This window comes from Hippopotamus amphibius, chromosome 6, assembly GCF_030028045.1.
Source record: "Hippopotamus amphibius kiboko isolate mHipAmp2 chromosome 6, mHipAmp2.hap2, whole genome shotgun sequence".
NCBI classification, from domain to species: Eukaryota; Metazoa; Chordata; class Mammalia; order Artiodactyla; family Hippopotamidae; genus Hippopotamus; species Hippopotamus amphibius.
Window position 1 is genome coordinate 125,673,259 of NC_080191.1, and position 144,179 is coordinate 125,817,437.

General features: G+C 38.0%; 1 protein-coding gene across 1 annotated transcript; it reads right to left on the bottom strand.

Annotated features, from left to right (window-relative positions):
* Positions 1–11,670: 11,670 nt before the first annotated feature.
* Positions 11,671–70,587, bottom strand: LOC130855995 (phospholipid scramblase 4-like). The gene is made up of 8 exons (XM_057740157.1): positions 70,550–70,587; positions 64,757–64,918; positions 60,880–61,064; positions 57,877–57,919; positions 56,747–56,958; positions 54,914–55,075; positions 48,125–48,283; positions 11,671–11,805 (listed from the first exon to the last, which is right to left on the bottom strand). Exons 2-8 carry the CDS (start codon positions 64,878–64,880, stop codon positions 11,716–11,718), a joined length of 975 nt encoding a protein of 324 aa, XP_057596140.1. The 5' UTR covers positions 64,881–64,918; positions 70,550–70,587; the 3' UTR covers positions 11,671–11,715.
* Between the last annotated feature and the right edge of the window lie 73,592 nt (positions 70,588–144,179).

Consider the following 144,179-nt stretch of genomic DNA (forward strand, 5'->3'; position numbering starts at 1 on the left):
GAGTCATATACAAGGTAATCCCTATACACTATCAGCTGATTTCTCTAAAGAAACTTGGCAGGAAAGAAGGGAGTGGCATGATATATTGAGAGTGATGAAAGGCAAAAACATGTAATCTAGGATACTCTACCCAGCAAGATTATCATTTAGAATGGAAGGAGAGATAAAGAACTTCTCAGACAAAGAAAAATAAAAGAGTTCATCAATACTAAGCATACCCTAAAGGAAATATTAAAGCATCTTCTCTAAGTGGAAAAGAAGCAAGAATCTATAGGAAATAGAAAATCCCACTAGGAAAGGCAAATACATAGTCATGACTGAGGATCAACCACTTAAATAAGCCAGTATGAAGGTTAAAAGACAAAAAGTTGTAAAAGCAGCTGTAACTAAAATAAACAAGGGATAAACATGAAGCTGAAAAATATGAGATCAAAAACACAAAATGTGGGGGATAGGAGTAAAAAATGTGATCTTTCTGAATGTGTTTGAACTTAAACTAACAGTTTAAAACAAGTAAACATAGGTCAACATATATGAACCCCAAGGTAAACACAATTCAAAAACCTACAATAGATACACAAAAACCAAAAAGAGAGGAACACATCATGCTAGTAAAGAGCCACAAGGGAAGAAACAAAAAGAATAAATAAACAGAGAAGAAAACTAAAACAACTGGAAAGTGTAATAAAATGGCATTAAGTACATAGCTACCAATAATTACTTTAAATGTCAATGATTAAATGCTCCAATCAAAAGGCATAGGGTGGTAGATTGAATAAAAAAATAAGATCCATGTATAAGCTGCCTACATGATATTAACTTCAGAGCTAAAAACACACACAGACTGGAAATGAAAGGATAGAAAAAGATATATCATGCAAACAGAAATAAGAATAAACTGGGGGTACAAGACTCACATCAGACAAAATAGATTTTAAAAGAAAGGCTATGACAAAAGATGAAGAAGTATATTATATAATGATAAGGGGATCAACACAAGAAGGGGATATAACATTTGTAAACATATGCACCCAATACAGAAGCACCTAAATATATAAAGCAGATATCAACAGACATAAAAGTAGAAATTAAAAATCATACAATAATAATATGGGACTTTAACACCCCAGTTACATCAATGGACAGATAATTCAGACAGAAAATCAATAATTATACAGTGGTCTCAAATGTAGGTAATAGATACCTACAGGACATTCCATCCAAAACAAACAGAATATACCTTCTTTTCAAGTGCACATGGAGTATTGTCCAGGATAAATCACATGTTAGGCCACAAAAAAAGTCTCACCAAATTTAAGAAGACAAATTATTTCAAGCATTTTTCTGATCACAATTGTATGAAACTAGAAATCAATTACAGGGAGAAAAATGGAAAAAGAACAAACACGTGGAGACTAAACAACATGATACTAAAAAACCGAAGGGTCAACAATAAAGTCAAAGAGGGAATCAGAAAATACTGCAAGACAAATGAAAGTGGCAACACAACACTTCAAATCTATGGGATGCAGCAAAATCAGTTTTAAGAGGAAAGTTCATAGAGATACAGGGATTCCTCAAGAAACAAGAAAAAATTCAAATAAGTGCTCTAACCTACCACTTGAAAGAATTAGAAACAAACAAAGCTCAACTTCAGCAGAAGGAAGGAAACAAAGTTCAGAGAGGAAATGAAATGGAGATTTAAAAAAAATAGAAAAGATCAATGAAATCAAGAACTGCTTTTTTTGTAAAGATGAACAAAATTGATAATCCTTTAGCCAGGTTCATCAAGAAGAAAGAGAGAGGACCCAAATAAACAAAATAAGAAACGAAAGAGAAAAAATAACAACTGATGTTACAGAGAAACAAAACAAAACACACACACACACACACACACAAAATCATAGGTGATTACTACAAAGTTATATGCCAACAAACTGGACTACCTAGAAGAAATTAAGAAATTTCTAGAAACATACAATGGACCAAAACTGAGCCAAAAAGAAACAGACAATTTGAACAGACTGATCACTAGTAGTGAAATTATATCTGTAAAAACAAAAACAAAAAACCTCCCAGCAAGCAAAAGTCCAGGACTGGATGGCTTCACTGGGGAATTCTCCCAAACATATAATGAAGAAGTAATACCTTTCCTTCTCAAAATACTCCTCCAAATTGAAGGGGTTAGAATAAGCCCAAATTCATTCCATGAGGCCACTATTATCCTGATAACAAACCCAGAAAAAGACACTACAAAACAAAATCATAGGCCAATGTCCTAGATGAATATAGATGCAAAAATCCTCAACAAAAAAGAATATATAAAAAGTATCATATATAAAAAGTATCATACACCATGATCAATCAGTTTTAACCTAAGAATGCAAGAATGGTTCAATATTCACAAATCAATCAATGTGATACACATATTAACAAAAGCAGGATAAAAATCACATGATCATTTCAGTAGATACAGAAAAAGCATTTTACAAAATTCAACATCCATTCATGATAAAAACTCTTATCAAAGTGGGAACAGAAGGAACATATCTCAACATAATAAAGACCATTTATAACAAGCCCTCAGCTAACATCATACTCAACAGTGAAAAGCTGAAAGTATTTCCTCCAAATTCAGGAAAATGACAAGGAAGTCCACTTTCACCACTTCTATTTAACATAGTATTGAAAGTCCTATCCACACCAAGAAGACAAGAAAAAGAAATAAAAGGCATCCAAATTGGAAGGGAAGAAGGAAAACTGTTACTATTTGTAAATGACATGATACCTTATTTACAAAACTCTAAAGCCTCCAACAAAAAAACTATTACAACTAATAAATGAATTCAGTAAAGTTGTATAATACAAGATTAATATACAGAATTCTGTCACTTTTCTATACACAAATAGTAAAATATCAGAAAGAGAAAGTGAAAAAACAATCCCATTTGAAATTTCATCAAAAAGAATAAAATACCTAGGAACAAACGTAATCAAGGATGTGAAAGGCCCACACTCTGAAAACTATAAAACATTGATGAAGCAAACTGGAGATGATAAAAAGAAATGGAAAGATATTCTATGCTCTTGGACTGGAAGAATTACTATTATTAACAAGTCCCTACTTCCCAAAGCAATCTATGGATTTAATGCAATCTCTATCAAAATATCCATGACATTATTCACAGAACTAGAACAAATAATGGTAAAATTCATATGGCACTGCAAAAGACCCCAAATTGCCAACGCAATCCTGAGAAAAAAGAACAAAGTCAAAGGCACCACCCTTCCAGATGTCAGACTATATGATAAAGCTACAGTAATCAAAACAGCATGGTACTGGCACAAAAGCAGACATATAGATCGATGGAACACAACAGAGAGCCCAGAAATAGCCCATGCACCCTATGGTCAATTAGTCAATGATAAATGAGGCAAGAATATACAATGGAGAAAAGACAGTCTCATTGCAGCACTGGGAAAACTGGACAGTTATATGCAAAACAATGAGATTAGAACATTTCCTCACTCCATATACAAAAATAAACTCAAAATGGATTAAAGACATATGTAAGACATGAAACCATAAAAATCCTAGAAGAGGACACAGGAAAAACACTCTTTGACATAAATTATAGCAATTTTTTTTTGATCTGTCTCCTAAGCAAAAGAAATAAAAGCAAAAATAAACAAATGGGACCTAATTAAACTAAAATGCTTTTGCACAGCAAAGGAAACCAATGACAAAATGAAAAGATAACTTCTGGAATGGAAGAAAACATTTGTAAATGATATGACCAACAAGGGGTTAATATCCAAAATATGTAAACAGCTCAGACAACTCAATACGGAAAAAAAAAAAAAAAAAACAATTCAATCGTAAAATGGGCAGAAGAGCTGAATAGACATTTTTCCAAAAAAGACATACAAATGATTAACAGATACATGAAACGTTGCTCAGCATTGGTTAATTATTAGAGAAATGCAAACCAAAACAATGAGATATCACCTCACACATGTCAGAATGGCTATCATCAACAAGTCTACAAATAACAAGTGTTGGCAAGGATGTGGAGAAAATGGAACCCTTGTACACTATTGGTGAAAATTTAAATTGGTGCAGCAAATATGGAAAACAGTAAGGAGGTTTCTCAAAAAAACAAATATAGAACTGATCCAACAATTTCACTCCTTGGTACATATTCAGAAAAAAATAAAAATGCTAATTCAAAAATATACATGTACTCCATCATTCATTTCAGCACTATTTACAATAGCTGAGATATGGAAGCAACCAAGTGTCCATAAATAGACAAATGGATTAAGAAGATGTGGTACATATGTGTGTATATATGAAATTTTGCCATTTGCGGCAATGTGGATGGACCTAGAGAATATTATGCTTAATGAAATGTCAGATAGAGAAAGACACAGTGCTGTATGATAACATTTATATACGGAACTAAAAATAATACAAGGGATGTGTTATAGCAAAACAGGAACAGAGTCATGAATATAGAAAACTTGTGATTACCAGTGGGGAGAGGGAAAGGGGAAGGGGAAGGGGAAAGCTAGAGGTATGGGATTAAAAGATTCAAACTACTATGTATAAAATAGGTAAGGAACAAGAATATATTATATAGCACAGAGAATGATAGCCATTATCTTATAATAACTTTTCATGGAGTATAATCTGTTAAAGTACTGAATCACTACGCTATATACTTGAAACAAATAGAATATTGTAAATCAACTATACTGCAATTAAAAAAAGATGTACCAGTGACATAGATAAAAAATCTCTTTCACTTACCTCTAATCAATTGCTATATGTGTATATATCTTGCATCTCAAATACTTCGCAAATAATTTTCCTCCTTTCTTCCTTAATACCACTAATGTACTTTAACTCTCTGCTTCCTACACACAGTCATAAAGGTGTAACCAAAATACAATTCAAACCACATTAGTCCACTGTTGAAATCTTTCAGTGCCTCATTAACATATGAAGGATAAAGCCCTATCTCTTACAGTGCACATATGGCCCCTCTGCCTCTGTCACCCTTTCTCCCATCACTTCCCCTCACCGTGCTCATCATAATCCAATTGCTATGATGAAACAATAATTTCATCCCTTTGTTCTGGAATCCTTTCCCGCTTCCAGCTGTGATATCTGCTCTTTACCTGGGTAACTCCTATGTAAGACTTGGCTCAGGCATTACTCCCAAAGTCTTTCTAAATCTTCTTGCTATTCTTTCTTCACCCCATTGTGTTAAACAGTCTTTCTATGGATTTTCGAATGCCTCTCTCTATCATCATCCTCACATAGTATGTTACAATTAGCTTTGTAGGTTCATGAATTGTCTTCCCAACAGACTCACAGCCCAAATGGTGGCAAAGACTGTGTACAAGTTGGCACCTGTATAACCCCAGTTCTTAGCACAGTGGTTGGCATGTGATTGGATTCAATACATACTTTTAATGGACAAAGGCATTGTATCTTTTACTAGAATTCTTGAATAGTCATTTAGTGAATGACAAGTAAATGGAAAATATCACAGGCATTGTGGCCAAGGACATATTGTTTGTTCTATTTTTCTCATTTTCACCTCATTTAAATTATATTAAGAGTCAAGAACATTTGAAAACGCATCTTGAAAACTAACAGTACACTTGTACACTGAATACATATTTTTATTTATTTATTTTTTTTTATTTTTATTTTTTTGGGGGTACACCAGGTTCAATCATCTGTTTTTATACACATATCCCCGTATTCCCTCCCTTCCTTGACTCCCCCTCCTCGAGTCCCCCCCACCCTCCCCGCCCCAGTCCTCTAAGGCATCTTCCATCCTCGAGTTGGACTCCCTTTGTTATACAACAACTTCCCACTGACTATTTTACAGTTGGTAGTATATATATGTCTGTGCTACTCTCTCGCTTCATCTCAGTTTCCCCTTCACCCCCCGCCCCCTCCCATACCTCGAGTTCTCCAGTCCATTCTCTGTATCTGCTTCCTTGTTCTTGTCACTGAGTTCATCAGTACCATTTTTAGATTCCATATATGTGAGTTAGCATACAATATTTGTCCTTCTCTTTCTGACTTACTTCACTCTGTATGACAGATTGTAGTTCTATCCACCTCATTACATATAGCTCCATCTCATCCCTTTTTATAGCTGAGTAATATTCCATTGTATATATATGCCACATCTTCTGTATCCATTCATTTGTTGATGGGCATTTAGGTTGCTTCCATGTCCTGGCTATTGTAAAGAGTGCTGCAATAAACATTATGGTACAAGTTTCTTTTGGGATTATGGTTTTCTTTGGGTATATGCCCAGGAGTGGGATTACTGGATCATATGGTAGTTCTATTTGTAGTTTTTTAAGGAACCTCCAAATTGTTTTCCCTAGTGGCTGTAGCAACTTACAGTCCCACCAACAGTGCAGGAGAGTTCCCTTTTCTCCACACCCTCTCCAACATTTGTGGTTTCCAGACTTTGTGATGATGGCCATTCTGATTAGTGTGAGGTGATACCTCATTGTGGCTTTGACTTGCATTTCTCTGATGATGAGTGATGTTGAGCATCTTTTCATGTGTTTGTTGGCCATCTGTATGTCTTCTTTGGAGAAATGTCTATTTAGGTCTTCTGCCCATTTGTGGATTGGGTTATTTGCTTTTTTGGTATTAAGCTTCATGAGCTGCTGAATACATATTTGTTAAATTAAATGTTTCGATGTCAATTGGTGTTATGATTTTTCCTCCATTTCTTTGGTACACATCCAAAGAGGAGGTTAAAATCATTGTTTTATTTAACCATGTTTACACATTCCCATTCCTTTACTCTGCGGAGGTTTTCAACAAACTTAGAATGTTCTTGGACACAAGAACAAATATGATACCATCTACCACAAAATTAGACATGAGCTAAACACAATCTAATAATATCCATTATATGTTTATTTTACATTTTAATATTTATTTGAGCTCTGCTAGACCTGCGCCAAGTCTTAAACGATTGGCTTCAGTACACTGAGACATGACCGACCTCCATACTGGTAAGAAAAAAATAAAAACCAATGGAGACATATTGACTACACTACATACGTGTTTAAAAATAATTATAGAACAAGAACATATTTTAGATGATTTAAAGAAAGCATTTTGTATGAATCATATCATTAAATTCATAAAAATTATGATTTTTAGTACTTATTTGATACTCCTAACAACTCTGAATACCACAGAGTAGAAAATTAACTCATTACCTTCACATACCAGAGGGTGATAACATCCTGCTTTTCAGATGAAGAAAACTAGTGTACATAACCCCCTGCTGCTCTCTTAGATCTATGATGTCATGACTTGTGACTGCTAGAAGCCTTGCTAGACATGCCATTTCACCTTCAGTTCCATGTATCCACAAAGATTTTGTGTTTACATCTAAGGATCTTAGGACTAGTATGTACACGGTTTCCTGCCACATTCTTTTTTCTTGATTTTTTAAAATCTATTTCAATCATACACTTTTTAAAAAACAGATTTATTTAGATATAATTCACATACCACAACATTTACCCTTTCAAAATGTTCTATTCAATGTTTTTTTGGTATATTCAGAGAGTTGTGCAATGATCACCACCAAGCAATAATAATGAGCCCAAAACACACAATAGTCTGGCTGTCATCCCAAACCATCCCTACTGTTATGTTCTTGGCCTGCTAACTCTTAAATTCCATTTCCATCTGTTTCCTGACTTTGGTCCTTTTTCTCATTTAACGCTTGCTTCTGCCCTGGAGATTTGGCATTTATATTTTGTCTCTGATTTCTGACAGTCTTCAAGAACTCTGGCATAGAACTGCTCAGCAGCTCTCTCAGCCTGGCTACCTCTGGGGGTGCTCCTGCCTTAGCTGTTCTTTAATAATTTCTGCATGGTTATAGCCCATCCCAACACATCAGCCAGTTAACTATTTCCTGTAAGAGAGTCAAGCAAAGATTTTTCTTCCAATTTTTGTTTCTTGGGACTCAGCCTTCAATGAAGCTATAACAACATAGATGAACCCAGAATCTCTCGATATACATGGCTTGTGAAACAAGAGGTTAAGGGAAAGTAGAGAGGTTGTTTAGGAGAAACTTAGGGCATGCCCCCAGGAATTGGAATTGCTTTTGGGGCAGGTACATAAAGATATGAGGTATACCCCAGGAAGGTGCAAATTAGTTGCCTATAGCTCCTGAATCTAGATTATCCCTGAAGGCTTTGCACATATATACACTAGTGATTCTCAGCACAGAACGAACCACATCTCAGAGTTCATATTGGGAATGGAAGAGTATGTGAGGGAGGATTTATGGCGGTCACTTTGATAGAGACATTAGTGGCACTGAAAGAACAGGGGTCAGAGATGTTGAACTTCCTGCAGTGCATAGGGCAGCCCCGCACAAAGAGTATTTGTTGGTGTCCTGCATGCCTTTGAATGCCTAATGGGGTACATGAAAAAGTATCACCAACTATTTAATGAGTTTGATAGGTTGAGGACTACTGACTTATTCCATCAGCTCTTTACATGTCTGTTGCCTTTGGCCTTACACCCTTCCCTAACCAGTGACATGGGCCACAAACCCTGCCTGACCTCCTGGGGCTGCCCTGAACACCAACCTGACCTCTGACAGGGAGATCCTTCTTTTCCTTTTCCTCAGAATAACCTGGTTACAAGGCCCAGGAAGAGCTATGGTTGGACAGCTCCAGCACGCGGAAAGGGTTCCAGAGCCAGCAGGTGAGTTTAAATACAGCTAGAGAAGAAAACTGTGGACCCTGGACCCAGACCATCTAGATTTGAACTCCAGCTTTGCAACTTACTATCAGTGAGACCTTGAGGAAAACACCAAACTTTCTCTTGCCTCAGTCTCTCTCTCTGTAAAAAAGGGGTAATACTGGTCCCTGTCCTAGAGGTTTGTTGTAGGATTAAATGTGTCAATAAATATACAGTGCTTGTGAGAGGATCTGGTATAGCATAAAGTAGTATGGTAGCTACTATTATCAAGAAGCCTACATCACTGATGACTTTTCCTGGAATAGGAAGGTCAAATGCCACATCAATCAAGATACGTGACCTTGAGCATTTCACTTTATCCATCTGACTTTGTGTTTCTTAATGGTAAAATGAGATGAATAATTCCTGCCCCTATTTGTCCCATGATGACTTAAAGGTTATCTTGCAAAGGCTCGGGCAGGCAGCAGCAAGCATCACATAATGCAGGCAGGAAATCACAGGTGAGTGTCAGCAGGAGCAAGAGTCCCCTGCTTTCACAGTTTCCGAGAGAGATGTGTTTGGGGCATAGGGCTGGGTGCTGGCAGAGGTACTTTCCCTCCTGCTGTTTTTTCTTTTTCATAGGGAGTGCATAACAGTGATCTTCCTCTGGGGAATAGATTCTTTGAGCTTTGGTGCTAGTTTTTTAATGATATACTGGAAAAAGCCAGCTCTCTAGCACCTGGAGACAGTGAAGCAAATTGCCAGGCCACCCACAGAGAGAGAGTTCCACAGTCAAGAACTAGCACTCCTGTTTTTCAGTACAGCAGTAAAAGATAAAATGTAAGTAAACAGTTTTTTAGAATTGTTAAACACTATGTAAATTAATCTACTTATGGAAACCAAAAAGTAATGGCAAAAGATTACAATGAAGAATACCATATGTAGAATATTTAGTGCACATGATATTATGGTCTTAATCCAAAATATATAACTTTGTTTAAATAATAAGCATTTCTGATCTTAAAATGACCTTTACTTATGATTGATAGCTCACAACTGGGATGAGGGACCCCAAGGGCTGTGGGGAAGAAAAGCAAAAGATTGTTTTAATTAATGTAATTCTTGTCCTAACACTAATAGCAAGATTTTAAAGTCACTTTCATAATTTTTATAATACATTCAGTTATTTGTAAATTCACTGGAATAAAATTCAGTAACTCATATGTGATACTGGAACTTGCAATGGAAGTCTAACTTGCATGGCCACATTTCAGTGGGGAAACTGAAAATAACACACCCGAAATCCAATAGGTGATATGTGACAGAGCTAGGACTCAGATCTGTATTTGCTGCAATCTAAACCAATGATTTCTAGTACCAGACAGAAATGGAAAATATTTGGCTTGTTTAATATGTAAAGTGATACTGCCCCCCGGCCAGGGCTGGCCTCAGAGAAAGTGCAATTATATGGAGCACCACATGTAATTCAATGTCCCTGAAAATTCTGAATTTTTTAGCAAGGGGTCAGCATTTTTAGTTTGTCCTGGGTCCAGTATTATGTTGCTGGTCCTGCTTCTGGAAAAGATCTGAACAGCTCTTTAAACAGTCTTCATGTTTGTAATGATTGTGAAAAAACCTGAAATATTCAACTAGCAAAATTGTTTCTGAACATCTTTGGAACTGAGCCATTTCTTTTCATTACCAGTAAAATAGCTTCACCTTTCAGATTTCCTCTCCTATGAGAATGGTACTCATTTACCTTAAATGTGCTCACTTTTTGCTGAAGTGCTCCCTACCCATGATGATGCTTCCGGAGTTCTCTAAAGGAAGATACCTCACTTCTCTCTATAGTTACCTAGAGTGCCTTTCTTTTGGCTTGAGCAACCCTCTGACTTCCTCTAGTTTCCTAAAGGGATATTTTGACCCTTATCAGCAGTTATCTTTAAAATATGACAACTGAGGAAAAGGAAGAGAGAGAAATTATAAAACTGTCTGTAGACTTTGTCTCCTACTTAGAAAGACTATACTGCTCTCTCGTGTTCCTATGGCGCCCTATATAAACCTCTTTAATTGCCCTTATCACCTGGTAGAGGTTTAAATGTGGTTCTCCTCTACTAGGCTACTTAAGAAGTGGAATACTGCCTTGTTTACCTTTTTTTTTAAATCATTAAAGCACCACTATTTAGGAAAATTTTGATGAAATTTGGTGAAATGAAATGAAATGAATTTCCAAAGTCCCCCTGCATTCAATGACTTTGACAATTATATATTTCAATCACAATTATGCATTTTTCAGGTGAGTTACGTGAAAACATCCCCAAACTAAAACTTAATGAATTCCCAAAATGATGTGTAAGTGCTTCATTACCTAAAAGCAATGTTTCCAATTAGTTTCTGCCTCTGGGTTTTATTTTCCCAATGCAATTTAGCTAATGTTTTAGCTAAAGAGAAAGTGAGCCTCTGATTAAATTAAGGTCTAAGCATGAGATAAAGTGAATCACTATTAGCATAAATCCTTCTTCAACAGCATTTGACAAAAAGTACTGCTAATTATCTAGCCAACTATAAATGTGCTTTCAGGCAGTAGAATCATGAGGTTCTTTTGTCTTTTTCTTCATTTGCTTTTCTTTTTCTTGGAATATGGCACTTACCTTTTATATCGGAGCTTCTCTTGAAAGACAATGTGATTGAGGCCATCTTCCTTGTAGGAGAAGATTTTTCTAGATTAGGATATATAATTTTCAAGAGTGATAGGATTGGTGTTCAAACTCACAATCAAAATCCTGTGAATACTGATAAAATTTAAGAGGAATAGTAATACCAATCTTATATCATTCTTTCATAGAATAAAGCATGACACCTGTATTACTGTGCTAGGGCTGTCATAACAAAATGCCACAGACTGGATGGCTTCAACAGAAATTTATTTTCTTACAGTTCCAGAGGCTAGAAGTCCAAGATCAAGGTGCTGTCAGGGTTGGTTTCTGGTGAGAACTTTCTTTCTGCCTTGCAAATGGCTGCGTCCTCCCTGTGTCCTCCCGTGGGCTTTCCTCGGGGCACATGTGGAGAGAGAAAGATCTCATACGTCTCTTTTTCTTCTTATAAGGACACACCAGTCCTACTGGATTAATAGCCCACCCTTGTGACCTCATTAACCATAATTAGCTCTCTAAAGGCCTTGTCTCCAAATAAAGTCACATTCGGAGTTAGGGTTTCAACATATGAATTTTGCAAGGGGACAATTCAGTCCATAAGAATCCCTAACATGTTCGGTGAGGTTAGATCAGGAGTATGTTAGAGCCAGCTTGCACAACTTCACGAGAAACAATTGTGAGCACTTCTTCCAAAATCTGCATTTAGTAACTTGAAATCTGTTTCAGTGGGAGTATTGACAGCCTCAGACAACATTGAAAAATTGGAAATCACAGGAAAAATAAAATCTTACAGTCACTCTCTTTGATTAATTTACTTTGAAGACTATGTTTAACTTGATTAAGGAAACGGATTTTGCAAATGATAACTAATAAGACAAATGTATTGGCTTTTCTCAAGATTTAATTATAAAAAATTAAATCAAATATACAGAAGAGTTGAAATTTGTTACAGTGAACACCCATGTATCCATTATCCAGATTTTACAATGAACATTTTACTATACTTGCTTCATCATATATCCATCCATTTATCCCTCTATCCATCAGACAGTACTTCATTTTTTGACACATTTCATAGTAAGTTGAAAACTTCAATACATTTCCATTAGATACTTCAGCATGTGTATAACTAACAATTGTCCGATGTTTATATTGGTTCCTTTTTTCTTTGAAGGTAAATGTTACCTTCAAAGAGTAAAATGTATAACTCTTAAGAATGCCATGTGATAAATTCTTACAAATACATTCACCTGTGTAATCTAGACCATTATCAAGATGCTAAATACTAGCTGTAGCCCAGAAAGCTTCCTCATGCCCCTTTCAAGTAAATTCCCACTCCACCCATTATAGGCAACAACTGCTCTGATTTTTTTCTTACCATATAAAATTTTGCCTGTTTATAGGTTCTATAAATGGAATCAGACAGTATGTACTCTGGGTGTGTAGCTTTTTTCACTCAGCAGGATATTTGTGAGATTAGTCCATGTTGTTTTATGTACTAGTAGTTCATTCTTTTTATTGCTATGAGGTGCTCCATTGTATGAATATATTACAATTTCTTTATCCATTTTCATTTTTTCTGACCCAGATGCTTTCACTTTCTTATTTATTAATTTTTAAAATTGAAATATAGTTGATTTACAATATTATATAAGTTTCAGGTGTAATGATTTGATATTTTCATAAATTATACTCCATTTAAAGTTACTATAAAATATTGGCCATATTCCCTGTGCTGTACATTATATCCTTGTAGCTTATTTATTTTATATCTAGTGGTTTGTACCTCTTAATCCCCTTCCCCATCATACCCTTCACCCACCTCTCTCCCCACCAGTAACCACTAGTTTGTTCTCTATAACTGTGAGCCTGTTTCTGTTTTGTTATATATCTGTTTTTGTTATATTCGTTTATTTTTTAGATTCAACATATAAGTCAAAATATATACTATTTATCTCTCTCTGACTTACTTCACTAAGCATAATACCTTCTAGATCCATCTATGAGGGTGAATCAAAAATTATCCACATTCTGGCTGTAGAATTTATTTCAATTAACTTTTAGAAAAGACAAATACATCATTTTTCAACATAGTCTCCTTGCTTTTCAGTACACTTTGTCCATCTGTCAACAAGCTTTTGTATTCCCTCATTAAAAAATGTTTTAGGATGAACTGTGGACCATAAATGCACTGCTGTCTTCACTGTTTCATCAGAAATGACTCTTCATCCTCGTTGGGCTGCTTTCAGGGGACCAAACAGGTGAAAGTCCAATGGAGCAGGATCAGGACTATAGGGAAGATGCTTTAACACCTCAAAACGAAGTTTTTGCAGTGTTGACAGTGTAGGCAGAAGTGTGTGGACGTGCACACCCTCAGACCACAAAAAATGAATCACTGCACGCCACTCTTCTTTTGTGCAAGTCACAAGTAGGGCATCCAGTTTTGCTCACACCACAGTTACAAATGAACTCATGTAACACATTCACACCTGCAAATCAGTAACTGGGGAGACAGTAGCCTTGAATGGAAAGCATTAATAAGACAATGTGGCCAACAGAAGTTTTAATATAACCAGAGTGTGGATAATTTTGACTCACCCTTGTATGTTGTTGCAATGCAAATGGCAAAACCTCATTCCTTTTATGGCTGAGTAATATTCCATTGTATCTATCTATCTATCTATCTATCTATCTATCTATCTATATATATACATACCACAATTTCTTCCTTTTCTTCATTTATTTTTTTGGTTGCATTGTGCGGCTTGTGGGATTCTAGTTCCCACACCAGGGATCAAACCTGGGCCACCACAGTGAAAGCATCAAGTCCCAACCACCGGACTGCCAGGGAACTCCCTATACCACAACTTCTTTATCCATTCTTCTGTTGATGGTCACTTAGGTTGCTTCCATATCTTGGAAATTGTAAATAATGCTGCTGTGAACATTAATATTACTGTTTTTTTTTTTCCTTCGAATACAATATCCAGGAGTGGTATTGCTGGATCACTTCGTAGTCATATTTTTAATTTTTTGAGGAAACTCCACACTGTTTTCCATAATGGCTCTACCAATTTACATTCCCACCAATAGTGCACAAGGGTTCTCTTTTCTCCATATCCTTACCAACACTTGTTATTTGTAGACTTTTTGATGACAGCCATTCTGAAAGGTGTGAGGTGATATTGTGGTTTTGACTTACATTTCTCTGATGATTAGTGATGTTGAGCATCTTTTCATTTGCCTGTTGGCTATCAGGTCTTTGGCTCAGTTTTTGGTCTGGTTTTTGTTTGTTTTTTGATATTGTGTTGTATGAGCTCTTTGTATATTTTGGATATTAACCCCCTATCAGACATATCATTTGCAAATATCTTCTCCCATTCAGTAGGTTATCTTTTCATTTTTCTGATGGTTTCCTTTGACATGCAAAAGCTTTTAAGTTTGATTTGGTCCAATTTGTTTATTTTTGCTTTTGATTCCCTTGCCTCAGGAGACAGATCCAAAACAATATTGCTACAATTTCTGTGGAAGAAAATACTGCCTATGTTTTCTTCTTGGCACTTTATGGTTTCTGGTCTCAAATTTAGGTCTTTAATCCATTTTGAGTTTATATTTGTATATATTGTAAGAAAAAGTTCTAATTTCATTCTTTTACATGTAGCTGTCCAATTTTCCCAACACTATTTATTGAAAAGACTGCCTTTTCCTCATTGAATATTTTTGCCTCCTTTGTCATAGATTAATTGACTGCATGAGCATAGGTTTATTTCTGGGCTCTCTCCTGTGTTCCATTGATCTATGTGTCTGTTTTTCTGCAAATACCATGCTATTTTGATTACTGTAGCTTTGTAGTATGTCAGGAGTCAGGGAGCATGATACCTCTGGCTTTGTCCTTTTTTCTCAGGATTGCTTTGGCTATTCAGGGTTCTTTGTGGTTCCAAAAATTTTAGAATTACTTTTTCTAGTTCAGAATGATTTTGATAGTGTTTGCATTATATCTGTAGATTGCTTTGAGAAGTATGGCCATTTTAATAATATTAATTCTTCCAATACAAGAGCATGGAATATCTTTCCATTTCTTTTTATCATCTTCAGTTTGCTTCATCAATGTTTTATGGTTTTCAGAATCTAGGCCTTTCACCTAGTTGGTTAAGTTTATTGCTAGGTGTTTTACTCTTTTTAATGCAATTTTAAATAGGATTATTTTTTCTTTTTGATATTTCATTATTAGTGTATAGAAAAGCAGCAGATTTCTGTATATTAATCTCGTATCCTGCAACTTTACTGAATTCATTTACTATTTCTAATAGTTTTTTGTGTGTGGAGACTTTAGAGTTTCTTACATATAGTGTTATGTCATCTGCAAATAGTGAAAGTTTTACTTTTTCCCCTCCAACTTGAATACTTTTAATTTCTTTTCCTTGTCTTATTGTTGTGGATAGACTTACAATAACATGTTAAACAGAAACAGCAAGAATGGGCATCCTTCTCTTGTTCCTGTTTTCAGAGGAAAAGCTTTTAGTTTTCACCAGTGAGAATGATGTTAGCAGTGGGTTTGTCATAAATGGCCTTTATTATGTTGAGGTATGTTCCCATATGTTGAGGTATGTTCCCACTTTGATGAGAGTTTTTATCATGAATGGATGCTGAATTTTGTAAAATGCTTTCTCTACATCTACTGAGATGATCATGTGATTTTTATCCTGCTTTTGTTAATGAGTGTAACTAAAGGCTTATCACTTTTATTTATCTTTTCAAAAAAAACAGCTCTTGGTTTCATTGATCTTTTCTATTTTTTTTTCTATTTATTTATGCTCTTTTACTACTTCCTTCCTTCTGCTGACTTGAGGATTTGTTTGTCTTTATTTTTGTAATTGCTTTAGATGGTATGTTAGGTTATTTATTTGAGATTTTTCTTGTTTCTTGAGGAAAGCCTGTATTACTGTAAACTTCTGTTTCTGTAGAAAAATCAGCTAATAGCCTTATGGGGGTTCCCTTTTATGTAACTCTTTGTTTCTCTCTTGTTGCCTTTAAATTTCTCTCTTTATATTTAACTTTCACCATTTTAATTATGACGTCTTGGTGTGGGTCTGTTTGGATTCATCTTGTTTGGGATTCTGTGCTCCCCATTCCCAGATATCTCTTATATTCTTCAGCTTAGGGAATTTTTCAGCCATAATTTTATCAAATACATTTTCTGCCTCTTTCTCACTCTGTTCTTCTGAGACTTTTGTAACACAAATATTAGTATGCTTGATGTTATGTTAGAGATCCATTAAACTATCCTCATATTTTAAAATTTGTTTTCCTTTTTGCTATTCTGAGTGGGTAATTTCTGTTATTCTATCTTCTGGATTACTTATATATCACTGAATCTGCTAATCCCTTCTAGTGTACTTTTTCATTTTTTGTTATTATATTTTTTTTAGCTCTGATTGGTTCTTCTTTATATTTTCTTGTTCTTTGTTGAAATTCTCACTATGGTCATCTTTTCCCAAGTTCAGTTAGCATTATTATTACTACTGCTTTGAACCCTTTATCAAGTAAATTATTTGTACCTGTTATTAGGGTTTTTTTCCTTGTTTTTTTTTTTTTTTTGAAACATATTTGTGTTTTCATTTTGTTTAACTTTCTCTGTCTTTGTAGATTAGATGAAACAGTTACCTAATACAGTTTTGAAGGTGTATCCTGTGTGGGAGCATCCCTATACAGTCTGTGTGTGCCCACTGGCTGTGGTGGGAGAGCTGGATCTGAAGTGAGCACAGGCTGTGTCTTCTCCAGGGGTACAGTGGCAGCCAATGCATTGGTGGGATATAGCGCTGGAGTGGGAGGGTGTAGAACTAGAGCCAGGTGTGAGCCAGGACTCCTCCTATGCTCAATGGCAGTCACCACCTTACCAGGGGTAGGGGTAGAACCCAAAGGGTGGAGCAGGAGCTGTGAGGGAGTTGGGTTTCTTGTGGGTGTGATGACAGTCTCCATCTTGGTTGAGGGTGTGGCCAAGACCCAAGTACAGCACAGCTGTACTTCTTTGCTGGTTTCACATTTTCCCCCAGTGTGCATGCCCTAGTTTTAGGCTTGGTTGGGGCCAGAGAAGTTGGGGCCATACTACTGAGTAGCTTTCATTCTCTCCTAGTGTAAACATGGATGTATGTGCCAGAAATGCTGGTCTTCTCCCAGGAGCTGGTTTTACACCCTCTTAAGTGTGTAAACACATGCATGTACCTGCAATGGCTGCCTCTGCCCTGGTAAAGGCAGAGCCAGGGGCCAAGCCAGCTCTGTTCCCTGTTAGTGTGCACCCTCTCATTTGCAATGGTTGCCTCTGTTTTAGTTGGGAGCAGCACCAGAGCAAGAGGGGCTGGGAAGGAGCCTAGTGAGAGCCGGGGGGTTTGCTAGTGGTGGTCGTGGCAAATGAGCACTGGGCAGTTTTCAATTGTGACTGGGAGTAAGCAAGTCTGTGTGCACTCTTGAAGAGCAGAGTCTCAGTTTCTCACAGCCCTCTGGTAAGCCCCACTGATGTTCAAACCAGCTAAGGGGTCTCGTCTTCCTGATGTTGGACCCTGGGGCTGGGGTGCCTGTTATGTGACTTGGACACCTCCCTCCCCAGAGAGGATCCCCAAGCCTGTAATATCCCCCTGTCTTCTGGGTCCCCAGCTAGGGGTGGGGGTCCAGACTAGTTCGCTTCTCTTCCTTACCTACCAGACTCCATGTGGATCTTTCTTTATAGCCTTGGTGGTAGAAGAGATGTTTTGCTAGGCTGAAGGTCAATTTCAGAGAGAGAGTTGTTGTAGTTTTGATGTGTTCATGAGGGAAGATGAGCTCAGTGTCCTCCAACTCCACCATCTAGATCCCACCTTCCTTATCCATTGTCATTGATAGAATCATGAGCTATTTCCAGACTTTGGCTATTACAAACAAAGATGCTATAAATATTCTTATACAAGTGTTTTTGTGAACATGTGTTTTTACTTCTCTTGGATAAACACTTAGGATTTGAATTAGTGTCAAAATATAAACATATGCTTAGTTTCATAGAAAATTGCCAGAGTTTTTCCAATTTGGTTGCACTATATTACATACCAATTTAAAATGTATGAGCGTTACAAATACCTTACATTCCCCCCAACATTTAGTTATGTAATTCTTTTTCATTTTAACCATTCTGATGAGATGTGTAGAAATCTTCATGTGATTTTAATAGACATTTTCCTATCACAAGCAATACTGAGCAGTTTTTCATGTGCTAATTGGTCATTTATATCTCTCCTTTTGTCAAATTTCAGTTGAAATATTTTGCTCATATTTAATAGATTTTCTTTTGCCTGTTAATTATTGAGTTATAGGGTTTTTAAAAAATATATTATATATAGCAGTCTTTTGTCAGAAGTGCTTTTAAAAGTTTCTTCCCTGTCCTTGGGATACCTATTAATTTTTTTAATGTCTTTTGATGACAAAAGTTTTTACCTTTCGCAAAGTAAAACATATATATTTTTCTTCTATATTTACTGCTTTCTTAGTTTTCTCTACAAAACTTTTGCTTAAATCCAAATTACAAATATATTATGCTGTGCTTAACATCTAAAGCTTTTTTTCACCTAAAGCTTTATAGATTTAGCTAATACATTTTAGTTTATGATATAGCTTGAGTTAATTTTTCTGTAAGGCATTAGATAGTGTTTGAAGTTAATTATTCCCATATGTATATTCACCTTTTCTGGATCATTTGTTGAAGACATTCCTATCCCTTTTGGAGTTCAGGTGCACCTTTGTCAAAACTATGATCAACATGTGATTGTATTTCTGGACTATCTATTCTTTTCCTCTCTATTCTCTAATCTGTTTATCAATCCTAGATGAGTTCCACATTTATCTTGATTGCTGTAGCCTCATGGTAAATTTTGAAGTTAGCTAATTTAAGGTCTCCAATCTTGTTCTTCTTTTTCAAGATTGCTTTGGATATTGTAAGTCATTTGTGCTTCCATATAAACATTAGAATCAATTTCTACAAAAGTATCTGCTGGGATTGTGTTTGGGATTGCCCTAAATCTATAGATCAACGTGGAGTGAATTGATGCCTTAACAATTTCAGGTCTTCAAATCAATGAACTCCAGTAAATTGATTCCATTTATTTAGGACTCCTTGATTACCTTTCATCGATGTATCATATTTTCTAATGTGAATGTCTTCCATAGTCTTTGTTAAATTTCCAAATATTTTGTTTTTTGATGCCATTATGAATGGAATTATTTCTGTAATTTCATTTTCCAATTTCTTCCTGTTAGTGTATGAAAATACAATTGATTTTTAATTGTAATCTGCGACCTTGCTAGCTCATTTATTATTTTTAGTATCTTTATTACAGTTTCCTTAGTTTTTTCTTTGTTAAAATTATATCATTTACAAATAGAGATAGTTTTGTTTATTTTTGAACTTTAGGCCTTTTAAGTATTTTCATTGCCTTACAGCAATCAGCTTGTAGCTCTAGTACAAGATTCAATAGAAATGGTAGGACTGGACATCCTGACTTTTTTTTCAGATCTTAGTGGAAAAACACTCAATATTTTAGCATTAAATAGCTTTTCCAGATACTCTTTATCAAGCTGAGAAAGTTTCTTACCATTCCTTGTATGCTGATAGTTATCACAAATGACTGATGAATTTTGTCAAATGCTTGTTTGTAATTTATTGAAATAATCATATTGGGTTTGTCTTTTATTGTGTTAATATGGTGAATTACATTGATGACTTGTGAATATTAAACCAGACTTGCAGTCTTAGGGTAAACTCCCTTGATTAAAATTTGTTATTCTTCCATATATATCACTCAACCTGATTTGCTAATATCTTGTTAAAAATATTTTGTGGCTTTGTTTATAAGAAATACTGATATAGAATGTTATTTTGGGGGTAATATTTTGGTCAGGTTTCATTTTAAGAGTTATGCTGGCTTCATAAAACCAATTGTAAAGTGTGTCTTTCCCCTATATTCTCTCTCAGAGTTTTTGAAATATTGGTGTTATTTCTTCCTTAAATGATTTATATAATTCATCAGTGAACCATTTTAACCTGGAAACTTGCTTATGGAAATAATTTTGATAACAAATTGAATTCCTGTATTAAATACAGGACCATATGCATATTCTGTTGTCTCTCATTAGTTTTGATAAGTAGTAGTTTCAAGATATTTATCTACTTTTTTTACTTATATCATTCCTGATAATCATAATTTATTTTTTTCTCTCTTTTTCATCTTGGTAAGTCCAGTTAGGTTTTAAAATTTATGATGTTTTCTATTGATGTTTATACTTCACTGAGTTCCGGTCTTATGTTGATATTCTTCCTTACACATACTCGAGTTTTTTTTACTTCCTTAGATGGAAGCTGAAATGATTCACTTTAAATAACTTTTTCTAACATAAATAATTTAAGATATAAAATCTCCTGTAAGCACTATGTTAGATGCATTACACAAATTTTGATATGCTGTGTTTTTATTATCATTCACTATTTTCCTTTTGACCAATTCTTTTATACATTATTTAGAAATGTGTTGTTTCATTTTCAAATATTTGTCAGTTTAAAGATACTTTATTATTACTAGTTTATAATTTAATTCTATAATGGTCAGAGGGTATACTCTGTATGATTTCAGTTCTCTTAAATTTATTGAGATTTGTTTTATTGCCCAGCATATTGTTTATCTTAGCGATTGTACCATTGCAATCGGAAAGAACATGTATTCTGTAGTCCTCTGGTGTAGGGTTCTATAAACATCAATTAGGTTGAGTCGGTTAATAGTGTTGTTCAGATCTTTTAAGTCTTCACTATGTATGTATGTATGTACATGTGTATTATTCTCATTGTCCTATCAATTGTTGAGAAAGAGGTTTTATAATCCTCAACTATGATTGTGGAATTGTCAATTTCGTCTTTAATTATTTAATGTTTTTTTGAATTTTGAAGCTCTGTTTTTAGGAACATTGATGATTGGTACATGTTTCTATATTTATGTTTATATTTTTATTCAAAATAAAGCGGAATATTTATTTATTTATCTTTGATAGTATCTTTTTTTTGAAGACTCCCTTATCAGATATTGCTGTTGCCACTCCAGCTTTCTTATGCTTAGTTTGCTTCATATATTTTTCCATCTATTAATTTCAGAGTTTCTACACTTTTACTTTAAAGTGCAATGCCTGTATGTAGTATATAGTCAGGTCTTTTTTTTTTTTTAATCCATACTGCAAATGTCTGGCTTTTAATTAATCTACTGGATGTTTAGGTATAATTATTTACATAATTTTTAGTGGTTTTTCTGGATTACAGTACATGTGCTTAACTTTTCACAGTCTAAAAGAGTTAATATTATACCATTTCATATTAATGTAGAAACACTGAAAACATTTGGGTCCATTTACTCTATTCTCATCCTTTGTGCTATAGGTGTCACATGCAGTATATGTTTATATGTTATAAATCCCATTACAGCTATAATTTTCGGTTTATCATTCGTAAGTATAAAGGAATTAAGAGAAAAAATGTTTTTCCATTTACCATTTCCACAATCTTCATTCCTCATTAGTATACAAGTTTTCAGCTAATATAATTGCCCTTCAGCCTGAAAAACTTTCCTTCGCATTTCTTGTAGTCCAAGTGTGGTGGTGACAAATTGTCTTCATTTTCTTTTACCATAAAATAGCCTAACGCAACATTTATTTTTTTATTTTTTAAATGTTTTAATATGAAATGGATTTGTGTTAATTTCTGGTAATTCCAAAAGTTCTTAATAAATTCATAGGGCAAAGCATTCTTGAGTTTTGATATAAAATAGCTTTATTTGTGCTACTTTCAAATAATCTATAATTTGTTTTGATTTCATTTTCGATCACTGAGTTGTTTAGAAGAGTCTTGATTTCCAACTGGTTAATTTTCAGTTACATAGAAGCAAAGGCTAGGGCTGGAGTGGCTGTGAAAGTGATGGAGAAACAGAGAGATCTCTGTTGTCCAGGTCTCCAGGTGAAAGCAGAGGGGAATCTATTCTTTCCCAACCACATGACCTGGTGGAAATTTTGCTCATTAGAGCTGCTACACCCAGTAGGCCACATTTATTTTTTAAGCATATTTTCACTTGATACAAAATTCTAGATCAACACTTTCTCTTTCACCACTGAGTTTTTAGGTGCTTTATATATTTTTAGATAGTTGTCCATTTTTGGATATGCAATGAGCACATTTTTTCCTCCCAATCTGTCTTTTCATTCTTTTAACAGGGTCTTTTGCAGAGCAAAAGATTTTAAGTTTAATGAAATCCATTTTACCAATTTTTCCTTTTATGGATTTGGAATATTATTGCCAGGTCTAAGAATTCTTTGCCTAGTCCTAGATCTGAAGATCTTTCTCCTGTTTTTTAAATAAAATTTTGATTGTTTTAAGTCTTACATCTCAATATCTGATGCATTTTGAGTTACTTTTTGTGTAAGGTATGAGACTTAGATTGAGGTTTGTACGACAGTAAGTCAAAAATTATCTGCACTCTGGCTGTAGATTTATAGAAGCTTTACTATAACTGGAATGCAGATAATTTTTGACTCACCTTTGTATTTTTGCCTCTGAGTTCTGACTGCTCTAGCACCATTTGTTGAAAAAGCTATCCTTCCTCCAATGAATTATTTTTTCACTTTTGTACAAAATCAGTTCAACAAATTTGTGTGAATATACTTTGGACTCTGTATTCTATTCCATTGATCTATTTGATTATGCCTCCACCAAGAGCACATGGTCCTCATTATGGCAGCTCTCTATTAAGCCTTAATATTGGATAAAAGGATTTCTACCTCTTTGTTCTTTTTCATTATTGTTTTATATATATTCTAGGGCCTGTGTCTTTATGTATTATTGACCTGAAATAAATAGACTACCAGATATTTTTCCAGCAAAGACGGGTTTATTTGAGATCAGCAGAGAATTGCAATTTGGGTCTGCATCCATGGCCAGCACCCGCATGGCATGGGAAGGAGAATGCTTTTCAGAGGGAAAAAGGAAATTGGGAGGGCTATAGTATACAGAGAGTCCATGGGTTTTCACTGGCTGAGTCCTTGCCAGGAAAGAAGTCTTTCTTCCTCCTCTTAGGCTCTGTTATTGTCGCAGGGCATGAGAGCGTCCCCTTCTCGTCACCTAATCCTATTTAGCTGAAAGGTTTTGGTTATTAATGTTTTGTAATATAAACTTTAGAGTAAGCTTGTCTATACAAGTTTTTCTTTTCTTTTTTTGACTCTTGATAGAAAGTACATTAAACCTATAAACCAGTTTGGAGAGAACTGTCTTTACTATGTTGAATCTTCCAATACATGAAAACAGTATATCTTTCCATTTCTTTATATCTTTTCTTTCATTAGAATTTTGTAACTTTCAGCATATGGATCCCGCACATGTTTGTTAAGTTTATGAATAAAGTAGGAGAATTCATGCTACCTAAAACTAAGGCCTGTTAAAGACTACCTAAGGCTTTCATTTTCACTGGAGTGATTGTAAATTATATTGCATTACTAATTTTGATTTTCTATATGCTCATTGTTAGTATATAGAAATGCTGTTGACTTTCATGTCTTGATCTGTATCATGCGACCTTGCTGAACGCACTCATTAGTTCTAGTTTTCTTTATTTGGTATGTAGATTTCTTGGGATTTTCCATGTATATATACCTGTCATCTTCTGGAATCTGTGAATTTATATCTTTCACTAAATTTGGGAAATTTTCAGCCATTTTTTTTTAATACTCTTTCAGCCCTTCTCGTTTTGTCTTCTCTGATGACACAAAGGGTGGGTTCTTTGTTATTGTCCCACAGGTCCTTGAAGCTCTGTTCATCTTTTTTTTCTTTTTTCTTTTAGTCTATTTTCTCTTTTTGTTCAGACTAGGTCAATTATATCAGGTTCACAGATTCTATCCTCTGTCATCCCCACTCTATATTTCTGAGCCCATCCAGCAAGTTTAAAAGAATTTGTTACTGTATTTTTCAGTTCTATCATTTCCACTTGGTTCCTTTAAGTAACTTCTATTTCTATGCTGAGATTTTCTATTTTTCCATCTGTTTCAGAGAATTTGTAATTACTTGTGAAATCATTTTTATGATGAATGCTTTAAAATCTTTGTCAGATCATCTCAATATCTGACTCATCTTGGTGTTGATGTCAGTTAATTTTCTATTCTCATTCAAGTTAATTTTTCAACCTCTGTATAATGGATGAATTTTTATTGTATCCTGGCATTTTGGCTATTTTTTAAGGAACCCTTGGTTCTATTACAATTTTGTTTTAGCAGGCAGTCCTCTGTTTATCTTTGGCCTAATTCTGTGAGCTGTGGTTCTGATGACTATCTAATTTTCAAAGTCTATGTAGTGCTATTTTGCTGTCTGCTGCTTCTCTAAAGCTTGTAAATTGAGGCTGCCACTGGTTTCAGCTAACGCAATTTCAGGGAGCTGAAGGAGCTTCTCCAGACCAGTGACCTCACACCTCTAGGGAAGGGATTCTCCAGTGCATGGGACGAAGAACATTTCCTAGATTGGGTATTTATCATGCCATCTGCCAGTGCTGCCAGCAGAATGGTATTTCTGGGCTGGGGAGAAGAGTCTTGTGCTCTGTGGGGAAGAAGAGAACCTCTGCTCGGGTCTCAAAAAGTGTAAATTAAGGTGTTATCTAGGCTGAATTATCATCTGGAGGCTTAAGTGGATAAATCTGATCCCAAGCTCTTTCAGTTTGTTGACATAACTCACTTCTTTGCTGCTGTATGACCGAAATGTTTGTTTTATTGCTGGCTGTCAGCTGAAGGCGATCTGCAGTTCCTTGCCGCCTGGACCTCTTCCTGGGCTCACTAACAAACTGGTAGCTTGCTTCCTCAAACTAGCAATAGAGAGGAATTGCTCTCTAGTCAGCTAAGAGTGACCTCTCATAACCTTTGTCATATAACTAACCTAATCAAGGAAGAGATATCCCATCTCATTTTCATATTCTCTTATTTTAGAAGCAAGTCATAGACCCTGCCTACATTCAAGCTGTGATAAATGCTGTCATAAAATCATTAATTTCAAAGTACAAGAAATTATTCAGTAGGAAAAAGCTGTTAAGGGCAGAGATCAAGATGGCAGAATAGAAGGATGTGGAGCTCACCTCCCTTTACAAACACATCAAAAATACATCTACATGTGGAACATTTCTCACAGAAAGCCACCTGAAAACTGGGGGAAGCCCTCTTATACAACCAAAGCTTCAAGAAAGAAAGATCCCCATGTAACAGGGCAGGATGAAAAACAAAAAAGGAGGGGGGGGGCATCAGGATGGACCAGTGCTCCTAGGAGGGAGCTGTGAAAGAGGAAAGGTTCCCTTGCCCTCCAAGCCCTCTTTGCCAGATGGACATATAGGGAGCTGAAGGGGCCTGGTGTCTGCTTGCCTAGCAATCAGGGCGGTGAAAGACAGGGGCTGAGGGCTTCTCTACTACAACAACAAAAAGAAAACAATCAAAAAATGGGCAGAAGACCTAAAAATACATTTCTCATTATTTTTCTAAGAAATTTATCTCCCACTTAGAGTACTTACGCATCATCTGAAAGCCATAAAAATGTTTATAGTTGAGAATCAGGGATGTATTAATAATATAAACAAAATAATAATGGTAAAACATGCTTATTTAATCATAACAAAACTCCTAAAAAGAGGGAATTATTACCCTTACTTATCAAGGTTTACAGAGGCTTCATCAAGGATTTTGTCCGAAAAAGACAGAGCCAGGAAATCAAACCCTGGTCATATTTGGATTTCTGAAGCAAAAATGACATATTTTTACATATTTCTTATATGTGACAATATGACTGAATTTAATTATCTAGCACTTACTCATAATTCCCTAAAGATGGATGAAATCAAAACACTATTACAAGAGTGGTTTGGCTAATAATCCTCAAAACACCAACTCTCATGAAACTCTGAGGCATGGATATGAACTTAGCACCATTTCAATTGAAAAACACTAGATCAGTTCCAGATGTGTAGGTCTGTGACCTGCACCATAAAATAGAACAGTGCCAAAAACCAAGAAGGAAACAAAAATGAATCTATGTATTAGTTAAATTGGCTTCACAGATGTGTTTTTTAAAGCCGGTGACCCCCTGGTCTCACGTTGTCAGAAGCCTGGTGTCGCACGTGATCTGGAATACTATCTGCCTGTTCATCTGGCAGAATTCCAAATTTTGTTCCCCAATTTAACCAAATGAGAAGCTCTACATTATTTTACATCCTGGGACACTATATAAATTAACAGAGTGATGAGTCAATTCTTCCTCTTAAGGGAGTGATTGCTTACATAACACACACCCACATTTTCAGTAAGATAAGAAAATGTAATGAAATAATTACTGTTTCAACTTTGTGTTTCTATTGCTCCCAGTTTTTCACCCTTCAAATCCTATTTCCTTCCCACATTCTTCAAGAGTGTGTTATAAAAATACCACATATGATAAAACTGGAGGGTCAGTCCCCAGATATGATTTTACAACAGAGGGAAGAACAAAGGAGTCTGGTAAGTGTTGTCCTCCTTTTTACTTTATGCAAGACTTAGAAAAACTTATTCACAAAATACAAGCTCACTAATGCTTTTACTGGCCTTCCCCTTCTTTAAATTATTTACTATTAGTTTGCAACCAATACTTTTTAAAAATTTGATATCACATAGCTTAAAACACTTCACAATTATTTTATCATAAAAATAATTAGACCTCATTAAAAGTAATGGCACGTGCACACACACACACACACACACACACACATCAGAAACAAGAAGAGATTTGTTAGCTTATTTTTTAGCAGAGCTTTACCTGGAAGTTGGTGACATAAAGAAGAATATCAAAGAAATCCTCTTGCCCTAAATGAGTAGTAATCATATGGATTACCTATCAGATAATAGAAGAATCAGTAACTAGCTGTTTTGAAAAAAATTCTTAGCAAGAAAAATGTCATGGTTATAAAAGAACATATTCCTTTGGACTATCTGGCAACTTTATTAGAAATGTTACATGAATGTTGAACTTCCTAAGTATTTGTACTTATGTGATTTTATTTGGTAAGATTTACCTTTTCAACTATATAGTAACAATTTCATATATCGTTCAAGAAATTACTATATATATATGTATGTATATATACATACACACAGAAAGAGAATAAACTAAATTTTCAAAATTCTTTCCCTAACAAACATTTGATTTTGTTCACTAAGACAATAGCTCTCAAGTGTCATCCCAGGCTAGTAGGATCAGTATTATACTGGAAATATTCAGAAATGCAAAACCTCAGGCTCTACCATAAACCTACTCAATGAGGAACTCTGGAGATGGGCCCAGAAATCTGTACTTTAACAAACCTTCCAGGTCATTCTGATGTACAATTAAGTTTGAGAATCTCTGCTCTAAGAAATCCTTAGCTTAAGAGTTAGTTGTATGGATACATTTGTTCTATTTCTGTTGATCCAAAATTAAACCAGAAACAATATTTTAAAGTATTTTTTAAAGGAATGCAATTAAATACTTAAAAAAAAAATTAAACTATGGCAGGTGTCATAGAAATCTTAGATAGCGAGCTAACAACAGACCTTCACTTTAAAAAGGAAAAGTTAGTAACATAATAATAGCTACCACCTTTGTAGTGCTTATTATGTGCCAGGCATGGTCCTAGGCACCTTATATGTAATAACACTTAATGCTCAAATCAACTCATGTAGGTAAGTACTATTATTCTTCCCATCTTGCAGATGGGAAAACTAGGGCATAGAGAGGGTAATATGACTCCCCCAAACATGGATCTAAGAGGAAAGTGAGGCACAGACTAACAAATGGTAGAGCTGGGATACTAACTCTAATTGGATATTTATTTCCATAATCCTTATTTTAATCATAAGGAAATACTGCTGCTTATGATAAATTAAGTACCTGATTTTTATTAATAAACCATTTATTTCTTAAAAGTAGTGCATAGGTGTGAAAATATTATTTGTAGATTGGTGCAAATGGAGACTTTTGGCCCTATTCAGGCCAATTCACATGTTAGGATCTGGTCAGCACTGCAGTTTGCTTGTTTGTGTTTTATTTTGAGAGACAGTAGACTGGGCTGCACTGTCAGTTCCCCCACCTTCCTTCCCTCCCTGATGTCTTAACACCTGCAGCAGAAAAGTTCTAGATCAAGTGAACAAAAGTCAAAACTGAATCATAAAAACAGAGGGTCACAAACACTCAATCAACTCCCAGACTTGAGTCAGTTTATAGATTCAAAAGTCCTTGAGTAAAGAAGAGACCAGGTCCCCTGAAGGAAGGAGCCTGAGACATTATCAAAAATTTATACTATTAATATTTCCCTAAGCCTTCCCTATGGGACCTATGGCCTTTTACGAGGGTGACTGTGCATTGAAGAAAAGGAAATAACAGGTCCCTGAGCCCATCCTGTGGTTATTTCCCCAGTTCGGAATGCATAACTGGAAGAAATACTCAGTAGCTGGCAGAATCCCCACATTGGTTCCCTGACCCGTGGAGTGAAGGCTATTATGTTGGAAAAGGCCAAGGAGAAGCCAACTAGAGTTACTTTTACCTAGCAAAATAGTAAACCAAAATCAATACTGTATACCTGGAGGTATTACACAGATTAGTGCCATTATCAAGGACTTCAAAGATGCAAAGGTGGTGATTCCCACCACATCCCCATTCAGTTTGTCTATTTGGCCTGTGCAGAAGACAGAAGGATCTTGGAGAATGCCAGTGGATTATTGTAAACTTGACCGGGTGGTGATTCCAACTGCAATTGCTGTAGCAGATGTGGTTTCATTGCTTTGAGCAAATTAAGACATCCCCTGGTACCTGGTATGCAGCTATTCATATGGCAAATGCCTTTTTCTCCATCCCTGTACCTAAGGTCTACCAGAAGCTGTTTGTTTTCAGCTGGCAAGGCCAGCAATATACCTTTACTGTCCTACCTCACAGGTATACCAGCTCTCTAGTCCCATGTCATAATTTAGTTCACAGGGACCTTGAACTTTCTCTTCCACAAGATATCACACTAGCCCATTGCACTGATGACATTATGCTGATTGGACCCAGTGAGCAAGAAGTAGCAACTGCTCTAGACTTATCAGTAAAATATTTCCATATCAGCATGTAGAAAACAAAGCCAACAAAAATTGAGGGGACTTCTACCGCAGTGAAATTTCTAGCAGCTCAGTGGTATAAGGCATGTTAAGATATCCCTTCTAAGGTGAAGGATAACTTGGTGCATCTGGCCCCTCCTACAACTAAAAAAAAAAAAAAAAATAAGGCACAGTGCCTCATGGTACTCTTTGGATTTTGGAGGCAACATATTCCTCATTTTGGTGTGCTACTCCAGCTGATTTACCAAGTACCCTGAATAGCTGATAGTTTTGAGTGGGGCCAGAACAAGAGAAGGCTCTGCAACAGGTCTGGTCTTCTGTGCAAGCCACTCTGCCATGTGACCCTCTTTAACCATGGCATTTAAAGTGCCAGTGACATACAGAGATGCTGTTTGGAGTCTCTGACAGGCCCTTAGGATTTTGGAGCAAAATCCTGACATCCCTTGCAGAGAACTACTTTCCTTTTGAGAAATAGCTCTTGGCCTGCTATGGGGCTTACCAGAGACCAAACTCTTAAGCATTAGCCACCAGATAACCATGGGACCTAAGCTACCAGTCATGAACTGCATGTTATCTGACCCAGCAAGCCATAAAGTTGGGTGTGCACTGCAGCACTCCACTATCAAATGGAAGCAGTATATATGTGATTGGGCCTGAGCAGGCCCAGAAGGCATAAGTTACATGAAGAAATGGCCCAGATATCTATGGTCCCCACTCATGCCACACTGTCTTCTCTCCCTCCCTCCCTCCCTCTCTCAGAATTCACCTACCATCAGCTTACAGAGGAGGAAAAGACTCAGGCTTGATTTACAGGCGGTTCCGTATGATATACAGGCACCACTTGGACATGGATAGCTGCAACACTACAGCCCCTTTCTGGGACAGCCCTGAAGGACAGTGGTCAAGAAAATCCTCCCAGTTATCAGAGCCTTGGGCAGGACACCTGCTTGTTCACTTTGCTTGGAAAGATAAAACTCCAGATGTGTCATACTGATTTATGGGCTATGGTCAATGGCTGGATGAATATTTGGCTGGATGGTCAGAGACTTGGAATCAACATGGTTGGAAAATTGGTGACAAGGAAATCTGAGGAAGATGTACGTTGGTAGACTTCTCTGAATGGGCAATAACATGAAGTTATTTGTGTCCCTTTTTCACCATGATATTTCACACAGCATTGCTTCTGACTGAGGCACACACATTACAGCAAAAAAAAAAAAAAAAAAAGTGTTGCAATGGGCCTGTGCTCATGGAATTCACTGGTGTTACCATGTTCCTCACCATCCTGAAGCAGCTGGATTGATATAATGGTGAAATGGCTTTTTGAAGATTTGGCTACAGCACCAACTAAGTGGCAATACCTTGCAAGGCTGGGACAAGGTTCTCTAGGAGGCTATATATGCTCTGAATCAGCATCCAAAGTATAGGGCTCTTTCTTCCATAGCCAGTATTTATGAGTCCAGAAATCAAGGGATAGAAATGGGAGTGGCACCACTACTACCCACAGTGACCCATTAGCAAAATCTCTGTTTCCTGTTCCTGTGACTTTATGCTCTGCTGGCCTAGAAGCTTTAGTACCAGAGTGAGGTGCTTACATTAGGAGGCAAAGCGATGATTCCATTAAACTGAAAGTTAAGACTGCCACCCTGGCACTTCTGACTCTTCATGCCTTTGAATCAACAGGCAAAGAAGGGTGTAACTATACTGGATGATGTAATTGATCCTGATTACCAACGGGGAAACTGGACTGCTAGTCAACAATGGAGGCAAGGAAGATTATCCTGAAATACAGGAAATCTGTTAGGGCCTCTCTTGGCATTACCATGTCCTGTGTTAATATCAATGGAAAACTACAATAACCTAATCCAGACACGACCGCTAATGTCCCATGCTCTTTAGGAATGAAGGTTTGTGTAATCCTACCAGGTGAAAAAATAAAACCAGCTAAAGTGCAGTCTGAAGGCAAAGGTAACGGGTAGTGGAAGAAGGCAATTATAAATGCCAGCTATGACCATGTGATCTGTTACAGAATTGAGAACTATGAGTATACCTTACTTTGTTATATGTTGTGTGTATAGCAAATATCTTCGTTTTCCTCTTCTATTCCCTTACCATATAACATAAGATGTACCGACTTACCCTATCATGGCACTTAAGTATTAATTTTATATCAGTATTTAAGTTACCAGGTATCAGGAGAAGAATATACATCACTCAAGGACTTTCTCTTCTGGGGAAGGGGTTAGTGTATTTTTTTTTTTGTATATAAATTTATTTATTTATTTTATTGGCTGTGTTGGGTCTTTTTTTGCTGTGCGTGGGCTTTCTTTTAGTTGTGGCGAGCAGGGGCTGCTCTTCATTGTGGTACACGGGCTCCTCATTGCCGTGGCCTCTCTTGTTGCGGAGCACGGGCTCTAGGTGCGTGGGCTTCAGTAGTTGCAGCACGTGGGCTCAACAGTTGTGGCTCACGGGCTCTAAAGCACAGGCTCAATAGTTGTGGCACACGGGCTTAGTTGCTCCACGGCACGTGGGATCTTCCTGGTGCAGGGATCAAAACTGTGTCCCCTGCATTGGCAGGAGGATTCTTAACCACTGCACCACCTAGGAAGCCCCATGTATTTTCAACTGTAGGAAGTAGTCCTATCCTGTTAGGTGGAATTATGCACTTTTTATTATCTATGTTTGAAGATTAAGTATGGTTTAAGGAGATGTGTATGAGTGCCAAGTTGACGAGCAGTGGACTTGTGATGGTTAGTTTTATGTGTCAACTTGACTGGGCCATGGGGTGCCCAAATATGTAGTTAGACATTCTGAGTGTGTCTGTGAGGGTGTTTCTGGATGATATTTATATTTGAATCGGTAGACTGAGCAAAGCAGATTGCACTCCCCAGTGTGGTTGATTTTCATCCGATCAGCTGGACGCCTGAATAGGAAAAGTGGGGTAAGGAAGAATTTGCTCTCTCTCTGTCTAAGCTGGGACATCAGCTTTCTCCCACCTTGGACTTGGACCATCAACTCACCTGTGTCTCCAGCTTGCCAACTGCATACTGTGGGACTTCTCAGTTTCCAAAAACAGGTGAGCCAATTCCATATATACATTCTCTTGGTTCTCTGGAGAACCGTGACAATACAGACAACTTCTGAGATTTATCCATCAGCCATATTGTGTTGTATGTCACAGTTTCTTCCTTTTATTACTGTGTGGTATTCCATTGTGTGAATACAATACACTTTATTTTCCTATTGATGGACATTTTAGGATCTTTGCATATGAAAAGAGCTGCTAGAAACATTATTGTACATGAGCTTTGGTAAACATTTGCACTTACTTTTCTTGAGTATATACCTAAAAGTTAAACAGCTAAATCATAAAGTATATGTCTTGTTTTATTAGATAATTCTAAATGGATTTTCAAAATGGCAAACCAATTTATGGGAGTTTCAGTTGTTCTCCACTCTCACCAACACTTGGTTTTGTCAGTCTTTTTAATTTTAACCATTCAGGGCAGGCAAACTTTGAAGTGAAAGTAAATCTTTGATACCTCTGCCTGTGTCCAACTGAGAAACTTCCCTCTATGCTTTTTCATTTTCCTTATCCCTAGGGCCTTTCACTGCCTTTACTCGGCTGCCAAATTTACCCTAGCTTCTACTAAGATGTTGGTTGATAAAAATAAAATTAAAAACTAGAAGCTAGCAAGCATTGTCAAGCTAAAGATGTGTTTTTAAAATGTAACTAGTTGCCCACATTTATATATGAGGTGATCTTAATGAACATTTTGAATTGCAAGCGATTTTGAGGAAAACGAAAACAAAAACAAAACCACAGAACATCTGTGAGGTAGTCAGTGCTTTTTACAAACTCTTTTCTTTCCTTCCTGGCATATAATAAGATTGCATTTTTCTGCTCATTTAAAGCTGCTTGTATCTATATGGCTTGCACTAACCAATGAATTGTGACTGCAGGTGAAGTACTTCACTTCTGAGCAGAAACTTTTAGATCCAGTCTGTGAGTTGCGCTGGGCACCTCCTCATGCCTTGGCAATTATGAGAGATTGGATCAATATGGAGTCTTCACCAGCACATGTGCTTGAGAAACTCTGATGAGCAGAGGTGTTCTGATAACTTTCATGGGACATATGGAGTAAGTAAGAGCAAACCCTTTTTCTTATAAGCCACTAAGACTTTGAAGTTGTCACCACAGCATAACCTAGACTACCACAACTGGAAATCTGTCCACGTAACTCCCATGCTCTGATGACTCAATCTGCTGATGCTAACAATCAGCTTCCCCATTCAGATGCCATCTGTGATCTCCAGTTTCCAACATCCCCGGTAATTATCCCTCACTTGTTATTGTCACTTACCAGGCCTCTAATAAGTATTTTGTTTGTTTTTAATAGCTACCTTTTAGAGCAGCTTTAGGTTCACAGCAATACTGAGCAGAAGGTAGAGATTTACCATTTTCCCACTGCCCCCACACATGCATAGCTTCTCCATCATCAACATCCCCTATCAGGTTAGTACATTTCTAAAAACTGACGACCCTACACTGACATCATACAAAATCCACAGTTTACATTAGGTGCAGTCTTGATGTTTTACATTCTATGGGTATGGGCAAATTTATAATGACATGCATACACGACTATAATGTCATACAGAGTAGCTTCACTGCCCTAAAAACCCTATGCTCTGCCTGTTCATTCCTTAATCCCTTCTAACTCCTGCCTAGTAACCACTGATCTTTTTACTATTTCCGTAGTTTTGCCTTTTTCCAGAATATCATAGAGCTGGAATCACACAGTTAGTAGCCTCTTAAGACTGACTTTCTTCACTTAGTTATGCATCTAAGTTTCCTCCATGTCTTTTTTTTTTTTTCTTTCACTGATGGATACTCCATTGTCTGCACGTACTAGTTTACTGCAGGTTTTTAGGTGGACATGTTTTCAACTTCTTTGGGTAAATACCAAGGAGCACGATTGCTGGCTGATACAGTAAGAATGTTTAGCTTTGTAGTAAACTGCGGAAGTATCTTTAAAAGTGGCTGCACCATTTTGTACTTCCACTAGCAATTAATGAGAGTTCCTGTCATTCCACATCCTCACCAGCATTCGGTCATTTGGTGTTGTCGGTATTCTGCATTCTGACCATTCTAATAGGCATGTAGTGGTATCTCACTGCTGTTTTAATTTACCTTTCCCTGATGACATATGCTGTGGAGCACCTTTTCATATGTCATCTTACCATCTATACATCTACTTTCGGTGAGGCATCTGTTAAGGTCTTAAGCCCATTTTTTATTTTGGTTGTTTTCTTATTGTTGAGTTTTAAGAGTTCTTTGTATGTTTTTTGTAATAGTCCTTCATCAGATATATCTTTTGCAAATATTTTCTCCAAGTCTGTGGCTTGTTCTTCATTCTCTTGACATTGTCTTCCAGAGACCAGAAGATTTTAAGTGTAACGAAGGCCAGCCTATCAATTATTTCATTCATGGACCATGCTTTTGGTGTTATATCTAAAAATTCATTGCCAAATCCAAGGACACCTAGATTTTCTCCTCTGTTATCTTCTAGGAGTTTTATAGTTTTGCACTTTACATTTAGGTCTGTGATCCATTTTGAGTTTTTGTGAAGGGTTTAAGGTCTGTGTCTATATTCCCTTTTTTGCATGTGGACATCCAGCTGTTCCAGCACCATTTGTTGAAAAGACTATCTTTACTTCATTGTCAAAGATCAGTTGACCATATTCATGTGGGTCTATTTCTGGGCTCTCTATTCCATTCTGTTGATCCATTTGTCTATTCTTTCACCAATGCCACACTTTCTTGATTACTGTAACTTTACAGTAGGTCTTGAAGTCTGGTAGTGTCAGTCCTCTAACTGTTCTTTTTTCAAAATTATGTTGGCTATTATGGGTCTTTTGCCTCTCCATATAAACTTTAGAATCAGTTTGTCTATACTCACAAAAGAACTTCCTGGATTTTGATTGGGACTACACTGATTTTATAGACAAGTTAGGAAGAACTAACATCTTGACAACATTGAGTCTTTCTATCCAAGAACTTGAAATATCGCTACATTTATTTGGTTCTTTGATTTCTTTCATTAGAGTTCTGTAGTTTTCCTCATATAGGTCTTCTACACATTTTGTTAGGTTTATACCTAAGTATTTCACTTTGCGGGGATGCTAATGTAAATAGTAATGTGTTTCAAATTTTAAATTCTAGGTAGTCATTGGTAGCATATGGGAAAGTGACTGACTTTTGTCTATTAATCTTGTATCCTGCAATCTTGCTATAATCCCTTATTAGTTCCTGTTTTTGTTGTTGATTCTTTAAGATTTTCTACAGAGATGATCTTACTTTTCCTGTCTAACTGCATTCACTAGGACTCCCAACACAATGCCAAAAATGAGTGGTGAAAGGGGACATCCTGCCTTGTTCCTGACACCATAGGAATTTTAGTTTAGATGTGACAATGTGTTCTTTACTAGAAATAATTACATTTTACTGGAAACATAAGGAAGACTGAAAATCCTACTGGATTGAGATAAATTTTAAATAGTTGTAACTTTTCATAAATGTTTCTTAAGCCAGTTAAGAAGATAGTAATTTGACATATTTTATTAAGTCTTTATCACAGCGCATAGGAGGCATCCTTACATTTTGGGAAAATGGTGAAAGACTTAGTTCATTTAAGAATCAAGAGAGAGAGAAAAGATGGTGGCGAAGTAGAGAGACGTGGAGTGCATCCCTCTCCACAGATGCATTGGGAATGCATGGAAGGACGCAGTCATTCCCACAGAGAACCAGCTGAACAGCAGACGGCCTCGGACACCAGAAAGGACTGCAGGGAGCCCGACATAGCCAGTAGGGAGGCATCTACGAAGGCTCAAAGAGGGTGAAGCGGCGGAGCTGTGGCAGACGGGAGAGAGTGAGAAACATACGGAGGGTCCGCAGCGCAGCTCAGCGTTCCCGGACCGAGACATCGATCCCCGGCTGAACAGAGAGCCCGGGAGCGGGAGCATGGGAACCGGAGAGCTTTCCTTTTATCCCTATCTTTTATACATTTCTATTCCTTTCTTTTTATTTGCATATTTCCAACCACATTACGCTCTTCTGTTCCCCTTTCTTCCAGCCATTTTAAGTTTATTTTATCTTAACATACTTATAAGCAACACAATTGGTCTGCTCAGACTCCTTGCTCTATTCTCCAGATGACGCACTGCCTTGGTATTTAATATTAGGCTTTTGTCTTTATCTTAGTTCTTAGTACAGTTGTCTAATTACATTCTGAGAATCTCCATTCTCGCTGGTGGTACTCTGGCTCTTTTCTATATTTGATCCTAGCTTACAAAATCTCCCTGGATTAATGTTTGTATGTGTAAGGTGTTATTTGTTTGTTTGTTTGCTTTTGCTTTTGTCTCTGATTTGTTCTGTTTCAGTTGTCAATTTCTGCTGGGTTTCTCTTTGGATATCTGATGGCACACTGGGGTTCTTTCAGGTCTTTCTAGAGCCTTATGTCCTAACGGATTCAGTAATTGTGTGTCTTATACATGTATGTGTTTCCTAGACTTAATATTCGTTTAATCCAATACTTGGACATTAGTCTGAGGCTTGGACAGTCTTCTATAAACACCTCTATCACCAGGACAAGCAACCCCAAAAGCTTGGACAACCATGAGGAAACAAAGAAACACCATGCAAGCAAAGGAGCAGGAAAAAAACCCCACAAGACCAAATAAATGAGGAGGAAATAGGAAAAATGCTTGAAAAAGAATTTAGAGTAATGATACTAAAAATGATACAAAATCTCGATAACAAAATAGAGAAAGTACAAGAAACAGTTCATAAGAATTCAGAAAAACAAACAGCAATGGATAACAAAATAACTGAAATTAAAAATACTCTAGATGCTATAACCAGCAGAATGACTGAGGCAGAAGAACAAATAAGTGAGTTGGAAGATAGAATGGGGGAAATAAATGCCACAGAGCAGGAAAAAGAAAAAAGAATAAAAAGAATAGAAGACAGTCTCAGAGACCTCAGTGATAACATTAAGCGTACCAACATTCGAATTATAGGCATCCCAGAAGAAGAAGAAAACAAGAAAGGGTCTGAGAAAATATTTGAAGAAGTTATAGTGGAAAACTTCCCCAACATGGGAAAGGAAATAATTCACCAAGTCCAAGAAGCACAGAGAGTCCCATACAGAATAAACCCAAGGAGAAATACACCAAGACACATATTAATCAAACTAATGACAATTAAACACAAAGAAAAAATATTAAAAGCAGCAAGAGAAAAGCAACAAACAACATATAAGGGAAAACCCATAAGGATAACAGCTGACCTTTCTACAGAAACTCTGCAGGCCAGAAGGGAATGGCAGGATATACTGAAAGTCCTGAAAGAGAGAAACCTACAGCCAAGAATACTCTACCCAGCAAGAATCTCATTCAGATTTGAGGGAGAAATCAAAAGCTTTCCAGACAAGCAAAAGTGAAGAGAATTCAGCACCACCAAACCAGCCTCACAACAAGTGCTAAAGGAACTTCTCTAAGTAGGAAACACAAGAAAAGGAAAACACCTACAAATACAAACCCAAAACAATGAAGAAAATGGTCATTGGAACACACATGTCAATAATCACTTTAAATGTCAATGGATTAAATGCTCCAACCAAAAGACACAGACTGGCTGAATGGATACAAACACAAGACCCTTCTATATGCTGCCTACAAGAAACCCACTTCAGACCAAGGGATACATATAGACTGAAAGTGAAGGGATGGAAAAAGATATTCCATGCAAATGGAAGTCAAAAGAAAGCTGGAGTAGCAATACTCATATCAGACGAATTAGACTTGAAAGTAAAGACTATTAAAAGAGACAAGGAAGGACACTACATAATGATCAAGGGATCCATTCAAGAAGAACATATCACAATGGTAAATATCTATGCCCCCAATATAGGAGCACCTCAATACATAAGGCAAATGCTAACAGCCATAAAAGGGGACATTGACAGTAACACAATAATAGTGGGAGACTTGAACACCCCACTTACACCAATGGACAGATCATCCAAACAGAAAATAAATAAGGACACACAAGCTTTAAATGACACATTAGACCATCTCGACTTCATTGATATTTATAGGACATTCCATCCAAAAACGAAAGACTACACTTTCTTCTCAAGTGCACACGGAACATTTTCCAGGATAGATCACATCTTGGGTCACAAATCAAACCTCGGCAAATTCAAGAAAATTGAAATCATATCAAGCATCTTCTCAGACCACAATGCCATGAGACTAGATATCAACTACAGGAAAAAACTGCAAAAAATACAAACACATGGAGGCTAAACAATTCACTCTTAAACAACCAAGGAATCACTAAAGAAAGAGGAAATCAAAAAATATCTAGAAATAAATGACAATGAAAACACAACAACCCAAAACCTATGGGACGCAGCAAAAGCAGTTCTAAGAGGGAAGTTTATAGCAATACAGGCCTACCTTAAGAAACAAGAAAATGATCGAATAAACAACCTAACCTTACACCTCAAACAACTAGAGAAAGAAGAACAAAGAAACCCCAAAGTGGGCAGAAGGAAAGAAATCATAAAGATCAGAGCAGAAATAAATGAAAAAGAAAGGAAAGAAACCATAAGAAAAATAAATAAAACTAAAAGCTGGTTCTTTGAGAAAATTAACAGAATTGATAAACCGTTAGCCAGACTCATAAAGAAAAAAAGGGAAAAGGTGCAAATCAACAGAATTAGAAATGAAAAAGGAGAAGTAACAACGGACACCTCAGAAATACAAAACATCATGAGAGACTACTACAAGCAACTATATGCCAATCAATTGGATAACCTGGAAGAAATGGATCAATTGTTAGAAAAATACAACCTTCCAAGACTCAACCAGGAAGAAATAGAAACCATGAACAGACCAATCACAAGTACGGAAATTGAGGCAGTGATTAAAAATCTCCCAACACACAAAAGCCCAGGACCAGATGGGTTCACGGGCGAATTCTATCAAACATTTCGAGAAGAGTTAACACCTATCCTTCTCAAACTCTTCCAAAATATTGCAGAAGGCAGAACACTCCCAAACTCATTCTGCGAGGCTACCATCACCCTGATACCAAAACCAGGCAAAGATGTCACAAAAAAAGAAAACTACAGACCAATATCACTGATGAATAGAGATGCAAAAATCCTCAACAAAATACTAGCTAACAGACTCCAACAGCACATTAAAACAATCATACACCATGATCAAGTGGGGTTTATCCCTGGGATGCAAGGATTCTTCAATATATGCAAATCAATCAACGTGATACATCATATCAACAAATTGAAGGATAAAAACCATATGATCATCTCAATAGATGCAGAAAAAGCTTTTGACAAAGTTCAACATCCATTTATGATAAAAGCTCTCCAGAAAATGGGCATAGAAGGAAATTGCCTCAACATAATAAAAACCATATATGAAAAACCAAAAGCCAACATCGTTCTCCATGGGGAAAAACTGGAAGAATTCCCTCTAAGAACAGGAACAAGACAAGGGTGTCCACTCTCACCACTATTATTCAACATAGTTTTGGAAGTTTTAGCCACAGCAATCAGAGAAGAAAAAGAAATCAAAGGAATCCAAATTGGAAAAGAAGAAGTAAAATTGTCACTCTTTGCAGATGACATGATATTATATATAGAAAACCCTAAAGACTCTACCAGAAAACTGCTAGCACTCATTGATGAGTTTAGTAAAGTAGCAGGATACAAAATGAATGCACAGAAATCTCTTGCATTCCTATACACTAACAACGGAAGAGCAGAAAGAGAAATTAAGGACACTCTCCCATTCACCATTGCAACAAAAAGAATACAATACCTAGGAATAAACCTGCCTAAGGAGGCCAAAGATCTGTATGCAGAAAACTTTAAGACATTGATGAAAGAAATCCAAGACGACACAAACAGATGGAGGGACATACCATGTTCCTGGATTGGAAGAATCAACATCGTGAAAATGTCTGTACTACCCAAAGCAATTTACAGATTCAATGCAATCCCCATCAAATTACCAATGGCATTTTTCACAGAACTAGAGCAAGAAATCTTACGATTTGTATGGAAACGCAAAAGACCCCAAATAGCCAAAGCAATCTTGAGAAGGAAAAATGGAGTTGGTGAAATCAGGCTTCCTGACTTCAAACTATACTACAAGGCCATAGTGATCAAGACAGCATGGTACTGGCACAAAAATAGAAAGGAAGATCAATGGAATAGAATAGAGAACTCAGAAGGAAGCCCAAACACATAGGGGCACCTTATCTTTGACAAAGGAGGCACGAGTATACAATGGAAAAAAGACAGCCTCTTCAGTAAGTGGTGCTGGGAAAATTGGACAGCAACATGTAAAAGAATGAAATTAGAACACTTCCTAACACCATACACAAAAATAAACTCCAAATGGATTAAAGACCTACATGTAAGGCCAGACACTATAAAACTCCTCGAGGAAAACATAGGCAGAACACTCTATGACATCCATCAAAGCAAGATCCTTTTGGACCCACCTCCTAGAATCATGGGAATAAAATCAAGAATAAACAAATGGGACCTCATGAAACTTAAAAGCTTTTGCACAGTGAAAGAAACCATAAACAAGACTAAAAGGCAACCCTCAGAATGGGAAAAAATAATTGCCTATGAAACAACGGACAAAGGATTAACCTCCAATATATACAAGCAGCTCATGAAGCTTCATACCAAAAAAGCAAATAACCCAATCCACAAATGGGCAGAAGACCTAAATAGACATTTCTCCAAAGAAGACATACAGATGGCCAACACACACATGAAAAGATGCTCAACATCACTCATCATCAGAGAAATGCAAGTCAAAGCCGCAATGAGGTATCATCTCACACCGATCAGAATGGCCATCATCACAAAATCTGGAAACAACAAATGTTGGAGAGGGTGTGGAGAAAAGGGAACTCTCCTGCACTGTTGGTGGGACTGTAAGTTGGTACAGCCACTATGGAAAACAATTTGGAGGTTCTTTAAAAAACTACAAATAGAACTACCATATGATCCAGTAATCCCACTCCTGGGCATATACCCAAAGAAAACAATAATCCCAAAAGAAACTTGTACCATAATGTTTATTGCAGCACTCTTTACAATAGCCAGGACATGGAAGCAACTGAAATGCCCATCAACAAATGAATGGATACAGAAGATGTGGCATATATATACAATGGAATATTACTCAGCTATAAAAAGGGATGAGATGGAGCTATATGTAATGAGGTGGATAGAACTACAATCTGTCATACAGAGTGAAGTAAGTCAGAAAGAGAAGGACAAATATTGTATGCTAACTCACATATACGGAATCTAAAAATGGTACTGATGAACTCAGTGACAAGAACAAGGCTGCAGATACAGAGAATGGACTGGAGAACTCGAGGTATGGGAGAGGGCGGCGGGTGAAGGGGAAGCTGAGACGAAGCGAGAGAGTAGCACAGACATATATATACTACCAAGTGTAAAACAGTCAGTGGGAAGTTGTTGTATGGCAAAGGGAGTCCAGCTCGAGGATGGAAGACGCCTTAGAGGACTGGGGCGGGGAGGGTGGGGGGACTCGGGGTGGGGGAGTCAAGGAAGGGAGGGAATACGGGGATATGTGTATGGGAACAGATGATTGAAACTGGTGTACCCCCCAAATAAAAAATTAAAATAAAAAAACTCTCAAAAAAAAAAAAAAAAAAGAATCAAGAAAGAGGGAGAGAAATGGAGCACTGGGAACTACCAGTATGAAGGATGTTACTTCCTATTTATTATTAAGTATAACAACATGCCACATTATAAGAATCTATTTGCAAATAACCTAGTCTGCTTATAATTTGACAAGAATATGCCCTAGGAAAAAAATTTCAAAAAACCCAATTAGGTTATTCTATTTTAAATAAATTGCTCAGTTAAATTAATTGATTCTTGGACATTTTTTACAATAATAGTTTGGCTCATGATGTACATATTTAGAAAACATGTTTGTTAAGAGATGTATCTTTTAGTATTATGTTTAGGTGCAAGTAATGGAGACACAGAACAAGATATAAGTTACATGAAAGTCTGCCACACTGGGCAGGTCTAGGAATCATATAATATCTTTACATTAGCTCTATTAGCCCTAAGGAGTTCTTAGGAACCCAGGCTTTCCCTACCTTGTTGCTCAACTATTCATGGTTTTCATTCCCCAAATCATCTCATATCCCAGAAAAGATGTCCCCTGGAACGAGGAAAGGTTCTCCCTGGAATCGGGAAAGACTCAAACAGAGGCAAATGGTGTGTGCCAACTATCTTTTAAAAGAGTTTCCACAATTCACTTCTGGTAGCCCAAATTTTACCATGTCATCACACCTAGTTGCATAGTAGGATGGGAAATTTTCTCTTTATTCCAAGTTTCATGTGAAATCAATGAAATCGCAGGTTATGATATTAACAAAAGACTTAACAGACAAGCTCACCTGTACCACAATTACTCTCCACTCCTGAAATTTCCGTGTAAAGACAGTGGCTCTAGAGAATACACCTGACCCTTTCTGTCCCTCATTTGCTTGCCTCAGGGAACAGGGATGAGTTATTGGACTGGTGAGACTGAAAGAAGCAGCTGGGTAGGAGTAGTTCAGCCCTGTTTTATCTTTGACTGTCTTCCAAGAGACAGCCTGTCTGCAGGGAGCATACATTCCTAGCTCCTCCATGGAGTAAAGTTTATAGTGGTAGGCCTCCATAAGAAAGGACTGTGGTTTTTTACCTCTGCCTGAGACAGGAAGAGTAAATCTCAATCTGCATCCTTCTACAAATCTATTGCAGTAAGTCCCCTACATATGAATGAGTTCTGTTCTGAGAGCACGTTCATAAGTCCAATTTGTCTTAAGTCCAACAAAGTTAGCCTAGGTACCCAACTAACACAATCGGCTATATAGTACTGTACTGTAATAGGTTTATAATACTTTTCACACAAATAATACGTAAAAAACAAACACAAAAAATAAACATGTTTAATCTTGAATACAGTACCTTGAAAAGTACAGTAGTACAGTACAACAGCTGGCATACAAGGGCTGGCATCGACAAGAAGAGTTACTGACTGGAGGAGGGGGAGGAGGCAGGAGATGGTAGAGCTGAAGGATCGTCAGCAACAGGAGACAGAGGACAAGCTGCAGTGTCACTCACGCCTGATGTTGATGGCACAGGTTCTGGTTCCTTGCTGGAACCAGATGCACGTTTGCATCTTTGAAAGTTCACAACTTGAAGGTTCGTATGTGGGGGACTTGCTATGTTCCCCAAGAACATAACCATGTCCTCTCAACGGTTTTGTCAGGATAAAGATAATATGTTTCTCACTCCTGTGTCTCTCAATTGATTTTATTTTCTGACAAAGAACAGTCATAGTACAAAGTGACCTCTCAAAATTCAAAAAATATGAACACATTCTCTCTTAGGACATTATAAAGCTATTAGTGAAGAAAACGGCACAAACTCCCCCTGATACCCATGCCCAGGCAGGTGCTGTAGCCATATCCCAAACAAGTGTCATGGATTACATGGAGACAGAAACATACGGAGACATACAGAACAGAGAAACATATACAAACACAAAAAAACATAAAAAATGGAAATGTTACAATTGATGAAAAAATAAAAATAAACTCAAGGAAATAGTGTAGCAGTCCCCATAATAATTTTCATAGCTGATTATGAATCTGCCAGACCCCTGAATAAAATATTCCCACATCCCCAGGCATATCTTCGGTCAGGCCAGCAGGAAGGCTGGGTCACATCTGGGCAGAGTTGTATCTTACTGCCCATTAGATATATTTCTCTTCTCTTAATCAAGGTAATGGTTTGATTCTGTCTGTGCTCAATCTGATATTGTGCCACCAATAATTAAACCACCTCAATGCAAGTAAATCTGTCAAATGCTAAATATCCCTTTACAAAAAAAATCTAAAAGTAGATATATTAGTAAAGAAATTAAACTCAAATGTAAATGCCAGCTATGAAAGTAAAGATACAAATATATCAGTGTTTGAAATAAAATAAACCTCTATGTTATCCATAAGACATTTTTAAAGTTTTTGTTTTTGTAACAGAGTAATTTGATTCTTCCTTCACAGTTAGAGGATTGCTGTGAGATCACTCTGGATTATTGAAAGGGGGTCTATTTGCATGTGCTTAAAATAATTTAGAATAATTATTAATTAAAATGCCATTGTTATGAAAGTACCTTGAAATGTTTTAAATCAAATTTTTGGTGTGGTTGCAAGAATACTGGACAAAAAAGGGGGATGTGTAATCATAGTTCTGGTTCTACTACTAATTTCCAGTGTAACTTTGGATACATGAACTAGGCCTTTTCAGCTTTCTAATTTGCACATTAGAATGTAGAGTAGATAGTCCTCAATGTTCCTCTAACTCTAAAATTCTTTGCTTCTATTCATTAAGATGTACTGATTAGAACTAGCATAATTTTGGCTAAGAAAATGATTACATTTTAGTAAAAAAAGCTATGAGCTAGTGCTGCCCCCTTTTGTAGGCTTGTTTTATTCAGTTTTATGTGGAGAGGGCGGAAAAGGCTGCCAGCAGCAATAACTTTAAGAAAAAACAGATAAATATTTTTTCATTTTAATCATTCTATCTGGCATCCCTCATCTGCCTATCCTTGCATAAGCCAGAGTTTCTAAAATTGTCTATTTTCTAAATCTGTTTTGCTTATTTTTAACAACAAAAAAAAGAGTAAACAATGTTCAATGACTGTTAGTGAAGAAAACTGACTAAACATGCTCTTGAAATTTTCAGGAAAAACATGGTTTCAGCAATTTCTCCAAAATAACATTTTTCTGTGTCCTGGATCATAAAACAGTTGCTACCATATTAACTGAATGATGTTTTACCTAATAAAACAGTAGTGGAAACAAACATTTTCAGACGATCTGAAATTCCATATGAATTCCATGTGAAGAAAATTATTTTAATTGTTATGTTAATGTTTGAACATTCTTCCTATGTTCTTGGCACTAAAATCTGTGTCCCTTTTCACAACTATGTCACTTCCATTTCTGGCAATGTGCAAAGTAGTTAATGTGAAAATCTAAAAGTGCTGACTAGAGTACAGTTGATTCCTGAACAATGCAGACAGTGGGAGCACTGGCCCTCTGTGTAGTCAAAAATCCGCATATAACTTTACAGTTCTGCATCCATGGATTCAACCAAGTGTATCACATGCAGTACTGTACTCCATATTTATTGAAGCAATTTGCATACAAGTGGACCTGCAGTCCAAACCCTTGTTGTTTAAGGGACAACTGCATAATTAAAACCTATTTCCATGCAAAGCTAAACTCGTAGGAAAGTTAGAGAAATCTGTGCAGCAAAAAGTAAGAAAAAAATCTGAAAATTCTGAGCGTTACACAAACATTTTCTTTGGCTTCTAAGAGCTGCCAATCTTCCTTAGCGAGGCGATTTGATTTCACCAATTGTGGCAAGGCAGTGGGCCTGAGGATTAAATGTACTGTAATAGAAACCCCCCCAATAAAGTGGGAACACTCAAAGGGACACAACCCAGTATAAAGGATAGACTAGAAAAAATTTACCCATTGGCAGATGAGGATTAATAAAAAGCCTGACTGCACTGGCCTGTGCCAGAGGCAGGGAAAAAACTGACCACTGAGAATTCATAATCAAGATTTGTATTTGTTTAAGGGTTCATATTTAAAACACATATAGAACTTGGCAAGCACCAAACTGACAGAATAACATAAAAAGTGTCTTCAGTTGGCTGCATCCCTGGGACACCAGCAGAAGGAAAAGCAAACTGCTCTGAGAGAGCACACCCTCACACAAGACCTCCTCGCAGCCTCATGGGCTTCCAGAGGCAACATGCCACTATTTTACTCTACTTCTCTTCCCCTGTGTTAACACAGAAAGAAACCAAATATCACACAGAGATGAAAGAGGCACATGGCACAGTGGTTTAGGGTGTAGCCTCTGGAGCCACCTTTAATAGTGGCTTTTGGACATTTAGCTAACCGGACGACTCTGAACAAGATATCTAACCTCAGTTTTCTCATCTCTAAAATGGGAATCATCATAGTAATTTATCTAACATATAAGAATTAAATGAGTCACTATATGGAAAGCAGTGAGAACCAGAAACATACTTAGAATATAGCAAGCACGAGAATGTGCCAGCTGCTGTTACCACTGTTAGCATCATTGTTATTATAAGTAATCGGTTACATTAGCCCACCTATTTCATCATTAGGATTTTTTTTCCCTCCAAATTTATCCAAATGCATATTCATCTGGCCTGCAATTAAATTTTAAGGTAAACCTGGCAACTATATATACAAAAAATTTCACACGACTGGTCCTTTGTTGAGAAGCAGCAAAACTAAGAACCATAGGAAAATGTAATGGGCAACCATTAAGCTATCTAATTGTACAACGTGTTTAGAACTTACTATTTTTTTAAAGTTACACTTGTATATAGGTTTCCAGTGTAAATCACTTGCCTTATAATGTATGTTAGTGTACCCATATTTTGGTTCTGTAGAATCCAGAAAATGTTACACGGATAGATGCTCTAAGATACACACAAGGTTGAGTAAACTGAATACAACTTTAACCTCAAGAGTGATGCATCACAGTCATCCCAGCCCTAGCACCTCCCCCTGCTCCTCTACACACACCAGTGACACTGACCAGCAGCCTACTCTGAGGGACTCGGAAAACAGGGTTAGGACAGGCTGCCTCACCAAGTTTCTTTTGGAACTTTGAGACTCATGAGCTCAACAAGTTCTTCTGTCAGCTAAATTCTACCTGTTCTGCATCCCCTCTTCCAGGACCTTTCATGTTTCTCCCTTTCTTTCCAACTCCTTTCATTACAATTACATCTGAGGAAAGAGATTCCTCAGCATCCCATTTGCCTACTGTGAGCTCCTAATGAATTTCACCTTTGTCTCTAAAAAATATGATTAACTGATACCTGTCTCACGATGTGGTTTTGAGAATCATATGATACAAATGTGCAAAATGATTAATTATATCAATAACTCTTGAGATTCATACTTTAATTACATATTACCTGCTTTACACTTGCTGAGGAATAGAGTACTATTCTGTTCATCTTTGAGTCTCCTTAAATACCTAGCAATGTCTTACAAATAACAGGACTTTTATTCATCAGCCATTCATTCATTCAACATTCATTGAGCATTTCAGATGTACTAGACACTGTCCTTGGCTTCAGTGTAGGTTAATAACCAAAATTTGTTGACTGACCTTTTCAACTGAATGTTGTCACAAGTCATGTACCTAGTGAGTGGCAGAGCCAGGAGGCATCCTAGTTCTCACATCTATTCCCTTCTCAGCACTCTGTACCGTTACGTCTCATCAGAAAGGATAACATTTTCAGGATAACTCAAAAGTGGCAGACTTACAATGAGGAAGCAAGCTCCAAATATTATGGCTTTCATCGTCACATCCAGGTCTAATGGGAAGTGAATTTCAAAGTGGTCAGCATCGCTCATTGCTGATAACACACCATTCCACTTCTGAGTAATACTGCTGATACTGGATCCACCATCAAGTGACTTGACCTAGAAAGACAAGAATGAGACTTTGTGATGATTGAAAGGTGTAAAAATGCATGTTTTAATCTTCTAATTAGAAGCAGTTTTTATTGAGATAGCATAAAAACAGTGCATGAAAGGGACATAGAAGTTATGTCATTTCAAATGAGTAAAGGGTTAAGGGTTAAGAAGGGCTAGGTACTATGCAACTAGTTAAGAGCCAAGCTGGACTACATCTTACAATGATAAGGCCAATGCTTTTGCTTCATCCTTAAGTGAAGCATGAGGGGAAACTTGTGTCAAGAGGTAGGATGTGAACTAATTCCCCAATTTTTCTCAACATAGCAAAAGATTAGGACTGGGGATTGGGAGGAATCTCCTCCAGTTCAGGAAGCCACATGAAAAAGCAAGGAGGTATGGTGCTGTGCACTTCATAAACTCCATACAATCACACAAACTTTTGGAGGCTAAAAGGTGTCCTAGGACACCAAAAGGACTTCTGCTTCTAAAAGGGGGACCCTGGCATTTGCTATAGGGTAAATATGCTAATATCATTTGGTCATGGGAATAATACACTCCTTCTTCCCCACATTTTAGTTTATCCATATTTTCTCTTTGCTACAATGGCCTTTTTTTTTTTTATCTTGTTTATTTTTTATTTTTGGGGGTACACCAGGTTCAATCATCTGTTTTTATACACATATCCACATATTCCCTCCCTTCCTTGACTTCCCCCCCCCTCGAGTCCCCCCCCACCCTCCCCGCCGCAGTCCTCTAAGGCATCTTCCATCCTCGAGTTGGACTCCCTTTGTTATACAACAACTTCCCACTGACTGTTTTACAGTTGGTAGTATATATATGTCTGTGCTACTCTCTCGCTTTGTCTCAGTTTCCCCTTCACCCGCCACCCCCTCCCATACCTCGAGTTCTCCAGTCCATTCTCTGTATCTGCATCCTTGTTCTTGTCACTGAGTTCATCAGTACCATTTTTAGATTCCGTATATGTGAGTTAGCATACAATATTTGTCCTTCTCTTTCTGACTTACTTCACTCTGTATGACAGATTGTAGTTCTATCCACCTCATTACATATAGCTCCATCTCATCCCTTTTTATAGCTGAGTAATATTCCATTGTATATATATGCCACATCTTCTGTATCCATTCATTTGTTGATGGGCATTTCAGTTGCTTCCATGTCCTGGCTATTGTAAAGAGTGCTGCAATAAACATTATGGTACAAGTTTCTTTTGGGATTATGGTTTTCTTTGGGTATATGCCCAGGAGTGGGATGACTGAATCATATGGTAGTTCTATTTGTAGTTTTTTAAGGAACCTCCAAATTGTTTTCCCTAGTGGCTGTACCAACTTACAGTCCCACCAACAGTGCAGGAGAGTTCCCTTTTCTCCACACCCTCTCCAACATTTGTTGTTTCCAGATTTTCTGATGATGGCCATTCTGACTGGTGTGAGGTGATACCTCATTGTGGCTTTGACTTGCATTTCTCTGATGATGAGTGATGTTGAGCATCTTTTCATGTGTGTGTTGGCCATCTGTATGTCTTCTTTGGAGAAATGTCTATTTAGGTCTTCTGCCCATTTGTGGATTGGGTTATTTGCTTTTTTGGTATGAAGCTTCATGAGCTGCTTGTATATTTTGGAGGTTAATCCTTTGTCCGTTGTTTCATAGGCAATTATTTTTTCCCATTCTGAGGGTTGCCTTTTAGTCTTGTTTATGGTTTCTTTCACTGTGCAAAAGCTTTTAAGTTTCATGAGGTCCCATTTGTTTATTCTTGATTTTATTCCCATGATTCTAGGAGGTGGGTCCAAAAGGATCTTGCTTTGATGGATGTCATAGAGTGTTCTGCCTATGTTTTCCTCGAGGAGTTTTATAGTGTCTGGCCTTACATGTAGGTCTTTAATCCATTTGGAGTTTATTTTTGTGTATGGTGTTAGGAAGTGTTCTAATTTCATTCTTTTACATGTTGCTGTCCAATTTTCCCAGCACCACTTACTGAAGAGGCTGTCTTTTTTCCATTGTATACTCGTGCCTCCTTTGTCAAAGATAAGGTGCCCCTATGTGTTTGGGCTTCCTTCTGAGTTCTCTATTCTATTCCATTGATCTTCCTTTCTATTTTTGTGCCAGTACCATACTGTCTTGATCACTATGGCCTTGTAGTATAGTTTGAAGTCAGGAAACGTTATTCCACCAACTCCATTTTTCCTTCTCAAGATTGCTTTGGCTATTCAGGGTCTTTTGCATTTCCATACAAATCGTAAGATTTCTTGCTCTAGTTCTGTGAAAAATGCCATTGGTAATTTGATGGGGATTGCATTGAATCTGTAAATTGCTTTGGGTAGTACAGACATTTTCACGATGTTGATTCTTCCAATCCAGGAACATGGTATGTCCCTCCATCTGTTTGTGTCGTCTTGGATTTCTTTCATCAATGTCTTAAAGTTTTCTGCATACAGATCTTTGGCCTCCTTAGGCAGGTTTATTCCTAGGTATTGTATTCTTTTTGTTGCAATGGTGAATGGGAGAGTGTCCTTAATTTCTCTTTCTGCTCTTCCGTTGTTAGTGTATAGGAATGCAAGAGATTTCTGTGCATTCATTTTGTATCCTGCTACTTTACTAAACTCATCAATGAGTGCTAGCAGTTTTCTGGTAGAGTCTTTAGGGTTTTCTATATATAATATCATGTCATCTGCAAAGAGTGACAATTTTACTTCTTCTTTTCCAATTTGGATTCCTTTGATTTCTTTTTCTTCTCTGATTGCTGTGGCTAAAACTTCCAAAACTATGTTGAATAATAGTGGTGAGAGTGGACACCCTTGTCTTGTTCCTGTTCTTAGAGGGAATTCTTCCAGTTTTTCCCCATGGAGAACGATGTTGGCTTTTGGTTTCTCACATATGGCTTTTATTATGTTGAGGTAATTTCCTTCTATGCCCATTTTCTGGAGAGCTTTTATCATAAATGGATGTTGAACTTTGTCAAAAGCTTTTTCTGCATCTATTGAGATGATCATATGGTTTTTATCCTTCAATTTGTTGATATGATGTATCACATTGATTGATTTGCGTATATTGAAGAATCCTTGCATCCCAGGGATAAACCCCACTTGATCATGGTGTATGATTGTTTTAATGTGCTGTTGCAGTCTGTTAGCTAGTATTTTGTTGAGGATTTTTGCATCTCTATTCATCAGTGATATTGGTCTGTAGTTTTCTTTTTTTGTGACATCTTTGCCTGGTTTTGGTATCAGGGTAATGGTAGCCTCGCAGAATGAGTTTGGGAGTGTTCTGCCTTCTGCAATATTTTGGAAGAGTTTGAGAAGGACAGGTGTTAACTCTTCTCGAAATGTTTGATAGAATTCGCCCGTGAACCCATCTGGTCCTGGGCTTTTGTGTGTTGGGAGATTTTTAATCACTGCCTCAATTTCCGTACTTGTGATTGGTCTGTTCATGGTTTCTATTTCTTCCTGGTTGAGTCTTGGAAGGTTGTATTTTTCTAACAATTGATCCATTTCTTCCAGGTTATCCAATTGATTGGCATATAGTTGCTTGTAGTAGTCTCTCATGATGTTTTGTATTTCTGAGGTGTCTGTTGTTACTTCTCCTGTTTCATTTCTAATTCTGTTGATTTGCATCTCCTCCCTTTTTTTCTTGATGAGTCTGGCTAATGGTTTATCAATTTTGTTAATCTTCTCAAAGAACCAGCTTTTAGTTTTATTTATTTTTCTTATGGTTTCTTTCCTTTCTTTTTCATTTATTTCTGCTCTGATCTTTATGATTTCTTTCCTTCTGCTCACTTTGGGGTTTCTTTGTTCTTCTTTCTCTAGTTGTTTGAGGTGTAAGGTTAGGTTGTTTATTCGATCATTTTCTTGTTTCTTAAGGTAGGACTGTATTGCTATAAACTTCCCTCTTAGAACTGCTTTTGCTGCGTCCCATAGGTTTTGGGTTGTTGTGTTTTCGTTGTCATTTGTTTCTAGATATTTTTTGATTTCCTCTTTGATTTCTTTAGTGATTCCTTGGTTGTTTAAGAGTGAATTGTTTAGCCTCCATGTGTTTGTATTTTTTGCAGTTTTTTCCTGTAATTGATATCTAGTCTCATGGCGTTGTGGTCTGAGAAGATGCTCGATATGATTTCAATTTTCTTGAATTTGCTGAGGTTTGATTTGTGACCCAAGATGTGATCTATCCTGGAAAATGTTCCATGTGCACTTGAGAAGAAAGTGTAGTCTGTCGTTTTTGGATGGAATGTCCTATAAATATCAATTAAGTCGAGATGGTCTAATGTGTCATTTAAAGCTTGTGTGTCCTTATTTATTTTCTGTTTGGATGATCTGTCCATTGATGTGAGTGGGGTGTTCAAGTCTCCCACTATTATTGTGTTACTGTCGATGTCCCCTTTTATAGCTGTTAGCATTTGCCTTATGTATTGAGGTGCTCCTATATTGGGGGCATAGATATTTACCATTGTGATATGTTCTTCTTGAATGGATCCCTTGATCATTATGTAGTGTCCTTCCTTGTCTCTTTTAATGGTCTTTACTTTCAAGTCTAATTTGTCTGATATGAGTGTTGCTACTCCAGCTTTCTTTTGACTTCCATTTGCATGGAATATCTTTTTTCCATCCCTTGAGTTTCAGTCTATATGTATCACTTGCTCTGAAGTGGGTTTCTTGTAGGCAGCATATAGAAGGGTCTTGTGTTTGTATCCATTCAGCCAGTCTGTGTCTTTTGGTTGGAGCATTTAATCCATTGACATTTAAAGTGATTATTGACATGTGTGTTCCAATTACCATTTTCTGAATTGTTTTGGGTTTGTTTTTGTAGGTGTTTTCCTTTTCTTGGGTGTCCTACTTAGAGAAGTTCCTTTAGCACTTGTTGTAAGGCTGGTTTGGTGGTGCTGAATTCTCTTCACTTTTGCTTGTCTGGAAAGCTTTTGCTTTCTCCCTCAAATCTGAATGAGATTCTTGCTGGGTAGAGTATTCTTGGCTGTAGGTTTCTCTCTTTCAGGACTTTCAGTATATCCTGCCATTCCCTTCTGGCCTGCAGAGTTTCTGTAGAGAGGTCAGCTGTTATCCTGATGGGTCTTCCCTTATATGTTGTTTGTTGCTTTTCTCTTGCTGCTTTTAATATTTTTTCTTTGTGTTTAATTGTCGTTAGTTTGATTAATATGTGTCTTGGTGTATTTCTCCTTGGGTTTATTCTGTATGGGACTCTCTGTGCTTCTTGGACTTGGTGAATTATTTCCTTTCCCATGTTGGGGAAGTTTTCCACTATAACCTCTTCAAATATTTTCTCAGACCCTTTCTTGTTTTCTTCTTCTTCTGGGATGCCTATAATTCGAATGTTGGTACATTTAAGGTTATCACTGAGGTCTCTGAGACTGTCTTCTAATCTTTTTATTCTTTTTTCTTTTTCCTGCTCTGTGGCGTTTATTTCCCCCATTCTATCATCCAACTCACTTATTCGTTCTTCTGCCTCAGTCATTCTGCTGGTTATAGCATCTAGAGTATTTTTAATTTCAGTTATTTTGTTATCCATTGCTGTTTGTTTTTCTGAATTCTTATGAATTGTTTCTTGTACTTTCTCTATTTTGTTATCGAGATTTTGTATCATTTTTACTATCATTACTCTAAATTCTTTTTCAGGCATTTTTCCTATTTCATCCTCATTTATTTGGTCTTGTGGGGTTTTTTCCTGCTCCTTTGCTTGCATGGTGTTTCTTTGTTTCCTCATGGTTGTCCAAACTTTTGGGGTTGCTTGTCCTGATACAGGTGAGCACGATACTGCTGGCTGAGAACCCTCCGTTTCCTGGTGACTTTGACTCTCCAACCCTCAGGACCAGGCTTTTAGTAATTCGAGGTGGGCGCAGGGCTCCTCTCCATACCGTCCACCAGCTTACTGTGAAAGGAAGTCTTCAGGCCAAGTTCTTCTAGTCCGACTCCGGGGGCGCAAAATCCACCAAATCAGCCACTGGAGGCATGCAGGACCCCCTTAAGAATGACGCCCGTGGTGCCATTCCTACTAGAACCAACCACCTTCGATACGTCCAAAATGGACCTAAGAAACCGCTCTGGAAAGAGGCCAACCAGGAACTCCTACAATGGCCTTTTTATCACATAAGCAATACTTGATGAACTGGATATACATGATGAATTTAGCTGGATTGTAAGGCATTCAGAAAGGAATCTTTAAAAAATCCAGGAAATATTTCTTTGAATTTCTTCTTCAAATTTGTTAGACAATAAGGAATTATTTGTAGCCACTGAAATAAAGGCAATGTTGTTTTTTTAACTGAAAAAATGTTATAATATGACCTGTTATGAGTTTTATCTGTATTAAAAAATAGATTAGGTCAGGCTATTTCTCTCATAAGATTTTTTAGTCTCCTTGTACCTTTATCAATTGCTGAAATCATAAAAAAATGCTCACATTTGGGAAAAATACCATGCAATCCATTAGCAATCTTTGAAAATGTTTTGATGTCAGCTGGTTAATTAACTGTTTCACCATACTACTATATTCATTTTGTAAGTCATATTATAAATTCATTTACTTGAGAAAGTGGGCTGAAATAAGATCATTCTGAGGTTGGCTAGCCCACGTAGAGAAAATCCTTAATACATTATTTTAACATTAGGTTACCTCAAAGACAGAATCCGAACCACAGCCATAGGTGGAGCATGGTCCATGCACTCTCATCACATTTTCTTTCTCCTCATTTTGGATGCTGTACACCACCCTGCACAGGTTCCAGTGTTTCACAACAAAGCCAATGGTGATGCCAGAAGGACACTGCACCTCCAGCTGCAAATGAAGCAATGACAGAGGTGAAGATGCTACATTTATACGTACACACACGCACACCACCTACATGTGTTTCTTAGCTTACTCAAGAGCTAGGGAAACGGTTTTGGGGAGAGAGAGTCCTCCATGGGTCTCTGGCACTTCACTTCTACACTTCAAGAATGTCTTTGCAGGGAGGAACTTTGAAGCATCAGGCCACATTTTTCTTCAGGACACAGAGGAGGCTTGTTACCACCTGCTGTAAAACAGCCAGTTCCCTTTCTAATTTTATTGTGGCTATGGTTATAAAAGGGAATTTTTGTGGTGCTAGAACTGTTGGGTATCTGTATTGTGGTGGTGGATACAGGAATCTACACAGGTGATAAAACTTCACAGAACTAAACACACACACATACACACACACACACCACGAATACAAGTAAAACTGAAGAAATCAGAAAAAAAAAATCTATCATGGGATAAATGTTCCATAAATTGAGCAGACTTGTCATTTTGATTAGCTTTACTACATCATGGCTTACTTTACTCTTAGAAGGCTGCACTTACAGAATATGAGAATAAAACCAAGCCATGAATATGAAGAAAAATTCTTAGTATATCCAAAAGGACCCAGGATTAGAAGTGAAGATCCATCCCAACTATAAAATTGTTATTATAAAAACAGTAATGATAAAGTATGACACCTGGAAACAACTAACATTTTTCGAACACTGTACTACATGCCAGGTGCTGTTCTAAGCAGTTAACATTTATTTACTATTTAATCTCCAAAAAAATCCAGGTGATAGGTACTACGCTTATCTCCATTTTATAGAAAATCAAAACACATAATTATTAAGTATCAGTATTTACTAAATGTTAATTTATTAATATAAATATATTAATTAATGTAAATATAGAAATTAATATTTATTTACATTAATAAATTAACATTTAGTAAATGCTGATACTTATACTATGTCTTTTAAAAGTAATTCTGCAGGGGCATTATTATACATATTTTATGTATAAGAACACTGGGGCCTAAAGAGGTTAAGTAAACTATACATTTAATTAGGTACATATCTAGAATTCAAAATTCTGCTTGGTCTCTATTTAAAACTTCTTTTCTTTTCCTTGCAGCAAACAGTCTTCCTAGAGCTGCACAGGCTGTAGAAGAGTAACAAACTGTGATGCAGAACATCCGCTTTCTAGTTCCGGTGCTGCCACCTGCCAAATGTAACACCATCATCAGGCACTTAAATCTTTTTGAACCACTCTTTATCTGCAGCAAGGTATGGGTTATGATGGGTAGTATAAACTTATCTAAAATCTCTTCTAATTCTAAAAGCATAAGTGTATGCTTAGCAATACCTTATCTAGGGATCCAAAGGTACATTAGATAAATGTGTGTGACTACTGTTCTAGGTGATAGGTAAATTTCTGACACAACTGATAGAATTGTGGTCACTGACTAAACAACTATAATCTGTGCTTGACCCACCAATTGCCACTGAAGAGCATGAACCCATAAGAAAAAGCCCTTTGTGATTTTCCCTAGGTGAAACAATTTGGTTTCCCCCTCCCCACCAGTCTTCTTCCATTCTGACTGGCAGAGCCAGGGGAAATCCCCTCCTCTGTCGTTTTGGAAGGATGAGGAAGAAACAATGGATTAGACTTCCATTCTCTGACCTCTTGTCCAGGGCAGGGACAACAGAAGTTGGTGCACCTGAAAGGTCTCTGCATTATCATGACTTCTCGGCCCACAGAGTCAGTGGCCCAGAGAATGAAGGGCCTCAGAGTCTCAGCATTCTGAATAAAGTCAGCTGTGTCTTCAGTTACAGTATAAACTATCCGGTCCAGATTGTTTTTAGCATGGTATCTATAATTCGTTTCAAAACCTGCTATCATTAAAAAACAAAATGAAAGGCATCTTAAATTAGAAGTAGTGAAAATGGTCCTCAAGAAGTATTCGTGCAGCATTTTTTAGGCTATAAAGAAAAACAGCTTTTTAAAAATTCTATTTGAAACATACATAATTGATTGGAGCATCAAAATATTTTTTAATCCTTATAAGTATTTAAATCCTTTAGAATTTAAAACATTTATTTTAAGGTCAAGGCAAAATGATTTAAAAATGTTTTTTTCACATCATAGCAAAGAGGGAAACCACATTGAATAAGACTGAACATATCTTATATAATACTTGTATTGCGAACACGACTTATAAAAATATTTTAATGAGATTATACATTGCATCATGAATTAGTCAGCTTGTGAACTGTGGTAAGATGATCAATGTCATTGCAACTTGCAAATACTGATGGAAAAAGAGCCAAGAGGAGTTAAAAGCTTTATGCTGCAGCCAAACAAATGTGTAGAGTTGTTGCTTTAAGGGTCAGGAATGCTTTACTGATAAAGGACAGGCTTCATGTTGACTGTCCTCATTCTTCCTACTTCCAAAGCAAGGGCCCTGGACTGGAATTCAGCAAATCTAGATTCTGCTTGTCTCTTGCTAAGTCATTTAGTTTTTCTGCTCTTTTTGCCCCCCATCTATAAAAGGTGAATGATGGTGTGGAGAGAATGACTAAGTGTAGGACCACATAATACATAAGATCTGATGATTACAAGATTTACAAATAAATAAAATTATACAAAATAATGCCCTTAGTTTCTAAAGGACAATCTTTCCTCTTTGAACCACTAAAAATTGATTAATCTAAAGAAGAAAGTGGATATTAGATAATTCTGATTCAAATGCTGATGATTCAAACTTCCATCTGATTCAAATACTGCTTAACGTTTTACTGGATTATACATACTTTTCAGAGGCTCAAAACGCTGAAGAACGTGTATGCTGTCCAGCTATTGGGATAGAAAAAAACAATTAGGAGAGACAGAAATAATAGAATTAAAACAAGTTAGTGTTAGAAAAGAGATGATGATAGATGTATTACAGCATATTAATTGATTTTTAAAGTGAATATAATTAATTAAATATATATTTTATCAAGTGAAATTAGCCTAACTGCACCTGATCATACAGTTATTAGTAGAGCTGTTCTGATACGAAAAACACTTTCCTCCAGTTCCACTGTAAAAGATTGAAACATTTATCTAAAATATCAGAAAATCACCTTCCCGTTACAGCAACCACACTGAGAAGAAGCTGTGTTGACCTAGATGGCTCCTAGCTCAGTTCCCTCAATCCCTACTCACTGATACCTTTGACATGTCTTCCACAGGCTGGAGTGGCAGGAAGTTCAGGAGGTTAACATGGACCAGCCACGGAAGAGCCAATTTTCTCAGTGGCTTAGGGAGAGTGAATCAGCCAATGAACCTTACACAGGAATGTCCAATTTTATATCATTTCGCAGATACTTCTGAGAGAGTAACATACTGATTGCCATTCACTTGAGTTACTAAACACCAAGATCTTCCCTTAGCGCACACTTTAATTAGGAAAAGGTTGGCAAGGGCAGGAAATGTGATGAGGATTAGGGCACAGGAGAGGAAAGGGAGGTTGGGAATACCATTATATAAACTGTTTATCTTAGTTTTACTTCAGGATTACTCCCAAGATGGACATTTGACAGGCCCATTATCAAATATACTTGAGTCCTTCTAGCAAAAGAAATCTCCTTGAGGATAGACTGACCATACTTTATACAATTTTACATCATTCCTAATCTGTGAACACAGAACATTGACTGAAATGCCATATTTCCTTAAATATTTGTTGTATAAGTTAATGAACAAGTTAATGAATTTGTTGAATAAGTTAATGAATAGATTTTGAAATGAATAAAACTGAAAGGGACTGAACTGAGCATGAATGTTTAGTCACGTGACTGATTACAGGCGGGGAGAGAGAACACAATCCATGCTTAATTCAAGACTTTTTCGTCTATGAAAACACAACCAGGTTGGGGGGGTTCTGAAAATGTCTTATAATTTTTCAAAAGGGGCCAGTAAAATGGTTGATTATCCCTCTAAAATTATTCTAGGATCTTAAAATCTAGGATTAAAAGATAAAACATATTCACGACTTGGTAAAATGTCCACTTGCTGGGCAAAATATCCTAAAGAAATGAAGCTCTTCAATGTGGAAGGAATTTACCCTATAACAAACTGTGGCTATTTAGGAGTACTTATTTGAGGAGTTAATGGAGTCCCTAGCAAACTCAGAAACCACATAATCCTGCTATATTGGACATAATTCCACTAATGGGTCCTGATAGGGATCTACGCATCCTCCACATAAGATCTCAGAAGCCTAAGGAAGACAGAGAAAGACGACTGGGGGTGTGCCTTCCACTCAAACCCAAGGAGGCATTTTAACTAAACAGCATCAATACAGTTCTCATCCATTCAGTGGTTCCTATGTGCCAGGAATTATGTTACATGTCAAAAATTCTCATAATGCCCAACAGGGTAGGGATAGTTAGTATTGCTACTATTTTATAAATGAAGAAATTGAAACACCAACAGGTTAAGAAATGTGTTCAAGGTTGCAGAACTAGTAGGGGATAAAGTCAGAATTTAAAACCATATTGTCTGGCTCCAAAGCCTGTTTTTTGTTTATTTCTGGTTTTGTTTTTTTAACTCAGACCATTTCTGAAAGGGAAAAGTGAACCCACCATAAGTATCATTTAACCTCTGTCAGGGTAATAGAAAAAGTTGAACAACTTTTAAAGTTGTACCATTTAAAAGAAAGGGAAATGGTCTAGGAGACCAAGGCTTGCAAGAACAAATTCCTGAATTATTGTGCAAATATAAAAAAGGTTTCCTAAAATATATTAACTATAAACATTCTATAAGCTTCTGACGTAATAAAGAGGTTTACTCTAGCAATTTTATGACCTTTACGTGTATTTTATAGTTATTTTACAAAGAGATAGTCTAATAAAATTTTGGCCTTCTGAAATTTCAGTTTCCTGATCCAACTGTATTGTATTTCACACATCATTTCTACAGTATAATAGTTTGTAATGCAAAATATTAACAATACATTGAATTGCAAAGAGGAACTTGTCAACCTCAAGGAATATTTTATTGACTATATTGGGAGACAAGTATTAAATTAGAGTCTCTTGCTCACAATGAACTTCAAAACTTCTTGTTTCCAAAACCCAAGGGGTCAAGATTACAGAGAGGTTTCCCATAATAGCTTCATCTTAGGGTACAATTTTTGAGTTTATACCACTTTGTTCACCAAACAAGTTTCTGACCTGGGTTTCAGCGTGGTTCTATAATTTTTATATAGAAGGGATTTAGGGGAACACCACTTCATGGGAGGGGGTGTCTCATGGACCTGGCTCAAACCTACATGTGCTTGGTAGTCACTTCATTTTTACTACAGTATTAGCTTTTCGTGGGGGCTGGAGTAGGTAATGAAATTATGGGTGGTGAGGGTAAGCAAGCGGCCAAGGCACTTGATGATTAGGCCACTAAGCGTTCTGTTTCTTTCATGTCACCCTTCTTCATGCTCACTCTTACTTCCTAGTAAATGATACCCCAACTAGCATCTACCATAGTATTTTCTATTTCTACTCCTACTTTTCTAATTTCCTTCAAGAGGGCATCTTGAGTATCTCACAATTCAACCTGCTTTCTTTACGAAAACCATACTTTTCCCACTAAAAATATCCCTATTCTCCCTTACATTTCTGAAATTAGTACCACCATGTTTATAGTCTCAGAAACTAGACACCTGTCATCACTGACCCATCATCTTTATCCACTCTCTTCAGCTTTTTATTTCTTCTTGTTGGATCCCCAAGGTCACATTTTCTAAGAAAACAATTTGGATTTGTGTGAAGTACCTGACCTAAGTATTCCAGACCAGAAGGGCAGTTTGGCACAGGAGCTGGCATTGGCATCCATGTTGTTGGAGCAGACCGATTTGGCGAAGGATACCTGCCAGGCTGGTACTGTATAGGATAGGCGCCACCAGTTGGCAATCCTCCTGGGTAGCCTGAAGGTGGAGGGACAGCTGGTCCAGGGGGCCCTGCATACAAAAACAAATGAAAGAATTATACACAGTTAAAACTATAATATATTGAAACAGCGTGAATTTTTATGTGGAGATTACATGGGTCACGTGACAGGTTCTTAAAAATAACAAGAAGTTCCATTTTCCGAGGGAAGGGCCGTGTACCAAAAATGTAGTAGGAGGATTTACATATTATTAACCCATTTAATCTTCTTAACCTTTGTGAGATAATTATGCCGATTTCATAAATGCAAAAACTAAGGTTACGGAGATTAAGTAACTTGTTAGCCTCTCTATGCCTATCAAATAAAGCTACTGCAGGATTAGCACAGGGTCTGGCATAAAATTAGCACTATGCAAATTTCTATTTTTATATTCTCTATCATTATTGTTCAAGTTCACAAGGATATCAAGTGGTAACGCTGGGATTTGAAGTCACATTTTAATTTCAAAGTCATGATTTAAAGACTATGCCGTATTGTCTCTGACTCAGTCATTTGTTTATACCCTCATCATCTGGTTCTCACACAGCTCTCCTTCAACCAGGAATTAGCTGAATTTTAACTCTGTCAATATAAGAAAGATCACAGTCAAGGAAACCAGTTTTCCTTAAAGAGACACAACACTTCAGACAAGCACTCAAAATCATGAATTAGTATGAGGGTACCGCTAATTTATGACTTCAGATTTTGTTTTTCTTCTATTAAATGTCTCTAAAAAGCAGCAGTGACGTCATTTCCTTTCTGCTCTCCCCTGTCCCAGCCAGGAGGGTATCCGTGGTGCAGGCCTAATAAGGAGTCTTGAACTCCTGCCAACAATAACAAGGAATATTTTACCCCCTCTGAACGAAAGGAAGCCTCATCACGAAGCAGAATCCCCGGACACTTACTGGAGAATGGGTAACTTTCCACAAACATTTCATATGGACTGCTTAAACTTTGAAGAATTACCAGCATTTAGACATGAGACTGTCCATAATGCTGGGAAGTATCTATAGTTCTTAAAATATAAGATCTGAATACTTTTATCTCCAAATTTGATTTACTTTCTTGGATTTAAAATAATTGGTTTATTTATGTAGGTAATCGGGCTCTGGTTGACTACAAAGGGGTACCTAAAAACCTCTAAGTTATTCCTAATATTGGAGAGCCTTACCTGAAGCCCTGTGAGAGGGAGAACCACAGTTGCCTTTCTCTGACCTTCTTTGAAAGCCAAAACAAAGTGTAAAAGAAAGATCCACAACAAAAAAGGTCCTCTCCCCTCAATCCCAGCCAACAGAGGTGTTTTTTTAAAAGTACTGTAGTTGAAAACAAAATAAATGAGACAAGGATGAATATTTCATTCTCAGATTTTATTATAGATTAGCTAAAAGTAAATAAAACTAACCCCAAGTTAGCAGGAGACTCTAGCTGAGACCTGACCTACAAAACTGGCTGAAGCCTTGATGACATTTGTGCTTTTTTACTTACTTTGAATAGTCTCACCATTTTTTGTTTCAAGAAATTATTGGTTGAAAATTACTAAATTAAGTTCACAGTCTACTCATGGATGTATAGGTTGGGAAACACAATATTAGAATAGTGTTTCTCAAATTTAGCTGTTGATAAGAATTGACAAATAGGGGACTTCTCTGGTGGCACAGAGGTTGGGAATCCATCTGCCAATGCAGGGGATGCGGGTTTGATCCCTCGTCCGGGAGGATACCACATGCCAAGGAACAACTAAGCCCGTGTGCCACAACTACTGAGCCTGTGCTCTAGAGCCTGCGAGCCACAACTATTGAGCCCATGTGCCACAACTACTGAAGCCTGCACACCTGGAGCCCATGCTCCGCAACAAGAGAAGTCACTGCAATGAGAAGCCCACGCACCACAATGAAGAGTGGCCCCCACTCGCCGCAACTAGAGAAAGCCTACACACAGCAATGAAGACCCAACACAGCCACTAAATAAATAAATAAATAAATAAGTAAATTTATTAAAAAAAAAAGAATTGACAAGATAGGATGTTTTTCTTTTTTAAGATTTGCCTTGGAGATTCTGATTAAGTAGATGGGCAAAAATCTGCATTTTTATATTATCAAAAGAAATTCACATTATTTTGATGCACTTAGTATATTAAACTACACTTCATGAAACAATTAGATTTTTTTCCCTAAAACGTTATAATCTGCCATTAAAAGTGAATGGCCAGAGCAACATATTATTCATAGTAGCCAAAAAGTGGAAAGAACCCAAATGTTCATTAAGTGATCAATGGATAATCAAGGAGTTTATGCACTGCAGTATGATTCAACATAAAAAGGAGTACTGTACAGACACATTCTGCAACATGGATAAACCCTGACAAAAACATGCTGAAAGAAGCAGGCATAAAAGGCCACCTGTGTTATGATTCTACCTATATGAAATATCCAGAATAGGCAAAACTATATAGATACAAGTGGATCAGTGGTTGCCAGGGGAAGGACAAAATGTGGAGTGACTGTTAATAGGAGGTGATGAAAATGTTCTGGATTTAAACAGCTGTGATGGTTGTACAACCTCGTGAATATACTAAAAACCACTGGCTTGCATACTTTCAAATGGTGAATTTTATGTATGTGAACTATACCTCCACTTAAAAAAGAAAGATAAGTCATGTTGAAAGACACTGAAGTATTGAGAAATGATATTGACTATATCCTAGATTGTCAAGGCCTTGGATTTAGAAGGGGCTGACCCAATAATTTGGGGTTATATCCAGACAACATACATACACATGAGGCAACGGGGCAAAGGAAGTCCTGCCGTTTTCAGAAACACTGCAGAAGCAAAGGCTGCCTAAGCTACAGAATCTTATTTCTAGAAAGACATAATATATTTGCATCACATAGAGGATTTTCTTTTCAAACATCACAGAGGACTTTTTCTTTTCAAACTGTAAGCTTTTGCTTCTCTTCTTGATACTGTTACTAAGCCTCAACCAGTTGGGACTATTGTTAACTAGTCTCCCTTTTCTTGCTTTCTCTTTGTTCCAGTGATCCCTTCAGACGGGTCCCTAGAGCTGTCTTATTAGATATCAACCAGCTGTTCACTGGACATTCATTGAGTGCACTGGACCCTTTTCCAGAAGCTGGGAAGAAGGTGATGAAAAAACAAACTCAAGTATCCACTTTATAGTCTTGACGGCCTGTTAAATAGCATCTGCAGGCTCTCCATGGTCTCTAGGATAGATGCAAACTCCTTCTCTGCACTTCTGTCATTTGACCCAAACAGGCCTTCATCATGTCCCCAAGAGACCACCAGGCCTTCATGACCTTGTGCTTCTGGATATGTTTTTCTTTCTCCCAGCCTTGGTCCCTTCCTGCCTTTTTTTTTTTTTTTTTTTTGATTGAGAAAATTCCTATCGTGCCAACAAAACTTTACTTCCTCCAGGCTTTCCTCATCTCTGGCAGAATCAGTTACTCTGTCTTCTGTGCCCCTACAATATTCACTTCATAGTTCCCTAACAATGTGTAGAATGCCATCAGTGTTTTTACAACTTCCTACCCCAGGAGACTACAAATTCTCTGAGGGCAGGAATCTGTTCCATTTGACATCTAGTAAATTACCTGGCATCCAGAGGTGCTCAATACTTATTTACTGAATCAAGAAACTAATTAGTTAATTAAAAGAGCAACCTTAACTCTTAGTGTCATTTTCTGTTGGGATGAATATTCAACTTACCAGCTACAGAATGGGAATTATATTCTGGAGGGGCATCAGGATTTGGATCTGAAGAATTTAAATGGCAGCTGTAGTCAGGAGGAGCATCAGGTTTTAGATCCAGGGGCTCTGCTTTATTTTCCATTCCATCTATAGGTTGATCAAGGCTTGTGAGTACTAGGCCTTAGAGGGAGAGGTGGACCACAATGGAGAAATGAAATAATTTGATAACGGAAGATATCAATTTTATAGTATGCTAAAACATCAGTGTATGTAATCAGTACAAAATGCACAGCTATATTTACTATAGCACATGTGATAAATAATGTATGATATATTAGGCATCAATCTATACATACAGTAAATTCTTAGGCTGAACACAGATGAAAAAATAAAACTGAGCAATTATATTGTGCTTACGATTTAAGCACTGAGTTCTCAAGCTGGTGGTTCAGCTGACCTGATATCTGAATTTATTTATACGTAGATAAATTCCTTCCAAGATGGTGAAAATTCTTTGTCCTATTATGCAGTCAGACAAACATGGCATATATGATATGAATCTGATTTTTCCCCCATATCCTTTTTAGAAAGTGGCTGTGTCTAAGTAAGTTCAAAACAAAGCAACACAAATACTTAATGTTTTAAAAAGCAATGTGCAAACACAATTCACTCAGAGGTGATTTAGTTTACTCTACTAGTGACTCTATTTTGATTTATTCTTCCTAAAACAACTGAGGTCACTATAATTATTGAAAGGAAGGTGTTGAGGTCATGTTTCATGTTACACCCTGTCTTTTTCACTGAGGTTGCAGACAGTTTCTCCTGGCCTCAGTACCAGGAATAATTCAGCATTTCTGAAAGAACTGGTTGACCTTTACCTCATAGAAAACACAAGTCCCATAAATGTGTTTCTCTCCTTGTATCTGTTGCTAGAATACTCGGGGCCCACTGTTCAGACCTCCTCCATCAAGGTAAGCTTTTTATTACTATTAACTCTTTTGACAGACTTACTTTTCTGTTCATATTTTTCTTTACCTGTTTTCCTCATGTTTTTTAAATATCTTTCTTTAGATGTGCCCAATATAAATCTCATTTAACTCTTTCTTTGCCAAATACAGGAAGATAGCTCATATTTGTAATGTTCATATTTGTAAATGAATAGACATAGTATCCAAATGTTAAACCATAAAATCAATTTCAAAATGAAATGAACTCAAGGTATTACTGTACTAAGAAAAACAATCACAGAATTCACACTTGAAATAAAATTTGTTCACAAAAGACCCACTTGCTGACATTTTTGAAGAATGCTAATACTGAAAAAAAGTGTTTTAATACTTTACTGTTTACACAAACATATATTATATTGTTACCTAGTAACACATACAGTTAAGTTCTATGATTTTCTGTCCCCAGTTACTTTTCATTCATTCCTTCTTTAATTCAACAAAGATTTACTTAGCACCTATTATGTACCAGGGACTATTACAAGTTTTGAAAATACAGCAGTATAGCAGATTGACACTCTGCTGGAGGTTATATTCTAGTGGAGTAAAATATGTCAACAAATATTTAAGATTAAATTTAGACAGAACAGTTATGAAGAAAACAAAGTTAAAGATTAAGAAAAATAGGGATGCGGAGCCCCAGGAGGGTCAGGGAATGCCTCTCTCAGGGGATGACCTTTCAGCTATCTGAACTATGAAAGGAGGCATTACCCTAAAAATGTGGGAAGTGAGTTCCAGAAAGACAAGAAAGTAAGTGCAAAGGTGCTGAGATGGCAATGAGCTTAGGATACTCAAGGGAGAGAAAAAGGTCAGGTGTGACTGGGACACAAGAAAAGAAGAGAACTGAGGTCAGAGGTGGAGACAGAGGTCTGATCATACCTGAAACTCATGGCAAAATGTTTGGAATCTGTTGTAATTGCAGTTGGGGGGGTCTTTGGAAGACTTTAATCAGTGGAGTGACCAGATCTGATTTAAACTTTACCTTGAGGAGCAAGAGTAGAAGCAGTGCAGGAGGGATGGCAGCAGTAATCCAGGTAGCAAGTGATGCTGGCTTAGACTGGGGAGGTGACACTAGAGAGGGTCAGATGTGGAACAAGACTTGGAAGCAGAACCTACAGGAGTTGCTGATGGACAAAGTAAAGAGAGAAGTCAAGGAAGAGTCTCACTTTTTGAGCCAGAGTACTCGAGTTGATGGTGATGCCATTAACTGAACTAGAGAGGAGGATGGTGGGAAAATCATGGGGACTGGAGAGGGCAAGAATCAAAAGTTTAAATCAGGACATGTTACCTTTAAGAAAAAGCCAGAAGAAGATAAATATTTGACAGAAAATGTGTTGGTCTGTGTATATACAGTTGGTCCTCCATATAAGAAACCCAGGGATAGGGAGGACTAATTGTACTGTAACCTTTTACATAAGGGACCTGAACATCTAGGATTTTTGTATCTGTGGGGGATTGTGAAACCATTCCTCACCTCCCCCTCCCCGGCCCCCCATGAGCTGTGACTGTATAGGCAGTAAAAAGAAAGCCTTATGTCAGAGAATATATTTTCTTAACAGAGAATGATGACTAAAATATCCAGAAAGAAATAATTTTGTATAAAATAGCGTCCAAAACCTCTCAAGATCTTTTAGTTTTTCTAATTACAATAGAAATTGGAAAAACTTTATCAACACACATACATTACAGAAATATGTAAAATACCAATGATCATAACAATAAAATTTATATATAATATATAAAGATAGACCCTTATCTTTTTATATGTTAGTATTTATGGTTATTTATAAAAATGGTATCCACACCATACATTACTGAAACAGAAATCATATGTCCTACATATACAAAAACTGTATATACAATAGAGTAGAGTAGACACCAAAGAACAAGTTGAAACAAAGTACAAATTGGTACTTTTATTTGTTTTAGGTTTAATGTATCATGTACCTTGGACATATCTATGTTAGAACGTTTAGAGCTACCCTAATAGTTTTAACTACAAAATATTTCACATGTGGATGTACCACATATTATGTGACCAAATCCTTTTCAATGGATATAAAATTGTTTCCAATTTTTTCACATTACAAAAAGAAAATCCTACTATGAACAACTTTGAACACAGATTTTTATTTGCCCACTTGGAAGCATGTTTTGTAGGATAAATTCCAATAATAAAGTGAACATTTAAAAATGTATGTAGATGGTAACTAGACTTATCATGATGATCATTTTGAAATATATAGAAATATTGAATCACTATGTTGTGTACCAGGAACTAACTTAGTGTTGTAGGTCAATTATACTTCAAAAACAAGCAAACAAACTCAGAAAGATCTGACTTGTGATCACCAAATGTGGGGAGGGTGGGGAGTAAGAACAGTGGTAATTGGATGAAGGAAAGAAAAAGGTACAAATTTCCACTTATAAAATAGTAAGTACTAGGGATATAATGTATAGCATGATAAACACAATTAACACTGCTGTACATCATATAGGAAAGTTGTTAAGAATAAATCTTCAGTTCTCATCACAAGGAAAAAACATTTTTTTCTATTTCTTCAGTTTTGTATCTATATGAGATGATGGATGTTCACTAAATTTACTGTGGTGATCATTTGATATATGTAAATCAAATCATTATGCTACACACAAATTTATACAATGCTCTATGTCAATTATATCTCCATAAAATTATAAAAATGTTAATAAATATTATCATAAAATCGTTTTACCAATTCCTATTTCCACTGAGAATGTGTAAGGACACATTTTCTTGGTCACATTATCAATACCACATAGTATCATCAGAATTTCAAAATCAGAACAGACAAAATGTGCTAATTTGAACTTCCCTGATAATTAGTGTGGTAAGCATCTTTATTTTGCTTATCATTTGCATTTCTCTTGCTGTGAATTTATACTCTTTATCCTCAAACTGGGTTGTTGATTTTGAAAATCATTTATGAATGCTGTAGGTATATGAGAAATGTTTTTCATCCCATTTGTATTTGTTTTTCTCCCCCCCACCCCAACATGCAAAGGTTTGAAAACAAAAATATATTTACTTAATGGGCTCTAGCTTTTATATCATGCTTATAAACACCTTCTTAATTCCCTTGTGTACACATATTCACCCAGGTTTTCTTCTAATACTTTTAGGTTAGATTAAAATTAGTAAGTCATGTAGACGACACTTGGGAGTTAAGAGTGAAGAAAAATTCCAGCTTTATTGATCTTCCCAAATAAATATCTCGTTGTCCAAGTATGATTTATTAAATGTTCCTCCTTACCCCCACTCTCTGATTTAAAATGCCAGCTTCTCTTTTATTCTTGGGTCTCAGCTCTTTAAGTTCATTAACCTCTCTGGTCCTAGGTCTATGCCATTACCTTTTAATCACTATGGCTTTGTAATGCTATTTATAGTTTCCTTTTTGAAACTCTCCTAGCTATTCTCAAGAGTTTCTTTTTCCACAAGAACTAAACAATGGAATTAGAAAAGCAACCCCCCAAAATTCTAAGAGTATATTTAATTTATACATTTCTTTAGGAAGAAAAAAGTTATGTACTTTCATAGATACACTTGTATATAAACATCTTATGTATTTTTGTACATATCCCTAAGAATACTTTTCTTAGTTTTATATCTTTTAAAAATAGGTCCTGTATATTTTGCGTTGCTCGTTGATAACCTGAAAAGTTTTTATTTTCTAGGTGTTTATATACAGGAAGTGTAACATTTTCTGTAGATTAAGATTAAATGTAGTTATCCAGTTTTACTAAATTTTCTTAATTTTTCAAATAGCTTTTCAGTTGTTCCATTTGGATATTCAAGGAATACAACCATATTATGTGTAAAGGTAGTTCTTTGCGTCTTCTTTTTCCAATCAGAATAACTTGTTCTACCTGATTTTCTTGGCTGTACAATTCACAATGTTATCATATTGTGTGATGGTGAACATTCTTGTCCTTTTCAAATCTGATGGCGATGATACTGTTTCACCATTAAACATGACGTTAGAACAACAGAATATCATCTGTATATTGCTATCAGAGAGACACGCAACTTAAGTAGGTGAGAAATGAACCTAGTACATACGTATTTTCTTCACCTGGACCTGTTTAGGTGGCTCCAATTTTAAATATGTGATAGAAAATTTAAACTCAATGCAAGTTCTCAGTAAAGGTAAACAGAGGGAAGAATATAAAATAAGAGAAAACCTAAGTCTGGAAATACAAGCTTTATTTTACATGCAAGTGCACCGCGAAGTAATTACATCTCTCCAGTTTGCCTGAAGGCTACAGTAATAGATGGGCTCTCCCTGTAACCCCGGCTCCTCCGCCCCTCAAGCCCGTCAAGAAGCGATTACAAACCCTTTTACCTGCGAGTCTCAATCAGACCTGAGTCCCCAGCGCTGCGCGGAGGGAGCACCCGCCAGAGACGCCAGCGGAGCCGCGGTTCTGCAGGACAGCCGCGCGCGTGAGGGAACCCGGGGCAGCGCGCCTTCCTCGCGCAGGGGCGGCGGGAAAGGGGCGCAGCGCCGCCGGGCGGGGCGGCCCGCGTTCCGGGGCGCGCTTCTGCGTGGGAGGAACGGTCTCCCCAACACAGCCTCCGTCCCGGGCCACGGCCGCCGACTTCAGATCCAAGGGACCCCGACCCCCACCCAGCTCCGGAGACGGCTCCCTCCCGGGAGCCCCGAAACTTCAGGAACCACGTGAAAACGCCGCGCGGGGCATTCGCCCGCCTGGGGCCTCTCCTCGCGGCGCCCGCGACCCCGCTCCCCGCCCACCCGGCCCCACTCACTGCCGGGCTCGGCGTCCGCTCGGCATCGGTGACGCCAGGCACGGGGGTCTGATTTCATCCACGGAGGAAAGAGAAAGGGGCGGGACGGGGAAAGGGAGAAGGAAGAGGAGGATTTACAAATTTAAAGCAAACAGAGCCCCGCGGGGGAGGGGGCGTGGGTCGGGGGCGTGGCCCCACGGGTGGGGACCCTCCCCGGGGCGCCTTCTCCCCGCTCCCCCCCAGCACCGCCCTAGCGCTGGAAGCTCCGCCCCCGCGGGTCAGCTGTCCCGGGAGGCGCGGGCTGCGTGTGGAGCTGGCTTTTGAGTGAAAAACACAGGAGACGGGAAATGAGGGAAAACTAGTTGTCTCCGCTCGCGTGTGAGGTAAACATAAGAGCAAACTGACGGTTGCTTCGAATCCGAAAGGCAGTCTCTAGAGCCTGTGAGGCAGGGCTCCATGAGGGAGATTTAAGGGCCGGGAAAGGAAAAGAAGCCAGTCTTTGGTAAGGGCCCTGTTAGTTGGCACCTGTCGGTTCCTCAGCCTTGCCTTGGAGGATTGGCCTTGGCGAGGCAGTGCTGGCTGGAAACACGGGGGCGCGGGGCCCGGGCATTTATTTTCCTTTCCACAGGATTGGAGGAGGCCAATTTGATGTTGGAGGGAGGAAGGGAGGAAGGCGTGCCAGGAATGAGGAGTGGGCAAGCAAGGTTCCCTATGTTTTCTGGCCTTGGGAGAAAAATGCCATTGGTTAATTACTGTTGATAGGCACAAGTATTGTTTTCAAGCTCCTGAGGTTCAGGTCTATGGATTGGGGTCCTTGGGGAGGAACACAATTCACTTGTCACTGTTGGGTCAGCTTGCCCTGAGTGTGGTAAAACCAATCTACTTACCTGGGGTGGTGGTGAGGGAAGGTGTAGTGTAGGTTGCCTGGCACTGAGCAAGCAGTCTGCGCAGCCTGTGCTTGAAAGACCTGAATTCCCTGATAGCTTTCAGGCAAAGGTTTTTAAAGCCATGGTGTAGGAGGCAGATTGTGGAGTGGGTGATCAGCCCGTGGACATGCATCTGATTGGTTGTTAGTGAGGTAATCCGGAGTCCACGTCATCAACCTTCTGGTTCCCATCAGTCTTGGGGTCTGAGTGTTTGTGGGCAGCACATAGTTAATTTCTTCCGCCTGTTGGGGGTTTCGGTATCTGCAAAACAGCTCAAAGGTTATGGCTCAAAATATTGTGTATGGCCCTTGAGAGGGAACTGAATGTCCTTGACTTTGTTTAATGGCTGAACTATTATAATATTATTTTGTCTTGCTTGACTGGTTTCCTTTTCTTTTTGCATTTTCTCACTTCTCTGATTGAATTTACCCTGGAACTCAGTGAAGGCGTGGGAGGGTAAAGTTTTTCTGCAAGCAAGTGGCAAGTGGAGAACTTTGGGTGGGGGAGGTCTGTCCTGGGAAGGCCTCATAGAGACCTGCTTCGTTAATCACTGGAGGATCAGGACAGGAACTGGGTGAATCTAGAGGTCTCCAGGCCTTATAAGGAATCAGACCTGGACAAAAATAGATTAAGCTCTGAAGAGTACTTGGCAGCGCACCAATATGGGAGAAGTGTGGAGAGGGGAAAGCATATGAGAGTGGAGTTGTGGAATTTTCCATTTTTCTTTGCATGCATGCTATTTGTCAGTATGTGTGTGAGAATAAATTTTAAAAATCATACTGTATTTTTCTTTAGAAATTGCACAGGACATTTTTCTTTTCTTTCTTTCTTTCTTTTTTTTTTTTTTTTTTTTTATTGCACAGGACGTTTTTCAAGTGTAGAAATAGCGTTTTAAAGTATAAAACAAAGAAACAGGCACCAGACCTATGGGGATCTAAACTCAAGTCTTTTTCAAAGTCAGGATCTGATGATGTTCCAACTTGAATAAGCCAGGTGATAACAACTGCATTTTTTTAAGGTATTTGTTTTCACTTGCCTTGATGTTTTTAGCTGAATCTTTTTGTTTTGTGTTGTTATTTTTAACTCGTTGCTCTTATGTTGTCACAGCCCACTTAGAGTTAATATTATATCACTTAGTACAAAATTTAAAAATTTGCAACACTGTGTTTCAGTTTCTCAATCCTTTATGTCATTGTCACATTTTATGTGGACATACAATATAAATTTCATGTACATTATTATAATTTTGGCATAGAGTCAGTTCTCTAGGTATTAAGAGAGGGAAAAAAAAAGATCTTATACTTACCCACATATACACAAGTCCATATGCACGTCATTATACACAGGTCCATATGCACGTCATTCTTTATTGGACATTTGAGTTTTATATAGTGTCACCTCTCCTTGGGCTAAAGAATTTCCTTTTGGGTATCTTAAACTCCAGATCTGCTGGCTGTAAGTTCTCTCAGCTTTTATTAATCTGAAAAAATATATGTATTTGCTTTCATTTTTGAGATTCATCTTTACTAAATATAGAATTGTGGATTGACAATGTTTTATTTTATTTCCACAAATTTTAATGACAGTATCCCTTTGATTTCCATTTTTATATGATGTCGAGGAGGCTATCATTGTTTTTCAGATATCTTTGTATCTTTGGCTTTCTTGCAATTAGTCTAAAATATGTGGTTTTCTTTGTGTCGTTCTTTCTTGGGGTTTTCTGAGCTTTGCAGATATGTCAGTTGATCTTTTCCCCAAAATTTGGTTACATTTCAGCCAGTTTTCTTTTAAACTTCTCTGTTCCATTTTTTCCCTTATTTTTAGGACTCCAACTGAATATATGCCAGAACTCTAGATAGTGTCCCACAGATCACTGAGTCTTTGTTTGTATTTTCATTCTTTTATTGTTTTCTTAGAACTGGATATTTTCTTTGAATTTCTCTTCAAGCTTTGACCTTCATTTCAATCTGCTGTTAAGCCTCTCCAGTGATTTTTCCATTTCAGATGTTACACTTTTCTGTTCTATTATATTTGGTTCTTTATTGCATCTTTTGTGTCTCTGTTGAGATTCCCCATATGTTTCTTCATTATAACCATCTTTTTAAGTCCTTGAACATTTATAAAAACTTTTACAATCCTTATCTGTTTATTCCATATCTGAGTCATCTTGACTCTATTTCTATGGATTCTTTTTATTTTTTTTAGACAAACGATTGTAATTTCCTGTAACTTATGAGGTATAAATGACTCATCCGTATGATGAAATACTGTTTGGCACTAAAGAAAGTTTACATGTACTGTTATGGAAGAATTTTAAGTACCTTCCCTCTTGCTACCAACAGTTCCCCCCCCACCCCACCCCCGCCACACACACACAAGAAAGACCAAAAAACACAGGAGGCAGAGAAGAGGAGTAGGGAACTTAGATAAGTACATAGATAATTGATAGGTCAATAAATACTTACTCATGCACTGAAACATTTACCAGAACATAGTACAATAAAATAGGTGATGGATTCTAAGGAGATCACTGGGAATAGAGAGATAATTTTCACTCTGTGTCCTTGTGTTTTTTGTTTGTTTTTGCAGTGTGATCTCAACTATGAAATAATTTTAATATTTATACATTGAAAAAAAAAGGCAGGAAGAAAATGCACCAAACATTTAACGGTAGTTATCTCTATATAGTGGGATAACAAGATACTGAATGTTTTACTTTTTGGAAATTTTCAAATTTTCCCAGAAATTAGTATTTATAAATCAGAAAACTAGTGAAAAAAATTAAACTTAAATGTTAAACTGCTTTACAACTACCAGTGGATTATTAAGGAGGTAAAGAAAGTACTAGGTGAGTAAATTGGCTTTGAGGCATGGATACATGGACTCCATTTTCACCTCAATTAAAAAAATGTCCAAGAAAATTTTATTGCAAATTCATAACAGTTTTGTATCATTAATGTTGGAAACTTTAGTTAAGTCCTACCCCCAGGAACTTCAGTAGCTAATATCTAATCTTAATATACAGAAAATGCCAACTTCTCATCAAAAATTTAATGCTATCTTAATTGCCTTAAATGTTCTTTTTCTCAGAGCTGGTCTGAACAAAGGGTATAATTTAAAAATCCAGATTTCAGAAGAGTTTCAATTAAAGAAGATTATTGGAAATAATCAATTTTAAGCAATTAAGAGATGAAATTTGCTTTTGGTGCCTTAATCTCTTACATTTTAATTTCCAAATAAGTTTTTAAAACATTTTACTGTTACATAACTATTGACAGTTCTGTTATTTCAGAAGATGAAGAATGCAACATTCAACAAGCATTTATTAAGAATCTACTTTGTTCCACAAGTGCTAGGAGTGTGGCCAAGCGGAAGAAAAGGGATTTTGAAAGGTGGTTGGATATAAATCCCCCTCAGGTCAGTTCTAATTAATTCTCTGCAACAGAAATTTGCCAAGAAGTTTCTTTCATACTGTACCATCAGTTTAAAAGTACTTAACCTAAGTATTTGTGTGGCTGCCAACATTTGTTTCTATATATTTAGCTTTATCAATGGGAGGAATGGAGAGTGATAGAAAAGGGGAGAGACAGAACCAAGCATAAATACTCAAATTTCTTCTTAAATGTACAGATCTCAACTTTATCAGGAAGGTTTGTTTTCACCAAAATTTGGTAACTTCTCTAGTATACACAAGCCAAGGAATGTTCTAACAAAATAAAAGCTACAAAACCTGTGCTCAGAGGAGAAAGAAAAGCCAATCAGTTTGTGCTGCCTAAAATCACAGCTTTCCAAAACTCTAGGGGAAGAAGGTAACCATTTTATGACAAATTAGGAATCTGCCTTACATTTTTACAGGTGGGTAAAAATTTTACAGGAAGATTTTAAGATTTTTAATTTTAAAAATTTTAAGGCAGTTTGAGAATCTGCCTTACATTTTACGGGTAGGTGAGAATTCCTACCTGACCTTATACCCCTGAATACGATTTCAAATGAATGCATCTTTCTTAGAAGGCACTACACCCAGTCTCTCCAGATCCAAGAATCTTGTCAAGGAACTTAATGATTGAAACTGAGGATCACCACATATGCCAAAAAAAGACTTTGTTAGACAAAGAGAGAAGCCAGATATGGAGCCTACTAACTTCTAAGGTGATGGCACTGTGCCTCAGTCTGATTGTCTGGGATTACATGCTTCAAACTGTCTAATAATACAATTCTCTTAGGCTAGAAACTCCTAGAGAGACTGTGTGATTCATCTTTGTATCACCTGCCCTATCACTAGCCTCTCATAAATAGAATGCTTGACTGTTTACTGTGTTGAGTAAATGTTGGGCAATAGGAAAGGCTACAGAATGACAATATACATTTGTATTTTCAAATGACCACACCTTCTAAAGAAGGATTTTAATTGCAGAAATCAGAGCTCATAACACCACAGCCAGCCAAACACCATAGCCAGCCAAACACACGCACGTGCACACACACACACACAGTTTCCAGACTAAAAATGCTTCAGATTTCAACCCTCACTAAAAGACTGTCTTTTCTTAACACACATCCTTATGCTCTTTTTAACATCTTTATTTAGATATAACTCATTCATTTAAAGTGAACAATTTATTTGCTTTTAATACATTTGCAGTGTTACACAACCATCACCACAAGCAATTTTAGAAAATTTCATTACCATCAAAAGAAACTCTGCAGAGAGAAAAGGTGGCGGAGGAATAGGGCGTGGAGATCAACTTCCTCCCCTTAAACACATCAAAAATACATCTACTTATGGAAAGGCTCCTTCCAAATGCTAGCAGGGGACCTCAGACCTCCAAAAAGGCAAGAAAATCCCCACGTAATTGGGTAGCGCAAAAGAAAAAAGGGGAAAAAAAAGAGACAAAGGAATCCTGAGGAGACATGCCCCTCTGGGAGGGAGCTGTGAAGGGGGGAAAGCTTCCACACACTAGGGAGCCCCCTCACTGGCAGGGACAGATGAGGGGAGCTTTGGAGCCCCCAGAGGAGAGAGCAACAACAGGTGTGTGGACAGTAGAGTGGAAAGATTCCTGCACGGAGGATTCAAGCAGCACTCCCCAGCCAGAGACGCGAGTCTGCTCACCCGCAACAGTGGGTGGGGGCTGGGCACCGAGTCTTGGGCTTCAGAGAACAGACACCAGGGAGAGAACTGGGGCTGGCTGGGTGAAAACAGCCTGGGGGGCAAGTGCGCCACAGCTGGCTGGGATGGAGTTTGAGGAAAAGCCTAGATGTGATGGAGGGGCAGGAGACCCTGTTTCAGGGTGCTCAAGAGGAGCCTGTGGCTCTGCAAACTCACAAGCTGCAGAGCAGCACCTGTGCAGGAACCACCCACAACCCGCAGCTGGGAAATGGAAACACAGAGCTTGCTGCTGTGCACCGCCACCACCAAGGGTCCTGTGTGTAAGGCAGGTCATTGGCCACACCCTCCCAGCAGTAGGTTAAGCCTGCAAACACCAAGGGTCCCGTGTTTAGGACCTGCTTCCCTGGGAGAATGCATGGCACACCTCAGGCTCACACTGACCTCTGCTGCTGCAAGCACTCCCACGAATTTTAATTAGACTGCCATATTCCTCCCTCCCCCTGACCTGAATTTGCAAATGAGCCCCAGTCACCCTCTTTTGCCCCCTCTTGCCTGGGTGGGGAATCGACTCCTGAGAGCAGCCCACACACAAAGAAAGGACCAAAACCAAAACTGATCCCTGAGGACTGCAGGACCAAAAAAGAGAAAGGAAAACAGCCACAGGAGGAGCAGATTTAATACCCACAATAGGCTTAATAGACCCTGCATCTGTGGATCACCTGAATAGGTGAGTGTTTCTACAATAGAGGTTGTAGACTTAGGGGGCAACTGTGGACTGTGGGGGCAAATACACACAGGACTAATACCAGATCACAGTCTGAGCTCTCCACAGTCCTCTTCACAGCAGGTGCAGAGACCTACCTAAAAGTATTGGAGGACTTCCTGGTATGTTTGACTTGTTTCTGGTTTTATGTTTTTGTTAGTTTAATCTTTACTGTATATATTTATATGTGGATTTGATTGTTTATTGGTATGAGTACTACCTTCTGTGTTTTCTTTGTTCTGTCTCTTTCTCTTTTCTTTGTTTTCTCTTCTTTTTTTGCAAGTGAGCACATCTCCTTGTGTGATTTTGACTGCTTAGAATTGCTTTTACCACCACTCTTGGGGATTTGTCTGTCCTTTCCCTTTCTTCCTCCCCCCCCCTTTTTTTCTTTTCTCTACTTCTACCTCCTTTTTCTCCATGCTGTGCAGCTTCCAGGGCTTTGGAGCCCTGGCCAGGGGCCAAACCTGGACTTCTGAAGGAGCAGAGCTGAATCCAGGATGTTGGACCACCAGAGAACTGACCCCATGGAATATTAATTAGCAAGTGCTTTCCCAGAGGTCTCATTCTCAACACCAAGCTCCAAATTCAACCAAAGGCCAGCAAGCTCCAGTGCTGGATGCCTCAAGCCAAACAGAATAGAGACAAGAGGAATTACTGCTAAGCAGCATAAGGAAAGGAGACAGCAAATACTATGAATTATACAAAATGATAAAACAAACACATTGTAGGCAAAGGAGCAAGATAAAAACCCACAAGACCAAATAAATGAAGAGGAAATAGGTAAATTGTCTGAAAAAGAATTCACAGTAATGATAGTAAAGATGATCCAAAATCTCAAAAACAAAATAGAGAAAATACAGGAAACATTTAATAAGAACCTAGAAGAACTAAAGAGCAGACAATAATGAACAACATGATAACTGAAATTAAAAATACTCTAGATGGTATATACAGCACAATAACTGTGGCAGAAGAACAAGTAAGTGTGTTGGAAGATAGAATGGGGGGAATAACTGCCACAGAGCAGGAAAAAGAAAAAAGGAAAGAATGGAAGACCATTTCAGAGACCTCAGGGATAACATTAAGTGTACCAACATTTGAATCATAGGCGTCTCAGAAGAAGAAGAAGAAAAAAAGAAAGGATTTGAACAAATATTTGAAGATATTATGGTTGAAAACTTCCCCAACATGGGAAAGGAAATAAATCAAGGCCAAGAAGTTCAGAGAGTCCCATATAGAAACCCAAGGAGAAACATGCCAAGGTACATATTAATTAAACTAATAAAAATTAAATACAAAGAAAAAATGTTAAAAGCAGCAAGAGAAAAGCAACAAATAACATATAAGAGAAAACCCACAGGGATAACAGCTGATCTCTCCACAGAAACTGCAGGCCAGATGGCAGTGGCAGGAGATAAAGTCTTGAAAGAGAAAAATCTACAGCCAAGAATACTCTACCCAACAAGAATCTCATTCAGATTCAACGGAGAAATCAAAAGCTTTACAGATAAAAGTTAAGAGGATTCAGCACCACCAAACCAGCCTTACAACAAGTGCTAAAGGAACTTCTTTAGGCAAGAAACACAAGAGAAGGAAAAGACCTACAAAAACAAACCTAAAACAATAAGAAAATGGCAATAGGAACATACATGTCAATAATCACCTTAAATGTAAATGGATTAAATGCTCCAACCAAAAGACACAGACTGGCTGAATGGATACAAAAACAAGACCCTTCTATATGCTGCCTACAAGAAACCCACTTCAGACCTAGGGACACATACAGACTGAAATTAAGGGGATGGAAAAAGATATTCCATGCAAGTGGAAGTCAGAAGAAAGCCAGAGTAGCAATACTCATATCAGACACCTTAGACTTTAAAGTAAAGACTATCACAAGAAACAAGGAAGGATACTACCTAATGATCAAAGGATCAATCAAAGAGGATATAACAATTGTAAATTTCTATGCACCCAACATAGGAGCATCTCAGTACATAAGGCAAATGCTAACAACCATAAAATGGGAAACTGACAGTAACACAATAATAGTAGGAGACTTGAACACCACACTTACACCAAAGGACACATTATCCAAACAGAAAATAAGTAAGGACTCACAAGCTTTAAGAGACACATTAGACCATCTCGACTTCATTGATATTTATATGACATTCCATCCAAAAACTACAGAATACACTTTCTTCTCAAGTGCACATGGAACATCCTCCAGGATAGATCACATCTTGGGTCACGAATCAAGCCTTGGTAAATTCAAGAAAATTGAAATCGTATCAAGCATCTTCTCCAACCACAATGCTATGAAACTGGATATCAAAGGGAAAAAAACTGTAGAAATTACAAACACATGGAGGCTAAACAATACACTATTGAACAACCAAGAAATCACTGCAGAAATCAAAGAGGAAATCAAAAAATGCCTAGAAACAAATGACAATGAAAGCAAAGACCCAAAACATATGGGATGCAGCAAAAGCATTTCTAAGAGGGAAGTTTATAGCAATACAATGCTACCTCAAGAAACAAGAAAAATCTCGAATAAACAACCAAACCTTACACCTAAAACAATTAGAGAAAGAAGAACAACAACAAAAAAACCCCAAAGTGAGCAGCAAGAAAGAAATCATAAAGATCAGATCAGAAATAAACAAGAAAGAAATGAAGAAAATAATACCAAAGATAAATAAAACTAAAAGCTGGTTCTTTGAGAAGATAAACAAAATTGATAAACCATTAGCCAGACTCATCAGGAAAAAAAGGGAGAAGACGCAAATCAACAGAATTAGAAATGAAAAAGAAGTAACAACTGACACCACAGAAATACAAAAGATCATGAGAGACTACTACAAGCAACTATGTACCAATAAATTGGATAACCTGGAAGAAATGGATAAATTCTTAGAAAAGTACAATCTTCCAAGACTGAGCAAGGAAGAAATAGAAAATATGAACAGACCAATCACAAGCACTGAAATTGAGAATGATTAAAAATCTGCCAACAAACAAAGCCCAGGGCCAGATGGATTCACAAGTGAATTCTATCAAACATTTAGAGAAGCGCTAACACCTATCCTTCTCAAACTCCTCCAAAATATAGCAGAAGGAGGAACAATCCCAAACTCATTCTGTGAGGCCACCATCACCCTGTTACCAAAACCAGATAAAGATGTCACTAAAAAAGAAAATGACAGACCAATATGACTGATGAATATAGATGCAAAAATCCTCAACAAAATAGTAGCAAACAGAATCCAACAGCACATTAGAAAGATCATACACCATGATCATGTGGGATTTATCCCTGGAATGCAAGGATTCTTCAATATATGCAAATCTATCAATGCGATACGTTATATTAACAAATTGAAGGATTAAAAACATATAATAATCTCAATAGATGCAGAAAATGCTTTTGACAAAATTCAACATCAATTTATGATAATAAAAAAACTCTCCAGAAAGTGGGCATAGAAACAAGTTACCTCAACATAATAAAAGCCATATATGACAAACCAAAAGCCAACATTGTTCTACATGGTGAAAATATGAAAGAATTCCCTCTTAGAACAGGAACAAGCCAAGGGTATCCACTCTCACCATTATTATTCAATATAGTTTTGGAAGTTTTAGCCACAGCAATCAGAGTAGAAAATGAAATAAAAGGAATCCAAATTGGAAAAGAAGAAAAATTGTCACTTTTTGCAGATAACATGAGATTATAAATAGAAAACCCTAAAGAAGCTACCACAAAACTGCTAGCACTAATTGATGAGTTTAGTAAAGTAGCAGGATACAAAATTAATGCACAGAAATCTTTAGTATTCCTATATACTAACAACAAAAGAGCAAAAAGAGTAATTAAGGAAACTCTCCCATTTACCATTGCAACAAGAATAAAATACCTAGGAATAAACCTCCCTAAGGAAGCAAAAGACCTGTATGCAGAAAAGTATAAGACACTGATGAAAGAAATCAAAGACAATACAAATAGATGGAGACACATACCATATTCTTGGATTGGAAGAATCAATATTGTGAAAATGACCAAAGCAATTTACAGATTCAACACAATCCCTATCAAATTACCAATGGAATTTTCACAGAACTAGAACAAGAAACTTTATAATTTATATGGAAATCCAAAAGACCCCAAATAGCCAAAGCAATCTTGAAAAGGAAAGATGGAGCTGGAGGAATCAGGCTTCCTGACTTCAAACTATACTACAAGGCTTCAGTGATCAAGACAGGATGGTACTGGCACAAAAACAGAAATATCGATCAATGCAACAGAATAGAGAGCCCAGAGATAAACCCATGCACATATGGGCACCTTATCTTTGACAAAAGAGTTAAGAATATACAATGGAAAAAAGCCTCTTCAATAAGTGGTGCTGGGAAAACTGAACAGCTGCATGTAAAAGAATGAAATTAGAACTCTTCCTAACACCATACACAAAAATAAATTCAAAATGGGTTAAAGACCTAAATGTAAGGCCAGACACTATAAAACAGAAGAAAACATAGGCAGGACACTCTATCACATAAATCAAAGCAAGATCCTTTTTGACTCACCTCCTAGAATAATGGAAATAAAAACAAAAGTAAACAAATGGGACCTAATGAAACTTAAAAGCTTTTGCCCAGCAAAAGAAACCATAAACAAGACTAGAACACAACCCTCAAGATGCGAGAAAGTATTTGCCAATGAAGCAATGGACAAAGGATTAATCTCCAGTATACATAAGCAGCTCATGCAGCCCAATATCAAAAAAGCAAATAACCCAATCCAAAAATGGGTGGAAGACCTAAACAGACATTTCCCCAAAGAAGACATGCAGATGGCTAACAAACACATGATAAGATGCTCAACATCACTAATCATTAGAGAAATGCAAGTCAAAACCACGGTGAGGTATCACCTCATACCAGTCAGAATGGCCATCATCAAAAAATCTAAAAACAATAAATGCTGGAGAGAGTGCAGAGAAAAGAGAACCCTCCTGCGCTGTTGGTGGGACTGTAAATTGGTACAGCCAGTATGGAAAACAGTATGGAGGTTCCTTAAGGAACTAAAAATAGAACTGTGCATATATCCTGAGAAAAACTGAATCCAAAAGGAAACAGGTACCACAATGTTCATTGCAGTACTATTTACAATAGCCAGGACATGGGAGCAACCCAAATGCCCATCAACAGATGAATGGATAAAGAAGATGTGGCACATATATACAATGGAATATTACTCAGCCATAAAAATGAATGAAATTGATCTATTCATAGTGAGGTGGATGGACTTAGAGTCTGTCATACAGAGCAAAGTAAATCAGAAAGAAAAATAAATACCATATGCTAATTCATATATATGAAATCTAAAAAATAAATGGTACTGATGACCCCAATGACAGACTAAGAATAAAGATGCAGATGTAGAGAATGGACTTGAGGACACAGCAGTGGGGCTGGGGCAAAGGGGAAGCTGGGATGAAGTGAGAGAGTAGCATTGACATATGTACACTACCAAATGTAAAGTAGGTAGCTCGTGGGAAGTTCCTGCATAACATAAGGAGATAAACTCAATAATAGGTGATAACTTATAGGGCCAGAATAGGGAGGGTGGGAGGGAGTCACAGGAGGGTGGGGATATATGTATAAATACAGCTGATTCACTTTGGTGTACCTCAAAAATTGGCATAGCAGTGTAAAACAATTATATTCCAGTAAAGAGCTTAAAAAAAAAACCAGATGAGTGGATAAAGAAGATGTGGCACATATATACAATGGAATATTACTCAGCCATAAAAACAAATGAAATTGAATTATTTGTACTGAGGTGGATGGACTTAGAGTCTGCCATACAGAGCAAAGTAAGCCAGAAAGAGAGAAACACATACTGTATGCTAACTCATATATATGGAATCTAAAAAAATGGTACTGATGAGCCCAGTGACAGGGCAAGAATAAAGATGCAGATGTAGAGAACTGACTAGAGGACACACGGTGGAGGGTGAAGGTGAAGCTGGGACAAAGTGAGAAAGTAGCATTGACATTTATACACTACCAAATGTAAAATAGCTAGTGGAAAACTGCTGCAATAACACAGGGAGATCAACTCGATGATGGGTGATGACTTAGAGGGCTGGGATAGGGAGAATGGGAATCTTCCCCCCTTTTCTCCACTCCCCCACCCCTAGGCAACTACTAATCTACTTTCTGTCTGTATAGATTGCCTAGTCTGGACTTTTTATATAAATATGTGGTCATTTGTGACTGGCTTCTTGCACTTGATTTCAAGGTCATGTAATAGTACCTCATTTCTTTTTATTGTCAAATATTACATTGTATGCCTATATCGTGTTTATTTATCCATTCATAAATTCATGGACTTAATTTTTTTCTACCACTTCCATGTATTATCTTTCAAAAAATACTGTTGAAATCCAAATAGTATGATGGCTTTTGTAATTATATTTTTAAATCAATAATTAATGAGTAAATTGCTAATATATGGAAATTTGCAAGATTTTAAATATTAAAAGCTGAATGCTGCAATGAATATTTGGATAAACATACCTTTTATCAAATGCGTGAGTCTAAGTGTAATGGTTAATTTTACTGTCAGCTTGATTTGCAATGGGGTGCCCAGATTAAACATTATTTCTGGTTGTGTTTTGTGCGAGTGTTTCCAGATGAGATTAGCACTTGAATTGATGAACTCTGCAAAATAAATTGACCTCTTCAATGTAGATGGGCATCATCTAATCCATTAAGGGCCTGAATAGAACAAAATGTGAAGAAAGGAAGAATGTGCCCTTTTTGTCCTGCCTCACTGCTTAAGCTAGCACATCTCATCTTGTCCTGCCCTCAGACTGGGATTTATAGCATCTTCTCCCCTGGTTCTCAAGCCTTTGGACTCAGACTAAATTATACTGCCAGCTTTTCCTGGGTCTTTATCTCACAGACAGAAAATCGTGGGACTTTTCAGCTTCCATAATCATGTGACTCATGACAAATCAATCTCTCTCTTTCATATACTGGACACACATACTGTTGGTTCTTTTTCTCTAGAGAACCCTGACCAATAAAATATGTATAGGATAAGTTTCTTATTAATTAATTAATTAATTAATTGGCTGCATTGGGTCTTCATTGCTGCACATGGGCTTTCTCTAGTTGTGGTGAGCGGGGGCTACTCTTCATTGTGGTGTGCAGGCTTCTCTTTGTGGTGGCTTCTCTTGTTGCAGAGCATGGGCTCTAGGCACCCAGGCTTCAGTAATTGTGGCATGTGGGCTCAGCAGTTGTGGCTTGCGGGCTCTAGAGCACAGGCTTAATAGCTGTGACACACGGGCTTAGTTGCTTCACAGCATGTGGGGTCTTCCTGGCCCAGGGATCGAGCCCGAGTCCCCTGCATTGGCTGGAGGATTCTTAACCACTGCGTCACCAGGGAAGCCCAGGATAAGTTTCTGGTGTATAGGATAAATTGAATGAAATGTAATTGTATTGCTATTATTTAATTCATTTCATCTTTTATTTATTCATGTACTTACATAATGACAACTACATTTATCAGAAGTGAGTTTCAACACCTATCTCTATTAGCTTAAGACAGTTTTATCATTACTTATTCCTCTAGGGGCAAAAATGAAGACAGCCCAATAAGTTGCCCAGAACAGGCAAAAATTTGACCCTTCTTCAAAATAAAATGCTTCAAACATTTTCCAGCACTTTTTAGTGGGTGTGGGTAGAAACTGATTTTTAAATCACTTCTGACTTACCTTCTAAACAGTTTGTTAAAACTAAGACTAGTTGGGAGAAAATTGTAGAAACATTTTTTTCACTGCTCTGTAATTCTTATTCTCCTTTCCATTTTCTTTTCCATTTCTCGAACCAGAAATTTTCTTCAGCGTCATATTAGAAAGTTTACAACTTGAATAATATAGTAAATCACTTACTCCTTTTAAAGTGTGCACCATCTCTTATTTGGTTTTGTATTTCAGCTAGACCATAACTATATTAAATAATAGAAATTTACTGATGATAAGTCAGCAAAAGCCAATGCTGTATTTCACTATAATTGTGGTCAACTTTTTCACCGCCTTAACCTACGTGTGACAAATCCATTCCATGAATAGGCTTTCCCCAGGCAACTTCCCAGCTTGCCCTCTCCTAATCTAGTGTTTACCCTCAGAATACAGTGTAGGCTTAGATATTCATAAAATATCCTGTAGATTGCATTTCTAAATATGGTCTTTATAGTTAGATTTTAAATAGAACCTGGAATGCTTTGTTTCATACACATTATATATTACACCTATGTATTCTCAGAAGTATACTGCCTAAAATATAAACATGTTACTATACAGCAGGAAACAAGGTAACAATTGTTTCAACTGAGTATGCATGGTATTTTGCAAAGAGGAAGAATTTAGAACTAGAAAACTAACAAAGTCATAGAATGCTCAGAGTTGAATTTATACAGCTAAAAATATCAGCTAGATCTCAGAATTGGGAAAGTTAATAAATTCAGCCTTTAGAGCTCTAATGGAACAAGGATATTGAAGCACATCAAATACCTATTCTGATGTAATTTCATTCACCAGAGATCAATCTTTAGTGTCTACTATGAACCATATATTTGGATTTCTTAGATATTAAAGTGAGAATGAATAGTAAAACAGGGCCTCCTTTTGAAAGCACAAACTTAGAATATTTTTTTCAATCTGTGAAGAAAAAAAACCATGAATAGCAAAAACTGACTCAGTAGCATAGGGTCTCTGTCTTACACTTGTGAAGATCCAAGTTGTGGAGGCTCTGGGCTGAGTATAAGTGATATGTGTTCTGTAAGTTATTGTTGTTGAAGTCTCTATTTCCCTTTTGATTCTTTCAACTTTGCTTTATATATTTTGGGTCTCTTGTTAAGTGCATAAATGTTTGTAACTGTTATATCCACTTGATGGATTGACCCTTTTATCATTATAAAATTTCCCCTCTTTATCTGTTAACATTTTGTGTTTTAAAGTTTATTTTATCTGATAGCATTATTGCTACTCCATCTTTCTTATTGTTGTTTCTACGCTGTATTTTATATTTTTACATTTAGTGCATTATAGCTTGGAGTCTACAGCGTCCCCTTTAGACAGTGTGTGGTTGGATCTTGTTTTTCTCAGTGTGATCATCTCTGCCTTTTGAGTGATTGCTTAATCCACTCACATTTATTGTTATTATCAACATAGTTGAATTTTTTTGCACTTTATTTTGTTTTCTGTTTGCTTTACATCTTCTTTGTTCCTCTTCTCCATCACTGTTTTCTTTTGCATTAAGTGAATCTTCTCTTGCATAATATTTGAATAATTGCTGCCCACCTCTCTAATAGCCACCACCTGCTCCCATTGTTAAAGATAAAGCCAGACAGTAGTTAAAGTGGTAAGATATTAGTTAGTAATATACTATTGCAATAGGGAAAAAAGTTCAGCATGACCTTAACTTCAATTTGTGTAGAGGTGACTGGGTGTTTTAAAGGGAGTATGAGGGACTAGAGAAGGGGGCAACTGGGGACTCAGTAGAGTCAGGGAAAAGAAAAATCACAAAAACTGGAAAGGGGGGACTAATCCATGTGAAACCTCTCTGGCTTTGGTAACCCATGCTTTTTGAAGTTAGGCTCCTACCCTCCTACAGACACTGGAAGTCAGGGCCCCATCTTCAAGTGTTAGCTGGAACAAACAGGACATTTTTTGGCAGCTTTGAGTTTTCTCAGGCAGGTACTCTAAGGGGGGTTAGGGCAATCCTAGGGATATGGTCTTGAGCTGTTAGAAATATTTTTGATGTATGAAAAGAAAAATAAAAGAATTGTGGCTATTGTTACCTTCTATTTTACAATTACACTTCAATCTTCCCACACATTGCAGGTAGAGAATAAAGGAGGAAAGTCAGAAAATGGAGAAGTAATGTAAAACAGGGTAGCCTGAAAATATTAAACTTCATTTGGAAATATATAGTTGTTTTGTGTCTACAGGACCCATAGACATGCAGTGCTAGAAAGCATTCTAATGAGAAAATCTAGTCCTTTATGAAACTTAAAATGTCTTGGAAGGTGAAAAACTAATGTAGTTCATAAAAACGTAAACATGGAACTCAGTATCATAAAAACAAGTCTCAAGTTGGCATTTGATGTGTTCATTACATTGTATGAAAAGGAGTTTGGAGTTTATGAGTAACTGTTTTACATTGGAGGGGAGATAATATTAACATATATTGGACAAATAATGGAGATATCACCTAAGGCATAAGACATAGGTTAATAATTCCACAGAAGTAGGAACACTACCGCTTCATGAAGGGAAACCCAACAGAGCTTATGTCATTCAGCTTAGTTAGGATGAAGTGTAACATCAGTCAGGTGCACCAAGAGATGAAAACAGGGGAAGAAGGATTTAGTGGAAAGAATATCCAATTGGGTTCCAGAAAGCCTGTGCCAGTTCTTTCATTATTTGGGAAGACACTGAAGTGAAGCCAAACATAGTATATGATACAGATCTGGATCTAAATTATTTGTAGGATAAAAGAATGACTCCAAGTAGGAAGCAGTGGATATCTTGCTTGGAGAAGAGGTTGCTGCAAAATAAGCAACCAAGTTACATTAATTCAGAGTATAAATTATCCAGGTAAAAAGAACCAAAACAAGTTGTTTCATTTCTTTTCTTTCTTGGTTTATTCTTGATATCTTGATATCAAGATTTTTTTTAAATGAGAAAAAGTGCATTTTTATGTATTGGAAAAAGCCCTGAAAAAAAAGTATATAGAGACAAGTTCTAGTTTGACCCTAGGCAAGACATTGACTCTTTATTCTTACCTATTATTGGCATAATAATGCCAACACTCATGTTTCAAAGAATCTTTGTGAAGATTAAAACAGAAAAGTCTGCAAACCGCATAGGGCAGCTTCTTCAAATCTATGTCCAGGGATTAATATAATCCATCGGAGTAGGTGATTAATAAGTACTTGCTGAATATTTCACAATCAAATAGTTATTCAAGTAAGGCTTTTAATGTGATATTGAAAAGAACACTTCTGTTTTGCATCTTTCTAGCCTGCCAGTTCCATTACTCCTATGTTTTAGTTGGCCATCATTTCTGATAAAATTCCAACAGAATCAACAATTTCTGCAAAATTTCTGAACACAATACTTTTCCTCCAATGGAAGAATACATTAAAATTTTTCTTGTCTATAAATTTTGGACACCTTCTGAAAGGCTATTTGAAAACAGCTACCCTGTCCATCTATATGATGATAAAAGACTTCTCTGTTGTCAGAGTTTACTTCCCTAGCTCTTGGAACAATTGTATTGTAAACAAATACAGGTTTGCAGAAAGCCATAAAGTTTCTGACCCATTGAAATAGCATCAAAAGAAAAATTTCAGCTTTTGGAAAATCAGGACCGAGTTAAGAGAGGGAGGTGAAAATGAGATTAATTCTGGGGTATAAAGCATTAGAAGGAGAAAATGAAACAAAAGAATAACAAAACCAAAAAGCTAAGTTGTTTATGCTAAAGAATGTTTCAGGAGAAAGGTAAAATGGGGCATGACCCCACTGTTGAGTTCTAAGCAATCTTGAGAACTGAGAGAAAAAATTTCCTTTGCTGTTTTTTATGGCACATTCAAGATAATTGAAATATACTGTGAACAATCAACTAAACAAAATGTACAGCAACCATATTTCAAGAAAGAACTACTAACAGTGATGACTGATTTTAAGGTGTAACATGTTTGTGGTGATAATTGTTAAGTTATGCAGATAGATATAGGTCAGAGAGGACCTTGAGGGAGAAAGTACCTGGTTTCTCTGTTAACATGAGAAAAGTGAACAAACTCATTAAAGGATGGAAGCTTTAATGGAAGATTTTTTTAATTATTATTATTTGGATTAAGGAAATGTTGGATTGACTGAATATACCAGTATGATTATCATTATGACCAAACAAATGGATGGACCCAGACACAATCTAAACTATATGAAGATAACATTCACACCTATCACTGTAGTTCTTCCTCAGCAGGAGAAGAAGAAAGGTGAAAAAGCTGGATGATACAACACTGGTCCTTCCTACTTTGGATATAGAGAATTCTGGAACAAGTTAAATAGGAGTTTATAAAAATAAGGTGAAAAGAAATCGTGTCAAAACTGGTTAAATCCTCTAGTGTACATATATCAAAAAATCAGAGCAAATGCCAGAAGAAAAATGTGAAAGGCTCATCAAAAAATGAAAAAGATAAAAATTTGGCCTAAATCTTGAAAGGGAAAAAAGAAGCCAAAAGAAGTTTTCAAGCAAATCTAACAAAATCAAATTGGAAGATGGTTCTTTTCAGAATTTTAAAAAAACGGCAAATTTTAAAATAAATTTCTGATGTTCATTTCCCCCTAGCGTGTACTCTATGAGAATGTGTGTGGTTCCTGTATATAGGGCACATAAGCACTGTTGGCATTGGTCTCTGGAACAAGCCTGGGACATATTGTATTGCCTTATACTTGTGGAGAATGCAGAAGTAAATTGTTGGGGGAAGAGTCTTGAATTCTCTCATCTATGTTGAAATTGCAAGGGAATGAATGTTCTGAAGGAAGGAGAATAAAAATATTCAAAACTGAAAAATAGCAACTAGACAAGGATGATGCAAAGAATGGAGGATAAAAGGAAGAATAGATTAAGGATCCCATATATACCAAATATGTTTAAACAGAGGTATACAAACACTTTGCTATTAAAGCACTTGAATCAGATGAAATAGTATATGTGAATATATTTTGGAAACGTATTGAATGTAGACAAATTTGGACTTCTTACAGCATAATCTGAAGCTGAATCCTCTTTTGAGCTAATAAAGACCAAAGAAAATGGTCCTTTTATTCACCTCTTGGTTCTTTCTCCCCTCATTTAATATCATCTCTAAGATAAAGTGGGCAGTGAATAAAAAGGCAGATAAAACGTATACTAAAAATAATATAACACTTTCCTCAACTACTTACTTGCTACAATAGCCAAGTATAGTTAAAGGGTTTTTGTTAGGATTCTGCCATTAAATTACATTCTGAACTCAAGCAAGATTTTTTATAGAATGAGATTTAGCATGTCTTTGGCCTGAAACTCAGACTTCTACTAAACCAATTCAATTACACAGATTTTGTATATTCATATAGGACTACAGATCTTTTCTCTCTTTTTTTAAACCCCTGGTCAAAAGAATCACACTGTAGGTATAAGACAAATTTATTTTTGAATCAACTTATAAAAATGTAACATTGCATTAAAATGGTATATATTTCCTGTTTACTTTGCTATCTCTCTGCAGTACTCATGATGTGTTCTAACATTTAGGCAGAGAAACTACATTAGATAAGAATAATTTGTTGGGTGGATACTGGGGTACCCGCTAAGCTCCACATGGGAAATACAGTTGAGCCTCATATCTGTGTAGAACCATGATTTGCAAATCTGTCTGCCTCTTAGTCTGAAGAAATGTATTAAAATCCAGACTCTACCCACAGAGACCCTGACTTAATTATTTTGATATAGGGCCTATAATTAAGTACTGCTTGTAGCTATAGTATTTTGGTGGAACCAATAAATATATCTTCTCTCTCCATACCTTTCCTCTGCTTCTCTGTATTACATTTGTTTTCTAATTATAGGCTGGCCTTTTCTGCTTCTAACTTCACATAGCTGAGAATGGTCCTTGAACCTAGCAACTATGGAGAGAGGTGGGTGATCATCTTATAAAAGCTTGGTTGCCTCTAAATAAAATGTAGCTGGATGGTAGATGTCCAATTTCCAGAAAAAGGAGCCCAGAGCAGGTAATATAATATAATACTGTCCAGTTATAGAGGGATTACTTAAGGTTTTTACCTCTCTTTCCCATGCTGACATTTGAAATAGGACATTTCAAAACAAAACATCTCTAACTACATTTTCTTAAAATATTCTTGATTGCAATACTTTCACTTTGATAGGTAACATGAATTTTTAAGGACTTTTATTGAGATATAATTGACATACAATAAACTGCATATATTTAAAGTGTAAAATTGATTTTTTTCTTATTAGTAATGTGTATATGGCAATCCAAATCTCCCGATTATCCCACCCCAAGGTAACATGAATTTTTAATAATGAAATTATATTCCTTTTAAAGTGACTCAATTGTGTGTTTATTAGTTTTCATGAACAGGCTTTTTTCTTCTGCTGTGCAGATATATCTGACACAGTGGCAGATGTCATGTTTCTGAACCTTAGTTTATCAGATGGAGATGGTGGTGAGGGGTGAAGGGATGGGGAAGGGGAGATGTGAAAGTGTTAAGTGATGGTGAAGGGATGTGATTTTCTTTTCTGACTACCTGGTAGAGCTCTACAAGAGCAAGAAAGCTCCTCTAAGAGTAGACCTGATGATCTTTAAAGAAGAACTTTATCACTTTTTTTTATTGTTGATGTGTCTCAGACTTAATGTACCTTAACTTCTACCTTCTGTTCTTGAAACTAGTCTTTTCCTACCTTTTCCCCATCATCAAAAATGTATTCATGTTTGGTTTTTCAAAGCTTCTGAAGCTAAAAATTGTCCATTTAGGAAAAGAAACAAATATAATCTGTTTTGTTTGGTTTTTGCTACCATGGTTGCTTTATTCCCTGTATCTCTGCATTTATTACTTGGGTAATAAGCTTTGTCAAAAGAAAGGAGGACTTTGTCAGTGTCTCTTCGAAAAACGCTGGAAAAGAGCTGCTCATTTTGACCTCAGTTTGGTCTGTGCCAACTCATAGTAGAAGTCGTCACTTCACAGGAGATTAGCACTCCCTACCAAGTCCTAGCTTTTCAAAACCACTGGGTTTTGCTATGATAAACAGTGCATGCTGGTTAGAAAAACCACAGCCATTTAGAGACAATTTCAATGCTCTGAAACCTCTTGGGAGCCTGGCATATCTTGACTCATAAGCCTAATTAGCATAATTTGAAGCAACTGTTAAACTAAGAGAATTACCACAACCCATACTGCCCCCCCATGCCCATATTTCCTTATTTAAGAAGCATTAACTTTATTTGAAGCATTTCTGTTTAAAATATCAGGCACATGTTTTTCCCCACAGTCTTCCTCTACTAAGATTAAAATTAACCAAGAAAATGACATGAGAATAACAAACTGTTTATCCCTATGAAATTCAGAATGATGTCAATGTTGTCCCTATGAGGGGAGCAGTGCTGTGTGCTGTCTAGTTGATAATGTAGACTTTATGCTGAGATGGTGCTGGATTCAGATTTCCACTTCATCACTGCAACATTGGGAAAGTTACATAACATTTCTGCATCTTAATTCTTACATCTGTAAGTGGTGATATAGTTTTGCATTAGATTGTTTAATAGTTTAGATGAGTTAGCTAATATGGTCAGGAGGTAGCACTGGGCTTGGGGAGTTTTTATACAGTATTTCTCTGGTAGCAATCCAGTGTCTAATCTGACCATGGAGTTCCTGTGAGCAGTCTCCAGGAGAAATATTTACGTGAATCATTTTTAATTGAATTTTACTGAGATAATTGTAGACTCACATGCAGTTGTTTAAAAATGATACAGAGAAATCCCTTAAACACTTTACCTCATTCCCTGCTAGCTACATTTTGTAAACCTAGTATAGGATCACATCCAGGATATTGACATTGATAAAATTGAATTTATTTAGTTTTCTCCAGCTTTACTTACACTGGTGTGTGTGTGTTTGTGTGTGTGTGTGTGTGTGTGTGTGTGTGTATACACGTGTGGGGGGGGGATTTAGTTTATGTAATTTTATCACAACTGAAGGTTTGTGTACCCAGCACCATAGTCATGATACTGAACATTCCGTACCGCAAGGACCCTTAATGCTGCCCTTGCATAACCATGTCCACCTCCCTCCAGTTGCTCCATACACCTTCTCCGCCAGTGCTACTCTGGAAACCAGGAATCTGACCTCCATTTCTAAAATTTTGTCATTTAAAAAATGTTGGATAAATGGAATCATAGAGTATATGATCTTTGGCGACTGTCTTTTTTTTTCACTCAGTATAATTCTCTGGAGATCCACCCAAGATGCATGTAGCAATAGTTTGTTTTTTTTATCGCTGAGTAGTATTACATATTATGAATGTACCACAGTTAAACTGTTCATCAATTAAAGGACAGTTAGGATCTAAGCTCTTTTCAGTTTTTGGCTGCTATGAATAAAGATGCTATGACTTTTGTGTGAAAATACATTTCTATTTCTTTGAGATAGATGCCTGAGCTGGAAATTTCTGGGTTCTATGATAGTTGCATGTTTTTTTTTATAAGAAACTGCCAAACTAAATCAAAGTTTTACATTCCCACCAACAGTGTATGAGTGATGTGTTTTCTCTGGATTCCTGCCAACATTTTGTGTGGTAACCATTTTTATTTTAGCATTCTGATGGGTAGTGATATCTCATGGTGGTTTCAACTTACATTTCCCTAGTGGCAAATGATGCCTAACATCTTTTCATAAGCTTGCTTGCTGTCTGTATATCTTCTTCTGTAAAATATCTGTTCATGTCTTTTATCATTTTTCTAATTGTATTTTTTTTTACTGTTGAGTTTTGAGAGTTCTTTATCTATTGTATGGTTCTCTGTTGGATATGTGGCCTGCAAATATTTTCTACCTGTCGGTAGCTTGTCTTTTAATCCTCTTCATTCCTTCTGCTTGCATTGAGTTATTTTGCTTCTCTTTAATCTCTCGAGGTAGAAATTTATATTATTAACTTGAGATCTTTCCTCTTTTGTAATGTAAAATTTTAATACTATAAAATTTCCGCTCAGCACTGCTTTAGCTGCATCCCATGTATTTTGATATATTGCACTTGTATTTTCATTCAGTTCTATGTATCCTTTTTAATGTCTTCTTACCCATGGATTACTTAGAAATGTGTTATTTATTTTTTAAGTGTTTAGAAGTTTTTCTCTTGTTTTTCTGTTTCTGATTTCTAGTTTGTTTCTATTATAACCAGAAACACATTCTGTAAGACTTCAACTCTTTTTATTTATTTATTGAGATTTATGTATGATCAAGGATATGGTCTATCTTGGTGAAAGAACGAGTATTTTGCCGTTGATTGCTAGAGTGCTCATTATATGTCAATTATTCCCTGTTGGTTATGTTCTTCAAATCATCTACATCCTTGCAGACTTTCTGCATAGTAATTCTCTCAGTTGCTGAATGTAGTATGTGTAACTCTGGGTCCTATTTAAATATTTTATGTTTAGCAGATACCATGTTTAGATTTAGCAAGCTGATCCTGGTCTGCTTTGTTTGGACTGTAGTTTTAATGTCACTTTGGGGGTAGGCCAGCAGGCTGGAGGCCCAGGGAAGGGCTGATGGAATAGCACAGGCCCTGGGGTTAAAGATATAGTATTTGTTTCATTTCTCTGATTTTCACTTTGTGTTAATTACATTAAGATGAAGAACAGTTGAGATGCATTCTGAAGACTCACAACACACTGAATGCATCTCTGTTAAAAGTTTCCATGTCAGTTGGTGGGGTAATTCCCTCTCTAATGCCTCAATAACTATCCAAAGACAAGTTTCCTTTCCATTTATCTTCAAGGAGGTTCCAACACAATATGAGTGTTCTTGGACATAGAAAAAAAAAATGAGAAATTTTATTACATCTACCACAGAATTAGACTGAGTTTCTCAGCCATTACCTGACAATATCCGATACATGGTATTTGTATTCCTCTTGAATATTTACTTTATTCTGCAAGGTCTGACCAAGGCTTAAATGATTTACTTGGGTAAATCAAGGTGACTGAGCTCCATGATAGCAAGAAAATAGGGGAGAAGTATTTTAATGCTACAAAACATATATCTTTAAAGATAATTGTAAATGAAGAACATTTTATAGATAATTATTTAAAGGAAATATTTTCTAATAATCTTATCATTAAATTCATAAAAATATGAATTTTAGACTATATCTTTTGTATTCCTCATGACTTTGAATACATCAGATTAGAATATAAACTCCTTACTTTCAAAAGCCAGAAGTGGTCATATCATGATTTTCAGATCAAGAAAACTTGTGTAATCCTTCTGCCCCTCTCTCAGATCTGTTAGGCCTATATCTCAGAATTTTGGCTGTATTAGTATCCATGGCTAAGAGATGCTATTGTACTGTCAGTTCTGTATATGCAAAAAGATGTTGTGTTTACATTTATGGTTTTAGAGTGTTATTTATACAGTTTTACAACTGAAATATTTGTTTTATGTATATAGTCTATATCTCAGCTAATTCCAAAGAGAATCTCAGAAATACAAAAACTCCGTGGGATATAGGCATCTTTGGTTGTCCTGCACAGCAACCTGAACTTCTGTTCTCTTTCTTCAGGATAAACTGGTTGTGTGACCCAGGAACAGGTACAGTTGGGCAGTTCTTCCACCACTGAGAAAGGGTTCTTGAGCCAAAATGTCATTTCAAATACTGCTTGAAAGCAAGGACATGGACTCTAGACCCAGACCACCTGGATTGAATTCCAGCCTTGCAACCTACTAGTAGTAAGATGACTTTGAGGAAATTACCAAATTTACTTTTGCCTTAGTTTCTTCTACTGTAAAAAGGGGTGATATTAGTACCTGTCCTAGAGATTTGTTGTAAGATTAAATATGTCAATAAACATAGTGTTTGTAAGAGAATCTGGTATAGAGTAAGTAATACATTAGTATTATTATTTAGAAGACTACATCACTAATAATTTATCCTGGAATAGGAAGGTCAAATGCCACATCAATTCTGACCACTAGACTTGTGACCTTGGGTATTTCACTTCATTCATCTGACTTTATGTTTCTCACTAGTAAGATGAGTAATTCCTGCCTTGTTATCCCACAGTGACTTAAATAAGAGTTATCTTACAAAGGCTCAGGGCACAGGATACACAGCAGCAGACATCACATAATGTAGGTGGGAGTTCACAGACAGAGTATCAATAGGAGCATGAGTTTTTGTAATTTCCTAGGGAGATGTGCTTGGACCATGGGGCTGGGGGTTGGAAGACACATTCTATATCCTGCTGCTTTCTCTTTTTAATGGGGAGAGCATAGCAGTGATCTTACTTAGGAACTTAGATAATTGAAGCTGTGGTTCCAGTTTTTAATGCTGTGATGAAAAACCCAACTCTCTAAAACCTACCTGGAGACAAAAAAGAAAGTTACCAGGCAACCCAGAGAGAGAGGTCCACAGTCAAGAAGGAGCACTCTTGTTTTTCTGCACAAGAATGAAAGACAAGTAAATAATTTATTTTAAATTTATTTTTCTTTTTTAAAAAATTAAGGTATAGTTGGTATATAACATTATATTAGTTTCAGGTGTACAAGATGTGAATTTGATATTTGTATATGTTGCAAAGTGATCACCGCAATAAATCTAGTAAACATACATAGTTACAGAAATTTTTTTTCTTGTGGTGAGAGCTTCTAAGATCTACTCTCTTAGCAGTTTTCAAATATGCAATGCAGTATTATTGACTATAGTCACCACAGTGTAATTACATCCCCATCACTTATTTATTTTATAATTGAAAGTTTTTAACTCTCCACCCCCTTCTCCCATTTCTCCCACCCTTCAATCTCTTCTCTATGTCTATTAGTTTAGTTTGTTTTTTCTTTTAGATTCCACGTATAAATGAAATCACACACACACACACGTGCACACACACACACACACACACACTGGTTTTCTCAGTCTGACTTATTTCACATAGTATTATCCCCTGAAGGCCCATCCATGTTGTTGCAGATGGCAAGATTTCATTCCTTTTTATAGCTTAGTAGTATTCCATTGCATTACATATACTACGTCTTTTTTATCCATTCATGTATCGATGGACACTTAGGTTGTTTCCATATCTTGGCTATGGTAAATAATGTTGCAGTGAACACAGGTGTGCCTGTATCTTTTTAGATTAGTGTTTTTCTGTTCTTTGAATAAATACCCAGAAGTGGAATTGCTGGATCATATGATAGTTCTATTTTTAATTTTTTGAGGAACTTTTATACTGTTTTTCATAGCGGCTGCATCAATACTATTTTCCATAGTGTCTGTTGGTGGGCTACATTCCCACCAACAGTGCATAAGAGTTCCCTTTTCTCCACATCCTTGCCAACACTTGTTATCTCTTGTGTTCTTTTATAATAGCCATTCTAACAGGTGTGAGGTGATATGTCATTGTGGTTTTGATTCATATTTCCCTGATGATAAGTGATGTTAAGGATCTTTTCATGTGCTTGTTGGCCATCTGTATGTCTTTGGAAAAATGTCTATTCAGATCCTCTGGCAATTTTTGAAATGGATTGCTTTTTTTCTTTTTTTACTGTTGAGTTGTATGAGTTCTTTATATATTTTGGATATTAACCCTTATTGGATATATGATTTGCAAATATTTTCTCCCATTCAGTAGGTTGCATTTTCATTTTGTTGATGACTTTCTTTGCTGTACAGAAGCTTTTTAGTTTGATGTAGTCCCACTTGTTGATTTTTGGTTTTGTTGCCTTTGCTTTTTGTTGTCAAATCCAAAAACTCATCACCAGAACTGATGACAAAGAGCTTACTGCCTATGTTTTCTAACAGGAGATTTACAGTTTCAGGCCTTATATTCAGGTTCATCTTGAGTTAATTTTTATGGGTGGTTTCAGATAGTGGTCCAGTTTCATTCTTTTACATGTAGCTTCCCAGTTTTCCCAATAGCATTTATTGAAGAGACTGTCATTTCCCCATTGTGTATCCTTGTCATCTTTGTAAATTATTGACCATAGATGTGTGGGTTTATTTTTGGGCTGTCTATTCTGTTCCATTGACCTATGTGTCTGTTTTTATGCTAAGATGCTAACTGCTTTAGTAAGTGATTTTTTAAATTGTTAAAAACAATGTAAATTAAGTGAAATTATCTATGAATACCCCAAAGTAATGATGAAATATTACAATGAAGACTGTAATATGCAGACTATATAATGCACATGATATTATGTCCTTAAACCTAAATATATAACTTTTATCTAAATATTTAAAAATCTGATCTTAAAATGATCTTTATGGTGAATTTATGTAATTGATAGCCGACAACTGAGATGAGGGGTGTCGTCAATGGAGAAGGAAATTTTTTTTTAAGTAATTAAAGGACTATTTCAGTTTAACATAATTATGTTTGTAAAACTAACAGCAATATTGTAAAGCAACTAATTTGCACACATTTTTTATAATATATTTAATTATTTGTAAATTCATCAGAAGAAAATACACATGTATTCATATATATTATTGGAACTTGCAATGGAAGGTTTAATTTGTATGGCCACATTTTAGTGAGGAAATGGGAAATTTCATAACTTGTCCAACAGTCAGTCAGTAATATGTGATGGAGGTAGGATTCAGACCTGTATTTGATATAGTTCAAAGCTTATGATTTTCCATTCTAGACTAAATGAGAAAGATTTAGCTTGCTTCAGTATAGAAAGTGATACTGTCCTCTGGTCAGGGCTGGCTTCATGGGCCTGGGAGCTGTGCGGTCATATAGGGCCCCATGCTCAGTTTAATGTGCTGCTATTGCCATCTTGAAAGTTTAGTGGCATTTGAACAAATGGCACTGCATTTTTATTCAAATTAAAATGCTGGTCCTGCTTGGAAAATATCTCAACAACCCTTTTAACTGCCTTCATATTTAAAGGTGTGATACAACCTATCCTAATCAACAAGCAAGATTGTTCCTAGACAAGTTTGGGACTGATCCATTTCTTTTCATCATTAATACAACTTTTTAACCTCTCAGTTATCAGATTTTTCTTTCCTATGAGAATGGTACTCATTAACCCTAAATGTGCTCACTTTTACTGAATAGCTCTACGGCCATGGTGATGCTTCTGGGAGTGAATTCCTCTTCCTTTGGGTTGAGCAAACCTTTTAGCAAACCATGGGACATAGAACAAAAGTGACTTCCTCTGGTTTACTGAAGGAGTACTTTGACAAATTTTCAAACTGATCTTCAAAATGCTAAGTCTATGGGAAGGGAGAGGGAGGGAAGAAGGGGGGAATATGAGAGAGCGAGCGAAAGGAAGGAAAGAAAGACAGAAAAAGACAGACAGACAGACAGACAGATGGGCTATAACATTGTCAATAGACTTTGTCTCCCACCTAGAAAAAAATGTATTGCTCTCTCATTGTTTCTATATTACTTTATATAAATCTCTTTAATTGCCCTAATCAACTGGTACAGGTATATTAGTTTAAATGTATTTGTCCCCTACTAGTCTCCTTAAGCCGTGGAATATTATACTCTTGTTCATCTTTTTATCTTTGGACCCCTAAAATTTAGTCAAAAATTTGATGGAATGTTTGATGAAGTAAAATGCCAAATTCCTCTTTTACTCGGATTTTGGCGATTATATATCTCAATCACAAGTATGCATTTTTTACATGAGTTACGTAAAAATTTTCCCAAACTAAAACTTAGTGAATCCCAAAAATGGGTGTGTAAGTGCTTCATTACCTAAAAGCAGTTTCCAGTTAGTTTCTGCCTCTGAGTTTTATTTTCCCAGTGTGATTTAGCTAATGTTTTAGCTAAAGAGAAAGTGAGCCACTTATTAAACTAATGTCTCAGCATAAGACAAAGTGAATCATTATTAGAATAAATCATTCTCCAATAGCATTTGATAAAAACCACTGCTAATTATTTAGCCAACTACAGATGTACTTGTCAGGTAGCAGGATCATGAGGTTCTTTTGCTTTTTGCTTCATTTGCTTTTCTTTTTCCTGGAATGTGGCAATATGGCACTTACATTTTGATAAGAGCTTCTTTTAAAAGTGCAATTGAAGACTTGCTCTTTGTAGAGGAAGGAAATGTTTTTCATTAAGAAAGGAAAAAGGTATACCTAGTTCAGGAGTGTTAGGATCAGTGTTGAGACTCAATAATTAAAGCCCTGTGAATGCTAACAAAAATGTAAAGAGGAAGTAGAAATACAAATATTACACCAATTCTTTCAGAGTATAAAACATGATAGAACAAATTCCAACCTTTTTTTTTAGGTCAGAATAGTGGTACGCTGGAGCCAGGCTTCACAGGCTAACAAGGGCCAGTTATGAGCATCTGTTTCCAATTCTGTATTCAGTGACATCATATTGGTAGATTGAAATCAGCTATGATGGGAGTGTTCACCAAGGTAAGCATCAATCATTGTAAGTCAAGGCTTTTCATTCCCCCCAGAAATCCAATGACAACATTTATCAGCATAGTACTGGGTCAGATTAACCCTGATTCCATAACTCAACAAGAATATTACAAGAGGAGAAAATTACAGACCAAAGTCATTCATGAACATGGATGTAGGTATTTTTAACAGACTATCAGCTAATACACCCCAGCAAAAACAAACAAAACATGATCAAGTGGGATATGGAAATATGATTGATATTTTAGGACTGCAAGGTTAGCTAAATAGTTCAAAATCAATCAATATAATCACCAGCTTATCACAATAAGGAGAAAAACCATGTAACCTTATCATCAGATGCATAAAAATTAATTAAATGTAAGTTGGTAAAAATCTCAGCAATTTAGGAATAGAATTAAACTTACTCGATCTGATTAAGAGTATCTACCAAAAACCTAGAGCTAACAACATGTACAAGGGTGAAATATCAAAAGATTTCCCATTGAAGGAAGTTGGGAATAAAGAAAGATGTGTACTGCCAATACTTTTATTCACCATTATAGTGGAGGTCCTATCAAGTTCAAAACAGCAAGAAAAAGAGAGAAAATCCATAAAGATTGGAAAGTGTAAATTATAATTATTTTTATTTGCAAATGATGATTGTGTGCACAAAAAAATCCAAAAGACTCTACAAAGAGAACTCTACAATGAGAACTAATAAGTGAACTTAGCACGGTCATAGTATGCAATCCAGTATGCACAAAATCAACTGTATTTCCATATACTAGCAAACATTAGAAAATATAACTTAAAAGACACCATGTACATCAGCATAAAAACATAAATATCTAGTTAAAAGTAGTGAAAAAATATGTAAGACCTCTACTCTGCTAACTACAAAACTTAGGTAATAGAAATTAAAGACCTACATAAAAGAGAGATATACTATGTTCTCGGAGTGGATGTTTCAATATTGTTAAAATGTCACTTCTCACAGATTCAACGAAATTCTGAATAAAAATCCCAACAAGTTGGTTTGTTTTTGTGGAAAAATGGGTAAAGGGGAGTAGCCAGATACTTCTAAGTCTTTTAGCAGTGTTTGGCTTTTTAGACTATTCACGTGGTGTTCATTGTTCATGAATAAATACAAGTTAATTTAAAAAATTCTCCATGCACTTCCGACTTTCTTGCAGAGCTAGGTAGTTCATAAGAGAGCCTGAGATGCAAACTTGAAGAACATCAACATTTAAGGGTTGGGAGCAGGAGAAAATCTAATAGAGACTGAGAATGTGAGGGAAGAGCTGGAGAATCAACCCCAGAGAATGGCTGGTGTGGAAACCAGTGAAAGAGAAAAGTTCAGGAAGGAACTGTCAACAGCACCAAATGCCCTAGAGAGGTCAATTAAGATAAGATTTAAAAGAATCCCCTGGTCAACTAAGGGAATGGTGGAAATGCCAGAGAAATCACAGTGAACTGGGTCATAAATAGGAAGTGCAGAAGGAAAGTAGAGACAAATCACGCTAAGATATGAAAGAACAACAATAAAAATGTTAAAGCTAGAGGGAGATATGTGATTGAGGGAAATGTGAGGAAAAATAAGAGAATCCTGAGCATGTTTAAATACTAATAAGAAAAATATTCTTGGGAGTGGTTCCCAAATGTCATTACACATGAGGATCACCTGGAGACATTTAAAAAATTACAGGGCTTCTTTGTATGTGGGGGCAAAGGATATATGGGAAATCTCTGTGCTGTGAACCTAAAACTGCTCTTAAAGAATTGTATTAAAAAAAAGTCCAGTGCCCAGGCTGTACCTTAGATGAATGAAATCAATCTCTGGGGATAGGACAAAGCATCAATAGTTTTTTAAAGCTCCCAGGGGATTCCAATGTGTAGATAAGTCTGAGAACTACTGTATTATTCTAGCTCTTTTCATACTTTAGTGACAATTAAAAGTACCTTGAGTTTGTTAAAACGCAGATTGATAGGCCCCATCCTCAGAGTTTCTGACTAGGTAGGTCTAGAGTGGGGCCCATGAATTTGTCTTTTTAAAAAGCTCCCAGATGATGTTTAATCTGCTACCTCAAAGAGAAATACTCTTCTGTATGGGGAGAGGTTGGAGATGAAGAGAAAGGAGATAATTGATTGGGCAATGTACTTTGGGAGGATGAAGGCATTTAGAGACCACTGGTTTGGTTGCCTTTTTGATGGGAAGAAAGGCAGGTGCCTCTTCCTTTGTGATAAGGAGGAAAAAAAAGAAAATATGAATGTGAATTCAAATAAGTTTGTTGGTAGATTAGCAGGAAGTTAAGGAAGGTCTGCTTTTATTACTTCAAGCATTTTAAGCTAGTATTGGTAGTGTGGAATAGTCACATGTATCTGACATACACAATCATGAAGAAATAATCTACAACAATTACTCACATGGTGGCAAAATTAAATTTCAGGCAGTTACATCTCCAGGTTACATCAATGTCCCAAGAAGTGTCTGCAATTGTAACCATATTGGTTGTAGCATTTGTTTTCACACATAAAAACCAAAAGCAATACTGTTGCTTCTAATATCTGTACAACAGGGAAGGTTACTCTTTTGCTTTGAAATAGGAATTACCTTTGGACAGTCATTCAGTAGACATTTGGCCTGTAAACTTACGGAATCCAAACTAAAGCAAACTAATCTAAACCAAAAATATCTCTAGTCATCCAGTAGTTTGAATAGTGATACTTGTCCAAAATTGTTTGAATACTGATAATTGTTCTACAGACTTTGCACATGGAACAGATGCCAACTGGCCCAGCTGCTTGCTAGCTGCACTGGGAATGATGATTCCTACAGGGTGGTTGGTATATTTCTGAGAACACAGTCCTTCGAGGACAGAAAGGACCAGCAAAGTTGATATCCACATGCACATTCAAAGGCAATAAATACCAAAGTTCTTGGTAGAGATGGGGAAGTTCCCAGAGGCAGTTCCTGTGAGCTGGCATAATTCTTATGATTTCATTAAATCATCAGTACATTCTGTAGTAGATACCTGAAGATCTCCAACCATGATATTTGAAGATGGGGTAATTTGGATGATTCCAGTGGTCCTCTAAAATGTTTAATAAGCCTCATGTTTTTTTTAACTTAGTTCCTTCAGCAGCTCATGGAATTCTGGCTGAAATCGGTAGTTTAGTCTAGTGCCAAGGTTCTCAAAGTTGGACCCCATAAGTAGTAGCAGTAGCTTCCTCTGGGAACTTGTTAGAAATGCAAATTATCAGGCCCCACCTAAGAGCTACTGAATCAGATACACTGGCGGTGGGGTACAGCAATCTGTTTTAATAATCCCTGCATATGACTCTGATGTATCCTAAAGTTTGAGGACCACTATCTTAATGAATGGCCAGAAATTAATAACCAGGAGCACTGGGGTTTCCCCAAAATGTCAGCACCCATCTGTCAATGAATTATTTTGGTGGATGACCTAGAAAATATTTTCTAGCATAATGTACTTTTCTCTGAGAGTGATAGGGTGTCATATTCACATACATAGTTGGTGAAACAAATGGGTAATATATCTCTGTGCATAATAACATCTTATTTTGAAGTGCATTTTAAAATTCCAGTTAGCTTGCTCTAAAATTCTGTTGGATTGGTTGTGTAAGGCAATTGAAAATCTCACTTGCACCATATCAAATGTATTCACTGGCTGATAATTTGGGGAGCATGTGTGAATCCCACATATTCACATATTCGATGACAAAAAAAATGAGGCACACAAGGTTAATGCTACTTCTTGGAAGTTTCACATTCAGAAAACAAAACACACAACAACAACAGCAGCAACAACGACACCCCTCAGTTCATGTAGCTAAGTTATCTTCAATACCTGATAGAAATCAAATACTCTTTAGAGTATTGATAACAACAATAACAACTTAACAAGTGCCTGCTAGCTCAATAGCTCCCTATGGGGTATTAGCAGGACCTTATTACTCTTCCACGCACTCCTCATAATGTCACCAAGTCATACAAGAGTCTAGAGGTACTTCATATATTTTTAAAAGTTAGACTATCCCTGTTAGTTCCCCACTGCGTGCTGCTCCCTGTTTCTTGGGTCCTTGCTCCCACGTATCCATCTCCAGTATCATCTAAAGAAACCTCATCTGTGCTATGATCTGTTGTAGGAGTGTTTCATACCAAGGGCACTGGGTCTAGGTGTTGTTAAATCTTCTAATCCTCAGGGTGCTAGAAAAGCCTCAAAATCATCTATAAATGGTAGGGCTAAACTTTGCCGCTAAAACAACTTCACCTGTGTCAGAATGCCTACATGGTCTCTTCTTGATCAGTTTTACCAGGTTCTGACCCCCAATTCCCAAATCACAAAGGATGAGACTGGAAAGAAACACATAGCTCACACTTCCTCTTCCTCTTCCTTCCATAATTGTTTTATTGCATGAGATGTATTTGATAAGTTGTGAGCTAGAGACAAGTTTATTTTTTCCAACGTATCTTACATAAATAGTTTAGAACGTTGTTCTGGAAAGTGAGTTTTGAAATCTTAACGTTTTGTGGTTAGCCTTTGGAAGCCTAAGCAAAACAAAAGCATAAACTATTCATCAAATTTAACAACTTCAAACAAAACTCCTTTGTCCTCTAAAAATGTGTTCATATCTGTATAAATGGAGGCAAACAAACAAGATACCAGTATGTGAATAAGGTTCAATTTTCTTCATATACTAATGTTCCATTGTGGGTATGTGAATATCTGAACTATCAACATTCAATTGAATATGACTGTCATAATACTAATATACACTAAGCATTCAGTGTGTACTATACACTCTGCTAAAAATGATCTAATTTTATGTTCCAAACAATGCTTTAAGGAGGTACTATCATTGTAGACCCAGTGTAGAGGGGCTGAGTACCTTGCCTCAGTGGTGCCACACCCGGATCAGTGGTGCCACACCCCAGGGCAATCAGACCTGGATGGAGAGGGAAAATCAATGTGTCTTCCAGGGGCTGTAGGCAGATATCTTTCATAGTAGGAACTGTGAATGAGACAGATAATTTGCAAATTAAATTGCTCCACAAAATTTGGGAGCAAAAAAATTGTATTATTTTCTTGAAATGAGTTTGGTTCCAAGTCTCCTATCACCAGTGTGGTAAGAGATTCAGTCATATGTATTTTTTGAGGGTGTGGTGTGTTGTCCTCCAACTAAAAGGTCATAAAAGACTGCTAAGGAATGTTATAAACTATAGAAAATTGGGGAGAAGTTCACAGGCCAAGGTCCTCTGGAAGGCAGGAGCCCTCACTTCCTCTGACTGGGCCAGAATGTGGGGGGTTCTTTATGTGAATCTCCCAGGCCAAGCACCCAATAAATATGTTTAGGCATATATGTGGGTCCATTTATCTCCGGATCACTGAAAGGAAGTAGGCAACCGATCCTTACCCCCTGGTAATAGCTGACTCAAGTTTATCCCTCTCTCTTTAAATGAGCCACTTTTGACCTTTTCAAATTTTTGATTTCATCTTTCTACAATGATCCAACTCATAACCATTCCAAGCATGAGCTTTTGCAAACAAAAACTTATTATTTTCTTCTGTAGACGGAAATCCCTACCACCAGGACAGGATTTATTCAGAATGTGAAATGGCAGCCTTTCTATGATAAGGGCTGCTCTATCCAAACGCTCTTGTAAAAAGGAAGAGTAACCTTTGTGTGGAAAGTCAGGCCTTGTTTTATTACATTTCACTGAGTCTTTATTTTTTTTGTTTGCCTCAAGACAGTGTCTGTGTAGTTCTAATGTAGAATGACCTGTTCTTTGGATCTTATCTCTTGTTGAAACCAACCATATCCAAAAATAATCATAAATAATTGTCAGTCAGTTACATAATGAGGTAGAACTGAAAAATAAAATCACATATTAAAAACTATTTTATAGGTAACACTGTCTTAGTCAGTTTGGGTTGCTGTAACAGAATACCATAGACTGAGTGGCTTGCAAACAACAGAAATTTATTTCTCACAGTTCTGAAATCTGGGAAGTCCAAGATCAAGAGGCTGGCAGATTAAGTGTCTGGTGAGGGTGCACTTCCTGATTCATATTCAGATGTCTCCTTACTATAACTTCACATGGTAAAAGGTCAAGGGAGCTCTCTGAGGCCTCTTTTATATGGACACCAATCCCATTCATGCAGGCTCCATTCTCATGAACTAATCACCTCCCAAAGGTCCCACCTCCAAATACTATTACATTGGAGATTAGGTTTCAAAATATCAGTTTTGGGGGACACAAACGTTCAGTCTATAGCAAACTCAAATCAAGAAAAATCACCTGTTGGGGCTTCCTAGGTGGCGCAGTGGTTAAGAATCCACCTGCCAATGCAGGGGACACAGATTCTATCCCTGCTCCAGAAAGATCCCACATGCCATGGAGCAACTAAGCCCGTGTGCCACAACTATTGAGCCTGTGCTTTAGAGCCTGTGCTCCACAACAAGAGAAGCCACAGAAACGAGGAGCCCACACACCACAATGAAGAGTAGCCCCCACTCACCGCAACTAAAAGAAAGCCCATGCACAGCAAAAAAGACCCAATACAGACAATAAAATAAATAAATTTATTAAAAAAAAAGAAAAGAAAAATCACCTGTTAAATAGTGTGGTGGGGTGTGAAAAAAAATGTCCACAATATTTTACAGTGCCTCCCATCAAGGAGTGGAATCTCTTTAAATGTCCCTTGAATGTGGATTTAGCCATGTGACTTGAGTTGGCCAATGGGACATGAATAAACTTTATGTAAGCAGAGGCTTGAAAAGTGCTTGTGTATAAGAATGTATTCTCTGGCTGCTTTTAGAACCCTTGCCTGTCCTGGAAAGAAGGCTGGATGTTGCTTTTTCTAATAGAGTGTGCTCAATCTGATACATGGAAAGCCACACAGTTTTTAAGAGAGCTATACTAGTGTAGCCCAGAAGAGACTGAGACAGTTTAAAATGAAAAGACTTCTGTAGGTAGGAAGAAGTCTACAAAGCTACTTAATTAAAAACATTTCATTTAGAAAAGGAAAAATGTCTCAGAAGGCAGAGCCAAAATCCCAGAGGGCAATGCCACAGAGAAAAAAGGACTAGAGAGCCACTGCCAGAGGGCAGGATATTCTCTGTTCCTGGAGTAAGGGGAGCTGGCAACACATGTCCATCTCAATTCCAAAATTGCTATGAGGAGTCCATTTGTTTATTGTGGTTATTTTGACCTTGGCTAACTATTGTTGGGTGTGTCTTTTTAGTTTTGAAATTTTTGAATCAAAAGGAACTGCATTCAAGTATCCTAACTTGCATTTATAGGAGATGCAGATCACATGATACTGGACTTGAACCTGATGCCATAGGAAAGAGAGTTTTAGAAGTTCTGAGAGGGTTGAGGATACTTTTCACGTGGAGAGAATGAAATAATTATAACCAGAGGGTGGACAATGGTAGAATGGGGGGGGGGATTTTAAAAAAGCCACAATATTTTGCAGCAACTCCTATAAAGACATTGAGTCATTTTTTCACTCCTCAAATCTGGACATGGCTATATGACTTCCATGAACATTTGAGCTTGCTTTCTTGCCGCTTTTCTAATATAGTCATCATGTGTAAAGCTTTGGCTAGCCTTCTAGATGATGAAAGCTATGTGGCCTGATGCCCCTATTGCCTCAGACAGCAGCCAGACATATGAATGAAACCATCTGGGATGAGACGGTCCTCAGCCAATCTGTTAACTGACTGCACATGCATGAGTGAGCCAGGTCTTAACCAGAAGAAGTGTACAGCAGAATTCTGAGCTAAATACAAGAATATTTTTTTTTTAGTTGTAGTATACTTGATTTACGATGTTGTGTGAGTTTCTGGTGTACAGCAAAATGACTCAGTTTTATATATATATATGTGTATATATAATATATGTATATAAATAATATATACTATGTATATAATATATACATAATATATATGTATATAATATACACATAATGTATATATGTATATAAATACACACATATATTCTTTTTTGTTTTTTAATTTTTTGATCACTATATTTTTATTCTTTTATTGAAGTATAGTTAATTTACAATGTTGTGTTAGTTTCTGGTGTACAGCAAAGTGATTCAGATATATATATATATATATATATATATATATATATCTTTGAATATACCTGTGCCATAAGTAGGTCCTTGTTGGTTATCTGTTTTATATATGGTAATGTATATATGTTAATCCCAAACTCCTAATTTATCCCTACCCCCCCCCTTTCCCCTTTGGTAACCATAGATATATTTTCTATGACTATGGGTCTATTTCTGTTCTGCAAATAAGTTCACTTGTATCATTTTTTTTTAAGATTCCACATGTAAGTGATATTTGTCTTTCTCCATCTGGCTTACTCCACTTAGTATGAAAATCTCAAGGTCCATCCATGTTGCTGCAAATGGCATTATTTTATTCTTTTTATGGCTGAGTAGTATTCCATTGTATGTATGTACATCTTCTTTATCCATTTATCTCTCAATGGATTTTAGGTTGCTTCTATGTCTTAGCTATTGTAAACAGTGCTACTATGAACATTGGGGTGCATGTATCTTACCTCACACTGGTAATATAACCATCTTCAAAAAGTCTACAAATAATAAATGCTGGAGAGCATATGGAGACAAAGGAAACCTCCTACATTGTTAGGGGAATGTAAATTGGTATAGCCACTATGGAGAACAGTATGGAAGTTCCTTAAAAAACTAAAGAGTTACCATATGATCCAGGGATCCCACTCCTGGGGATATATCTGGAGAAAATAATAAATCAAAAAGATACATATATATTCATTTTCATATTCTTTTCCATTATGATTCATTACAGGATATTGAATTTAGTTCCCTGTGCTATACAGTGGGATATTGTTTATTTTATATATAGTAGTTTGTATCTGCTAATCCCATACTCCTAATTTATCCCTCCTCCACCCCCTTTTCTCTTTGGTAACCATAAGTTTGTTTTCTATGACTGTGAGTCTGTTTCTGTTTTGTAAGTAAATTCACTTGTATCATATTTTAGATTCCACATATAAGTGATATCATATGATATTTGCCTTTGGCTTACTTCACTTAGTATGATAATCTCAAGGTCCATCCATATTGCTGCAAATGGCATTATTTCATTCTTTTTTTATGGCTGAGTAGTATTCCATTGTACAAATATGCTACTGCTTTATTCATTCAACTGTTGATGGACATTTAGGTTGCTTCCATATCTTGGTTATTGTAAATAGTCTTGCTATGAACATTGGGGTGCATGTATCTTTTTGAATTAGAGTTTTCTCTGAATATATGCCCAGGAGTGGCATTGCTGGATCATATGGCAACTCTATTTTAGTTTTTTAAGGAACCGCCGTAGTGTTTCTCATAGTGGCTGTACAGATTTATATCCCCACCAATAGTATAGGAGGAAAGCCTTTTCTCCACACCCTTTCCATTTGTCATTGTTACTTTTTAATGACAGCCATTCTGATTGGTGTGAGGTGACACCTCAAATTGGTTTTGATTTGCATATCTCTAATAATTAGTGATGCTGAGCATCTTTTCATGTACCCATTGGCCATCTGTATTTCTTCTTTAGAGGAATGTCTACTTATGTCTTCTGCCCATTTTTTGATTGGGTTGGTGGGTTGGTTGCTTTTTCATGATTGTGTGAGCTGTTTGTATATTTTGGAAATTAAGCCCTTGTTGGTCACATCATTTTCAAATATTTTCTCCCAACATATATAGGTTGTATTTTCATTTTGTTTATGGTTTCCTTTGCAGTATAAAAGCTTGTAAGTTTGATTAGGTCCTGTTTGTTTATTTTTACTTTCAATGATCATTTTTAAGTTCCTAAATTTTGGCATGGTTTATTATGCAGAAAAAATCATACAAATAATTTTAGTGAAACAAAAGTTTATTTAGATATTCTAAGTGAAAGTTGTTTAATTTTGCTGAGAGCTGGCAAAATGTAATACCAGTAATCTCTGGCGTGATCTTTCAGTCTGATTCTTATTGACCAGAGTTCAAAATATATGTAGTCCTAGGATGAAAATGAAAAATAAATATAATTAAGCTAGTTTAATAGTAGAAATAGTTACAGACCTTATACCTGAGAGTGAAAGTATAATGACCTGTGTTATAAAAACATGATTATAAAACATATTAAGACAGAATTCTGAAGGTCAGACCTGTGAGGAACCAACTTCTAAGGGCTTAAGAATGATTGACTACTCAAATACAACAAAATAATAAATTTGAATATAATATAAATTTGTTTCCCTTAGAAAACAGCAACTAATTCCACCTTATTTTTATTTCTCTATATATTTTTTATTCATATATACTCAATATATAAAAATATAAGAAGAAAAAAGGGAAAATTATAATTTTAATTGCCCCAAGATCTACCATTAATGTTTTGGTTCAAATTCCTTCCAGACACACAATTGGTATTATAATATGCTTATATCCTGCTTTTTTCACTGACTAATATACCCTGAATATCCATGTCATTAAAGTTCATTTATTGAGCATTTATTTTGTCTTCCTATTTTACAGATAGCTCATAATGTGCTTAATAAATCTCATATCTTAAGTTTTAGGTTTTAACATTTTTTATTTGAGTGAAGTTTGCAACAGAGTATACATTGATATTTACTACAGTACACATAATTATTTGTCTGCATCTCCTAATTTTTTGGAGGAAACTAATACATATGAAAAATATCAATATTAAAACTTTTAATGAATAGTTTCAATTTGTTCCCCCAAAGTTGTGCCTATAGCTCATGAGTGTCTGATTTCTTTTTTTTTAATTAATTTATTAATTTATTTATTTTTTAATTTTTTTTGGGGGGTGCACCAAGTTCAATCATCTGTTTTTATATACATATCCCCGTATTCCCTCCCTTCCTTGTGAGTGTCTGATTTCTTAAACCTTCATGAGCACTGAGAGTTCATTATGAAAAAAAAATGAAAAGGAATATTTCATTGTTGTTTATTCCTTCTCTTCCTATGTTTTTGAAAATGTTTTCATATGGTTACTAGTTACTTGTTTTCCCTCTTTAATGGTTGCATAAATTACTTTTTCATGTTCTTTGTTCATTTCCATTTGGAATTTGATTTTTTTCTCATTTAAGTAAAATTTTTTAATGTAAGGGTATTATTTCTTGGTCATATTTGAAGCATATATTTTACTTTATTGTTTGCTTTTGAATATTTAATATTATGATTTGTTTTAAGGTACAGAAGCTTAAGATATTGTAATTTGTCAATCTGTTACTTTGCTTTGAAAGTTCTTTTCCATCTAGAGACCTGGTGTGGGTGCCATTTATTTATCTTAGCTCAATAATTCAGTATTTTTTTCCTTATGCTTCCTTTGTGTTTCTTCTATTCTTTTACTAACTTTTTAGAGATAGATACTAGGTTCATTAATTTTTCACTTCTTTTCTTCAATTTCTTTTTTAACATTTTTAGTTGCATTCCATAAGTTTTAACATTTTCCAACTTAATGTATTTTTTAAATCTCATTATGAGTTACTTTTTATCTCTGACTTTTTACGTTTCCCTGTGTACAAAATATTTTAAAATGTGTATCTTTATCAACTTCTAATTTACTGTTACTTGCTTAGACACCAAGGTCCAAATTATAACAATTCTTTGAGAGTTGTTGAGACTTGCTTCTTGGCTCTCTATGAGAAAATTTGTGTAAAAATGTTTGTTGAAAACAATAAATATTATCTACTTTCTTGATTCAAAGTTATACATACATCAAATCAAGCTTGTTAATTTTGTTGTTCAAATTGAAATAACTTTACTAAGGTTCTGTCATCTACACCAAGTAAAAATTGAAAGGTTTGTAAATTTCCCACTATGATGATGATGACTTTATCACTAACCATATAATGTTTTTCTCTGTATTTTGAGGTTTATATTAGGTGCACACAAGTCTAGAATTATTGTACCTTCTTTTGAATAGAACTTTTATTGTTATGTAGTTACTCTCTCTCTCTGTCCCTAACAGTGTTTTTTGTCCTAAAATCTATTTTTTTCCCCTATGATATTAACCAAGCTTTATTAGCTTACTTAAGGTTAGTGTTTTTTGGTTACTTTAACCCATATTTTATTTCTTCCAAACTTTTTGTCATTATTTTAGATTTGTCTCCTTTACAGAGCCTATGAATACTTTAAAAATCAAATTCAGCAATACCTGTCCTTTTACTTGCAAGATTTGGCCATTTACATTTATTGTGGTTATTATAAAACATTATATAGAATATATTTGACATCTTGATATACCTGAATAGGTAGATATTTTCTACCATTTTAATTTCCTTTTTCTGTTTGCTCCACTTTCTCTTTGCTTTTTTGCTTTTCTTTTTTCCCCCAAATAGATTCTTTTGTTTGCTTGTGCTTGCTTGTATTTTATTTCCATTTTCCCTCTCTACTATTTTGAAATTTAAACAGTCCTTTCATTTTTTAATGGTTTTCCATGAAATTAACATGCATATTTAACTTAACACACCTCCTGAACAATACAAAGGCCTTATGATATTTTAATTCTAATCATTTTCTCACAACTTATATATACTTTTGCTGCCTATTATTTTAGTTTTGCTTCTTTTGACCTCACAAATTAGACATTTGCTATTATTGTTTTTTTGAGATATAACTGACATATAACTTTGTATTAGTTTCAGATATACAACATAATGATTCAATATTTGTATACACTCCAAAATGATCACTGCAATAAGTCTAGTTACCATCTGCTACCATATATAGTTACAATTTTTTTGTAAGAACTTTTAGGATGTGCTATCTTAACACTTTTCAAATATGCAGTAAAATATTATTGATTAGAGTCATCATGTTGCACATCACATCCCCATGACTTATTTATTTTATACCTAGAAGCTTGTACCTCTTGACACTTTTGACCCATTTTGCCCATCCTCCAATATCTTCTCTATTAGTTTACTGTAGTTCAGTTTTGTTTGTTTTGCATTTTATATTCCACTTATAAGTGAAATCATATGATATTTGTCCTTTCCATTCTGACTTTTTACTCTTTTTCATGGCGGAATAGTATTCCATCATACATATACCACAGCTTCTTTATCCATTCATCCATTGATGGATACTTACATTGTTTCCATAACTTGGCCACTTTAAATAATGCTGAAATGAACAGGGTGCAAATATTTTTTCAAGTTAAAGTTTTCATTTCCTTAGGGTAAATACTCAGAAGTGGAATTCCTGGATCATATGGAGGTTACATTTTTAATTTCCATACTGCTTTCCATAGTAGCTGTACCAATTTACATTCTCATCCACAGTGCACAAGCGTTCCCTTTTCTCCAGGTCCTTGTTATTTCTTGTCTTTTGGATAATATTCATTCTAACAGATGTGAAGTAACAAATTAAAACCTTAACCTCATTAAGTGCTTAATTTGCATTTCCCTGGTGATTAGTGATGTTGATGGCCATCTGTATTTCTTCTTTGGAAGAATGTCAATTCAGATTCTCTGCCCATTTTAAAATCAAATTATTAATTTATTTTTACTACTGAGTTGTATGAGTTCTAATTATATTTTGGGTATTAACCCCTTATTGTTTATACAGTTTGCAAATATCTTCTCCCTTTCAGTAGGTTGCCTTTTCATTTTGTAGACGGTGTCCTTGCTGTACAGAAGCTTTTTAGTCTGATGTAGTTCCAGGTGTTTATTTTTGCTTTTGTTGTCCTTGCCTTTGGAGTCAGATCCAAAAATTCCTCTCTAAGACTGATGTCAAGGAGCTTATCACCTATGTTTTCTTCTTGGACTTTCATTGTTTCTGGTCTTAAATTCAAGTCTGTAAAACATTTTGAGTTGATTTTTGTGTATGGTGTAAGACGGTAGTCTACTTTTATTTTTTATTGTGACTGTCCAGTTTTCTTAAGAAACTATCCTTTCCACATTGTATATTCTTGGCTCCTTAATCATAAATTAACTATATATGCATGGGTTTATTTCTGAGGTCATTATTCTCCTTCATTGATCTATGTGTTTTTATACCAATACCACACTTTTAATTACTATAGCATTTCAATATAGTTTGAAATTAGGGAGCATGATGCCTCCAGCTTTGTTCTTCATTGTCAACATTGCTTTGGCTTTCAAGACATTTGTGGTTCCATAAAAACTGAAAAATTGTTTGTTCTATCTGCTTTGGAAAATATGGACATTTTGATAGTATTAATTCTTCCAATCCATGAGCATATAATATCTTTCCATTTATTTGTGTCTTCCTCAGTTTTGTTCATCAATGTCTTATAGTTTTCAGTGTATAGATCTTTTACTTACTTGGTAAATTTATTCCAGGTTATCTTTTTCTTCTAGATTTTATTGTAAGGGAGATTGTTTTCTTAATTTCTCTGATGGCTCATTTCTAGTATATAAAAACACAACAGATTTTTCTATTGGATATATTGATTTTGTACCTCCAATTTTACTGAATTTGTTTATTCATTCTAACAGTTTTTTGGTGGTGTCTTTAAGGTTTTCTATATATAAAATCATGTTGCCTGAAAATAGTGATGGTTTTAATTCTTCCTTTCTAATTTTGATATCTTTTATTTCCTTTTTGTCTAATTGTTCTGGCAAAGACTTCTAATACTATGCTGAATAAAAGTGAGAAGAGTAGGCATACTTGTATTTTTCCTTATCATAGAGGAAAAGCTTTAGTCTTTTCACCATTGACTATGATGTTAGCTGTGGGCTTGTCATATATGGCCTTTATTACATTGATGTGTTTCCGCTATAACCACTTTGTTGAGAGTTTTTATCATAAATGGATGTTGAATTTTGTCAAAAGGTTTTTCTGCATCTATTAAGATGACCATATGATTTTTATCTTTTATTTTGTTAATGTATATCATACTGATACATTTGCAGCTGTTGAACCATCCTTTCATCCCTTGAATGAATCCTACTTGATCATGGTACATGACCCTCTTAATGTATTGTTGAATTTGGTTTGCTCATATTTTGCTGAGGATTTTTGCACCTATGTTCATCAAGGAAATGGGCCTATAATTTTATTTTTTTGTGGTTCTTCTCTGCTTTTGGTATCAGGGTCATTCTTGCCCTGTAAAATGAATTTGGAAGCATTCCCTCCTCTTGAACTTCATGGAAGAGTGTGAGAAGGATAGGCATTAAATCTTCTTTAAATGTTTGGTAGAGTTCACCAGTGAAGCCATCTGATCCTGCACTTTTGTTTGTTGAGAGGTTTTTTTTAATACTGACTCAATATACTTACAAGTAATTGGTCTATTCAAATTTTATGTTTCTTCATGATTCAGTCTTGGAAGATTGTATGTTTCTAGGAATATAGCCATTTCCTCTAGTTTCATAGTAGTAGCTCATAATCCTTTGTATTTTTTGTTATCTGTTGTAACTTCTCTTTCATTTTTGATTGTATTTATTTGAGCCCTCTTTCTTTTTTCTTGGTACATCTAGATAAATGTTTTTCTTAAAGAACTTTTATTGAGATATAGTTGATGTACAATAAACTGTATATACTTAAAGTGTACAATTTTATATTTTTTTCTTACTAGCAATGTATATATGGCAATCTCAGTCTCCCAATTCATCCCACCACAGCCCTGCCCCCCACTTCCCCCTGTTGGTGTCCATGTTTTTATTCTCTACATCTGTGTTTCTATTTCTGCCTTGCAAACTTGTTGATCTGTACCATTTTTCTAGATTCTGCATATATGCATTAATATACGATATTTGTTTTTCTTTTTCTGACTCACTTCACTCTGTGTGACAGTCTCTAGAGCCATCCATGTCTCTACAAATGTCCCAATGTTTCCTTTTTACAGCTCAGTAATATTCCATTGTATATTTGTACCACATCTTCTTTATCCATTCATCTGTTGATGGACATTTAGATTGCTTCCATGACCTGGCTATTGTAAATAGTGCTGCAATGAACATTGGGGTGCATGTGTCTTTTTGAATTATGGTTTTCTCCAGGTATGTGCCCAGTAGTGGGATTGCTGGGTCATATAGTAATTCCATTTTTAGTTTTTTAAGGAACCTCCATACTGTTCTCCATAGTGGCTGTATCAATTTACATTCCCACCAACAGTGCAAGAGGGTTCACTTTTATCCATGCCCTCTCCAGCATTTATTGTTTGCAGATTTTCTGATGATACCCATTCTGACTGGTGTGAGGTGATACCTTATTGTAGTTTTGATTTGCATTTCTCTAAGAATTAGTGATGTTGAGCAGCTTTTCATCTGCCTCTTGGCTCTCTGTATGTCTTCTTTGGAGAAATGCCTATTTAGGTCTTCTGCCCATTTTTTGATTGGATTGTTTGTGTTTTTGATATTGAGCTGCATGAACGGTTTACGTAGTTTGGAGACTAATCCTATGTTGATTCAGTTGCAAATATTTTCTCCCATTCTGAGGGTTGTCTTTTCATCTTGTTTATAGTTCCCTTTGCTGTGCAAAAGCTTTTAAGTTTCATTAGGTCCCATTTGTTTATTTTTGTTTTTATTTCCATTACTCTAGTAGATAGGTCAAAAAAGATCTTGCTGTGATTTATGTCAAAGAGTGTTCTTCCTATGTTTTCCTCTAAGAGTTTTATAAAGTCTGGTCTTACATTTAGGTCTTTAATCCATTTTGAGTTTATTTTTGTGTATGGTGTTAGGAAGTGTTCTAATTTCATTCTTTTAAATGTAGCTGTCCAGTTTTCCCAGCACCACTTATTGAAGAGGCTGTCTTTTCTCCATTGTCTATCCTTGCCTCCTTTGTCATAGATTAGTTGACCATAGTTTATCTCTGGTCTTTCTATTCTGTTCCATTGATCTATATTTCTGTTTTTGTGCCAGTGCCATAATGTCTTCATTACTGTAGCTTTGTAGCATAATTTGAAGTCAAGGAGTCTGATTCCTCCACCTCCGTTTTTTTTTTTTTGTTTTGTTTTTTCTTTTTCCCTCAAGATTGCTTTGGCTATTTGGGGTCTTTGTGTCACCATACAAATTTTAGGATTTTTTGTTCTAGTTCTGTAAAAAATGCCATTGGTAATTTGATAGGGATTGCATTGAATCTGTAGATTGCTTTGGGTACTATAGTCATCTTCACAGTGTTGATTCTTCCAATCCAATAACATGGTATATCTCTCCACCTGTTTGTATCATCTTTGATTTCTTTCATCAGTGTCTTATAGTTTTCTTTTTTTAATTAATTTATTTATTTTATTTATTTATTGGCTGCATTGGGTCTTCATTGCTGCACACAGGCTTTATCTATTTGCAGTGAGTGGGGGCTACTCTTCATTGTGGTGCGCAGGCTCTTCATTGTAGTGGCTTCTCTTGTTGTGGAGCATGGGCCCTAGGCACGTGGGCTTCAACAGTTGTGGCACATGGGCTCAATAGTTGTGGCTCATGGGCTCTAGAGCACAGACTCAATAGTTGTGGCACATGGGCTTAGTTGCTCTGTGGCATATGGAATCTTCCCAGGGCAGGGCTTGAAGCCATGTCCCCTGCATTGGCAGGCAGATTCTTTACCAGTGCACCACCTAGGAAGTCCCAGTGTCTTATAGTTTTCTGTGTAGAGGCTTTTTACCTCCTTAGTTAGGTTTATTCCTAGGTATTTTATTCTTTTGGTTGCAATGGTGAATGGGATTGTTTCCTTAATTTCTCTTTCTGATGTTTCATTGTTAGTGTATAGAAATGCAAGAGACTTCTGTGTGTTAATTTTGTATCCTGCAACTTTACCAAATTCATTGATTAGCTCAAATAGTTTTCTGGTGGCATCTTTAGGATTTTCTATGTATAGTATCATGTCATCTGTAAACAGTGAAAATTTTAATTCTTCTTTTCCTGTTTGGATTCCTTTTATTTCTTTTTCTTCTCTGATTGCTGTAGCAAGAACTTCCCAAACTATGTTGAAATGTAGTTGTGAGAGTGGACATCCTTGTTTTGTTCCTGATCTTAGAGGGAATGATTTGATTTTTTCACCATTGAGAATGTTGTTTGCTGTGGCTTTGTCATACATGGCCTTTATTATGTTGAGATAGGTTCCCTCCATACCCACTTTCTGGAGAGTTTTTATCATAAATTTGTGTTGAATTTTATCAAAAGCTTTTTCTGTATCTATTGAAATGATCATATGTTTTTTATTCTTCAATTTGTTAATATGGTGTATCACATTGATTGATTTGCATACACTGAAGAATCCTCACATCCCTGAGATAAAGCCTACTTGTTCATGGTGTATATCCTTTTAATGTGCTGTTGGATTCTGTTGGCTAGTATTCTGTTGAGGATTTTTGCATCTAAATTCATCTGTGATATTGGTCTGTAATTTTCTTTTTTTGTAGTATCTTTGTCTGGTTTTGGTATCAGGGTGATGGTGGCCCATAGAATGAGTTTGGGAGTGTCCCTTCCTCTGAAATTTTTTGGAAGAGTTTGAGAAGGATGGGTGTTAGTTCTCTAAATGTTTGATAGAATTCACCTGTGAATCCACCTGGTCTTGGACTTTTGTTTGTTGGGAGATTTTTAATCACAGTTTCAATTTCATTACTTGTGATTGGTCTGTTCATATTTTCTATCTCTTCCTGATTCAGTCTTGGAAGGTTATACATTTCTAAGAATATGGCCATTTCTTCCAGGTTGTCCATTTCATTGGCATATAGTTGCTTGTAGTAGTCTCTTATGATGCATTTTATTTCTGCGGTGTCTGTTGTAACTTCTCCTGTTTCATGTCTAATTTTATTGATTTGAGTCCTCTCCCTCTTTTTTCTTGATGAGTCTGGCTAAAGGTATATCAATTTTATTTATCTTCTCAAAGAACCAGCTTTTAGTTTTATTGTTCTTTGGTACACTTTTCTTTTGTTTCTATTTCATTTATTTCTGCTCTGATCTTTACGATTTCTTTCCTTCTACTAATTTTGTGTTTTGTTTGCTCTTCTTTCTCTATTTTCTTTAGGTGTAAGGTTAGATTGTTTATTGGGGATTTTTCTTGTTTCTTGAGGGAGGATTGTATTGCTATAAACTTCCCTCTTAGAACTGCCTTTACTGCATTCCATAGGTTTTGGATCATTGTGTTTTCATTGTAATTTATCTCTATGTATTTTTTGATTTCTTCTTTGATTTCTTCAGTGATCTCTTGCTTATTTAGTATTGTTTAGCCTCCATGTGTTTGTGTTTTTTACAGTTTTTATTCCCTGTAATTGATTTCTAATCTCATGGCATTGTGGTCGGAAAAGATGCTTGATATGATTTCAGTTTTCTTGAATTTACCAAGGCTTGATTTGTGAACCAAGATATGATCCTAGAGAATATTCCATGTGCACTTGAGAAGAATGTGTAATCTGCTGTTTTTTGGAAGGAATGTCCTATAAATATCAATTAAATCTATCTGGTCCATTGTGTCACTTAAAGCTTGTGTTTCCTTATTAATTTTCTGTGTGGATGATCTGTCTATCAGTGTAAGTGGGGTGTTAAAGTCCCCCACTATTATTGTGTTACTCTTGATTTCCTCTTTTATAATTGTTAGCATTTGCCTTATGTATTGAGGTGCTTCTATGTTGGGTGCATAGATATTTATAATTGTTATCTCCTCTTCTTGGATTGATCCCTTGATCATTATGTAGTGTCCTTTCTTGTCTCTTGCAATATTCTTTATTTTAAAGTCTATTTTATCTGATATGAGTATTGATACTCTAGCTTTCTTGTGATTTCCATTTGCATGGAATATCTTTTTCCATCCTCTCACTTTCAGTCTGTATGTGTCCCTAGGTCTGAAGTGGGTCTCTTGTAGACAGCATATATATGGGTCTTGTGTTTGTATCCATTCAGGCAGTCTTTGTCTTTTGGTTGGAGTATTTAGTCCATTTATATTCAAGGTAATTATTTGTATCTATGTTCCTATTATCATTTTCTTAATAGTTGTTGGTTTGTTTTTTAGGTCCTTTTCTTCCCTTGTGTTTCCCACATAGAGAAGTTTCTTTAGTATTTGTTGTAGGGCTGGTTTGGTGGTGCTGAATTCTCTCAGCTTTTGCTTGTTTGTAAAGCTTTTGATTTCTCTACTGAATCTGAATGAGATCCTTGCTGGGTAGAGTATTCCTGGTTGTATGTTCTTTCCTTTCATCATGTTTAACCTATCTGGAAGAATACACAAGAGACTGAGCCCTCACAGGAAAAAGTATAGGTTTGATGTCTATGAGCGTTTTCACACAGGAACATGTGAGCAACATTGGTTCTTTTCTAGGCAAACTCTTCTTATCTGACTATTAAAAACTGCCCAAGATTCAACAGCCACTCCTGCTACAGATGGATATTTCCTTTTATGCTCAGGGAAAATCCCCTAATTTGATATTATTTGAGTTTGATCCTGTGAAACCATAAGAACTTCCCACCAGAGATAAATAAGGAGATTCTGGCCTTTATTAGTATGCATGATGAACACAGGTGTCCTGGCTGTACTTGCCAACCCTCCTGCTATTTTTACCCAACTTCCTCCATGGTAGTACCTTTAACCAACTCTAAGCTCAGACCCCTGACCTATTAGACTGACTTTGTCAGTATTTGTTTAAAAATGGACAGGAAATAAAACCAATTTAACCTAGAAGCAGCAGTTTAGCAAGGGAAATAAAATCATCAGAAGTTCTCTAATCACAGCCACAGCCATCCAGGGCTCTGTTTTATCTGCTGGGTCATAAAAATAGGACCTTCCTAAACGTGAAGGGCATCCAATCAAATAAGTAAAGTTGTTGCTCACCTCTGGCTCTTAGGGATTGCTATGCAGTTAACCAGTGTATACTAACTGCAAAACATTGTCATGGTTTTGAAACACCTATGTTCTAGGAAAGCTTTTTGGGGTGTGCATGGGGAAGGTTTTGTTTTTGTTTTTGTTCTTGTTTCTTTGACATCAAGTAAAAAATAAATCACCAAACTCTTTGAGCTCAGGGAATGTTTTTCTTTTTGTTTTAAATACATCTTTATTGCAGTATAATTGCTTTACAATGCTGTGTTAGTTTCTGATGTACAACAAAGTGAATCAGCTATATTTATATATATATTCCCAAATTCTCTCCTTCTTGAGCCTCCCTCCCACCCTCCTCATCGCACTCCTCTAGGTTGTCTCAAAGCACCAAGCCAGTCTCCTTGTGCTCTGCAGCAGCTTCTCCTAGCTATCTTACAATTGGTAGTGGATATATGTCAATGCTACTCCCTCAAGATGTCCCAGCCTCCCCATCCCCCACTGTGCCCTCAAGTCCTTTCTCTACTTCTGCATCTTTATTCCTACCCTGTCAATAGATTCATCAGTACCATTTTTCTAGATTCCATATATATGCATTAGCATATGGTATTTGTTTTTCTCTCTTTTTTTTAAAGCTCTTTATTGGAATATAATTGCTTTACACTGTTGTGCCAATTTTTGAGGTACACCAAAGTGAATCAGCTGTATTTATGCATATGTCCCCATATCCCCTCCCTCCCGCAACTCCCTCCCACCCTCCCTATCCTGGCTCTCTAAGTCATCATCCATCATCGAGTTTATCTCCTTATGATATGCAGGAACTTTCTACGAGCTATCTGTATTACATTTAGTGATGTATATATGTCAATGCTACTCTCTCACTTCGTCCCAGCTTCCCCTTTGCCCCCCACCCCACCCCATGTCCTCAAGTCCATTCTCTACAGCTGCATCTTTATTCTTGCCCTGTCACTGGGTCATCAGTACCTTTTTTTTTTTTTTTACATTCCATATATATGAGTTAGCATAGGGTATTTGTTTCTTTCTAGTTTACTTCACTCTGTATGGCACACTCTGGGGCTATCCACCTCATTACAAATAACTCAATTTCATTCTTCTTTATGGCTGAGTAATATTACATTGTATATGTGTGCCACATCTTCTTTATCCATTCATCTGTAGATGGACATTTAGATTGCTTCCACATCCTGGCTATTGTACACAGTGCTGCAATGAACTTTGTGGTACATGTTTCTTTTTGGATTATGGTTTTCTCTGCGTATATGCCCAGTAGTGGGATTACTGGATCATATGGTAGTTCCATTTTTAGTTTTTTAAGGAAGCTCCATACTGTTTTCCATAGTGGCTGTACCAATGTACATTCCCACCAACAGTGCAGGAGGGTTCCCTTTTCTCCACAGCCTCTCCAGCATTTATAGTTTCTAGATTTTTTGATGATGCCCATTCTGACTGTTGTGAGGTGATACCTCTTTATACCTTGGCTTGCATTTCTCTAATGATTAGTGATGTTGAGCATCTTATCATGTGTTTGTTAGCCATCTGCATGTCTTTTTTGGAGAAATGTCTATTTAGGTCTTCTGCCCATTTGTGGATTGGGTTATTTGCTTTTTTGGTATTAAGCTTCATGAGCTGCTTGTATATCTTGGAGATTAATCCTTTGTCCATTGCTTTGTTGGCAAATATTTTCTTGCATTCTGAGGGTTGTCTTCTTGTCTTGTTTATGGCTTCTTTTGCTGTGCAAAAGCTTTTAAGTTTCATGAGGTCACATTTGTTTATTCTTAATTTTATTTCCATGATTCTAGAAGGTGGGTCAGAAAGGATATTGCTTTGATTTATATCATAGAGTGCTCTGCCTATGTTTCCCTCTAAGAGTTTTATGGTGTCTGGCCTTACATTTAGGTCTTGAATCCATTTTGAGTTTATTTTTGTGTATGATGTTAGGAAGTGTTCTAATTTCATTCTTTTACATGCAGCTGTCCAGTTTTCTCAGCACCACTTATTGAAGAGGCTGTCTTTTTTCCATTGTATATTCTTGCCTCCTTTGTCAAAGATAAGGTGTCCATATGTGCATGGGTTTATCTCCGGGCTCTCTATTCTGTTCCATTGATCTTCCTTTCTATTTTTGTGCCAGTACCATCCTGTCTTGATCACTGAAGACTTGTAGTATAGTTTGAAGTCAGAAAGCCTGATTCCTCCAGCTCCATCTTTCCTTCTCAAGATTGCTTTGGCTATTCGGGGTCTTTTGCGTTTGCATACAAATCGTAAAATTTCTTGCTCTAGTTCTGTGAAAAATGCCATTGGTAATTTGATCAGGATTGCACTGAATCTGTAAATTGCTTTGGGTAGTACAGTCATTTTCACAATGTTGATTCTTCCAATCCAAGAACATGGTATGCCCCTCCATCTGTTTGTGTCATCTTTGATTTCTTTCATCAGTGTCTTAAAGTTTTCTGCATACAGGTCTTTTGCCTCCTTAGGAAGGTTTATTCCTAGGTATTTTATTCTTTTTGTTGCAATGGTAAATGGGAGAGTTTCCTTAATTTCTCTTTCTGCTCTTCCGTTGTTAGTGTATAGGAATGCAAGAGATGTCTGTGCATTAATTTAGTATCCTGATACTTTACTAAATTCATCAATTAGTGCTAGCAGTTTTCTGGTAGAGTCTTTAGGGTTTTCTATGTATAATATCATGTCATCTGCAAAGAGTGACAATTTTACTTCTTCTTTTCCAATTTGGATTCCTTTTATTTCATTTTCTTCTCTGATTGCTGTGGCTAAATCTTCCAAAACTATCCTGAATAATAATGGTGAGAGTGGACACCCTTGTCTTGTTCCTGTTCTAAGAGGGAATTCTTCCAGTTTTTCCCCATTGAGAACGATGTTGGCTTTTGGTTTCTCATATATGGTTTTTATTATGTTGAGGTAATTTCCTTCTATGCCCATTTTCTGGAGAGTTTTTATCATAAATGGTGTTGAATTTTATCAAAAGCTTTTTCTGCATCTATTGAGATGATCATATGGTTTTTATCCTTCAATTTGTTGATATGATGTATCACGTTGATTGATTTGCATACATTGAAGAATCCTTGCATCCCAGGGATAAACCCCACTTGATCATGATGTATGATCTTTTTAATGTACTGTTGGATTCTGTTTGCTAGTATTTTGTTGAGGATTTTTGCATCTATATTCATCAGTGATGTTGGTCTGTAATTTTCTTTTTTAGTGACATCTTTGCCTGGTTTTGGTATCAGGGTGATGGTGGCCTCATAGAATGAGTTTGGGAGTGTTCCTCCTTCTGCTATATTTTGTAAGAGTTTGAGAAGGATAGGTATTAGCTCTTCTCTAAATGTTTGATAGAATTCACTTGTGAACACTTCTGGCTCTGGGCTTTTGTTTGTTGGGAGATTTTTAATCACAGCCTCAATTTCCATACTTGTGATTGGTCTGTTCATAGTTTCTACTTCTTCCTGGTTCAGTCTTGGAAGATTGTATTTTTCTAAAAATGTATCCATTTCTTTTAGGTTATCCAATTTATTGGCATACATTTGCTTGTAGTAGTCTCTCATGATCTTTTGTATTTCTGAGGTGTCCATTGTTACTTCTCCTTTTTCATTTCTAATTCTGTTGATTTGTGTCTTCTCCTTTCTTCTCCTGATGAGTCTGGCTAATGGTTTATCACTTTTGTTTATCTTCTTAAAAAACCAGCTTTAATTTCACTAATTTTTGCTATTGTTTCCTTCCTTTCTTTTTCATTTATTTCTGATCTGATCTTTATGATTTCTTTCCTTCTGCTCACTTTGAGGTTTCTTTGTTCTTCTTTTTCTAATGGTTTTAGGTGTAAGGTTAGGTTGTTTATTCGATATTTTTCTTATTTCTTAAGGTCAGACTATATTGCTATTAACTTCCCTCTTAGAAATGCTTTTGCTGCATCTCATAGGTTTTGGGTGGTTATGTTTTCATTGTCATTTGTTTCTAGATATTTTTTGATTTCCTCTTTGATTTCTGCAGTGATTTCTTGGTTGTTTAATAGTGTACATTTTAGCCTCCATGTGTTTGTATTTTTTGCAGTTTTTTCCTTGTAATTGATATCTAGTCTCATGGCATTGTGGCCTGAGAAGATGCTTAATATGATTTCCATTTTCTTGAATTTACCAAGGTTTGACTTGTGACCCAAGATGTGATCTATCCTGGAAAATGTTCCATGTGCACTTGAGAAGAAAGTGTATTCTGTCGTTTTTGGATGGAATGTCCTATAAATATCAATTAAGTCGAGATGGTCTAATGTGTCATTTAAAGCTTGTGTGTCTTTATTTATTTTCTGTTTGGATGATCTGTCCATTGATGTAAGTGGGATGTTCAAGTTTCCCACTATTATTGTGTTACTGTCGATGTCCCCTTTTATGGCTGTTAGCATTTGCCTTATGTATTGAGGTGCTCCTATGTTGGGGGCATAGATATTTACAATTGTTATATGTTCTTCTTGGATGGGTTCCTTGATTGTTATGTAGTGTCCTTCCTTGTCTCCTGTAATAGTCTTTAAAGTCTAATTCGTCTGATATGAGTATTGCTACTCCAGCTTTCTTTTGACTTCCATTTGCATGGAATATCTTTTTCCATTCCTTTCCTTTCAGTCTATAAGTATCCCTTGGTCTGAAGTGGGTTTCTTGTAGGCAGCATATAGAAGGGTCTTGTTTTTGTATCCATTCAGCCAGTCTGTGTCTTTTGGTTGGAGCATTTAATCCATTTACATTTAAGGTGATTATTGACATGTGTTTTCCTATTACCATTTTCTTAATTCTTTTGGGTTTGTTTTTGTAGGCACTTTCCTTCTCTTGTGTTTCCTACTTAAAGAAGTTCCTTTAGCAATTGTTGTAAGGCTGGTTTGGTGGTGCTGAATTCTCTTCACTTTTGCTTGTCTGGAAAGCTTTTGATTTCTCCCTCAAATCTGAATGAGATTCTTGCTGGGTAGAGTATTCTTGGCTGTAGGTTTTTCTCTTTCAGGACTTTCAGTATATCCTCCCCTTCCCTTCTGGCCAGCAGAGTTTCTGTAGAAAGGTCAGCTGTTATCCTTATGTGTTTTCCCTTATATGTTATTTGTTGCTTTTCTCTTGCTGCTTTTAATACTTTTTCTTTGTGTTTAATTGTCATTAGTTTGATTAATATGTGTCTTGGTGTATTTCTCCTTGGGTTTATTCTGTATGGGACTCTCTGTGCTTCTTGGACTTGGTGAATTATTTCTTTTCCCATGTTGGGGAAGTTTTCCACTATAACCTCTTCAAATATTTTCTCAGACCCTTTCTTGTTTTCTTCTTCTTCTGGGATGCCTATGGTTCGAATGTTGGTGCGCTTAATGTTATCACTAAGGTCTCTGAGACTGTCTTCTAATCTTTTTATTCTTTTTTCTTTTTCCTGCTCTGTGGCGTTTATTTCCCCCATTCTATCTTCCAACTCACTTATTCGTTCTTCTGCCTCAGTTATTCTGCTGTTTATACCATCTAGAGTGTTTTTAATTTCAGTTATTTTGTTGTCCATTGCTGTTTGTTTGTTCTTTAGTTCTCCTGAGTCCTTATTAACTGTTTCTTGTATTTTCTGTATTTTGTTATTAAGATTTTGAATCATTTTTACTATCATTACTCTGAATTCTTTTTCAGGCATTTTTCCTATTTCCTTTTCATTTAGTTGGTCTTGTCGGTTTTTTTCCTGCTCCTTTGCCTGCATGGTGTTTCTTTGTTTTCTCATGGTAGTCCAAACTTCAGGGGCTGCTTGTCCCGGCCTTAAAGGGGTTTCAAGAAGACTGTCCAAGCCCCAGACTAATGGAAGAGTGTTGAGTCAAACAAATACTAAGTCTAGGAAACACAGACATGTATAAGACACACTAATACTGAATCCAGTAGAACATAAGGCACTAGAAAGAGCTGACAGAAGAATCCCAGTATGCTATCAGACATTCAAAGAAGAAGCCAACAGAAATTCAAAACCAAAACAGAACAAAACAGAAACAAATGCAAAAACAAACAAACAAACAAACAAACAAGCAAATAACACCACACACACACAAACACAAATCCAGGGAGATATTGAAAGCTAGGATCAAATATAAAAAAGATCTAGACAGACAGACTGGAGATTCTTAGAATGAAATTAGACAGTTATACTAAGAACTAAGATAAAGACAAAAACCTAATAATAAATACCAAGGTGGTGTGTCATCTGGAGAATAAAGCAAGGAGACTGAGCAGATGGATAATATTGCTTATAAGTATGTTAAGATAAAATAAACTAAAAAAGGATAGAAGACAGGGCAATAGAAGAGTGTAGTGTGCCTGGAAATATGAAAATAAATAGAAATGTATAAAAGATAGAGATGGAAATAAGGTAGGAGAGATATATAGTCAGCACTACAAAAAACTTAGCTAGAGATAGAGATATATAAAAGGCTAAAAATAAAAATAGAATAACAAATAGAATAAAAAAATATGTTATAAAATTTGCAGTTCCCTTAGGACTAAAATTGTAATTAATAAAGAAAAAACAAAAACAAAAACTAGAACTGACCCCAGAATGGACCAGTTCAATGGAATTGATAATAATATTTCTGTTTCCTTGGGGTCTCAGTTGTAAGTGTCCTTCTACCCACCTTGAGTTTTTGTATTATTCTGCGACCAGCAAAGCTTCCTTTATTGTTCGTCTGTAAGCGTTGGTGTGTGGGGAGGGAGAGGGTACAATAGTGGCTCCTTCCCCTGGTAGTGAGTGAGCAGTGGTGCATTGTCTGGGTCATGATGGTTCAGTTGGGCATGGAGGTGCCTGTTGTAGAGGGATGCCAGTGGCTCAGGTGTAAACATAATGTCTCAGAGTTGGGCGCCCACACTCTAAGCCAGCCCTGCCCGAGGGCCTGAGGGCCTTTGTTATCCCTGAGTGCCTTAGCTTGGCCCACAGGGGTCCTTCCTCTGCCTGTTGCAGGTGTAGAGAGAGAGAGAGAGAGGGAGAGGGAGAGAGGCTATGCCTGCGGCTCCTCCCCCTGCCCGTGAGCCAGGAGCATCCAGCTGCCACTATGGCCCTGCAGCTTTCTGGGGCAGGCACTTCTCGCTGAGGACCTCTTCCTTCCTGTCCTCTTGGTCCGTCTACCCACTGCCTACAATGTTTCTCACCTTGAATCAGTTCTCAGGTTCCCACACTTCTGCTCCCAGACCCCCTGTTCAGCTGTGAATCAACGTCTCAGTCCAGGAATGCTGAGCCATGGTGCAGACCCTCCATGTGTTTCTCACTCCCACCCAGCTGCCACAGCTCAGCCGCTTCACTCTCTTTGAGCTGTCGTAAATGGCTCCCTACTGGTTATGTCAGGATCCTTGCTGTCCTTTCTGGTGTCCAAGGTCGTCTGCTGGTGTTCTGTTGGTTGTCTGTGGGAATTGTTGCATCTTTTGGTGCATTCCCAGTGCATCTGTGGAGAGGGATGCATTCCACGTACCTCTACTTCGGCGCCATCTTTTTTCTTGCGAACAAGTGGTTTAAAAGAACAGTGCTTTAAAAATCCTGGTAAAGCAGCAAAAGAATGAAGGGTTGGTTTTACACAGTTTTGAACATAGGAGTAAAGTAGCAGAAGCATCTCCAACTAACAAGAAATGAAATCCTATGGCATCAATGGGACAGTTGCAGGGGGCAGGGGTATTTCTCTCTCAAAGTATCCCAGGGTAGTCACCTCTCCCTACCCCACCCCACTACTCCATTCACCCTTCCTCTCTCCACCTTTGGGTCCCCCGGGACAGCACTTCTTAAGCTGGAGCCCTCAGGGAATATATCTGTAGTCTGGATTCTTCCTGGAGCCTGGCAAGTTCTGGGACAGGAAGCCAGGTCTGCAAGTCCACTAGGGTGCAGTTGGACTTGGAAGGCTGGAGGGGAACTGGAGCCCTAAAGCCCACCCATGTCCTTGAAGCTGAGAGAGGAACACATCTTCCTAACAGTATTTCTCAGGGGTCAGCCTGCTCCCTACCTGATTGTGATTCCATACTCACTTGAAGCAGCAAGGATCACCTCTAACTGGCCCCCTCAATTCTGCCTTAAGGGTCCTTGGACCTGTGTGATAGCGAGGGTCCCAGATCTCTTTAGTCGGCTGAGCCAATGCTGCCAGGGTCCCTCCAGTCCCATTCCCCATCTCCTCCCTCTTGTACTTTAATAAAAGAAAGAGCACAGAGGAGTTGGCTGAATCAAGGGACCTATGAGCCTGTGGATGAGTTTGAAGACCGAGAGCCCAGAGGCAATTAAATATTAGTGGAAACTATATGTGTGTATATGTGGTGGGGGAGATTAGGGAGTCTGAGAGGCTCAGTCCCACCTGGTGAGTCCAGCCCCAGGACACCACACAGCCCCCACTCCACCTTCCCTGCCATCAGACAAGTGGTGCTGCAACTCCAGCCAGAACTCTGCACTTCCCCCTCCCTGATTCCCCTCAGGAAGAGCAGGTGGCCCCTCTCTGAGGGTAGGAGCAAGACAAGGGACAAGTCCCCCCTGGACTAAGGCGCTGCTGGAAGCTCTTCTTGAACAACAGTGTCGGCTTGGAGTGAACCTGTGGGCCTCAAAAGTTGGTCTCATGCTGCAGCCCAGGGATGCAGGCTTTAAGTCAGGTGCCCTGGCTTTAAATCAATCAGCACCCTCTTTAAGTCAGGTGACCCAACTACTGTCTGCCCGTCAAGCCTGCAACTTCAAAAGTTGGGAACTTCACTTTGATCCCCGCACCTATCATAGCTGAATGCACACTGTAGTCACCCTCAAGCCTGGCTTAGAGGCAGGATGTAAGATAAGGGGAAGGGCGTGTACACATGGTGACCAGGGTGCGCTTCAGGTACCAGAAGGGTCAAGCAGTGCATGATACAACAGCTACCTGGTAAAGCTTGAGATACACAGGGGGAGCAGGCACACCCATGCATGCAGATGTTACAGGGCAGGGGCTACAGCCCAGCCAGCTGGGAGGGTGTGAGAAGGGGAGCAGCTAAGCCTTCTTGAGAAAGGCAGACACAGAGGATGGATGAGAAACGAAGACCATACAAAATATGGATTAAAAAAAAAACACCCTGCTCTTGAAATTGGGGTGGGGGCGTCCCAGATTTGAGACCTCTTACTCCCCAGTTGCTAGTGAGTGCTTTGGCATTTGCCCAATTACTTATAAAATGGGACTAACAATATCTAACCCATAGAATATGGATTTGTAGTGGTTTTACGTGTTTATGTTTCCATAGTGGAATAATCTTTTCTATAAGAAAAAATGTATATTATCTGAAATAAATTAAAACTGCTTTAATTAATAATAATATAGAAATAAAATAAATATATAATAATATAAAAAGTACTATATCCCCCATACATCTTCTTTGTGAAGAACAGAGAAAAGGAGTGGGAGAGTGAGAAAGACCAATATGAAGTGCATATCTGTGATGCAGGTGCTCTGCTGCCTCAGATAGTTTTATCCCCACTTTTACAAAGGAGGAAATAATCTCAGAGAGGTTTAGTAATTTTCCCACAGCCAAACAGCTATTCAGTGGCAGAACCAGGATGTAAACCGAGTCTGTTACCTTCAAAGCCTAAGCCCTTATCACACAAAACTCAATTAAAATTTACCTTTATCAAATTACATTGCAACCTAGTGATTTCTTGGCACAATCCTGAATAAGAGTGAGAAAGAAATAGCATTGTTCATACAGTCAAAAATTTTTGGAGCAGCTGCTAGATACCTGGCCCTGTTTTGGGTTCGGCAGTGAACAAGATAGGAACAGTCCTGCTTTCATGAAGCATGTACGTGAGAGGAGAGAGGGGTGTAGCTTGGGTGAGGGATTTCACATTGTTGGGCTTCTGTTTTCTCATCTGGAAAATGGGGTGGGGTGTTTCTCATTTTCTGGGATTGTCCAGCCCTCACATAACACCATATGCTATAGTAAGGTCTGCTACATAAGCTATCAGGCTGATACCCTCAAAATATTGTTGTACATCTTCTTGTACTAATAAACTCTATTGTTCTTATTATTCTACTGACCATTATCTCAGGAAATGTAATTGTAGTAACAAGCTCACACTGGTTAATGGTATTCCCATTCTAATAAAAAGCATGAACCCATAAGCTATCGAAGCATCCAACAAATATTTTCTGAAACAATCCACCACATCAATATTACTTATAATGGCTGTTATTGTTAATCTAATATACTCTGGTGAAGCAACACAATGAATTACAAAAATCTTTATTTGAGCAGCATCCACCGTCATAGCAATAGCCCTTGTCACAAAAGTAGGACTTTCCCCGTTTCACTTCTAAGTGCCTAAAGTAACACAAGGCATTCCATGAAGAGCAGACCTGATGCTATTAACGTAACAAAATTGCACTCTTATCAGTTTTGTACCACATGTCACCATCCATCAACCTAAACATGCTATTAATCATAGTGATATTATGAATCATAATTGGAGGCTGAGGCAGACTTAGCCATACTCACCTAGAAAAAATTATAGCCTCCTCATCAACTGCCCATATAGGATGAATAACAGCTATTATAATGTATATTCCAATTATAACAATCCTAAACATACTAACTGATATCCTAACAACACTATCTTTTTACTATTTATGCCCATATCATGTACTACAACAGTACCATTATCACACACATGAGATAAAACACCTCGCATCACAATCCTTATCCTCACCATTATAGTATCATTAGAAGGTCGCCCACCACTATCAGGGTTTTTACTGAAATGAATAAGAAAAATGATAACATCACTCTGCCAACACTAAGAGCCATAATAGCAGTACTCAGCATATATTTCTACTTGCAGCTAACATACTCCATATGACTAACTATATTCCCTTCAATAAACAACAGAAAAATAAAACAACAATTGGAACATATAAAACAAATAACCTTCCTATCATTACTAATCACAGTAGCCACACAGTTACTACCCTTAACACCCATTCTATGAGTGCTGAACTAGGAACTTAGGTTAGTTGAGGCCAAGAGCTTTCAAAACCCTTAACAAGTACAATTTACTTAATTCCTAAAAATAAGGATTGCAAGACTCAGTCCTACAACAGTTGAATGCAAATCAAGCATTGTAATTAAGCCAAATCCTTACAAGATTTATGAACTTCAACCCCAGGAAATTTTAGTTAATTGGCTTCAATCTATTTCTCCCGCCTTCAAGAAAAAAAAAAAAAGACAGGAAAAGCACCGGCAGAATTGAAGTTGCTTCTCTGAGGTTACAGTTCAGTTTGTTGATTCACCACAGGGTTTGTCAAAAAGAGGGCTCAATCTGTCTGTAGATGTACAGTCTAATGCTAGCTCAGTCATTTTACCTCTGGTGATAAACTGCTGATAATTTTCAACAAATTACAAAGATGTCAGCATTTTATATTTACTATGAGGTGCTTGAGCTGGAGTAGCAGACACCACTTTAAGTCTATTAATCCACCCTGAGCTGTGCTAACCTGCAGCACTACTTGGAGATGCCCAAATCTGTAACATAGTCATAACAGTCCCTGCACTTGTAATAATTTTCTTCACAGTTGTACCCATTATGATTGCAGGGTTTGAAAATGGACTTGTCCCACTAATAACTGGGGCACCTGATATAGCATTTCCCCAGATAAATCACATAAACCTTTCACTACTTCTCCCATCATTCTTACTCCTACTCGTATTACCAACACTAGAAGCCGGTTCTGGTACCAGTAGAACCGTATATTCAGCTCTAGCTGAAAATATGGCAGGAGCCTCTGTTGACCTAACCATTTTCTCCTTACATTTAGCAGGTATCTCTTCAATTCGTGGTGCTATTACTTTTATTACTATAGTCTTTAATATAAAACCAGCAGTCATATCCCAATACCAAACACCATTATTTGTTTAATTTGCCCAACTGTAGCCATGTGGCTATAATTATCACGCAGTCCGAGCAGCCAGCATTGCCACACTGTTAACAGATAGAAACCCAAACACTACTTTCTTTGACCTGCAGGAGGAGACACAATCCTATACCAACACCTATTTTGATTCTTTGGTCACCCTGAAGTCTATATTCATAGCCTACCAGGGTTTGTTATAATCTCACGTATCATTACATACTAGTTAGGACAAAAAGTGCCTTTCACTATATGGGAATAGTATGAGTCATGTCCACTGGCTTTTTAGGATTTATCCTGTGAGCCCATCATATGTTTACCATAGGGATAGCTGATGACTCATGAGTATACTTTGCATCAACTAACATAATTATTTCTATCCCTACAGGAGTAAAAGTGTTTAGATGATTAACAATTCTTCACGGGGGTAATGTTATAAGACCTCCCAGTGTATTATGAGCCTTAGGCTTTATTTTTCTTTTTACAGTAGGTGGTTTGACAGGAATCATCTTAGCCAATTCATCCCTGGACATTGTCTTCCACAATACATACTCTTCAGTAGCACACTTCCATGACGTAATGTCAGTGGGAGCAGTCTTCACTATTATAGGAGGCTTTCTACACTGTATTCTCAGCCTATACACTCAACTCAACATGAGCAAAAATTCACTTCACAAGTATATTTGTAGTAGTAAACATGACAACCTCCTGCAGCACTTTCTTGGCTTCTCAGGGATGTCACTACGTTACTCCAAGTACCCTGATGCACACTCAACATGAAATATTTTGTCTTTAGGCTCATTCATCTCAGTAACAGCAGTAATGCTAATAATCTTCATAACTTGAGAAGAATTTGCATCCAAAGGAGAAGTCTCAGAAGTGGAAACTGCTACTGCTAACCTGGAATGGTTACACAGATGCCCTCCACCATATCCTGTGTTTGAAAATCCTACCTATATAAATGTAAAATAAGGAAGGAAGGATTCAAGTCCTTTTCAACCAGTTTCAAGCCAACACCATAACCATTATCTCTTTCTCAATAAATGAGATAAAAGTAAAAAGTTATGTAACTTTGTCAAAGTTAAATTGTAGGCTAAAACCCTATATAGCACTAAGAAGAATATATCCATTTCATCTAGGTGTTCAAGATGCAACATCACCAATTATGGAAGAACTTTCACATTTTCATAATGACACATTAATAATCATTCAAAAAATAAGTTCTCTAGTCCTGTATATTATTTCACTAATATTGACAACTAAACTCACTCATATATGTACAATAGATGCACAGGTAGAGAAAATTTGAGCAATTTACCAGCCATTATTATAATCTTAATTGCCATATCATTGTGAATGATACATGAAATCAGTAACTCTTCCCAAACCATAAAAACTATGGGTCAGCAATGATACTGAAGCTATGAATATACAGATTATGAAGATTTAAATGTTGACTCCTCTATAATCCCCACATCAGATCTAAAACCAGGAGAATTACGACTAATAGAAATCAACAATGGAGTAGTTGATTTGATTGAATATTAGTTTCATCTGAAGTGTTTTACACTCATGAGCTGTTCTTTCTTTAGGCCTAAAAAGAGCTGCTATCCCAGGATGCCTAAGTTAAAGGATCCTAATACTGACAGGACCAGGCCTGTGTTGTGCACAATGATCAGTAGAGGTCGTTTTCCTGAGTTCTAAGACAGGACAGAGGAACATGGCTGAGACATGGGGTGAATCTGGAGCCCACGGGGGATGCACTCTCCAAGCTCCAGGATAGCAACGGGACCTCTGGGGTCCCGGGCCACCCACCATGCCCTTCCGAGTGGGATCTTGGCAACATACCCTGTGATGAGGCAGCCCTAGCACTTGTGATGCCCCAGTGCTGTGTCCTGTGTGGGCCCCGTGCTCTTGGGACCACACCCCACACTCTGCAAGTCCATGCTACAGGGTGCTTCCTGCTACAGGAGTAGAGACCACCCAGCAAGCAGCCCCCTCCCCAACCAGCAGGAAAAGGGGAGGAGAGCAGGGCACCAGAGGAATCTCATTTAGACAACACCACCCCAGGGGTGCCAGCAGGGACAGTGATGATGGAGAAGAGGCACAGCCCAAGAGACGGGACCAGAGGGCCCAACAGGCAGCTGGTCAGGTCCTGGCTCCTCTGCACCCCGGACACCTTTGTCCCTTGTACACCCCCTTCCTCATACACCCTCTCCCTAAATGCAGATTCTTCAGATGCAAACAGGCAGAGCTTCAGACTGAAAGCCAGCTCTTCCAAAATGACCAGTTAGCAAACACTGCAGGATTCCACTCCAGTGGGGGCCCTGGAGTCGGCAACTCAAGGACCAAAGTGGACGTCAGAGCCAGGGGCAGTGGGAGGGGGTGGGGAGTGAGACTTTCATGGTTGTGGAATTTTGGTTTTACAAGATGAAGAGTTCTCGGGATGGTGGTGATGGCTCCATGAGTAGGTAAATATATCTGATGCCTCAGAAACATGCACTTAAAATGGTGATGATGGTAAAGGGTATGTGACGTGTGTTTTATTTCACTTAAAATAAATTCTTAAAATAATGTCTTGTTAATTGAGATTCTATTTCGGCTCCCCTTTATCACAAATATGGGAGGTCTAGGCGCTGTGTCCCACCTCAGGGGCCATATCATGGTACCCTCCCATGGCACGTGGGGGACCATTCTTAGGGGGGCTAGTCTGTGCTCACCTGAGCTCTGTCCAGGGGAACCCCGACGGTGGTGACCCCCATGGATTAGATATGATATGCTATGATATTAATATTTGTCACTCACCAGAACACAGCAGCAACCCACTCAAACGTGCCTGACCTCATATGAACGTGACAAGATTAAGAGAAGAAAAGGAACCACAGGCTAATCAGGGCAACACCCTCAATTCAGATGTTGGAAATCTCAGAGGGGACAAGACGCATTGCAGGCAAAGAGCAGATATGGGGTTTCCCTGTACATGTGATCTGACCCATGCAGATGGGGTGAGACCCACACAATCCCCAGACCCTGCATCTGGGGTCACATGTTCTCACTCACCAGGGTGACCCCACCTCCCCAGACCCCCCCACACCTGGGGTCACATGTCCACACTCGCCAGGATGACCTCACCTCCCCAGACCCCCCCCACACCTGGGGTCACACATCCTCTTGGTCAGGACACCATGGCTCTGCTAGTCGGCCCCCTAATGTGGAAATGGGCTGGATTCCTGGGACCTCCTGAGATGACAGAAAGAAGTGTAAGGTCAGTCTCCTCTCCCCACAATTGTCCCAGAGAAGTCCTCCTCTTTTTGCTTTGGTTCTTGTGATTTTAGCTGTTTTTAAAGCTTTCATGCTAGAGTTCAACACACTACCTTGGTTCTGGCAGGCTCGGTCCTTTTTTGGCCTCACTGAGGTGTTGAGAAAACTCACTGGACAGCCGCCTGAAAGACGAGGGGCAGCTCTGATCTCTGCTGAGTAGGGACAGTTGACCGGAAGGAGGCCACAGCAGCAGCCTCACCTGTTGTCCATCGGACTTTTGCCCAAACTGCGTGCCCTGCAATCAATTCACCAGGTAAACCTGCTTCCCTACTCACAGTGCATGTGCTGGTAAATTGGGGTAATTACCAGGTAGCCTACCTGAGGCCTACCACGAGCCGCCGGGAAGGTGAACCTTGCAGGGATAAAGACTAAGGCTCCGACCACAGCACTGACCCTTGGGAGGGCCAGGTAACCACACTCAGAACAGACGCTCTTACCTAGACAAGCCCACCTCAGCTCCAGAACCCAGACATCTAAGCACTGACATTAAGATGCATGTATGGAGTTTTCCAGTACTGAGGCCAGGCTGGGTCTCTACCCAGGTCCCCATAGACCTAGTGTACACAGAACACTGTCAGGTCTAAATGTTATTATAGACAGCACATGGTCAGCTCGAAACATAACCAGTAGACAGGACACAGAGAGGTCTAAATCTATCGTGTAGACAGAACTTGATCAGGTTTAAACTAGCTTAGGGCTGATCTCCTAGGAGGTACAGGTCACACACATGGGGGCTCACCCCCGTGTGGGAACTGGGATGTATATTTCTTGGAGAATAAATCAATATCCAACTCAGGCTCCATCCTTCACCCATATCAGGAAGCTGAACAAAATCTTTGCCATTAAACATTTCAACAGGGAAAACAAAATGTTACCAATTTCTCTGGCCATGTGATGGTCGGGATCCAGGGGTGAGCTCGGAACTTCTTGTACTGCAGCCTAGGCTCCTCCAAGGACAGACAAGAAGTGGCCTGGTTCCAGCATCCCAGCTTCCAGCAGGAGGCGGCCACACTGGAAGCCTGGGCAGGACAGTCCTGCATGGTCCGGGTGGGGAGAGACGGTCTGTTCATTTCGCGGGCCGATTCTGGGTGGGGTGTTCAGGTCTGCCAAGAGCCCTGCACTCAGGTCCTGCTTCCTGGCAGCATAAGCAGAGGGGTGGCAGGGGTTGGGGGCAGCTGACGGCTCATATGGCTCCCAATCAGGTGACGTCTTGCTCTGGGGCTGACACCCAGCACGGGCACTGCACTGTCTTCAAGGGGAAACCCCGGGGAGAGGTTGGGGCACAGAGCTCTCCAATGACCCAGGACCCTCCTGGGCTCCCCCATTTGCCCACCCTTGATCGGTGTCCTCAATACACCAGGGCAGACAGGTGAGGGTTCCCTCCAGAAACTCCCAAACGCTTCTCCCCAACATCCTCCCCTGGATTGGCCCCATGTCCTGTCAGGATTTTCCACCATCACCAAGCCCCCAACTGGCAAGGGCAGGCATCAGGCCTGCTGCATGCACTGCTGTGCATCCTGCTCTATACACATGCATGACCCTGCGCCAGGATGCAAGAAAGGCAGTCCTACCATGGGATGTGGGGAGACAGGACTGACCACAGGGTGGACGTCAGCTCTCGGCTCACCAGGCAAGGGCAGCCATGGTCTTGCTCCTTGGAGCTTTTCTCACCCAGCCTGACTGCGACCCGGCTTTGTTCCCATCCCCTGTTGTCCCTCCATTAGCCTTGCTCTTGTGAGCAGAGCAGGACAGTGTGGTCAGTGATCACAGGCTGAGGAACACGGGCACTGGCTGACCCGTGTGCACCCATGCTGACCACATGGAACAGGTACTGCACCAGGGCCTGTGCGGTGTGGGTTCTCCCGCCCACAGGGAGGCCAGGCCTCTGCTCCTGGCTCCAGGAGGTCACCTTGACTCTGACTGGAGTGTCCATGCTCCGTGGGCCTTGCTCCATGCTGATCTGTGCTGACGGCATGATACATGGTGGGGCTTCCTGAGTCCCCCTCGGGGTCTGGAGGCCGAGGTCAGGCACATGATGGTCCCCTTGCTGATGTGACAGACCCCAGTAAACCCTGCACCTCAGGACTCAGGTGGGCTTCCCTAAGCTGACACAGCCAAGGACGCTGGACCCTGCTTCTCACCTCTGTCCTTGCTGATTTTAATCTGCATACTTTACCATCATAAGTCCTGAGTATAACAGCTTCAGGGAGTTCTGGGAGCACCCAAGAAAAAAGAAGCCTGGGGAGGGGTCTGTGTGTCCCCAGCTCTGCAGTTAGGGTCAGAAGTGTGGGGGAGGTCTTGGGCCCTGGAATCTGAAGGGCCCCTCTACCAGGGGAGGAGTAGGAGATCCCGGGTGGTAGTTAGCCTGAGTCCAAGGCCCTCCTGGGTATGAGGCATCCTAACCCCCGTGAATCACAAAGAGGCCGGCTCCCTCCTCCCCTCAGCCCCCAGGCCTGGTCTCTGCTCTTGAGAAATTCCCCAGGGTGAAGTCCCAGTGCTGGAGGTACCCTGATGCTGTGGCCTCTTGAGCCTCCAAGGAGGATAATGGAGTGGGGAAAGACGTTTGCAGAAAGGGAGCTTCTGCCAGAACAAAGCCTGGGTCTGCCACCACCCCACCCCACCCCACCCCTGGGTGCACGGGGGCAGGAATGTGAGAGCGAGGCTTCTTCTCCTCCCAAGACACACTGGACACACGCGGCGCTCGTCACTGGACTCCCGCACAATATTAAAATCTCCCATGCAGGCCTGTTGGGTGAGAGACACCATTAAAGACTATTAATGGGGCCAGGGTGGCCCAGGGGGTGAGGCGGGGGGTGGGGAGGGTTGGAAAATCACCCAAGGACGAGTTCTCCCTGCAGCAACCCCCCAAGTGAGCCCAGGTTGATGTGGATCCCTCAAGTCAGAGCCCTCATGGCTCAGACCCCCATATTCTGGGCCTTCGGGGGACAAATACCCAAGCACCCCCAGTACTTGCCTACACCTGCTACAGTTAGGCCCTGCCATGTCTTCTTCATGGCCAAGTTCTCACCCCTCCCAGAAGGCCTCTTGGGGGCTAATGGGATGGGGGTGTCCATGGCAGAAGCAGGGGTCCATGACTGGATAGGGGTGTCCACAGCAGGACTGGAGGGTCTGTGGTGGGATGGAGGCCACGTGGCAGGCAGGAGGGCTCCCACCGATCTTGCTGGTCCACACATCATGGTCATAGGCCCGCACACAGTACACCAGGCTTTTGATGCGGTAGAAGATGCCGTGGTCCAAGATGCAGTGGTCCAGGGACCAGTCCAGCCCATGCAGGTGTCTGACCACTGAGCGGTCAGTGTAGAGTATGCACAAGGAGCCCTGGCCATGCTCCCACACTCCCAGGGAGGACACTTCAGGATAGTTCCTGGAATGACTGGGAGGTCAGCCAGCAGCGCCCCCCACCCAACCTCACTGTTACCACAAGAAACAAAAGGTGCCTCCGTGCATAAAGACAGAACATCACCGGTCTGATGCTGTCCTGAGGAAGGTCGGCTGGCATCTGGGAACTGGGCCACTACAGTGGGTTGAATGAGGGGCCCCCAAAAGTTATGTCCACATCATGCCCCCCCCAGAATCTGAGAATGGAACCTTATTTGGAAATAGGGTCTTTGCAGGTATAATTAGTTATGGATCTGGAGAAGAGGTCATCCTGGATCAGGGTGGCCCTAAATCAATGGCAGTGTCCTTATAAGAGACAAGAGGAGAGACACAGACACAGAGGAGACACCAGGTGAAGATGGAGGCAGAGATACGAGAGACATGGTCACAAGCCCAGGGATGCCTGGAGCCTCCAGAACTGGAAGAGGCAGGAAGGACCCTCCCATAGAGCCCCTGGAGGGAGCGCAACACTGTGACACCTTGATCTGCGACTTCTGGTCTCCAGGACTGAGAGAGGACAGGTTTCTGTTGTTCTGAGTCTGCGTTTGTGTTCGTTTGTCACAGCTGCCTCCGGAAGCTAATGCAGCTGGGGAGCAGCTCCCTGACCTAAACCCTCTCTCCTCCCGTTAGGGGCAGCCCCCTGCACCCGTGCTGTTTGCACAAACCATGTTGTTCATGCCGAACCCCAGCTACCCTTCTGGGCACTGGCATTTGGAGGGTGAGGGTAAACAACACCATGTGACCAGCCCCCAGCCGGGTGCCAAGTCTTTTGGGGAGCTTCCCTGGGGGACGGGGCTGGGGGTAATTATCATGGTTCTGCTCTTTGTCGCTGGGGGAAGAGACACCCTAAAGACCCTGGATTGAAGGAGCGGGCATGAAGGGTCACGAGGTGACTGGAGCAGGGACCCTCCCACCTGCGCATCCCTGCTGTGCGCCGTGACCCATCTCAGCTGTGAGCACACAAACGTGCTGAGAGCTGTGAGCCTCCCAGCAAGCCCCTGAAGGTGAGGGTGGCCCTGCAGACCCCACCCCTTCCCTCCATGACTAGTAAGTGGAAGACCCACTTCTACTTGCCATTCCAGAAGCGGTTCTGGAGCTGATCTGAGAGTGGCTCTGGGGTTTTGTAGGCTGAGCCCCTGTTTGCTCTGTTGCCTGAGTGCCCCTCCCCCCACCAATATTCTCAGGAAAGAATCAGAGAGGGCGCTTAATCACATGCCCCTCCCAGCGCACAGGGTTCTCATGGGCAGGCACCTCCCAGGGCATGGGACCCACCTGGAAGGCCCCTCCCAGGATGTGGAGCTCACCTGGGCCGGCCCCCGGCAGCCCACAGGCTCACATGGGCAGGCCCCTCCCAGGGCACAGGGCCCATCTGGGCAGGCACCCCGACCAGGCTCAGCACACAGGAACCATGCGTGTTGCGCTCGTTGCAGAGTACCTCCTGCCCACCTATTGGTCAGAGCTGACCCTGAGCACCTCAGAGCAGTACCTGAACTAGCAAACAGCGGCTCCTGGACAGGTCTGTGACCCTGCGCTTCACTTATGTGGCCTCCCTCCACTGGGTCTTCCAGAGGCTTCCACTGAATGTGGGGCACTGGGCTCTTGTCTCCAACCACCACCCCTCCTCTCCCTGAATCCTGAGTTCTTCTCATTAGGAGACGGTCTTCTTGAAATTGTCTCCCACTCGTGGGCCAGATAAAATGAGTAGAAAACAAGCCAGAGCTGCAGCCCCAATCTATCCTGACCCTCAGGACCCCACACCTGTTCCTTGGACCTGGCCAGGGCAGCAAAGCCTATTTTCTGCAACTATGAGCCCCTGATGGGTGAGGATTGGCTGACCTGGGCAGCCTGACCCCGCCGGGCAGCCCCCTCGAGGTGTGCCTGGGTTGACCTTCGTATAGACACTCCCTCCAGGCAGCAAGAGCACCTGCAGCTGTACCTGAGGCCATACTCTCTGCCTCATCAGCTGCTGCGGGGCTAGGCTTGTGGGAGGGAGTGAGGGGCCACAGCCTTGTGGGTGGCCTGGTCTGAATGGGGCTCTGCTGGACCTTCCACGGGAGTTGCCGGGCTGCTACCAGGTAAGGAAGAGGATGTGTCACTTCTCCCTGCTGTTGGATGTTCTCCCCAGGCAGAGGTGAGGAAGCAAGATAAAAGGCAGTGGGGGCCAGGAGAGGGGGGGTAACTCAGGTAGGTAAATGGAAAGCTTTCAGAAGAGTACCCAGGGCCAGGGCCATCCCGCATGGCCAGCAGGAGCCAACTCAGCAAGTGTTGTCACTGGCATGGCCCTAAGCGCCTTTCCTCCAGCCTGTAAGGTCCTTGCACATACTTAGGGTTGCTTACCTGGGAAGCACAAATAAAGTTCAGGAGCAGCTGGCCTGGGGGTCACGTAAGATGCCTCTGGACCAGCTTTCCAATGAGGATGCACCTTGTGTGTGTCCGGGGGGGTGGTGAGGGGAGATGCTGGCTGCATGTGAGAAAATTCCCCACCTCTGACCAACTTAGCAAGTGTCCTGATAGGGTCTCCATCTGTGTAACTGGCGAGTTCTTAATTAGCAGTATGAATGGTGACATCACAGGTCCTGAATCAGAATTGAAATACTTACCCCAACATGTACAGGTATAAGAACCTGGGGAGGCCATGTGCAGCGGCACTCTTAGGGATGGGCTTCTGACTTGACACCTCAACATTCTGGTGTCCAGCCACTGCTTTAGGATTTCAGGGGGCAGGGGAGGCGTGCTGACTCTAAGGGTTCCTTAATCCAACTTCTGTCTGCCTTTAGTGAGAGCCTCACTTCCAGGATCCTACAGAGCAGGGTCTGTGTGACTGTTCTGTGGCTTCTCTAACAAATGACCACAAGCTGGGTGGTTTAAAACAATAGGAATTCACCCTTCCCCAGTCCTGGAGACAAGATCTGAGATCAAGGTGTTGCAGGACTGAGGTCCCTCCAGAGGCTCCAGGATAGGGTTCTTCCTGCCTTTTCCAGCTTCTGGGGGCTCCAGGCATCCCCAGGCTTGTGGCTGCATCCCTCCCATCTCTGCCTCTGTCTTCGCATGGCTTCTCCTCTGTGTCTGTGTTTCTCCTCTTTTGTCTCTTATAAAGATGCTATCATTGGATTTAGGGCCACTCTAATCCAAGACGACCTCACCTCGAGATCCTTAACTACGTCTGCAAAGACCCTTTTCCCAAATATGGTCCTGTTCACATGTTCTGGGGGGACACATCTTTTGCGGCCACCATTCAACCCATTATTTGTGTATGAAATAACCCTCTCATTTTGGGAGATTACCAGGGTCCCATATAGACTGGCACAGACAGCAGCCATGGGGGTGGGGGTCTGGGGAGAATGAGGACCCAGGAAGCACCTGGAAAGGATCAAGGCCTGGCTTCATCAGAAGGTGAGCTCTTCCACCATGGGGCCATGAAAACAGCCACTCCACTCTGGCTGTGGAAAGGGGCCCAGTGCCAAGTCCAGAAGTGGTTACCTTGCAAAGCTGGCTTTTCTAGGATTTCATCATCAATAGCCTCATGTAACCAATAACTACGGGCTTGGAGGAGTCGCTTTTTGGCATGTGATGGTGACACTGTCACTTTAGGCTCAGCAGAATAGGAATGTTTGAAAGAGAGGGAGTTTGGGAGATTGTGAAGCCTGGTTGTCAAGGAAACCAAGCAGGTTTGTCAAGGTTGTCTAGGAAACTGCTTTGAAGCACCATCATTTGAGTGGTCTCAGCGTGAGCTGTGGTTTGAGAAATGCCTGATGGGATTAAGCCTTACTTTGTTAGAGCTGGAGAGGGGTTTGTAAAGCACCTTGGCTTTTAGGGCAAAGGTTTGTTGCTGGAACAAAGTGTCTCCCAATATGGACTGAAGCTCAAAATGTCACTGTCCCCTTCAGGTGAGAGTCCAGGGCAGGTGGGTGTCAGGGCCCAGGCTCTGTCCACCTTGTTTCTCCTCCCTGCTTCCGGGTGAGGGCTCCAACCAGCAGGGTGGGGTGACCACGTGGCACCATGCCCTCTGTCCTAGGATACAGACTGGCAAAGGCCCTTACCACTTCCACCACTTCCCCTTGGTAACAGGAGACACTATGCCCCAGCTTCAAAGGGTGGAAAAGCTGGGCGGTGCAGGGTAGCCGTGAGCAGGAAAAAGGAAATTGGGTTCTGGTGGGCAACTGGGTGGCTCTGCTGTGAGCGTTGCCTGGATGCCAG

What these genes read in the sequence shown, in the direction of transcription:
- LOC130855995 (XM_057740157.1), bottom strand. Translation starts at nt 64,880, where the DNA reads ATGGAAAATAAAGCAGAGCCCCTGGATCTAAAACCTGATGCTCCTCCT. An exon ending in GCGTTTTGAGCCTCTGAAAA is followed by an intron (nt 56,959 to 57,876) that starts GTATGTATAATC and finishes TTTTAATGATAG; the next exon opens with CAGGTTTTGAAACGAATTAT. An exon ending in GTTCGGATTCTGTCTTTGAG is followed by an intron (nt 48,284 to 54,913) that starts GTAACCTAATGT and finishes TTGTCTTTCTAG; the next exon opens with GTCAAGTCACTTGATGGTGG.